This window comes from Musca vetustissima, unplaced genomic scaffold, assembly GCF_032173495.1.
Source record: "Musca vetustissima isolate MV318-11 ecotype Yass unplaced genomic scaffold, APGP_CSIRO_Mvet_v1 utg39857, whole genome shotgun sequence".
Taxonomy (NCBI): Eukaryota; Metazoa; Arthropoda; class Insecta; order Diptera; family Muscidae; genus Musca; species Musca vetustissima.
Genome location: NW_026880846.1, coordinates 1 through 106,301, shown reverse-complemented (window position 1 = coordinate 106,301; position 106,301 = coordinate 1). Strand labels below are relative to the sequence as shown.

At 35.6% G+C, this 106,301-nt stretch overlaps 1 protein-coding gene across 1 annotated transcript; it reads left to right on the top strand.

Annotated features, from left to right (window-relative positions):
- The first annotated feature begins 43,027 nt into the window (after nucleotides 1-43,027).
- LOC133326721 (uncharacterized) lies at nucleotides 43,028-104,262 on the top strand. Its single transcript, XM_061535337.1, has 4 exons — nucleotides 43,028-43,088; nucleotides 75,242-75,691; nucleotides 86,694-87,033; nucleotides 103,856-104,262. Exons 1-4 carry the CDS (start codon nucleotides 43,060-43,062, stop codon nucleotides 104,258-104,260), a joined length of 1,224 nt encoding a protein of 407 aa, XP_061391321.1. The 5' UTR covers nucleotides 43,028-43,059; the 3' UTR covers nucleotides 104,261-104,262.
- Nucleotides 104,263-106,301: the final 2,039 nt, after the last annotated feature.

Sequence of the window (106,301 nt, the reverse complement as noted above, 5' to 3'; positions counted from 1 at the left end):
GACGTCATGCGCGTTGATACCATAAGCTTGGTCTTCTCGCCGTTTACTGTCAGACCCAATTTGGCAAACTCCTTCTCAATTTGTTCAAAGGTGGCTGTTACCGCTCTCAATGTTCGACCCATTATGTCGATGTCATCATCGTAGGCGAGTAACATGTGTTGTTTGGTGTACAGAGTGCCATTTCTGTTCACTTTTGCCTCTCGTATGACCTTTTCCAGCAGGATGCTAAAAAGGTCACACGACAAACTATCACCTTGTCTGAATCCTCGTTCGGTATTAAAGGGCTCCGAGAGGTCCTTTCCGACTTTGACTGCTGATCTTGTGCCTGTTAAAGTTATCCTGCATAGCCGAATTAATTTTGCAGGAATGCCAAACGCAGACATGGCTTTATACACCTCTGAACGGATAGGGCTGTCAAAATCGGCTTTATAGTCGACGAATAGATGGAATGTGTCGATGTGTTTTTCGTGGGGTTTTTCCAGGATTTGGCGCAGATTGAAAATCTGTTCAATGGTGGATTTGCCAGCCACATTGGTATGGCCCAATAATGTTATTGACCATTGGCTTCAGTCGTTCACACAGTATGCTGGATAGCACTTTATATGCGATGGGAAGGAGACTTATTCCTCTATAGTCGGCACATATCGTCTTGTCTCCTTTTTTGTGCACGGGGCACAGGATGCTGAGGTTCCAATAATTGGGCATGCATTCTTCTGGTCAAATTATACTAATCAGCTGGCGCATGCTCCTTACCAGAATCTGACCACCAGTCTTGAATAGTTCGGCTTGTAACCCATCGGTACCTGCTGCTTTATTATTCTACAGCCGATTGATTGCTATTCTGACTTTATCTTGGCTAGGTGGTATACACTCTAGGTGGTATACACTCTATTATTGGTTCTGGGGTATCCACTTCACTTCTACTATTTGATACCAGAAGTTTTTCAAAATGCTCCTTCCAGATCCTCAGCACGCTGTCTGTATCTGCCACCAAGTTTCCTTCTTTATCTCTACAGAAGTATGTGCCTGCACCAAAGCCTTCGGTTTGGTGTTTTACACGTTGGTAGAATTTTCGGATTTCATTTCTCCTCTCTCCTTTTCTCCCGATAGTTCTCTATCACATTACGTGTTGGTACTGTCTGCAGGATTGCCCTATACGCTGCGTTTTTCACATCAGTAGCATTACGACACTCCTGATCGTACCACGGATTTCTTGATGGTGGTCTTTGGTACCCTAGTGTTGCTTTTGCTGCAGTTTGTAGGGAATGGACAATTCTCTGCCATTGTGCTTCTATATTATTATCGGGACAAGGACTGCCTTCGTCAAGCAGTTGGGTAATTTGAGCGGAGTAGGCTTCTGCTGTCTGTTGGTTTGCAGCTTTTCGACGTCAAATTTCTGTGTTACATTAGATCGCACATTTGCTGCTACATTAAGACGGGTGCGTACCTTGGCTGCCACAAGGTAATGGCCCGAATCCATATTCGCTCCCCGGATCGATCGGACGTCTAAAACACTGGATGAATGCCTTCCGTCTAGTACAACAGTATCGATTTGATTTCTCGTTGTTCGATTTGGAGAAATCCAAGTGACCTTGTGTATATCGAGATGCTTGAATCTGGTGCTGCTAACTACCATGTTTTTTGCTGCCGCGAAGTCAACCAACCTCATACCGTTGTCTGATGTTTCTTCATGGAGGCTGAATTTTCCGACGGTGGGGCCAAAGATATTTTCCCTTCCGATTTTTGCATTCAAATCTCCTATAAGAAATTTAATGTCATGGCCAGGGCAGCGGTCATATGCTGTTTCTTGGCGCTCGTAAAATATGTGTTTGGTCTGCTCATCTTTATCTTCGGTCGGAGCATGGGCGCAAATGAGACTGATGTAGAACAACTTTGCTTTTATACGGATTATAGTCATTCGCTCACACAACAAAGCAGCAGGAGTCGATGGGTTACCAGCCGAACTATTCAAGACTGGTGGCCAGATGCTGGCCAGGAGCATGCACCAGCTGATTAACACAATTTGGCTAGATGAATGCATGCCCAATGATTGGAACCTCAGCATCCTGTGTCCCGTCCACAAAAAAGGAGACAAGACGATATGTGCCAACTATAGAGGAATAAGTCTCCTTCCCATCGCATATAAAGTGCTATCCAGTGTGCTGTGTGAACGATTGAAGCCAATGGTCAATGACATCATCGGGCCATACCAATGCGGCTTCAGACCTGGCAAATCGACCATTGACCAGATTTTCACTCTGCGCCAAATCCTGGAAAAGACCCACGAAAAACACATCGACACATATCACCTATTTGTCGACTATAAAGCCGCATTCGACAGCCCTATCCGTTCAGAGGTGTTTAAAGCCATGTCTGCGTTCGGCATTCCTGCAAAATTAATACGGCTATGCAGGATAACTTTAAGTGGCACAAGGTCAGCCGTTAAAGTAGGAAAGGACCTATCGGAGCCCTTCAATACCGAACGAGGATTCAGACAAGGTGACAGTTTGTCGTGTGATCTTTTTAACATCCTACTGGAAAAGGTCATACGAGACGCAAAGGTGAACAGAAATGGCACAACACCAGTTACTCGCCTACGCCGATGACATCGATATAATGGGTCGAACATTGCGAGCGGTAACAGCCACCTTTGAACAAATTGAAAAGGAGTCTGCCAAAGTGGGTCTGGTAGTAAACGGCGAGAAGACCAAGCTGATGGTATCAACGCGCAAGACGTCCAGTAGACTCGGACGAACTGTGGAACTTGAGAACTACAGCTTCGAGGTAGATAAAGACTTTATATACCTTGGTACCGCCATAAATAAAACGAATGATATCAGTTTTGAAATTCGGAGAAGGATTGTGATGGCCAACAGATGCTACTATGGTCTAAGTAAGCAGTTTAGAAACAAGGCCACCTCTCGCCAGACCAAACTCACACTTTACAAGACGCTGATACTACCCGTGTTATTATATGGATCAGAAGCATGGGTACTTCCGCAAGCAGATGAGGGAGTGCTTGGGGTGTTTGAGAGAAAAATTCTCCGAAAGATCTACAGGCCGATCTGCGTCGACGGTGAATATCGGCGTCGAATGAACCACAAGCTCTACAATTTATACGCAGACATCGACATAGTCAGTCGTATTGAGCTGCAGCGACTACGGTGGCTAGGCCATGTTGTGCGGATGAATGAAGATGCCCCAGCTCAAAAGGCATATAAAAATGAGCCTACGGATGGTTCCCGTAGAAGGGGAAGGCCACGAATTAGATGGAAAGACCAAGTAGAAAACAACATCTTGGAACGTGTTCTTCCAAATTGGTGGACTTGCGCACAAGACCGACGCTCTTGGAAATCTTTTTTAAGCTCGGCTTATGAAACAACCGTTCTGTAACAAGCCAGCTAAGTAAGTAAGTAATTCGCTCATCTACTGGAGTGAATCTGGAGACAAGGTCTTTTATTCTCCTGTTAACCATAAATTCGCAGCCAAATTCATGTCTCGTTCTATGGCAGCTATAATACAGGGCGTAATCAACTGATTTACTTACGCCAGTCCCTTTCCATCGCATTTCCTGTAAGGCAATAATATCGGCTTTGTACTTGCGTCAACTAACCCGACGCCTCAACCCATTTTTTTTATAGTTCTTATGGGTGAACTCGCGGCACATATTAGCTCCCTATTTAATCGGGTGATGAAAATAGCTCCCCAGGTGGCACCGCGTGGAGGTCAGTGTCCACAATTGAGATGAAAGAGGGAAAAATATAAGCCTGGACTTCGCCATGCTAAAGCCAATCAGAGCCGTTGCTTGGTATCTATTATCCCATACTCCACTAAGTCTAAGGTTTGGCTTTTTTGAAGAATATTTTTCTAAGTCTAAGGCTTGGATTTTTTAAAAAAATATTTTTTAGACCGAGCATAAGGCTTGAAGTTTTTAGAAAATATTTTTTAAATCCAACATAAGGCGTGGACCCCCAAAAGTCTTCTTCAAATGGAAAACCTTCAGAAGTCTTCTATAAATGAGAGACCTTCAAAAGTTTCGCGTATATATAACCCCATTGAACTATTCTCTTAGTAGAAGGCCTTGTATGGACCTCTCTAAAAATCTCCATGGTGTACAGATCTCATTTTGTCGAATCTACCGTCATAAACAAAACCATGTTGTTATTAAATATTCTCTAACAAACAAATTTTAAGTTCTTTTCATTGTAAGAATAAATTTTTAATTAAAAAAAGGAACAACACAAGTTTCCGAAACGTACCACAACCCATTCCCACGAGAATGGACTGCTCGCACACACATTGCAATATGGCCAGCGGCCAATAATCAAAACCGGCAAAGATGTATTTTGGAATTACCACCAAAATTACTTGATGTTCGAACAAACTTCTATCCTTTTCAATGAAAATCACAGAGAGAAGAGAAACAAAAAAATCCAAAAATTTGAATATTTCAAATAATCGAGACGAAGCCGAAACGACAATAAAGACCCGTCAATATGGCAAAGTTCCAAAACGGAGAATATTCCAGAGAATGGGAAAGTGCACACAGGTTGTTTACAGCCACAAACCGAACAAACAAATTCCATGCAAGAGTGGAGGAGTGGTTGTTCAGCAACAACAGCAAGCAAATGAAACAACAAAATGCATTGGAGGTGCGTCATGGATGCACGTGTTTGTGTGCGTATGTTTCCCCATCGGGTATAAACGGACGCTTACTTGATTTATTTATGCACTCGTACCCGCACTCGAAACATGTTAACTCAAAACTCAAACTTCAAGTGTAAACGACAACAACAACAGCAAGAACAACAAAACAATGGCATGTCCATAATTTCCTCTAAAACCGCAGTCATCACTGCTAGTGTTAGTGGGTTAGGTGTGTCTGTTGACATGGTCATAATGGTGCGTTGCATCCATCCAGTCGTAGCATCCATCTATCTAACAATTGAGTCAGGCGACGACGATGGTGATGACTATGCCAATGACAAACATTGACTCCAGAAGAACATTACATGACAAAAAGCAACAACAACAACGAGGACAGCAAAAACTTGAGAGGGAACAAATACTAATAATGAAAAATCACACCCGTTAACAAAGAATGGAAATGAACAGAAAACAATAAAAACCAAACGTTTTAATAATGTTCGGTCATCTTTTAAAAACCGCGTTCTTGACCACATAAGAATAGACATTGTTTAGGATGCACTCAAAGAAAAATGCTCGTTATAGTTATTAGACAAGGTATTGTTGTGACTCATATTCCATGAAGTGAACTATGAAAAGACTAACTATAACATGTTCATTTCCGATGGTGTAGTGTGTAATGTGGACCATTACTACATACAAGCCGGGAAAATGTTATCCACCATGCCTAGAGATGGTATTTACCGGGTTAATACCCAAGAGGTGGGTATATACCGGGTAAATACCCATTTGCGGGTATTTATTTGGGTATTTACTATATTGAATCGGTAATACAAGATCTTACTTTCCGGGTTTCTGTTATCAAATCGATTTAGAATGAATAGTTTTACGATACTTTAAAGACGTGGGTAAATACTTGGGTAAATACCCGAGTTTTTACCCAAAAATTGGGTATAAACTCATTAACTGCCGAACCACTTGACATAGGCGGCCAAAATTTTGCATACATGTTTTTAATGTCAAAGCAAATATAGAAATCCAAAATGTACCAATAGCAAAAAAATACCTTAAATCGGGAGATACGGTTATATGGGGGCTATATCATATACCATTTTGGATTTCTATATTTGCTTTAACATTACAAACATGTATGCAAAATCTGCCCATCTCTAACCATGCCATCAATTCGCAGGATTGAATTCATCATGTTTGATAGGTCTGCTGTTCTAGATGGACTCTTTTGTACCTCTACACCACTCTCTCTCTCTCTCATGAAGATAATTTGCGACTTATCTGGTCGCTTGATGCCTATCTATTAGGTGATTCTTCGGATGAATGATTCTGTAACAACCAAACAGTGTATTGTTGTTTTGACGCACATGAAGGATTTTCGTCTTTTCATGTAAGTAGTCTATTGGAATCATCAGGATATACCCTGTTTCATACGAGATCTAATTCGGAGAAAAGTGTTTAATGCCATGTTCTGACGGGCATTCGAACAACGTAGTTCGCTCTCAGAATTACGTACATGACTTAAACCGTTCATACAACACTATTCTTAATTCATGTCATCAGAGTTTTTTATTTCAAACTTTTTGTTTCTATTTTTACACCACAATTGTAACATATTTGCGTAAATCATATATGGATCTAAATAGAAAAAATAATTCTCTTTCTCCTGACTATAGTATGAACCCATATCTATTTACTTTTAATTCATGTTTTCCATTTTTTTCTGAAAGTATTGTTGTTTTGAGTATATTTTCATTTTTTCTCAATTCAAATGTCACATAAAAAAAATTGGAGAATTTTTTGTTTGGGTTTCCCCACATTGGTTTCTCGTTTTGTACGCTAATTAGAACCAAAAGGAAAGAAATACATATTACATTATGTAAATTACAAAATTTACTTCCTTCTGCATATATAAAAACTCGAAAATTTTTTACTTTTCATTCATCATTTTTAATTTTACTGAAAAAGTTTGAAAATTTTACAAATATTTTCATGCTGTCAAAATTAATTTATTTTCGATAAATTCTCTCAATTGTTAGGGATGGGACAAATTTCTTGGTTATTCGGAGAGTGATTCAAATTGAACAACGTACAAAAGTCGGTGTTCGCTCAGACAATTTTGTATGGGGAACTAAGTAATTACTTCATAATTATGGGTCGAACAACGAATGAGAGAGCGAACGACGCCCGTCTGTACATGGCATAAGGTTTTACTTATTCCTTGACAGATAATCGTACTATGGCAAATTTTAAGACCTACGATAAGATAGAGATCAGTTACTTCGACATACATCGTGAAATTACCGATGAAATGGATTTTGGAATCCTGTATGCAGGGTCCTTTAGCTCTTAAATACCGAGTTGTTTGCAGACCTCTGTATAAACAACTAAATAGGGATGGTAAGATATATCAACACCCAGAGGAAAGTGGCAACACTAAACCACCAAACACAAAATTCAATGTAGCGTTTTTTCTAGGCAACGATAGATGGTAGTCCTATGGCTAGGACAGGCTACATCAGACAAATCATACACTTTGCTGGAATAAATCGATGATTAAGGAAACTAAAACAAGGGCTACTCGAATAAATAAACAGTAAGCAAAGTTCAAAAGTCGGACAGGTCTGACTATATGATATCCTTCACCACTTTGGGTACATACAAGAGATGATTATGTGTACAATATTCTGTTGACAGAAGATACATAGCATCATTGGATGACCATCGATGTGGAATCGAGTGAAAACAAATGTGGTCTACATACCATTCTGAAATCTATAAAAAATTGTATGTCAATCGGCAGACTTAAATTTTTGGTGTAACTTTTGTATGAAATCCGGCAAAAATGTATATGGGAGATAATGTATGTAAATATGAACCAATTTTGCTGTGCAAATTTTGTATCTATCGGACAAATATTGGGAGTTTGGTGCACCATTTACCTAAAATCGAAACTATATATGTGAGTTATATATAAATCTGGACCGCTTTCAACAAAACTTCACAGATGTCAAACTGGACTCAATTCCAAATCGGATAATAAATGCGGCCTGTACTTTGTTCACAAAAAATACATGGACGGCCAGACGAACTTAGAAAGTTCAGTTCAGCGAGTTCGACTTCGGCAATATAGTCAATGTCATTTCAAAGTCAATGTCTTAATTTCTATGATTCAAATATTACATTAAATATATAAGAAAACCCCTATAATGAGTGTGTCGTGTGACCGGGTGACGTAGACGTAATTCCAAATAACCTCGACATCAACACCAACAAATGAGGATAACACAAAATAGAAATGGCAAGAGATTGCGCCACCTAGAGTAAAATCACAACACTTAATAAATAAAATTCGAGGAGGCGTTGTTTCTAGGCAACTGTAGATGGCAGCATCATCACAGAATGAGTATTGGAACATTGAGAACGAAACATATGTTTTTGAATAGGGTGGTAAATGAAGTAGTGGAGGAACTGAACAAGTCCACACTGTTGAGGGAATGTGCTTACAAGCTGCTAAGTCGAGGACAGTTCATGTTAAGTTTAGAGAAATTTAATGTAGTAAAAAGTACATCGGATAAGCTATACAAATTTGGTAGTATTCATACATAGCTATTAATAAGGTGGCTTGTACTGCTCTATACGTATATAAATAGAACTTTAACTATCTTCGCAATTTTTACATTGTATTGTGTGATGATGGTAAAAAAATTTTTTAATTTGAACGACAATTTTTCTTTGAGTGTAAGAATAACTTAATATATGTGTGCAGCACTTATACAATTTGTCGGGTCCATGTACTTTGAGTGCGGACTGCGGACAACTGTTAGCTCGATGACTGACGATGACAGTGTTTATTTACTGACATTTTTTGTAAGAACTAAACGCCCAAACTCTTACCTGTCGCTAGCTCAAACGCCCAAACTCTTACCTGTCGCTAGCTAATATAGAATTTTGTCAGACAAACATAAAGATTTTTTTGTTAATAAAGAATTTTTCTATAAAAACATACAACTGTATACTTTGGTCTAGGGCTCCGATAATGGACGTTAATAAGTTAGAGATTTTGTTGAAGCTGATTGGACCAGAGTGGAAGAGAAATCCAAGCCTAATACAGTCTTAAAAAATATTTAAAAACCCAATATAGTCTTAAAAATTTTAAAAAATCCACGCCTTATATAGTATTTGAAAAAAAAATATTTAAAAAATCCACGCCTTATATAGTCTTTGAAAAAAAAAATATTTAAAAAATCCACGCGTATTATAGTCCTGCAAAAAAATATTTTAGAAATCCACGCCTATTATAACTTCAAAAAATTAATTAAATGATTCACGTCTATTAAATTATTTAAAAAATATGCGCCTATTTTAGTTCTCGAAAAAAATTATTTAATAAATCCATGTCTGTTAAGTCTTTAAAAATAATTAATATAAAAATAATTAAAATAATTTGTAGAGTACCACTAAGTGAGGACATTCGTTATTTTCGTATGGGAATTCGTTCATAACTTATATTCCGATTTGGAAACATACATATATTCTATCACGTCTGATTTTTTCAATCAAGGCATCATTCTTCCTGAAGACTAAATTCTTCTCAATTACTTTCTTGTTGGCCTATATACATTTATTTTTTCTACATCCACTTATGGCAAATATGCATATTAGTAACCAATTTGCTGTTGCTGATTGTTTGAATCACTCGTACAAAGAATTTGCAGATGCAAGACCGTATTATCCCACTAGTCAGTGAAGCAGTGGCCTTTGTAATACTATGTACGAGTACTTCACCTATTGATGGCTTTTGTGTTAGACAATAACAAATTATTGTCGTTGTTGCTGTTGTTGTAACAAGTACCACAGCCAGTCGGTACTCATAACAACTGGTCGGACATTTTGCGAATAATCATCAACATCATCATCCTGCCTTACTGTCGAAACAAATGGAATTTTCAACATTGGCTACAACTATCAGAGAACCCATAACAATAGCAGCAACAAAAGCTCTACAAAGTACAACATCAAATTTTCATCGTTTGAGGGAATAACTGTTGTTGCCGCTGGGTCCCATCTATGTCTATTGCAAAGACAAAAATACTTATTGTCCATCACATGGAGGGAATTTTTTGGATGCATGCTACAATTTGGGGATACGTTTGCTTATGGATTTTTGTAGAGGGAAATGAAGCTGTGGAGATGAGCAGAATTTTTATACCCTACAAGAATATTTTTTCAAAGTTTAATAAAGGCATGGATTTAAAAAAAAAATATATATATTTTTCAAACTTATATATGAGTGAATTTTTTAAAGCGCCAATATTGGCGTGGACTTTTTACAGAATACATTTTCAAGAACCAAGACAGGCGTCGATTTTTAAAGAATATTTTTAAGGACCAATATAGGCGTGGATCTTTTAAAGAATATTTTTCAAGGTCTATTAGGCATGGATTTTTAACGAATATATTGTCAATGTCTATTAGGCATGGATTTTTAACGAATATATTGTCAATGTCTATTAGGCGTGGATTTTTTAAATAATATTTTTTCGAGGTCTATATAGGCTTGAATTTTTTAAGAATATTTTTTCAACGACCAATATAGGCGAGGATTTTTTAAAGAATATTTTTTCAACGACCAATATAGGCGTGAATTTTTTAAAGAATATTTTTTCAAGGGCCAAAATAGGCGTGGATATCAATACTAATAAAACAGTAAAGCGATTGACTGACTGACTTAACGATTCATCAACGCCCAGACGAAACGGCTGAAGCTAGAATCTTGAAATTTTGGGTGAGGGTCACTCTTGATCCAAAGGTGACAGATAAGGCTGGGTAGAACCGTACGAAAAGTACTAAATGTGATACCATTTGTATTTGGCGGGCTAGAACTCAGAAATTTGGATTGGTGGTCGCTGATGGAGTGTAGGATAGATGTACCAAAGGATTTTTGGAAATACGAACTATAACTATTCGAAAAGTACGAAACTGTACTAAATTTGGTACAATTCCAGGAGTGCTTAAAACTTGAAATTTGGAGTGTGAATTAAGGTTGAGAAGTAGGGTCCATTTAAGGAGATGGTTTTGAAAGCGTGTGCTCATGTGTACGAAAAGTACTATATGGTACTATATTTGGTGCAAATTTATTTTGGAGGTACAAATCGATCTGGAATCCTGAAATTTGAAATTAACATTACCGTCGGAGTGTAGGAATGAGATATGTACGTAGGTTTGGAAATTTGTTACTGATGTGTACGAAAAGTACTAAATCGTACTATAATGGGTACAATTTGGGTGAACCGATGAAATTTGGAGTCAGACTCACTGTAGGGGTGTAGGATTGGGGTCAGTATTCAGTTTAAGCAATTTATATTCATGTGTACTAAATGGTACTAAATTTGGTACAATTTGAATGGTGGGTGAACCGATAGAGTGGAAATCCTGAAACTTGGATTTAGGATCACTGTGCAGGTGTAGGATTGTGGGTGAAGGTTTGGGGTACGTAGGAGGTTTTGGAAATTCGTACTACTGTGTACTATGTTTGGTACAGTTTGAATTGTGGGTGAAGCGAGAGAGTTGGAATCCTCAAACTTGGATTTAGGATCACTGTGGGGGTGAAGGTTTGGGGGCGAAGGTTTGGGGGCGAAGGTTTGGGGTAAGTAGGAGGTTTTGGAAATTCATACTACTGTGTACTAAATTTTGTACAATTTGAATCGTGTGTGAATCGATAGAATTGTTATCCTGAACCTTGGATTTATGACCACTTTGGGGGTGCAGGTTTGGATGAAGTATGAAGTTTTGGAAATTCGTACTACTTTGTACTAAATTTGTGTACAATTTAAATTGTGGATGAACCAATAGACTTGGAATCCTGCAATTTGAATTTCGAATCATTGTGTTGGTGTAGGATCGGGGTATGCAGGAAGTTTTGTTGGGTGGTTGAGGTGGGTACTCTTGGAAATAATGTGTGCTAAATGGAACTAAATTTGGTACAATTTGGATTTGGGTGAACCTTTAGAGCTCGAATCATGAAATTTAGTACTAAATGGTACTCAAATTTAATATTTGGTTGATATTAATGTGTGGATTGCTCAGTTTTTCTGACATATTCAGTAAAAATAAAATAATATGTTAATATATATATATATATATATATATTCCACATTCGCTAGACGAAGTAGCGGGCATATGCTACTTAAAGAATATTTTTTAGACGTGGATTTATTAAGGAATATTTTTATTTAAGAATATTTTTTTAAGAATATTTTTTCTAAAACATCCAAGGCTTGGATTTTTTAAACAATATTTTTCGAAGACCAATATAAGAATGGGCTTTTTAAAGAGAAGCATTGATTTTGTTTCAAATCATCAGATCAATCTAATATTACCTAACCTTTATCCGAAGCCATTAAGGACCGGCAAAAACAATAGACCTACACATACAATGGAAATGACAGTTATACATTTGTTAAGTTCAAGTGGTGATAAGTGGCTGATACATACATAAGTTAGTGAGTGAGTGACTGGATGACGAACTGAATACCAGAATGATGAAGAATATCTACGAAAAGAGTCGAGTGAATGAATTCTAGGCAATGCAAAATTACAAATCATTCCAAGGAACAAAAAAAATTGATGATTGGCAAAAGCAATCGCCAACGACAACCAATGGCTGGTAATGTAAATCTAACGGTTATTTTCACAAAAATTTCCATATGCCTAGGGAAAATAGAGGGGGAAATGATGATATTCCAAAAAAAAAAACTTTGATTTGATATTAACGAATGTAACACTCACTCATCCGCAGATTGAACCAAAACTAGTTTGCATCCATTGGAAATGGAAATTTTGTTCTAAAATAAGAAAAAAATTCCATCCTAGCAGCAGTGCAAAGTCCATGTTTGGGAAAAGTAACAAAACCAACAAATCCATGGAGTAGGAGTAGAAGTTATCTGAAAAGCGTTTAAAGGCCCAAAAACCAACCAACTGACCAACTATCATCATTCTTGGCCATTTGGGTTTATTGTTGCTGTTGTTGTTTTCGTTTGTTTAGCCCGATTGTTCCATTCCGAAGATAATGAAATGTTTGGTATTTTATGGTCGCCTAGGAAGGAATAGGAACGCAACATAACTTTCAACTGTGGTCGGTATTTTCTGAATCGCTGTGATGGTGTTGGCGGCATAGTGCAATCTGTTGTTCTTTTATAGGCCATTGTATAAAATGAATGGACGAAATTGTTAGATGCACTGGAAGAAAAGTTATTTCTTACGAGACTCAAGCGAAGATTTTTTAAAACAGCCCATGGTGTGGATTTTTTTTATAAGCTATCCAAGGCGTGGATTTTTTAAAGAATGTTTTTTGAAACCATCCAAGGCGTGGATTTCTTTAAAGAATATTTTTTGAAACCATCCAACGCGTGGATTTTTTAAAGAATATTTTTTCTAAACCATCCAACGCGTGGATTTTTTAAAGAATATTTTTTCTAACACAGCCCAAGGCGTGGATTTTTTAAAGAATATTTTTTCTAACACAGCCCAAGGCGTGGATTTTTTAAAGAATATTTTTTCTAAACCAACCAAGGCGTGGATTTTTTAAAGAATATTTTTTCTAACACAGTCCAAGGCGTGGATTTTTTAAAGAATATTTTTTCTAAGCCATCCAAGGCGTGGGTTTTTTAAAGAATATTTTTTCTAAGCCATAAAAGGCGTGGATTTTTTAAAGAATATTTTTCCTAAGCCATCCAAGGCGTGGATTTTTTAAAGAATATTTTTTCTAAGCCATCAAAGGCGTGGATTTTTTAAAGAATATTTTTTCTAAGCCATCCAAGGCGTGGATTTTTTAAAGAATATTTTTTCTAAGCCATCAAAGGCGTGGATTTTTTAAAGAATATTTTTTCTAAGCCATCGAAGGCGTGGATTTTTTAAAGAATATTTTTTCTAAGCCATCCAAGGCGTGGATTTTTTAAAGAATATTTTTTCTAAGCCATCCAAGGCGTGGATTGTTTAAAGAATATTTTTTCTAAGCCATCGAAGGCGTGGATTTTTTAAAGAATATTTTTTCTAAGCCATCGAAGGCGTGGATTTTTTAAAGAATATTTTTTCTAAGCCATCGAAGGCGTGGATTTTTTAAAGAATATTTTTTCTAAGCCATCGAAGGCGTGGATTTTTTAAAGAACATTTTTTCTAAGCCATCCAAGGCGTGGATTTTTTAAAGAATATTTTTTCTAAGCCATCCAAGGCCATCCAAGGCGTGGATTTTTTAAAGAATATTTTTTCTAAGCCATCCAAGGCCATCCAAGGCGTGGATTTTTTAAAGAATATTTTTTCTAAGCCATCCAAGGCCATCCAAGGCGTGGATTTTTTAAAGAATATTTTTTCTAAGCCATCCAAGGCGTGGATTTTTTAAAGAATATTTTTTCTAAGCCATCCAAGGCGTGGATTTTTTAAAGAATATTTTTTCTAAGCCATCCAAGGCCATCCAAGGCGTGGATTTTTTAAAGAATATTTTTTCTAAGCCATCCAAGGCCATCCAAGGCGTGGATTTTTTAAAGAATATTTTTTCTAAGCCATCCAAGGCCATCCAAGGCGTGGATTTTTTAAAGAATATTTTTTCTAAGCCATCCAAGGCCATCCAAGGCGTGGATTTTTTAAAGAATATTTTTTCTAAGCCATCCAAGGCCATCCAAGGCGTGGATTTTTTAAAGAATATTTTTTCTAAGCCATCCAAGGCGTGGATTTGTTAAAATTTTCAGACAATTCTGCTTAGTGTATTCCGAAATGAAACTTCGCTCTATTTTATTACCATTTGTTTTTCCAGAAAATATAGTGTTATTTCGGGGTGGGGAAAAATGTACACAAATTGAAATTTAATTTTATCCCAATTGTTTATTCAGCAGCTAGCTATTCACACTTACAAACACTAGCATATCTTTCGACTAATGCAGAACAATATGTGGCTTTTTTTGCAAACAATGGATATTGCGGAATACCATCTGAAGCTGTAAAAGTTGACCAAGTTGGTGGACTGTTGCTTTTAACCATTATTCTGACAGCTATTCTGTGAATTGTTGTCATTACAGTCAACAACAATAAAACTCTTTACAATTTGCATCCCAGAAAAAAAGTTTCTATCATTGTGGCTGATGAATTTTTATTTCTAGCTTCTGTTCTGTTGGATGCCACTTTAACTTTGCTTCTATCTAAAATTCGAATTTATTTTATTTTAACGTTAATAAAGTTTTGTGGGGGTCTATGAGTGGTGTGGTGAGTTTTTTCGAAGGGGATGCTGAAATAATTTCGCTACGCCGACTTTTCGGCTGTCCTTTACAAACCATTTGCCATAGTTCTAATAAATAAATGTTAATGGTGTTTGTAGCTGTTGCTCCTGCTGTGCGGATTTTATTTGTGTTCGCTTCTGGTATGGTCTGGTCGAATTGCATTATTGCTGTTTTTGGCCGAGATTTATTATTTTTCGCTTTGTTTGTTATGAGTTGGTCATTATAATGAGAATTGTGGTCAATATGCAGGAGTTTGTAATATAATAATTATTTTGACTCGGCCGGAAGATGAATGACGAGGATGTGCATTATGACATTTGAGGTAAAGGGGTTTCAGGTCATTTAATTCATTTCATAGATAGATATATTGAAGACAATTCATGTGACATTCTCCGAATATACTTTTATAATGATCTCATATAACTCGCCAAGTGATAGAAAAAGCCTCTATAAAAAAATTATCACTTTTCTGTAGGTATAATGGCCTTAATGGTAGAAAGTCCCGCTATAAGTAGGCTGTGCCAAATTTCATCTCAATTTAACATGGACAGACGAACGGACATGCATAAATCTGCTCAGAAAGTGATTCTATGTATATTATCAAAATAAACAATGGGCTTTATGCCTGATACGAAAATACACAAAGACATAATATCCTATATTATATATAATATCCAGTGTGATGAAGGGTGTAAAAAATTAACTTCGGTTGGGTCGAACTTAGTATATCCTTATTACAAAGTATTAAAACTCAATTTGGAGAACTAGGAAAATGACAATGCAGCGCTACAATTATAATGGGGAATATGTAAAAACATGGGCCTATATTTATTTTCTATATAGATGTGATACTTTAAACCCAACGTTTGAAAATTCTTTAAAATTTGGGTTGGTACCAAAAAATATACCGATGTTGATAGTTTGGTAGGAAAATTTGACACCGCAATTCGGTTGAAGAATGTGCTCAATATACCGAATAATGGATATAGGGGCTACACTGAAACTTGAGCCACAAAGATACTTCTGGTGGGGATAGGTAGAAGTTCCCTCAAATTGCATTCTAAATATTTTAAACCCTTCAGGTGATCTTAAATAGATAAAACGAACTTCTACAGATGAAAGAACATCCATTTGGACTTCCATAAAGAGAAAATCCTTGTTCTAAATATATAAGAACCATGCGTTTTCTAAAAAAAATGAAGTAAGTCGTCTATATGAATGTCTTCTTATTTGGACTTTCGTAAATAGAATGCCCTTGAGATTTCGCTTAAAGATTTAAGACCCTTTCAGGTGACATTTTTCACATAGAAGACCCTTTAGTAAGACGACTAGATAAAATACCTTTCAGATGATGTACTATAGATGGAAATCTCACAACTCTTCAGATCATACGATTGAAGACTTTTCAGTGATCTTCATTAATAAAAAAACCATGCAGGTGATATTCCATAGATGAAATATCCTCCATTTGGACATTCGTAAATAGAGGATCTTCAGGTCGTCGTCTTTCCTTCGAACCCCATCAGCTGGTATTTCTTATATAGACACCTTTCGTGATTTTAAATATGACCGAGGATCTTTATTTGTTCATTCATAAAGAAAGTTATATTTTTAAAGATTTGAAGAACCTAAAGATTCCTTTAATAGGTTGAGGACCCCTTAGATGATTATCTTTATTTAGAAGGCTCTTCGCTGGCATATAAGGTCCTTCAGATGGAAATTTTTCACATAGAAGACCCATCAGCAAGTCTTCTTGCAGCAAAGAAACCCGTTCAGGTGGTCGTGTATTTATGGAACAATCCTTCTTCTACCGATAAAATATATTAGACCCTTCTGTTTGTATTCTATTCAAAGATAATCCTTCAATATATAGAATACCATTTATGTGACCTTCCAAAGATGTAAGATCATACATTTATAAAATACCCTTCTTCCATCTACAGAAGACCATTGAGATAGGCTTTTAATGAATGTAGTTCTTAGTGTTAGCTTCTATATCCAGTATTGCCTTCAGTTGGCTGTCTATATATACTTGACCCCTCACTGGTCTTCAAATATAAAACAATCTTTTGGTGGTTGGATGATCTTCGAAACATTCTTTAGGTGGCCTTCTAACATCACCTCAGGTGCGGGATGGTAGAAGGTCATACGGTCTTTGACAGATACTAGATTCTCTAGATGGTTTCTTTAAATATAAATTGGTCTTACAAAAACTGAATACAGTTAAAGTGGTCTTGATTAAAATGAAGACATTCAGTTTGCTTTCCATAGGTGTAGGACTGCTTATTGAGAATACCCTTAAATTGTTCATCTATTTATAGAAGATTCTTCATCTATATGTCTTCCAGTGGACTTTTATAGATAGGATAACTTCCTAGTGGTATTGTATTGATAGACGATCCATTCATGTGATCTATTAAAAAGTGCGGGACCAGTACGTGGACTTTTATTGATGGTATATATTTTAGGTTGTATTCCTTAAATAGAGGAACCATCAGGAGGTTTAAAGAAAATCTATTCATGTGGTCTTTTGAGGAATAAAGCCATACGCGGTGATCATTTATAGATCGGAGGCTCTTCAATTGTTCTTCTATTGATAGAAGATCTATTACCGGGGTCTTACATAAGGTCAGAAACTTTTTGGCGGTATTTTATGCAGTCTTTCTGGTTCTCTTCATTAAGAAGGCCCTTTTAATTGGTCATCTAGTTATAGACGAATCTTTATATATCAATAGAAGATTTTTGAGATAAGGTTTTTAAAATTTGTAGGCATTTAAGACGACTTTCTATAAATAAACCCTCATGTGTCATTCAAAAATTAGAAAGACTTTTGGCGGTCTTAATAAATAGAAGATCCTTCTGATGACAATCAAAATATATTAAAAACTTCAAAGACGATCTTCAGAAGTTAAATGTCCCTTCATGCGGTCTTCTACGAAAACAAACATTTTTGCAGGTTTAGATGACATTTTAGGTATTCTTCTTGCTGAATTCTAATGGATCTGAAGGCTATTCTATCTATAGAAGACCAGTGTCTTCCAATGGTCTTTAAGATTGTCTTCCATTGATAGCATATATTTTAGATTGTATCCAAATTTTGAAATTTCCCCTGTATTAAAGACCATATTCCAGCTGTATTCCATATTTGATAAATTTGAACTTTGTAAAATATTCCACCAATGCATTCCAAATAGACTATCATTCGGTAATCTCACCCACTTTTTGAGGAATTTTCTTCATCCGCAATAGCCGACATATGTTAGAGAACAATACGACTGTAATTCCTATTGGGAGAAAGGGCAGTTAGATGAAGTCAACTTTGTCTTACTTTTGACTGGGGCAAAAGTCCATCTAACGCGTGTTGGTATTCCCCAAAGCTCCAACCAAACACAATGAAGATTGGCCACAGAAGCCACATGCAATCTGTAGACGCAATGTTGCAATAAAACGATTTTTTTGTTCTACGTTCACGGTCAACTAATCATCTGTTCGGTGAATGTTGTTGCTGTTCTTCTTGGCTTCGGTTTTTCCATCAACAACAGAAGCCGGCAATTTGCAATACCAAATACAACAACAGCGAGATAAGGTGGCTGACTGACTGCTAGAGTGGGCCAATATGAGTTGGTTTGAATGTTGACTTGATTTTTGTTGCTTGTTTTGTTTTGCCCTGTTGAAAAGGGCCTTAATGATTTTGGTTACTTTTGGTTTCTTATTGCATTTCTCGATGTTTCGTTTCTGGCCATGAAGAGAGTCGTTGGTAGTGCAGGGTATGGATGTTACTTCTTGGTTTCTGTTGCTGCTGCTTTTGGCTGCCGTTGTTGATTTGATTGGTTTCAATGGTGTTTTTGTTATTTTCCTTGCAACCGTGAAAATAGCATAGAAAGAGGAAATGATAAAAATAGTAGAATAAGGAAAAATAACTAAAAAAAAAAACAAAACAACAGACGGGTGTTGTTGTGGTTGTGTGCGGAACATCGGCAACATATTAACAACCTAACGAAGAACACTATCAGCAGCAACATGGAACAGTGGTTAGAATAACAAATGGGAATTTTTAATAGCAAAAATCTGAAGAATATTAAAACCCTTCAGGTAATTTGCAAACGATCTTCAATCGATGGAAGACCCATGCTTTTTTTATTTCTGTAAATTCAAGACCACTCTCCTACCAATTGAACAGTTTGGAGATTTCATTTGAAAATTGAAAACCTTTCAGGTGATCCCCTTTACTTACAATGCCCTTCTGTTGACACTTAGAAGACCCTTCAACTAGTATGTCATGAATACAAAATATAAGACTCTTAATTTTTATTAAGACGAAATTCCCTTCAGGAGAATTTCTTTGTAGCTTTTACATAGAAGGCCTTTCAGGTGGTATTTGCCACATAGACACTATTCGGGCTTAAAGGTTAAATACCCTTCTGGCGATCTTCTGTATAGTTTTCCACCAGGTTCAGAGATTGAATATAGACCCTTTAGATGATTTAAAAAATATGGAAGACCTTCTTTTGGTCTTTCATGAATAGAATATCAAGCCTCTACCGATAGATGAAAAAAGGGGTTCTTTTTCACATAGAATTGCATTCAGCTGGTATTTGTTACATAGAACCCCATCAGGTCCAAAAATTTAAGACCCTTAGATGCATTTGAAGGCCCTTCAAGTGATCCCTTTTTATTAGAAAGTCCTTCAGTGAGCATTTTCACATAGAAACCCTTCTGCTGGTATTTCTCACATAGAACCAAAAATTGAAGACACGCAGAAAAGAGTTTAAAGGTCATTTACTTTGAAGGGCCTTCAGTTGGTAATTATCACAAAGAATATCCTTCAGCTAGTATTTGTCATATAGACCCATTCAGGTTCAAACATTGAAGACCCTTAGATATGAGTTTGAAGGCTCTTCAAGTGATCTCCTTTATAAAAAGCCCTCCTTTTAATCGAAGGGCTTTCGATGGGCATTTTTCGCATAGAATATCCTTCCGCTGGTATTTGCTACAAATAACCCCTTTAAGTTAAAACACTTAAGACCCTTAGATAAGAGTTTGAAGGCCCTTTAAGTGATCCCCTTTTTTATAAGGCCCTCCAGTGTGCATTTTCATATAGAAGACCCCTTTAGCTGGTATCTGTCGCATAGAACCCCTTCAGTTCCCAAAATTGGAGACCCCCAGATAGGAGTTTAAAGGACCATTTACTTCGAAGGACCTTCACATAGAATACCCTTTAGCTTGTATTTGCTACAAAGAACCCCTTCAGGTCCAAAAATTTAAGACTCTTAGATACGATTGTGAAGGTCCTTCAAGTAATCCCCTTTACTTAGACGGCCACTCAGTTAGCATTTTCAGCTGGTATTTATCACAGACTGTATTCTATATATCGGATAACTTTAGATTACATTTTTTTAGATAGCGGCCTATAGATATGCAGTTCTTTAGTTTTTCTTCTATAGCAACAAAGTCATTTGGATCTTCTATATATAGAAACCCTTCAGATGGTATTCTATGGATAGGACATCCTTCAGGCTGTCTTCTATATATAGAATACTCTTCAGATGCTCCATTATAAGTATCAGACCCTTCAAGTGGTCTGCTATACATAGGATACCCTTCATGTCGTCTTCTTCAATAATTAGAAATCCCTTCAGGTGGACTGATATGGATAGGTGACCCTACAGATGTTCCAATATTAGTAGGAGACCTTTTGTGGACTACTACATATATGACGACTTCTGCTATAGATAGTCCCTCCAGGTAGTCTACTATGGATAGGAGACTCTTTAGGTAGTCTTCAGGTTCACATGTTTCTTCTATAGACAGAATACCCTTTAAATGGATACCCTTGAAATGGATGATATTCAAAAGATAAGAAAAGGATATTCAGGTTGTCTTTAGGTGGTATATAAAAGACAGGACGCCCTTTAGGTGCTCTATAATAGATAGCAGACTCGTTAGATGGTCTACTATAGATAGGAGATTCTTTAGGTGATCTTCACTAGGTAGAAGTCCCTTCAGAAGGTCTTTTATGTATAGAAAACGCTTCATATGGTTTTCAGGTTGACATTTCGGGTTGTATTATATACATAGAAGATCACTTAGGTGTAAATTGGAGATATTTCGAAACGTATTCTATAGATAGAAGTACTTTCAGATGGCCTTCTATAAATGGGAGATCCTTCAGGTAGTCTTCTATAGATAGAGAACATATCTCTATCTATAGATAGAGATGTGTTGTCTTTTATAGATAGAATACCCTCCAGGCGTTCTTATATTGGTATTCTATAGATAGGATAACTTCTGGTGGTCTTCAGGTTGTCTTTTATTTACAGGGTCTTCTGCAAATTCAGGCGTTCTTCTATTGGTAGGAGATCCATTAAGTGGGTTTCTATTGATAGGAGACCATTCAGGTGGCCTTATTCGTAGGAGACACTTCAGATGTTCTACTATATATAGAAGTCGCTTCAAGTAGGCTTCATGTTGTCTTATATATTCTATATAAGTCATCTGCATATATAAAACCATTAATTATTATTCTATTTTTTATCAACTCATGTGGACATATTTAGACTGATACCCATCTGGGGGACTTACATAGATAGAAGGCCCTTAAGTGGCCTTATAAAAATAGCTGACCTCCTATAGATATTTAACCTTTCAACTGGACTTCTATCGATAGAATATAACACCCCCAAATTCTGGTAGTTCTATCGAAATTCCCACTTTTTCTTAAACCTTAGTTTTATTCATTTCACGAAACACTGTTCCGAACATCGAAAGGTGCCAGTAGCAGAGTTAACGTTAACATATTGATATAACTTTTATTTTATTCTACGAAGCCAACCCGGCAAGCGTTCATAACTTAGATTTGAATTGTTTTTTGGATGGATGGCTGAGTGGCTGGCTAGCTGGACTGCCCTTACATCGCTGACTCTGCAACAAAACATTTGAGGTCGATCCACATTACCGCCAACCATGCCGCTCGGGTAATTGTCGCTTGCCGCTCACCCAAACGCTGGACCATGATTTTGTCTTGCTGCCAAGCGTGACTTATGTTTGTTATTTCCACCATTCGACAAAGACGACGACGACGGCAACAACGATGACTTTTCTTTGTCGTAGTGATTTTTGTTTTGTTCTCTTCGCCGCCGTCGTTGATTTGTTTTGCCGGTTGTCTTCTATTGTATTTGTTGTTGCGTTCAATTCTTTGTTGTTCTTTTGCTGATGGAGGTTTGTTTTCATGTCCTAAGGAAGCCGGCACTTTTTTTGAGGTTAGCGTTTCGCTTCGGGCCGTACTGCTGCTCTAAAATGAAAATAAACAAAACAACAAACTTTTTGAAACGAAGCAGAAACACGATGAAAACACGACGTGTGGCACGTTGTAGTGTCATGCAGTAACGTAGTGCCGCAGGTGAACTGTTTTGGTATGAATCTCAGTCTTACTCTTTACAACATTTCTGCGAGAGCTACAAGAGAGAACAAGTTTTCATTGACGGAGAACTTCAATTTTGATTCACACACAGAGAAAAATAAATGAATTCAAATTGAAGAAGAAAATAACTACTTGGCTGCAAACAGTCAATTATTTGCTTTTGCTGAAGACAGTAATTCAGGTTTTATTATGGACCAAAAACTATCACACATAACTGATCTTCATCGAAAATCTTGTGAAGAAATCTTTTACCATCCAAGAACCCTTAGTGACAAATAAAAGACACTTCGTTAGAAAAATAGGCTAATACAGTATCAAAACATGAACTTGTTGTGAAAAATGTTAGCGAATAAGTTTTTTTTCAATTTCCAAGATCCGAATTATAGCAATCCGGTGCCGAAAATTAGCTACAACTTTAATAATAATGAAACTGGGGCGGGGACCTTTATATCAAAAAACCAATATCATTAATTTCTTACGTAGCCTCCAAAAAACCCGAATTCCAGATTAAATATGCTACGTTGAACAAATACAACAAAAAGTAAAAAAGCGTTAAGTTCGGCCGGTCGAACTTTGGATACTTAATGAAAATCTCAAAGCGTGGACTGATACTAATAACGCATGGTAGAATTAACAATCCTCAAACTACTGCAATTTAGATTACATAGTGTAGGAATTAGCGAATAGTTGGGGTTATAATTATACGAGGTCTATGCCTAATTAATGGCCGACATAAGTCAATTTCGAATCCAATATTTTTGTTTTGTGTCTCAATTCTTTTCTTCGGGAGGTATAATTATATGGGGGAGATGGGCATAAATGCTGGCCGATATATTTCATTATCGTCAGGTTCGAGTTTTTTATCACGATTTCCTTAGAAAGCGGAATGATTATAACCGATGGCTAAATCGTCTTAGAATTCAATAATTTGTAGGGTAAAACAGACTATTTCGAGTAACCTATACTATGGTAGAATACGCCTATATGGGGTCAACCCCTACACACGGAACTAATCAGCTATATTCATATAAGAAAGGGGTTATAATTTATATAGGAATATTTGTCACCATATGCCACTACAAGATACCAAATTACAGCGCATTCGGTTAAAAAACGCTCAAGAACCGGATAATACCGAAAAAATGGGCCTATATTTTTATTTTTAGAGAAGGAATTTGGTACCCAATAAGAACCCATTGTACCAAATTGCAGCGAATTCGACTTAAAAACGCGCTTAAACTCCCAAAATACATTAAATTGGGGATACCGTTATATGGGGACTACCAGAAAAAGTGAACCGATATTTATAATATGTAGTGGAGACATTTGGTACCTAAACAGGGCCCAATGCACCATATTTCAGCGAATTCGGCTGAAAAACGCGCTCAAGAACCTCAAAATACCGAAAATGGGGGGTACCCTTATATGGGGGCTAACCGAAAAAATTTGCCTATATATAATTGTTAGTGGAGAAATTTAGTACCCAATAAGAAACCGTTGTACCGCGCTTAAAATCCCCCAAAATACCGTAAATTGGGGGGTACCGTTATATGGGGGCTACTAGAAAAAGTGGGCAGATATTTATTATTTATAGTGGAGACATTTGGTACCCAAAAAGAACTAAATGTTCCAATTTTCAGCGAATTCGGTTGAAAAGCGCGCTCAAGAACCCCAAAATATCGAAAATTGGGCGGTACCCTTATATGGGGGCTATGCCAAAACGTGGACCGATATAGCCCATCTTCTAACTTGACCTACAAAAACAAATCTATGCAAAATTTCAGCACCCTAACTCAATTCCATCAGAAGATAGCGTGATTACAACAGGTGGACATTCCTACATCTTAGAATTTTTCCCTGATCCAGAATATATATACTTTATAGGGTCGGAAATGAATATTTCGATGCGTTACAAACGGAATGACAAAATTAATATACCCTCCATACTATGGTGGAGGGTATAAATGCGCAGTCTACATTAAAACATAGACTTAAATTTATTACAGAATTAAAGCGCACCCTGAAAAACTGTAAAATCAAAAATTCTCTAAAGTGTAGGCTATAATAGTAACTAAATTTACAATATTTTATGTTTTCTACTTCCTAAAAATATTTTTTATGAACATATGTACATACACATTTTCTATGTATTGAATAGCTTTTTATCTAATGATTAACGATGTTTGTAATTCATTAATATAATAAAAAACTGCTTTCTTTTTGCCCCCGGTAAATTTCTATTGAAAACTGTGTTGGAAACTACACAGAAAAAAAGCCACCCTGAAATTTTTGATTAAAATCTTCATCAGCGTTCGACAAAAAGATGTCGATAACATATTTCAAACGTAGTCGGAAATGTTTATCAAACACCAACAATTCACAAAAAAACCTTCATCAAACGTTTGACCAAAAAAAATAATAAATTTGTTGGACAATTTTTAATAATTTTTTTTGTAATGTGCCATATTATTTTTTATTACATTATTACAAAGTACTTTGTTGAATAGATTGTAAAAGATGAATAACATATATAAGTTTTTATTCGGTATAGAGCTACACATTTAGTTTAAAGCCGTTAAAATACTGAAAATTTGGAGGTATTTTTGTGGGAGAGCTGTAATAATAAGAGTAAAAATCGGCAATTGCTGTTTAAAAGGTTTTGTATCGTACTACAAGAAATTTAATTTGAAATAATAATTTGATAAACAAGATTGTCAATATGAAAAATATTTTATCGATTAACAAAATAAAATTCAACAAAATTTTTAGTATATATGAGAATTGCTTTATCAAAATATTTTCGATTGGGATTACAATTTTTTTATCTTGTAAATATGAACATTATTTTTATCGGCGAAAAATCAATCAAATTTACGAGTATGTGATATCCTTCACTACTTCTGGTATGTATAGGATATACTACTATGATTTGTATTGTAAAAGAAGTAGCATGTTTAATACATGTGTCATTCGGCAGTATATGCAAAATTTCATTTTAATTGGGCAGACTTAGTGTTGTACCATTCATATAAATGGTACAAATTTATGTAAATCGGGACTGATTTAAAGCAAACTTGATATACGCAATTTGGTATGCAGAAGCACAGCGCTGTGTGCAATATGCCATTTCAATAATCGAACCGATTTGAACAAAACCCATTCTAGGCTCCATTTGGAACATTGCGTAACATTTCATGGCAGGACGGTAAGTATTGGGTTATCAATTTAGATCCAATCGAAAGCTATATCTAAATCTGAACAGACGTCATTCTAGACCAATTTCATTCTAGACCAATGCAACGGATAAACCTCGGGAGAACAATTTTCCAATCGGACCGAATGGCACTAAACATAGATATATATTTTTTTTTGTTGACAAATTTTTCTCTGATTTTTTATATGGAGGTTTCAATTTTTTACATAAGAAAAAATCATAATATTGCACAGTTTTGTGTGTTTTTGTGCATGTTTGTAACGTTCAGAGGGATATGAGATAGACCCAACTTTACTTTCTGAGTCGATTTATACATGCCCGTCCGTGCATGTTAAATTGTAAACCAAATACAGGTTGAATTAAATTTGGCACAGCTCATTTGATGAAAATCGGTTCACATTTAAGATATAGCTGCCATATATTATTTCGTCCGATTTAACAATAGTGTACCACAGCCCCAATGTTTGTCCAATTGAGACAGAAATTTGCACAGTGTACCAACTTGAAGTAAACACCAAAAGATTTGTTCGGCCGGGAGACAGAAATTTGCACAGTGTACCAACTCGAAGCAAACACCAAAAGGTTTGTTCGGCCGGACCATAGGTGTACTGACAACTACTTGAAAGTAAAGTTCCAACGTATTATCCCTCTTTCGCATGGTGGAACACGGCTATATGGGGACAACCTGTTCACTATTTTAATATAAACAAGTGAAAAAGCGTTAAGTTCGGCCGGGCCAAACTTTGAATACCCTCCACCATAGATATACTGGCAGGTTCTTGAAATGAAAATATAGGGAACATACCAAAAAATGGGCCTATACCGACATTTCTACAAACTGATTATGTAAACAATAATTTTTAATAGAAAATATACCCTCAGCCTTATGGCTAATTAGTGTGTATACACTTTCACACGGTGAAAATGTGCCTCATCGAAATATTGGTTCTAGATGCCATGTTTCTTTGGACCAAATCCGTTTCAGAAAAAATTGATTTCATCCCATCTTATTATGTCTTCCAAACTTAGTTCATGTCCGAATTTGGGGAATATCGGTCCATGGCTTCTGGTACCTCCCACACAGGGGCTACTGCTAAGCTTAAATACGGGCTATAGTTCACATATAGTTCATTATTGAACCATACGTTCTAGTTTTTTATCTCGATATCCTTCGCAGGTGAAATGATTACAACAGAGTGTTAGAACCAAATATAAAAAAATGGGGTTATATGGGGACTACGCCCAAAAAGGGTTGACTATTAATAATTTTTTGTAGGGAGATTTGTTTCCATATACGGCTACAAAATACCAAATTTCAGTGATTTCGGTTGAAAAACGCGCTCAAGAACCTCAAAATGCCGAAATTTGGGAGTACCTTTATATGGGGGCTACCAGAAAAAATGGACTTATATTTATAATTTTTAGTGAACATATTTGGTAACCAATAAGAACCCAATATACCAAATTTCAGCGAATTCGGTTGAAAACGCGCTCAAGAACCCCAAAATACCGAAATTCGGGGGTACCCTTATATGGGAGCTACCAGAAAAAATTGACCTATATTTATAATTTTTAGTGGAGATATTTGGTACCCAATAATGTACCAAATTTCAGCGAATCCGGTTGAAAAACGCGCTCAAGAACCCCGAAATACCGAAAATTGGCGGTACCCTTATATGGGGGGCTACCAAAAAAAAAAAAAAAATGGACCTATATTCATAATTTTTTGTGGAGTGATTTGGAACCTATTAAGAACTCCAAGTACTAAATTACAGCCAATTCGGTGGAAAAATACGACAAAACCCCCAAAATACTGAAAATTATGAGGTACCGTTATATGGGGGCTACCAGAAAAAGTGGACCTATATTTATAATTTTTTGTGGAGACATTAAGTACCCAATAAGATCCTAATGTACCAAATTTCAGCGAATTCGGTTGAAAAACGCGCTCAAGAACCCCAAAATACCGATAAAGCCCATCTTCGAACTTGACCTGCCTGCAGACAAGAGACGACTCTATGCAAAATTTTAGCGATCTATCTCAATTCGTTTAGAGGCTAGAGTGATTACAACACATAGACAGACGGACATGGCTACATCGTCATAGTCATTTTACGCTGATCAAGAATATATATACTGGGTCGGAAATTATTATTTCGAAGAGTTACAGATGGAAAAATAAAATTAATATACCCTCCATACTATGGTGGAGGATATAAAAAGGGGGGTTATTTGGAGACTTCCCCAAAGGGGGCCAATATAAATAATTTTTAGGAGGGATATTTGTTACAAAATTACAGCAAATTCGGTTGAAAAACGCGCTCAAACTCCTCAAAATACTGAAAATTAGGGGTAGCGTTCAAGTGCCCGCTACTTCGTATGCGGAAAGGGAATACAAAAAAATATATTTCTTATGGAAATCGTGAATACTGTATAATTTGTTGTACCATAGTTCCGAATTCCACCTCTATTTCAACATATAATATCAAGTTTATTACTATTTAGTACTCTTAATACACATAAGCACTATTTTCCGAAATCTCTTTCTTATTTCCATTACACAGATTAAAAATATATCACAATTTCAAATATATAGTTTAGCAAATACGTACAGGTTCCAGATTTAGTTCAATTTAGCACTTTTCGAACACATAAGTAAACATTTTCAAAACCATCACCACGTTAGTCGTAATTGGTACCAGTTACTAACAAAAAACCCTTTGTAATTCTTTCTAACTATCCTTCAGTGACCCACAATCAAAATTTTAGATTTCCAGCTCTCTCCATTACCCAAATCCAAATTTAAGGCATTTTCTATTCATGTTACTATTCGTACACATAAATTGGAGTTTCAAAGTTGTATCCATGGCTCTATACTACACTACAACAGTAATCTAAATTCCAAATCTCAGGATTCAACCGAATCCAAATTGTTCCAAATTTAGCACCACTTAGTACTTTTCACACTCATAAGTAAGAATTTCTAAAACTACATCAATCCTACATTCTAACAGTAATCTTAATTCCACCAAAGTCCAAATTGTACCAAATTTAGTACTTTTCATACAAATTCCCAAATGTACCTCAATACTGTTTTCAAATAGTAATCGTAAGTCCAAATTTAAGAATTGCAGCTCTGTATGTTCATTAAAAACAAAATTATATCAGATTTGGTACCATTTTGTACTTGTCTTACCCATATTCCAAACCTGCTTTCAAATAGTAATCGTAAGTCCAAATTTAAGAATTCCACCTCTATCTGTTCACAAATTTGGTACCATTCTGTACTTTTTATGCTGTTCGTATCCATAAGTACGAATTTCCAAAACTACATCAATCATACACTCCAATAATAACCTTAAGTCCATATTTAAAGATTCCAGCTTTATTGGTTCACCAGCATCCAAATTGTACAAAATTTAGTACCATTTATTACATTTCGTAGACGTAAGTACAAATCAACATTGCAACAGTAATTTTAATCATAAATTTCGGGATCCCAGCACTATCCGTTCGCATAGATCCACATTGTACCATATTTGGTACTTTTCGTACTTAAGAGTTCGAATTTCCAACACTGTTTTATCCTTTCACTCAAATCTAAAGTGTAGTAAACTTAGTACCATTTAGCACACATAATTACACATTTTCAAAACTACATATATGTATTATCCTACACTCCCGCCCACGCAAAACAAATTGTACCATATTTAGTACCATTTAGTGCTTCTCGTATCCATAAGTACGAAAATCCAATACGATCTTAATTCTGTAATTTTTATTCCGACATATCTCAATCCTGCACTCCAACTGTAATATTAATTCAAAATTTCAGAATTTTAGCCCTAACCGTTCACACAAAACAATTTGTAAACTATTTGGTACCATTTAGTACTTTTTATACCCTCTACCATAGTATGGAGGGTATATTAATTTTGTCATTCCGTTTGTAACTCACCGAAATATTCTTGATCAGGGTAAAATTCTAAGACGATCTAGCCATGTCCGTCCGTCTGTCCGTCTGTTGTAATCACGCTATCTTCCGATGGAATTGAGATAGGGTGCTGAAATTTTGCATAGGGTTGTCTTTTGTCTGCAAGCAGGTCAAGTTCGAAGATGGGATATATCGGTCCACGTTTAGGCATAGCTCCCATATAAAAGTACCCCTCAATTTTCGGTATTTTGGGGTTCTTGAGCGCGTTTTTCAACCGAATGCGCTGAAATTTGGTATATTGGGTTCTTATTGGGTACTAAATGTCTCCACAAAAAATTATAAATATAGGTCCACTTTTTCTGGTAGACCCTATATAACGGTACCTCCTAATTTTGGTCGTACTTTTCCACCGAATTGGCTGTAATTTAGTACTTTGAGTTCTTAATAGGTTTCAAATCACTCCACAAAAAATTATGAATATAGGCCAATTTTTTCTGGTAGCCCCCCATATAAGGGTACCCCAAATTTTCGGTATTTTGGGGTTCTTGAGCGCGTTTTTCAACCGAATTCGCTGAAATTTGGTACATTGGGTTCTTATTGGGTACCAAATATCTCCACTAAAAGTTATAAATATAAGTCCATTTTTCTGGTAGCTCCCATATAAGGGTATCCCCAAATTTCGGTATTTTGGGGTTCTTGAGCGCGTTTTTCAACCGAATTCGCTGAAATTTGGTATATTGGGTTCTTATTGGGTACCAAATATCTCCACTAAAAATTATAAATATAAGTCCATTTTTTCTGGTAGCCCCCATATAAAGGTACCCCCAAATTTCGTCATTTTGAGGTACTTGAGCGCGTTTTTCAACCGAAATCACTGAAATTTGGTATTTTGTAGCCGTATATGGAAACAAATCTCCCTACCAAAAATTATTAATAGTCAACCCCTTTTAGGCGTAGTCCCCATATAACCCAATTTTTTATATTAATAATTATCAGATTTTTCCGCTGTTGTAATCATTTAACCTGCGAAGGATATCGAGATAAAAAACTAGAACGTACGGTTCGATAATGAACTATATGTGAACTATAGCCCTCATTTAGGCTTAGTCGTAGCCCCTGTGCGGGAGGTACCAGAATGCATGGACCCATATTCCCCAAATTCGGACTTGAACTAAGTTTGGAAGACATAATAAGATGGGATGAAATCAATTTTTTCTGAAACGGATTTGGTCCAAAGAAACATGGGGTCTAGAACCAATATTTCGATGAGGCAAATTTTCACCGTGTGAAAGTGTATACACACTAATTAGCCATAAGGCTGAGGGTATAATTTTCTATTAAAAATTATTGTTTACATAATCGGTTTGTAGAAATGTCGGTATAGGTCCATTTTTTGGTATGTTCCATGTATTTTCATTTCAAGTACCTGTCAGTATATCTATGGTGGAGGGTATCCAAAGTTCGGCCCGGCCGAACTTATCGTTTTTTCACTTGTTGTTTCTATCATTATCAATCCTACACTCCAACAGTAATTTTTATTCCAAAATTCTGGAGTCCAACTCTATCGGTTCGCACATAATCAAGTTGTACCAAATATATAGTACCATTTAGTACACATAAGTAATATGCTTCCATATCTCAATTTTATATTCGAACAGCAACCATTATTCCAAATTTTAGAGTTCCGGCTCTCTTACGAAACAATTTTTTGCGGACCATTCTATCATTGTTTTGGAGTTACTATAGTCTAGCCCACGCTTGAACCCTATTAATCATCTGTTTGTGACGTAAAAACTGCAGTATGTCTTAAAAATATAACCAACATGGACACTCTCATCGGGGAAGTGAATGTGGAATGGGAGTCAATGCCTTGATCATTTTTTAGGGGATGTACCACAAGGAGTGGAGATTCCCTCATTATAAAATATCTGGAAAATCTTACTAATTTTTCAGCTGACAATTGGGTTTCTCAGTGTAAGAATTAATTCTCTTCTGATTAAATCGAAGAGACAAAGAGCCAACTAACTTTACTATTGTTGTAACATAAACATGCAACAGTAACAACAACAAAATAAATATGACTTTTGCAGACTTGTGGCAAATAAACCATGCGAGTATCTCCAACAATCAGACCCAACCCGACATCCAACAACAGACACTCTCAAAACTAAATTTTCAATACTCTGGCCATTGTTCTCATTCAAGAAGAGCGTAACATTGGTTAACTCTGCTGGCTGCTGGTTCCTCTTGTTGTACTGTGTGCCACACCACAAGCCAGACCATCTCCAGAACAACAACAACATCGAACAAATGAATGGCTGCTTTGGATGGATGGACACAATGGCTGGCACTAAATAAGCTCAGACAATTCTGGCAAATGCTTCAGTCTATGACAAGATTTTATCGGGTGCGTATCTCAACTGCTCTAACGCTCTAACTGAGCTACGACTACTGCTCGTTCGTAAAAGTTTCGTAAAACATCAAACCGCACAAATACGAACTACTGCCACTACGGATTATTTGGTTAGTGCCACAAGAAGTGAAGTTCGTGTCAAAGCAAAAACAGAAAATTGTTTATTGCGATTGCGCAGTTATTTTTGAATTACTCCGTACCGGCGATCCTAAGCCGTTTGTAATTGTAAATTGTGTGTGTTTGCGTGATTTTATTTTTTTCGGGGGACGATTTGTTGCATTTGCACGGTGGTTTTTTGTTTGGCATATGTGAATGTGTGTGTGTACGTTATCCTTGCAGTCCTCTGTGAAATATGTTAGACATGTCGTGTGTGTAATTTAGTTTAACGGCAACATTACAATGTGTCACATCTAACGTTTTTTCGGTTGCAACTCGTTTTATTTTTTCCGAATAAACGAACAAGTGTTCAATTGATTGTCGTATCGGACATTAACGTAATTTTATGCAGGAAAAACCGGTCGATGTTTTTTCTTGCAATCTCATCCTTTAGTGTTCTAATTTTTCTTATGTGAAAAGGAAATATAGAAACTTATTTCCGTATTGTGTGCGAAAATAATGGATATTTAATGCAGCAATACGAAGAAGAAGTGGACTTGTAAAATACGAGTAAAAATAAGAACCCAGATTGGAATGAACTTTATGGAAGTAGTGGTAATATGAATACAATTTGTTATAATTTGTGAACATTATGTGACGAAGCGATTGGGACTATTTTGAAATAAATCACGTGGTAAATTGTTTAGAATTAATTGCGGATGTGCATAAAAATATTTAAAAGATAATATTTCGAGAAGTTATATAAAAGCCTTTTTTCAAATAATTTTTAAATGATGTTGGATCTATTGCAGAATCTGCTATTAATCAAAATTGTTTCCGATTGTCCCTTTATAAATTTGAACACTTTTTAGTGCGGGCACAATATTGAAATTTGATAGTTGAGGCAGAAAACGGTTCCAACTTTTTTTACTTTCCACCGTAAGGTACTCATTCAAAATACCTAAAATCGGTCGAGACCTTCAAACGAGAACATTGTAAACTGTCTGTCAGTAGGTAGAAAAAGAACGCCAAAATGACCAAAATAGGACAAAATATTTACATGGCGGCTATGTCAAAATATGGTCCTATATCAGAAATTTTCTTTAAAATGTGTTTTCCTTTAAAACCCCATAATATCAAATTACAACCATTTACCGGCATATCATCTTTGGAGGACCATTGACATGGAATCGGATGAAATTAAATATGTGGTGTACAAAGATGTATGAACCAAATTAATTCAATCCATATAAATGTCATTATAAAATCTTTACAAAATTGCATGTCAATCGGGCGGTCTCGGGGTGTTTGGTGCAATATTTGCATGAAGTTATGTACAGGAGCTATATGTATGTCTGGACAGCGCGATGTATAAAATTTAATCTTTATCGGATACACAATTTGCACTAAACCGTCCGAAAATATATAGGGGTTATATTTAAACGACACAAATATATCGTACGAAAATATGGGTGCTATATCTAAATGCAATAACCTATGCTAAATTTCGTCTCAATCGATACAATTCAATTTACACTTCATTCCATTCTTTGTATGACTCGCTGTCCAAATTTAGTCTTATTTGGTCAAACATTGGGACAATGGTGCACTATTGTATAATCGGACGAAACTATATATAATATAAATTTGAACCGATTTCCAGCTATTTCAAAAGGTTTCTTCTTTGGGCTTTACCAAAATTTAATCCAATTTGGAGATGCGCACAAGACCGCGCTTGCAAATCATTTTTAAGCTCAGCTTTTGGAACAACCGCTCTGTAACAAGCCATCTAAAGAAAAAAAAAATAAATCCAAGTTGCATTTTATTCACGTCATCTATATATCTACTCTGAAAGTGATTCTATGTATATTCTGATAAAATATTAACAAAAAACTAAGTTGTTATGGGGGTGCAAATTTCCGGAGTTATTTTATTTTTTTCTTAAATCAAATGAGTTTTGATTCTACGACTGCAATTACTTTTCATCAAAGAAAGCGGCTCTTTAAAACCGTTTTATTTTAGGTCTTATTTTAGTTTTCCAACACAACAACTATTTAAGGCCCAGTTGTATATCTTCCACCATCAAATTTTACCATCCCAATATATGGTGACGACGACCTATTTTGGATATTGGATTATACGTCTGTCCGTTGAATTCACGATAGATCTCGAAATATGCTGCTTAATAATTTGGAAAATACTCTCCTCACAGAATATATATATACCCCTCATATAACGATTTCGACTCTTTTTTGGTATTTGGAACAAAGTCCGCATTTTTCTGCCAACTGTTCTGGAATTTAGCATGTCAAAAACTATAACGATGGAAATTTTCTGGAAGACAATGTTTATTATAGATCTGTGTTCGAATTGCTACTAGAAAAGACATTTCTTAATTTTTATATAGGGTCATGTTTAATATAGACGAGTATTTTGAGGGACCTAACCAAATTTTCTTATTTTCAACTGCTGAAGAATATCGACCGATAAATTGTACAAAGAGTAATCTTTTTGACATAGGACCAATATAAGTGTTTTTTGCAGATCCCAGCTGTGTTTTCATTAAATGTCATTAAATGCACAGTTGCTTTTGTACTTGAAAATGGAAAGCGGTCAAAATGACCGCCTTCGGCGTTCTAGTATTAATATAGCTTCAATGTAATGGTGTCAAACCCTTTTTATAATTCCTAGTTTCATAAGGGGACCTCCCCATTCTCGATTTCAAATGTAGACGATTTTCAACCGGCTGGTAAATGAGCATACATTCTGTTAAAGTTTTGTATTTGAAGGCTTAAAGACTTAAAGAAGGAAAAAATCGGTATGATAGCCGATCACATGGAACATTCGAGTCTCAAAATCCCAACAGAATTAGAAACAAATTATCAAATTGACGGACCTGGGAACATTATTTTTTGAAAATCGGCCAACAACCAACTGGAAAATCAAGAAGATACGATAGCAATGTAAGTCCAGAATAACGTGTTAAAATTTGGACAAGTTTCTTGATTGTTTTCAAGAGTTTTTGAAATTTTCACTTGAAATTTTAAAGAGACATTCTTGAGAAGTTATAGGCTCAAATTAAATAAAAATAACAACATTTATTTATAGAAACCCCTTAAGGTTTCTCCGACCGAACATTACAGCGCTAATGCGGGTGGTAGTTACTATTAGTTTAGATTCAGACACACAGGAAAGAGTATTGGTTCGTATGAAAATTAAGAATTTTCATAGTATTCAATGCAATAAGCAGACTTTCCAAAATTTCATAGAGACTTGTTATTTAGACCCCTGGGCATGGATTCGATTAGTTTGGAGGTTAATTCGGGTTATATTTGATTCCATTATTTTCAGGTCTTTCACGTTTCTGATGCTATAATGTTTCGACTTTTTTTCAAAATTGTCTCCAAATTCTTAATAGGATTAAGGTCTGGGCTTTGAGAAGGTGTTTTGAGATTAAACAATTGTAAAGTATCCAAAGTCTGGAATCTAGCGCAGAATGTTTGGAATCACTATTCTGTTGAAAGATAAAGTCTCGCGATATCTCAATTATTACACTTTGCTTTAAGTTTAGACTGAACATGTTTATATAGTCCATTGCTAGCATAACCCTATGACACCTAACACACATCCATACCATCACAGAACCGATATCATAATATGGGAATAAGATTTTAACGACATAAGCTCGTATTACTCTCTCGCCAAATTTTTACGCATCCATCCAATAGTTATACCCTCCACCATACTGTAGTACAAGGTATTATGTCTTTGTGCATATGTTTGTAACAGGCAAAAGGAAACGAGATAGACACATGGTTCCTTTTGAGAATATGCATAGAATCACTTTCTGATTCGATTTACGCATGTCCGTCTTTCCGTCCGTCCATGTATTTTTGGGAACAAAGTACAGGTCGCATTTATGATCCGATTTGGATGAAATTTGGCATAGGTCACTTACTTGGCCCAAGGACGAACCCTATTGAAATTGGGAAAAATCGGTTCAGATTTAGATATAGCTCCCATATATATTTTCGTCCGATTTAATGTAAATGATGTACCAATTTCGGTTTGCACGAAATTTGCCACAACATAATGAATTAGGTCTAGAATGATGTGTGTTTAGTTTCCTGAAATCGGTTCAGATTTAGATATAGCTTCTATATCTGACCAAATGAAAAATTTAGTATTGGTTGCAGAATGGCATGTTTATGGATCCAATTTCATTTTACCGGTTCATTCAAAATGCGACGTCTGTTAGGATTCGTTTGTTGAATATACCCAAAGTGGTGAAGGGTATCATATAGTCGGCCCCGTCCGACTTTACTACTTTCCTTTCTGGTTTTATTTTGCAATCTATAATACTCAAAAAAATGTTCTATAGGGTCAAGATTTGATGATTGTGCTGACCATTATAAAACCCGAATTTTTGATTACCTCAACCAATCTTTGACAAGTTTCGATGCATGTTCGAGGTTTTTGTTATGCCAAAACACCCAAACAATCAGTATATTTTCTTCAGCGAAGGGAACCATTGCGTTTTTCGACACATTTGTACAATCAATCCTATCCATTACTTCATAAATCTCGTAAATAGATAGAATTCCATAAAAATTCCATTATTGACCCACTTTCATGCTTCCCCGTACTCTTGCAATAGTGAAGCTTGAGCCTTTCATTTTCTTGACCTGTGCTTTTAATATTTATGGTAAAGTCATCCGAGGACATAATATTTATCCACTGAGTCGGTTTGAATATGAGCTTTATCGAAGGCCAATCTGGCTTTCGGATTTTTTCAGAAATACATTTGCTTTCTTAATGGTATTCGGGCATGTAGACCTGCTGCCATAGCTTGTCCTGGCTCTATTCTTGAAGTTATATCAAACGATAACTCTCTTACGGATTCCGTTGAACTTTTAAATTTGTTAAATTTGTTGATCAGTACGAACTGGTATTATTTGGCAGCCTTCCTTCGTGTTGAACTGCCACTACTGATATACATATGTGCATAAAATCCGAAATCATATTCTCTTATAGATAATTTTCACAATCACCTTAGTCGAAAATTGTTTTAAGAACATTTGACTATGAAAACTTTTTTAAAAATGTTGAAATTTTATTTCAATTTTAAAAACATTTATTTTCTCAATTTAATTTCATACGAAAGTGTTGGATATGACAATTTACTTTTGTTTTTAATTTTTTATTACCAACATTTTATGTATTTATGATGAAAGTAAATGTGAAAGTTTTAATTATTTTTGTGTATATTTACTTCAAATTAAATTCAAATCCACTACAGATTTTTACGACTTACGTCACATTCGTGCAAAATATGAAAAATAAACAAATATATTTTATTTTTTTAATAACAGAAATGACCTACATAATTTTATAGATGGTTACTGTATGTATGCGAGGTGTGTGTTTGTATGTGTGAACATGCAGCTATGCTGTGGAAGATGATCTACGATTTGCAATTTAACAGCTTACGAATATGGCTAGACAAAAATGAAGAGATAATAAGCTACATGTTTTCCCTTCTTCTCTTTGAACAAGTGTTGAGAATGGAATCTTTGACAGTTCAGTTCCTTATAGCCAAATACTCGACTATGTGTCAATGACAGTGTTAGATTTACGGTTATTACCAGAGCAGACGGGAGGACTAATGCATGTTTACTTCATTTTCACACACACAAACGCACATATAGACATGTGTTGATGTAAACATGTGTTTGACACCCACTGTCAATTGGAAATGTCAGTTTTGTTCTTTACGGGGTGAAAAGCATAACAAACAGTCTAACAAACCAAAGACCCATAAACGTGAGCGTTAGACTAGAGCCAACCAGCCAGCCAAGCTACGTGCGTGAGCCAGCCAAAAGTAAAACATCGGTAACACTTTGTGTTTGTTGTTGTATGGCGCGTTGACATTTCAAACGTGTAAACTGCATGTTCGCAAGACAGTTATGAGAACCGAGAATCGAGAGAACAGCATTAAACGGGGCACACGTACATGCTCTACAGAGGCAAAAAAATGATGCTTCGTTAGAAGCATCATAGGAAGTGAATAAAGTCAATAAAATACGAATAAGAAAAAATAAAAAACCAACTATTTGTTTTTGGTCTCGAAGAACCAGAAACGATGTATCGTGTACGAAAAAAAACTAATGTGGATCTATGCGAAGAATGCCATTGGTATTTTTGTGGCCATTTTTAGTCGTACATACGTACTACTTACCTTACCTAGTAGAGTTAGCTGGGAGTGCGCATTTTGCGCATCATCGGAATTATTTCTTTGCTTTTTTCTACTTCTTCTTCTTTACATTGTTGAGATTTTTCAAATGATTTCATCTTTGTGACCATGCAATAAAGCACGCGTGACCGATTTTTTTGTTATTGTTGTTTCTGCTGCTGCGTGTATGGAGGAACAGTGTGGTTGGTTCTTATTTTGTTTAAGATATGAAAGAAAAAGGAAATATGTTCATATTATAGAAGATATACATATATCTATTTTGAATCTAAAATCGTAATTAAATGGTCAATTTCACTGAAATGACAAGAAAATAATTAAATATATGATTTAAAGAACCAAAAAAATAAGTTACGTTGGGCGCCACAATGGTCTTCGTAAATGTAACGTCTTAAATATGATCTATTATGATCGATATTTGGGATATATCTGCGGATCTATATTGGTAATTTTTTGCATATGTGTTTTGTGATCATAAGGAACCCAAAATATACAATTGCAGATAATTCGGAATATCGAACAGTATATTCGGAATATATCAAAGTCCTTAAATTCAGCAGCTTTAAACAGTAAGGAAAGTTGATAAGTCGGTCGGGGTCGACTATATGATAGCCTTCACCATATTGGGTTTATATAAGAGATGCTCCTGAAATTTTTATTGTAAGGAACAGTAAGATATATACCGATATAAACCAAGCATAGCAGATATTCTTCTTTACAAATTTTGGTCGGGCCATTGACGTGAAATCGGACGAAGTTAATTATGTGTGTATAGGATCTTATTTGTTTATCAATCAATATTTGAAATATATATGGGAATATACGTCTCAATCGGACAAACAGTGGGGTATACCACTTACCTCAAATCGGACGAAAATATATATTGTAACTATACATAAATCTGAACCGAGTTGTGCAAAACTTTATACGCTTCATTCTAGGCTCAATGAGGTACTAAAATTGTACTAAATAGGGCTACAATCAGACAAACATTGCGACGTTGGTACACTATTGTATCTTTGTCCTTGGGCCAAATAAATGAGATGTTCCAAATTTCATCCAATTCGGATGCTACATGCGACAGGTACTTTATTGACAAAAATACATAGACAGACGGACATGCGTAAATCGACTTAGAAGGTGATCCTCAAAAGTAACCATGGGTCTGCCTCGTTTCCTTTTGCCTGTTACAAACATATACACAAATACATAAATACCAAAGTGTTGTGAAGGGTATATTAAAAAGTAAAAAAAACTGTCAGTCGGTGTGGCAGATATACCCTATACCCTCAGCATATGGTTTGCGGAGTTCAAGGGAATTACACACAGGTTTTATAATTTTTATTGGGTGGTACCATATTTGGACTTCATCCTGGTTTGATAAAAGTATCTGTAATACAAACTGTAAGTATTACAGATCTGACCTTAAATTAAATTCGTTTAGTATGCGAATAACAAATGTTGATACTGCGGACGAGGTACCAGAAGGAATAGACTGACGTGTTCCATCTTCGGACATGATCTAAGTACGGTAAAAATATTGCGTTGCTTAAAGTTTTGATGAAAATCGATATTCAGTTCGCTTCATATGAGATGTACTTACTTACTTAGCTGGCTTGGGACAGAACATTCGTTCCATAAGCCCAGCTTAAAAAGATTTCAAGGCGTGTCGGTCTTTTGCACAGTTTTTTCAATTTGAATGACCATGCTCGGCAATGTTGTCTTCCACTTGATCTTTCCATCTAATTCGTGACCTTCCCTTCTGAGTGAACCATCAGCTGATTCGCTTTTATATGCCTTTTGAGCGGTGGCATCTTCATCTATTCTCACAACATGACCTAGCATGTCAATGCCTAGAATAGCTGCTACAACTCATGGTTCGACGGCGATATTTACCGTCAACGCAAATCGGTTTATAGAACTTTCGGAGAATTTTTCTCTCAAACACTCCAAGAGGTTCCTTGCGCGTTGATACCATCAGCCGTTTACTGCCAGACCCACTTTGGCAGAGTGACAGAGTACCATTTCTGTTCACCTTTGCCTCTCATATGGCCTTTTCCAGAGATGTACAAGTTTTTAAAATGTTGAGCCTTTGTGGGGGAGGTAATAGAAGAAGTGGACCGATAACGCCCACTTTTCAGAATTATATAATTATAGTCAAAATATTAGGTTATGCAAAGTTTAGTTCAAATCTAATAGTCCGTTCACCTTTTGTGGGGAGGTACCAGAGGAAGTGGACCGATATCCTCCATTTTCGAACTTTTTCTATGTTTGGAATAAATATTACGATGTGAAAAGTTTGAATGAAATCCGACGGCCAAACAGGCGGACATTTGTAAATCGACTCCACATTTTCTGAAACGGATTTAGTTCAATGAAACATGGGGTCCAAAACTAATATTTCGATTAGGCAGATTTTTGCCGCATCATTAGCCATTAGCCCTCAGTCTCATAGCTAATGAAGAAAATATATGAAACAAAAGCATTAATAAAACCCATAAATATAAACATGTTGGGCGCCAACATGCCCCCAATTAATATAATAATGTTAATTATCAAGAAATCGCTGTAACCATTCTGAATAATGGGAATACGGAAAATATTAATGCAGAAAAATTATAGCTACTGGCGCCCAACACAATAAAACAATTATATATACATATTATTACGGCATATCGGTTATAACGACATACCGCTTATTGCGACAAATTTCACAAGTCCCTCGACCGGCGTATTGCTGAAGGCATAATATGCCTCAAGGCATAAAAACTGTCCGATAAACAATTTCGCAAACCTTGCTAAAAATTTATGTATATATTTGAAATATATGATTTAATGATTCAATGAAATAAGTAAATATAATCATGTTGGGCGCCAACATACTCTCCATTAATATAAAAGCTTCAACATTTCAATTTTGAAGGAAAATAAATTTTGGGATACACCTAATGAAGATAATTAAATTTTGAAGTCTGAAAATGATTAAAGAAACCAGTGAGCGGAGCAGTATAGTCGGACGGGGCCGACCATACGATACCCTACACAACTTTCACGAAAATCTAATTTAGTATGGTTCTATATTCTGATCTTGGGCAATATTTGCACTCTCTTGACCCCCAACGTGGGTTGGGTTGTTATGTTCGGATTTTAATTGTGGCCTATAGATGGCTCGAAAAAAACCCAAATATATTATGTTTTCGGTCCACTTAATCCCAATATTATTATCTGATAATCACCGAAAATTACAGGCGTTGTCCTTGACCATACCTGGATCCTCATGGAAAATTTCAAAGCGATCAGCGCTATATTTTCGCCTTCTAGGGTGGTAAGGGGTTACTAAATAATATATGAATACGTAAGCACCTGTAAATATTTACGTGTAACTCCCACAACCGAGTACATACAACAATGTAATTGGTATCAATTTGAAGGCCAACAACTCCTTTTGGATATATTTCTTCTGTCTATATCATTCAGAGGTAAATATATACGTTATAGAGTACAAATTTTGTAATTTTTCACACAAAAGTCAGGGTCCATTTGACCCGCTAAATATTGACCGATCTTTATCAAATGAGGCATGCTTATTCTTTGGCCCGATTCCCATCTCCATGTAAAAATTCGAGGTGTTTGGGCCATAATTGCTGCCTCTGAAGCGACCAGAAAATCAGACAAAATAAAGTTTTTGGTCCATTTCACCCACTAAATATTAACCGATCTTTACCAAAAACAATAGGGGTCTTCATTGGCCAGAACCCATCCTACATGCAAAATTTCGTGAGGATTGGTTCTTAACTGTGGCCTGTATCGTGTTTACAAGTTATAATGGACAGACAGACGGACGGACACACATGTCTAGATCGACTCAGATATTCGAGATATGACGATCGGTATACTTAAAGGTGGGTCTAGGACCAATATTTCGCGGCGTTACAAACTCTTGGGGCTGCACAAAGCTATAATACCCTGACAACATAGTTGTGTAGGGTATAAATATTTGGGATATTTGGATTGGCGATATGCTTTAATTCGACAAAAAATATATTTTCTGGCGCCCAACCAATAACCATGGGGAACACTAATTGCGAGAAGGGTTTGACCCTTCTAAATTTAATCTAAATTCATGACCCATTGTCTCAGAAATTACATTCTAGTACAAAATGTCAATCCTGCAAAAAAGCCATGGTACACTATTTTTAACTATATACATCAATACTGACCTATACAATATATACATCAATACAACCTATACAATAATATACCAACAATATTAATATCGCTTTAAAGATCTGTGTTTTAAATTCAAGTTAATTTCCTAAATATACTGAACAGAGACTTCAAAATTAGATTCGGTACAGTAAGACCTAGACTTCTGATCACATGTCGGGTCCACTATCAATACAGTGTGTTTTCTTTAAACATAACATCCTTAACACTATTCAACTACTGCCGAACGAACCACTGTGCAAAACAACAAATGATTGTCCTCCACAATTGCGATTCGTTGCGATCTTTAAGTGATTTCGTCTCGTAATTGGAATTATTAACGCGTAACGTCGTGTCGTGTGTGTCGAAAAACCATTCATCTGAAATCAAGTCAATTTTATAGTGTTTTCATTTTTTTTCTTTTTGGTGCTACTTTTGCAGTGAGACTTACTTAGTAAACAAGAAAAAAATCCGAATAAAGAAAATATAACACTAACAAACGAAAATCAAAACATATCAAAGCGTATACTAAAAAAGACGACAAAGTCGAAAACTAAAACGAAATAAAAGCTAATTAAACGACAAATTTGTACAAAATGCTGCTAATAAAATTAATTATTGTCAGGTAAGTTGAAACTGAATCGAATTTATTTGCTATTTTTCCTCATATTCTTCTTGTAGATCAATGTTCGTTTAATGTTTATCATTTAGGCACATCTGTAATTGAAGTGTGATGTCTCTGTCTGTGAAGCTACATTATTTCTTTAGCCATCATTGCGGACAAGTTACCTTGACCAATTTGGCTAGAATTGTGTCAAACTAGAATATACACAGACATATATAGTACCAGTTAGTTAAAATGGCTAGTTCCGTTCTTTCTTTGATGACGATCGAATGAATAAAATGTGTGTCATTTGTAGTAATGATGACGATTATGGGGTACATTTGTTTTTTCTAAATGATTTAATTCACGATAGAGTGTGATAGAGTGTTGTTTGGGGTATCCTATTAACCCACTTTGATATTTTCACACCAGTCTTGTCGCTTACAAAAAAAGATCCTCAAAATATTTTTTTAGTTATCTACAAAAAGGTAAATGTGGCGTTTTCTTCAGACGTTTAGACCTGCGTTTGACGATAAAACAGAAGAATAGATAGAAGAATGACGAAAGAATTTCAATATACACTCCACCTCATATTGATCGTTAAACGCCTTATTTTTCCTAAAAAGGATACATAGCAAAAAACTATAGATAATACTAAAACTAATATTAAAATTCAATGAAGAATAATTCTCTCTTTGGCGGAATACTCCTATGATCAAGTATAAAAACGATTTTGAAACATTTCTGTAAAGTGTAGAATTAACACAAACTGAAGTCAAAAATAATTTGTTCTCAATATTTTATACCGTAGATTTCTAAAAATTTTAAATATATAGCTTGTTTTGAGACTTGTAGTGAAATTTGATTTGATAATATCGGTCCACGCCTTCCTCTATCTCCCCAAAAAATATACAACATGGTAATAAGTAAACCAGAGAGCGGAAAAGTATAGTCAGACGGGGCCGGCCATATGTTACCCTACACAACTACCACGAAAAAATAACTTTCTGCGGTTCTATATGCGGAGCTTGGGCAATATTTCGCAATATTTGCATCCTCATGACCGATTATAGGTTAACAGCTCCAATTTCTAATCCTGGCATATTTTTCAAATCTTGTTTCCGGAGGTAATTATTTACGCCATAACATAAACATTTTTCCAATATAGGTTTTGGTTGATTTGACTCTCGAAATTTGGACCGATCATCATCTAACCAGTGAGCGGAGCAGTATAGTCGGACGGGGCCGACCATACGATACCCTACACAACTACCACGGAATTCAAATTTTCTGCGGATGTTTATTCCGAGCCTGGGCAATATTTCTTGATATTTGCACCCTTTAAATAATAGCACAAAAAATTAAGTTTTCGGTCCACTTCATTCCAAAATTATTATCTGATCATCATCGAAAATTATAGGCGTTGTCCTTGACCATAACTGGAACCTCATGGAACATTTCAAAGCGATCAGCGCTATAGTTTTGCTCTCTAAAGTGATAATGGGTTACTAAATAATATACGAATACGGAGATACCTGTAAATATTTAGGTGTAACTCCCACATCCGAGCACATACAACAATATAATTGGTATTAATTTAATGGTCAACCACTCCTCTTGTATATAATATAAACTTCTCGGGTCTATGTCCTTCAGGGGTAAATATATACGCTATAGAATACAAATTTTGTAATTTTTCACACAAAAGTCAGGGTCCATTTGACCCGCTAAATATTGACCGAATTCTATAAAAACAGGCATGCTTATTCTTTGGCCCGATCCCCTTCTCCATGGAAAATTTCACGATGTTCGGGCCATTATTGCGGTCTCTGGAGCGACCAGAAAAACCGACAAAAATTTAGTATTTGGTCCATTTCATCCCCTAAATATTAACCGATCTTTTCCAAAAACAATAGGGGTCTTCATTGGCCAGAACCCAGCCTACATGCAAAATTTCGTGAAGATTGGTCCATAACTGTGGCCTGTATCGTGTTTACAAATTATAACGGACAGACGGACGGACACACATGTTTAGATCGACTCAGCTAGTCGAGATATGACGATCGGTATACTTAAAGGTGGGTCTATGACCAATATTTCGCGGCGTTACAAACTTTTGGGGCTGCACAAAGCTATAATACCCTGACAACATAGTTGTGTAGGGTATAAATAGTCATTCTAAATATTTGGTCAGATACCCTTTACGGTGTAAAATGTGTGATGTGCTGCATGTGCTCTAGAGCGACTAGATATTCTGATAAAAATAAAATTTTCGGTTTATTGTATATCTCAACATCACCGAAAATTATAGGCGTCATCCTTGGTCATAACTGGAACTTCATGTAAATTTTTAAACCGATCAGCGCGACATGTCCGTCCTCTAGTGGGGTAATAGCAATACTAAACATTATCATAGCACATAGACACCTTTATAGATTTACATATTACATCCACATTCGAATACATACAACAATATATTTGGTATCAATTTAAAGGTAAACAACTCCTCTTGGATGTACTAACAACTATGTGTTTCAGGAGTAAATATATATGCCGCAAAATAAAAATTGTGTAATTTTCACAAAAAAGTCTGGGTCCATTTGACCCGCTAAATAATGACCGATCTTCATCAAAACAGTCATGCTTATTCTTTGGCCACATTCTCTTCCTGGTGTAAAATTGCATGGTGTTCGGTCATAATTGTTGCCTCTAAAGCGACCAAGAAAACAGACAAAAATAATGATTTTGATCCATTTCATCCTAAATATTGGCCCGAGCCTACATGCAAAATTTCGTGACGCTTGCTCTAGATAGCCAACTCTTTGATAAAAACAAATAAAAATCCACCCCAAACTATTCCTTAAAAATCCACCCCTATTGCAATGAAGGTCATTGGAAAATGTTCTTTAAAAATCCAGGCCTATTGCAATGAGGGTCCTTGCCAAACGATTCTTTAAAAATCCAGGCCTACTGCAATGAAGGTCCTTGCCAAACGATTCTTTAAAAATCCAGGCTTACTGCAATGAAGGTCCTTGCCAAACGATTCTTTAAAAATCCACGCCTATTGCAATGAGGGTCTTTGGAAAAATATTCTTTAAAAATCCTCGTCTAAAAAGTAAAGGCCCCTTGGAAAATATTCATAAAAATCCACGCCTAAATTGTGAAGGTCCTTGGATAAATATTCTCTAAAAATCCACATCTAAAAAGTTAAGGTCCTTTCCAAACTATTCCTTCAAAATCCACGCCTAATGCAATGAGGGTCCTTGGAAAATATTCTTTAAAACTCCACGCCTAAAAAGTGAAGGTCCTTGGATAAATATTCTCCAAAACTCCACATCTAAGTAGTGACGGTCCTTTCCAAACTATTCTTTCAAAATCCACGCCTAATGCAATGAGGGTCCTTGGATAAATATTCCTTAAAAATCCACGCCTAAATAAATAATTAAATTATTCTGCTTTTTAAGGACACATACGAATTTAAAACAGAGAATGACCTTTAAAAACTCCACTTCAATATAAAGTTCTTTTAAAAACTCCACTTTGATAACAGTAAAAAATCTTAAAAAATACAAACCTATATCAGTGAAGGGCCCGGAAAACTCCACGTTTTATGCAGTGACTATCTTTGAAAAATGTTCTTAAAAAATCCAAACCTAAATATATGAAGGTCCTTGGAAACCCATTCTCTATATATAAGTGAAGGACCTTTGTAAATATTGCTTAGGTACCCGCGGTCATAGTAGTGATAGTCATTAAAAAGTATTTAAAAATATATGTGTTTTAAAAGTTACGGTCCTTGAAAAATATTATTTTTATAACTCATCGAAAAATATAAAAAAGTAACAATCGCGGCCTTATATTACCTTCTGATATACAACATCACATTATTCCTCCATAAAAATAATACTTCCTTATTTGTTTGCAATATTGCCCTAATAAATCTTAATGATTATTACCACCACTAACAATTTCCATACCGAAATTGATGTAATTGATTTCCAATTATATCATCATTAATAAACAATTCTTTATTGAGGCAGTCGGTAATGCAAACTAATAATTTTTATAACAAACAACGTTTTAAGCGAACATAAAAATATGAAGAACGTACCGAACCAAACAACATCATAACGTAACATAATTTCTGTATGAACGGAATGAAAGCAAATTCATTTACCTCATTTTTGTTCTTCAACGCGGTATTGGCTTCTGTCTTCAATTCGGGAATATGAAATTATTTTTTTTTTTTTCTCTTCTTCATCAATTCATTATTAATGGCATATTTGCACGCGATTCGAAGATTCCTCATAGAAATGCCTACAAATATCTGAGTAAGTGGCCACAATTACTACTACTGGCTGGTGTATAGGTTTGTTGGTGAGTTGTTTGTTTGGTTTGATATTTTGCTTGCTGACTGGTTGGATACCTTGTTGCTTGATTCGATTTTTTCCCATCAGCCGCCTCTTCAAATTAAATAAAGTGGCAAAAACATAAAAATAGTTTTACTTGTTTTTTTGTTGTTACTTCTCTTTGAAAACATAATTAACTACTTGAGCAAAGTTGCGAGAGTACCAATTGAAGTTGTTCAAATAGTTGCGTTTAATGTGATATGGCATTTAAATTGTTTAAAAAGAACTTCAAAACTAGGTATGTGCTAGCATTCAATGTATAGGTTTGAAATTTATATATGCCTAAAAAGAAGCGAGGTGATAAGTGATTGAGTGACAGGCCGATTAACGTCTAGAAGGAACATCTGAAGGCAACAATAAATGAGCAAGGAACGAGATATAACGCAGAGCATCTACACTTCAAGATAATTAGGAATATACTTTAAAAATCCACGCCCATGGGAGTGAAGGTCTTTTAAAAATTATTCCACGCATACATGGATTAAGGTCCTTGGCAAAATATTCTTTAAAAATCCACGCCTAAAGCAATACAGGTCCTTGGCAAAATATTCTTTAAAAATCCACGCCTAAAGCAATACAGGTCCTTGGCAAAATATTCTTTAAAAATCCACGCCTAAAGCAATACAGGTCCTTGGCAAAATATTCTTTAAAAAATCCACGCCTAAAGCAATACAGGTCCTTGGCAAAATATTCTTTAAAAAATCCACGCCTAAAGCAATACAGGTCCTTGGCAAAATATTCTTTAAAAAATCCACGCCTAAAGCAATACAGGTCCTTGGCAAAATATTCTTTAAAAAATCCACGCCTAAAGCAATACAGGTCCTTGGCAAAATATTCTTTAAAAAATCCACGCCTAAAGCAATACAGGTCCTTGGCAAAATATTCTTTAAAAAATCCACGCCTAAAGCAATACAGGTCCTTGGCAAAATATTCTTTAAAAAATCCACGCCTAAAGCAATACAGGTCCTTGGCAAAATATTCTTTAAAAATCCACGCCTAAAGCAATACAGGTCCTTGGCAAAATATTCTTTAAAAATCCACGCCTAAAGCAATACAGGTCCTTGGCAAAATTCTCTTTAAAAATTCACGACTTACAGAGTGGAGGTCCTTGGCAAAATTTTCTTTAAAAATTCACGCCATACAGAGTGGAGGTCTTTTGCAAATTTTTTAAAAAATTGGTAATTAAAGAATAATTTTTATTTGCCTTCCCAGCTATAGGCGTGGATTTTTAAAGAATATATTTTTTAGTGATTTTCCAACTATAGGTGGAATTTTGTATAGAATATTTAAAGGACCTTCACAGAATTTGTAGGGAATATCTTATGGACCTTCAAAGATAGAGTCGTGGACCTTCACAGACTTTTTTGAGGACTTTTGAAGATAGTGTCAAGGACCTTCACAGATAGAGGCTTCTATTTTGTATAGAATATTTAAAGAACATTCACAGAATTTTTAGGGAATATTATAAGAACCTTCAGAGATAGAGTTGAGGACCTTCCCAGACACAAGCGTGGATTTGAGGAATATTTCTAAAGGACTCTATATAGAATAGTTTTTAATGGAAAATTAAATATGCCATACCTCCATCCCACCTATCAATAAACACATCCTCTCTAGTCGGATTATAATCCTTGACAAGCAAAATCCATTCAATAAACAAGACTCACTTGTAGCGAATGCGAGTAATCCGAATCGGCAACAATAAAAACAAAAACAAACATAAAATATGATACAAGCGTGATTTCAAGGCCTGAAAAAATGAGCTCTTCGCTATGTTTTTATTCGGCTCAACAGATTATGTCAGATGACACGCTATCATCATTTCATCATTATGTTAATCTATGGCAAAAAACGAAATCCAAAAATAGCACGGGATGAGGGATGACTGAGGATGGGCTAAAATGGCTGGTAGATGCTTGGCTTGGATACGATTGCATGGCTGTGGATAAATTGTTTGTTTTCATTTCTTCTACTGAATTGTGCAATACAATACCGATGAGAGGCTAAACCACAGTATCAGCCACACCATGGGTATAAACACTGAAATAACAACAACAAGGGCAACAATGAGCAAAATGTATTAATAATGCAATAGTGCCACATATGTGTGGTCGACCCATCCATCGATTCATACATCCAAGCGGACGAACAGTCGGTCGGTTGATTGTCTGTCCATTCATCTCCCTGTCTGTCTGTCCATCCATCCTTCCGCCCCTGCTATCATCAATTTCAGGCAGTAAATCCTCACTGTCTCTCTCTCATCACCAGTTGAAATATGGTGTGGAGTAACCCAGGGACGAATACTTGCACCCTTCTTCCTTGTCATTAACAATTTCAACTAAATCAGAGCTGATGGCAGACGTGTTCATTGGCTGGCAGTTTTTGTTGTTTGCCTTATGTTATGACTCCCGTTGTTGTTGTTATTGTTGATGTCCTTTGTCTTTCTTTTATTATTAATTCTTAATGGTTGGTGTATAAGTTTGGTCAATTGTTGTGAGGATGATGGGATGCGTGTGTTTCGGTTTTTTTTTTCTTTGCAACAATCACAACAACTACAGATACTCTGAAGCCGAAAAACACGCATCAATTCGAAAAAAAACCGGGGTGCATCCATATTTGTTTTGTAATTTTTCATTAAAGACAGAACCACCTTCAGTCTTGACTAAGGTCACCACTGTTGTTGCATGGTAGCAGCCGTGCAAACATCTCCAGAATATCTGCAAAAAAATTGCTTTAGGGTTGTTTAGTTGAAATCCCTTTTCCATGTTGCAAGCAACTTGTTACCCTGACTAGACCTAACATGGGGAATGTATGTTTCTCCTGTACGATGGTGAAGAAGAAGAGGGGCAAATGAAGAAGAAATTCAATAAATGATTTAAAGGATTTCGTGTTGTTTTTGCCTTCGTAAAAATTGGTAACATAAACAATTTGTGTTCGCATTCCCCAACTATTACAGGACAGCCGGAGTGTTTGTAATATGACCCAAGGGTATTAAAATCGACATGGCAACAAAGATTTAAATAAACGTCATGGGAAATGGCCTTGGTAATTTGACAATAGTTTATTATACCCAAAGCAGGGATATATTTTAGATAGATACATTCAAAATGAAAAGGTGTGGATGTTTGAAGAAGACCCTCTGAGGACCTTTCGTGATAAAGGCGTGGATTTTTAAATTATATTTTCAAAAGACCTGCATTGCCAAGGCATGGATTTTTATAAGATTGGTTTCTAAAGATTTTCACAGCTAAAGGCATGGATTTTCGAAGAATATTTTACCAGGGTCCTTCACTTCTTTTGGCGTGGATTTTAAAGAATATTTTGTAGTGGATTTTTAAAGCATATTTTGCCAAGGATCTCCACACTTCTTTTGTAGTGGATTTTTAAAGAATATTTTGCCAAGGATCTTCACTTCTTTAGGCGTGGATTTTTAAAGAATATTTTGCCAAGGATCTTCACTTCTTTAGGCGTGGATTTTTAAAGAATATTTTGCCAAGGATCTCCACACTTCTTTAGGCGTGGATTTTTAAAGAATATTTTGCCAAGGATCTCCACACTTCTTTAGGCGTGGATTTTTAAAGAATATTTTCCCAAGGATCTTCACTTCTTTAGGCGTGGATTTTTAAAGAATATTTTGCCAAGGATCTTCACTTCTTTAGGCGTGGATTTTTAAAGAATATTTTGCCAAGGATCTTCACTTCTTTAGGCGTGGATTTTTAAAGAATATTTTGCCAAGGATCTTCACTTCTTTAGGCGTGGATTTTTAAAGAATATTTTGCCAAGGATCTTCACTTCTTTAGGCGTGGATTTTTAAAGAATATTTTGCCAAGGATTTTCACTTCTTTAGGCGTGGATTTTTAAAGAATATTTTGCCAAGGATCTTCACTTCTTTAGGCGTGGATTTTTAAAGAATATTTGCCAAGGATATTCACTTCTTTAGGCGTGGATTTTTAAAGAATATTTCGCCAAGGATCTTCACTTCTTTAGGCGTGGATTTTTAAAGAATATTTTGCCAAGGACTTTTCTGCCAATAGGCGTGAATTTTTTAGAGAATATTTTGCCAAGGACCTGTCTGCCAATAGGCGTGGATTTTTAAAGAATATTTTGCCAAGGATCTTCACTTCTTTAGGCGTGGATTTTTAAAGAATATTTTGCCAAGGATCTTCACTTCTTTAGGCGTGGATTTTTAAAGAATATTTTGCCAAGGATCTTCACTTCTTTAGGCGTGGATTTTTAAAGAATATTTTGCCAAGGATCTTCACTTCTTTAGGCGTGGATTTTTAAAGAATATTTTGCCAAGGATCTTCACTTCTTTAGGCGTGGATTTTTAAAGAATATTTTGCCAAGGATCTTCACTTCTTTAGGCGTGGATTTTTAAAGAATATTTTGCCAAGGATCTTCACTTCTTTAGGCGTGGATTTTTAAAGAATATTTTGCCAAGGATCTTCACTTCTTTAGGCGTGGATTTTTAAAGAATATTTTGCCAAGGATCTCCACACTTCTTTTATAGTGGATTTTTAAAGAATATTTTGCCAAGGATCTTCACTTCTTTAGGCGTGGATTTTTAAAGAATATTTTGCCAAGGATCTTCACTTCTTTAGGCGTGGATTTTTAAAGAATATTTTGCCAAGGATCTTCACTTCTTTAGGCGTGGATTTTTAAAGAATATTTTGCCAAGTGGATTTTTAAATTTTTAAAGAATATTTTGCCAAGGGCCTGTATTGCTTTAGGCGTGGATTTTAAAGAAAATTTTGTCAAGGACCTACACTCTGTTAGGCGTGATTTTTAAAGAATATTTTGCCAAGGATCTTCACTTCTTTAGGCGTGGATTTTTAAAGAATATTTTGCCAAGGATCTTCACTTCTTTAGGCGTGGATTTTTAAAGAATATTTTCCCAAGGATCTCCACTTCTTTAGGCGTGGATTTTTAAAGAATATTTTCCCAAGGATCTCCACTTCTTTAGGCGTGGATTTTTAAAGAATATTTTCTCTCCACTTCTTTAGGCGTGGATTTTTAAAGAATATTTTCCCAAGGATCTCCACTTCTTTAGGCGTGGATTTTCACTTTCTTTAGGCGTGGATTTTTAAAGATTTTCTCTCCACTTCTTTAGGCGTGGATTTTTAAAGAATATTTTCCCAAGGATCTCCACTTCTTTAGGCGTGGATTTTTTTAAAGAATATTTTCCCAAGGATCTCCACTTCTTTAGGCGTGGATTTTTAAAGAATATTTTCCCAAGGATCTCCACTTCTCCACTTCTTTAGGCGTGGATTTTTAAAGAATATTTTCCCAAGGATCTCCACTTCTTTAGGCGTGGATTTTTAAAGAATATTTTCCCAAGGATCTCCACTTCTTTAGGCGTGGATTTTTAAAGAATATTTTCCCAAGGATCTCCACTTCTTTAGGCGTGGATTTTTAAAGATTTTCCCACTTCTTTAGGCGTGGATTTTTAAAGAATATTTTCCCAAGGATCTCCACTTCTTTAGGCGTGGATTTTTAAAGAATATTTTCCCAAGGATCTCCACTTCTTTAGGCGTGGATTTTTAAAGAATATTTTCCCAAGGATCTCCACTTCTTTAGGCGTGGATTTTTAAAGAATATTTTCCCAAGGATCTCCACTTCTTTAGGCGTGGATTTTTAAAGAATATTTTCCCAAGGATCTCCACTTCTTTAGGCGTGGATTTTTAAAGAATATTTTCCCAAGGATCTCCACTTCTTTAGGCGTGGATTTTTAAAGAATATTTTCCCAAGGATCTCCACTTCTTTAGGCGTGGATTTTTAAAGAATATTTTCCCAAGGATCTCCACTTCTTTAGGCGTGGATTTTTAAAGAATATTTTCCCAAGGATCTCCACTTCTTTAGGCGTGGATTTTTAAAGAATATTTTCCCAAGGATCTCCACTTCTTTAGGCGTGGATTTTTATAACCTTCACCACACTGTGGTACAGGGTATTATGGGGCACCAAAGCCCCTCTATATTTTTCGATTTGCACGAAATTTAGCACAGAGTACTGAATTAGTTCCAGAATGATGTGTGTCAAGTTTAGAGAAAATCGGTTCAGATTTAGATATAGCTCCCATATATAGTTTCGTCCGATTTAATGTAAATGGTGCACCAAAGTCCCTATATATCTTTCGATTTGCATGAAATTTGTCATGGAGTACTGAATTAGGTATAAAATGATGTGTGCTAAGTTTCGTGAAAATCGGTGCATATTTAGATATAGCTCCCATATATATTTTCGTCCGATTTAAGGTAAATGGGTCTCCAATGTCCCTATATATCTTTCGATTTGCACGAAATTTGGCATAGGGTACTGAATTGGGTCCAGAATAATATGTGCCTAGTTTCGTGAAAATCGGTTCAGAAATTTGGCATAGGGTACTGAATTGGGTCCAGAATGATATGTGCTAATTTTCGTGAAAATCGGTTCAGATTTAGATATAGCTCCCATATATATTTTCGTCCGATTTAAGGTAAATGGGTCTCCAAAGTCCCTATATATTTTTCGATTTTCACGAAATTTGGCATAGGGTACTGAATTGGGTCCAGAATCATGTGTGCTAAGTTTCGTGAAAATCGATTCAGATTTAGATATAATATTTTCGTCCGATTTAATGTCCGAACCAAAGATTGGCCGACCCGCGCGCATTTTTTACAATGTACTAAAGTTACTATAACCTTTCGAGTGTCAAGTTTTCTTGAAATTTGTTCAGATTTGCATATAACTCCTATATATACTTTCGTCCGATTTTAAGTAAATGGTCTACTAAAGACCCATAGCTAGGCCGATTGGCAAAACGTACTGAAATTAATATAAATTAATCTCGGGCAAGTTTCCTTGAAATCGGTTCAGATTTAGATATAGCATATCTTCCATATATAATTTTGACCTATTCATGTTGATTGTAAACCAAATAATCAATGGGCGATTGATTGATTTTTAAATCATATTTTCTACGGACCTTCACTTTATTAGGCGTGGAATTTTTAAATAATATTTTCTACGGACCTTCACTTTATTAGGCGTGGAATTTTTAAATAATATTTTCCACGGACCTTCACTTTATTAGGCGTGGAATTTTTAAATAATATTTTCTACGGACCTTCACTTTATTAGGCGTGGAATTTTTATTAAATAATATTTTCTACGGACCTTCACTTTATTAGGCGTGGAATTTTTAAATAATATTTTCCACGGATCTTCACTATATTAGGCGTGGAATTTTTAAAGAATATTTTTCAGGGTCTATATTGGGCGTGGAATTTTTAAAGAATATTTTCTACGGACCTTCACTTTATTAGGCGTGGAATTTTTAAATAATATTTTCCACGGACCTTCACTCTATTAGCCGTGGAATTTTTAAATAATATTTTCTACGGATCTTCACTTTATTAGTCGTGGAATTTTTAAATAATATTTTCTACGGATCTTCACTTTATTAGGCGTGGAATTTTTAAATAATATTTTCTACGGATCTTCACTTTATTAGGCGTGGAATTTTTAAATAATATTTTCTACGGATCTTCACTTTATTAGGCGTGGAATTTTTAAATAATATTTTCTACGGATCTTCACTTTATTAGGCGTGGAATTTTTAAATAATATTTTCTACGGACCTTCACTTTATTAGGCGTGGAATTTTTAAATAATATTTTCTACGGACCTTCACTTTATTAGGCGTGGAATTTTTAAATAATATTTTCTACGGATCTTCACTTTATTAGGCGTGGAATTTTTAAATGATATTTTCCACGGACCTTCACTCTATTAGCCGTGGAATTTTTAAATAATATTTTCTACGGATCTTCACTTTATTAGGCGTGGAATTTTTAAATAATTTTTTCTACGGACCTTCACTTTATTAGGCGTGGAATTTTTAAATAATATTTTCTACGGACCTTCACTTTATTAGGCGTGGAATTTTTAAATAATATATTCTACGGACGTGGAATTTTTAAAAACTAATTAAAAATCCACGCCTATTGTGGTTTCTACTTCGTCTGAAAAACTATTTAAAAATCCACGCCTATTGTGGCTTCTACTTCGTCTGAAAAACTATTTATAAATCCACGCCTATTGTGGCTTCTACTTCGTCTAAAAAACTATTTAAAAATCCACGCCTATTTTATCTTCTACTTCGTCTGAAAAACTATTTATAAATCCACGCCTATTGTGGCTTCTACTTCGTCTGAAAAACTATTTATAAATCCACGCCTATTGTGGCTTCTACTTCGTCTGAAAAACTATTTAAAAATCCACGCCTATTGTGGCTTCTACTTCTTCTGAAAAACTTCTTAAAAATCCACGCCTATTGTGGCTCCCACTGGTAAATGGACTATTTAAACATCCTATTCTATTAAGGCGCCCGATGTTCTTGAAAAGTATTTAAAAATCTACTCCTCCGAATTTCACGCCAATGTTGTATCGGAGTGGGAGTATTTGTCTCTTCCAATTAATTTGAAATGACTGCTTCGTATTTTGTGGCTTTTTCCAGTTCAGCGATTTTTCAAAAGTTGTTATTTTAATTTGTATGCTTCTTTTTTGAATCTCCAAATGTTCTCCACATTTGTGTGGTTTAATTCTTCAAAATGTTCATTTCCATTTGTTATTTCATCCAGCCGCACAAATTCCGTACAACTTTTACATATTTCAATTCCACCAAAAAAATAACATCATCTGTCCTTCTCTCATTCTGAAGTCTGGAGTTCTTCCGTTTTAATAATGTTCTGTAGGACTAAATAACCAAAACTGTGTGGCTTTTAGTTGGTTAGGCATCACCATGGGCAATAGTTTGTTAGTTCAGTCCAATGGTCAGACATTTTTGTTTTTAATTTTAGTTAATAAAAACACTACGAGGTAGTCCATTATGGGCTCATGTGTGTGTGTGCGACCATCTCTCCACCCCATCTATCCTGGCATATGTTGCAAAATTTATTGGATTTAATTTTACGGCAATAGAGAGGAAAAATAGTGCCGCCACCAGTCGAGACCAGGGAATTTTCAATGAATGCTATTCTCAGAAAGCCGCTGTTTTTTTTATACGAACACCAAAGAACGCACAGGAGAAGAAGTACGAAAAGAGAAGAAGTAAAGCTGTGGAAAGGAGTGGAAGAGGGGGTAAAACACTGCAGTATGCTATGACTCTAGGTTTCCTTTTGCATTATTGACTTGACAAAAGAATAATCAATAAATAAATATTATTTTATTCTGTTCACTATGCAAGATATTTCCCGCCACTCCTGGAACTTCATCGGCTCTGCTGTTGTCCCATGGCCACTGCTTTGTTCGCAACTTTATAAATTATTCTGGGAAGCAGAAGAAGCAGTTTCTGTCTATTCCATTCTTTTTTCGAAATGCTAAACACGTCTCATAAAATGCGGCATTTTTTATGCAACACCACATTGCTGCCACTGCAACGTGTGGTGCTGTTTGCCATACCCCCCTTATGGCCGCCGCTTCATTACGTGGACAAGTTGCAAGTTAAAAAATGTTTGCTTCTTTTTTATTTTTTTCCATATTACTTTTATTGTTCATTTTTCATATTTTTCCTTTAGTTTAATTTAATGTAATTTTTTCAGTTTCAAGAATCTAGAAAAAGCCATATGAGAAATTCCACACCTTTGGAATTTGAGGGAAGATGAAATGCCGTCAATGAGAGGAATTCATAGTTTTGAATCCTTTTAAGGTTATAACACAGAAACTGTATTAAAAAAATTAAGTTAGGAAATTCTTTGTAAATAAAAAAAGACGGATGATGGGTCGAATCCTTTGGCACCTTATGTGGTAAGGAAACCTTGTTATAAATGTTAAGTGTTTTAAAAACACTGAGTAAAAAGTGGAAAAATGCTGGTAATTTTTTGGAGGGAAGGTTTGAGAAGTCAAAATATAAAATGACGGTCAAATAGGTTGTATGAAGGGCTATACCCATACGGGAATATCCAATGTTTTATAGGTATTTTAAACACAAAACTATGGAAGAATGTCAAGAAAAATAAAATAAAAAGTTACGGATAAATGTTGAAATAACGCTGTTGCGTCGCTCGAACTCGAAATATTTGATTGAAACACGTAACGAAATTCCATGAAAAGTGAACCAATATTGATAATTTTTAGTAAGAAGATTTTACACCCCTGGGAACTTGAAAAATCAATTTAGAGCCAATTCGCTTAAAAAAAAACGTGCACAAAACCCCCAAAATTACCATTATATGGGCGCTACCCAGAAACATAGGCCAATGATGAAAATTGGGATGTTGCGTTATATGGGGGCCTCTTATAGATGGACTAATATTAATAATTTTTAGTAGGAAGATTTACTACCATACTGCAACCCAAAAATAACAAATTACAGCCAATAAAGTTGAAACATGTACCAAAAACATCAAAATAACGAATATTTGTGGGTACCGTTAAGAGTCAATATTGAAATACGTGTCTAAAATCCCTAAAATACCAATTAATGGGGCGTGCCGTTATATTAAAGCTACCCTAAGAAGTGGACCACCATTGATAATTTTCGGTAGGGAGATTTTATACCCCATAATACCGAATATTTGGGGGCACCGTTATATGGGGTCTATATCAAAACGGTCCGATATACCCCATGTTTTCAATACCAACCATCGTAGGAGTAATAGCAATGCCAGTCAAAATATTCAGAGTTCTATCTCAAATATTGCGATCTCTATCGTGATTTCAACAGATAGACGGAAAGACTCGAAGTCTTTGACCTGCAGGAGAAGGTACTGATAGTAAAGAAGTGGGAAGCCTATTGTGATAGAAAACTATAAACGACCCAGTATAAAGTTCCATAAAGTTATACAGATACAGTGTTGAGGAGCTGGAAGGAGAATTAGCGAAGCTTCTGATATCAAATAATGGCGGTGAAGAAGATACCAATGAGAGATGACGGTATAGAGTGTGTACCACTTAACCAAGATGAGGTTAGAATAACAACCAATTGTCTGAAGAATAATAAAGCAGCAGATGGATTACCAGACGAACAATTCAAGAACGGTGTTCAGATATGCACACGTCAGGAGCATGCACCAGCTGATTAGTACAATTTGGCTAGAGGAATGCATGACCAATGATACCACCATATCCTGTGTCCCCTATACAAAAAAATCAAATAAGACGATATGTGCCAACTATAGAGGAATAATTCTCCTTCCAATGTGAACGACTGAAGTAATGGTCAATGACATTATTGGACCATACTAATGAGGTTTCAGGCCTGTCAAATCCACCACTGACCAGAAAAAAAACACATCGACATATTTCAACTATTCATTGACTATAGTCAATATAGCATCCGACAGCCTTATAGTACGTTTACATTTAACCGGATTTCGTTAATCCAGTGGGTTTCAATTGTCAATACCTTTACATTTATGTCAAATAAATCCTCATAGAGTAGGTTAACCCGGTAAAAAGTTATAATGTAAATGCCGTTATTCGTCCTGAGACTTTTAAAGGCATGTCTGCGTTTGGTATTGCTGCAAAATTTATACGGCTATGCAAAATAACTTAAATTGCCACAAGATCAGCAGTTAAAGTCGGAAAGGACCTCTCGGAGTCTTTCCATACTGAACGAGGGTTCAGACAAGGTGACTGACTCTCGTGTGACCTTTTTAACATCCTGCTGGAAAAACTCTTACGAGAGACAAACTGGAACAGAAATGGCACTCTGTACACTCAACAACACATGTTATTCGCCTTTTCAACATAATGGGTCGAGCATTGCGAGCGGTAACAGCCACCTTTGAACAAATTGGGAAAGAACCTGCCAAAGTGGGTCTGGTATAGAGGTGTGCAAAGAGAAAATGCTCGGAAATAAATGAGAAACCGCCATATGAAATTCTTACTAAAAGAGAACGCAGAGAACGAGCTTATTGATACATGTAACCGAGGGCACCTATTCCCATGCTTGCACAGCATTAGTCTGGTAGTAAATGGCGAGTAGACCAAGCTGATGGTATCAACGCGCAAGACGTCCAGTAGACTCGGACCAACTGTGGAATTTGAGCACTACAGATTCAAGGTAGTGAAAGATTTTATATACCTTTGTACCGCCATAATAAAATTAATGACATCAGTTTCGGAGAAGAATAGGGTTGGCCAACAGATGTAAGCAATTAAAAAACAAGGCCAACTCTCGCCAGACCAAACTCACACTCTACAAGACGCTGATACTACACGTACTGGTGTATGGATCAGAAACATGGGTACTTGCACAGGAAGATAAGACAGATATTGGAGTGTTTGAGAGAGCAATTCTCCGTAAGATCTATGGACCGATCTGCGTCGAATGAACTGTAAGTTCTACCATCTATTCTCGGACATCGACATAGTCAAACGTATCGAGTTGCAACGACTACGTACGTTGGCTAGGTGAAAATGGATGAGGATTCCCTAGCTCAAAGGGCATATAAAAGCGAGCCAACCAGGGTGCGCAAAAATTCGCTCGCGAATGATTCAAAATACATTCTTTTCGTTTTGAGCTCATATTAAGAATGAATTTATGGCGATAAATTTTTTACCAAGAATTTTGCCAAAGAATATTCGCACACACACATAACAAACGAGTGAGAGCACACAACAATGTTCGTTCGTTTCGTTTGGTGGTTGAAATTATTTCTGACATTCTCTCACGAATGAAAACAAACATTCCCGAATTCTCACGAATGCTCAAAAGGCAACAACAATAACAACAAACGTTCGTGAACTCAATAGTTGTTGGACATGTGTTTTCTTATTCCACACACTTTCTACTACACACACATTCTTTCGTTGTTTGTGTGTTTTTATGATGTTTTGGTTTGTTGTTGTTTTTAACAGTGCTCGCGAGAATTCTCGAACATTTGTTTTTTGAGTTTTTCAAAAGAATGTTCTTCATCAACAAATGCTCGCGAAAGAATGAATCGACGACGCTTGCATATTTGCGAGAGAATGCAAATGCTTGTGCACTCATTCTCACTTTAAGCTTGGTTTATGGAACAAATGTTCTGTCACAAGCCAGTTAAGTAAAGGTATTCTTAGTGGAAACTGAATAAGTATTTCAAAAGTTGTCCTCCATGGAAAGGCCGATAACATTATTTTAGTCATTTCTAGTTGGGATTGTTCCATATGATTGATTTCATTTGAAATTAGATGTTTTACCCTGTCATAGTTTGGTTGCATTCTGCAGTCAGACAACGTGCCCTCTGTAAAGATACGAAAAAATATCACCGAGACGAGATTGTCAGGCTTTAAGCGAAGTAAATGGCTACGTGCCGAGTGGAAGAGTGGCGAATGCATTACCCCTTACAATATGTAGGCATAAGAAATCGTAAATTGTTGCTGTTGTTCTATGGAGCGATTATAGCGTTCAAATGTGAAATATGATTTCAAATAACTAATCGAAATGAATTGTAATATTTTCTACATTGTGGCTCCCATTTCGTCTGAAAAACTATTAAAAAATCCACGCCTATTGTGGCTCGGAATACAATTTAAATCAGAATCGTTTGAAAAACTATTCAAAAGTCCACGCCTACTGCGCCTCCGAATACTTCTGAAAAAAAAACTAAAACTAAAAATCCACCCGACAAAAATGTTCCTCTTTCTAATAATTTATTGTTAAATGTATATATAGAAGATCTGCAATTGAAAAAAAAATTACATTAACTCTTTAAATGGAACCATAACATTCATCTGACTGAAGGTAAAGAGCGAATCAATTAATGGGCTACACCATTAAACCCCATAAAAATAAATAAATAAACCTCATTTTATTTATTTTTTTGTTGTTCATTAAAAAAATGATCAATACCAAATTTTGAAATTAATTGCCAAAAATACATTCATAACCACAAACATTATTTATTTTCAAAATTCTCACCCTGACTTCGTGTGCTATTTACCCAACCACAAATGTGTCATGTGCACAACAATGGATACACCATTCATTTGTTACTTATTTGTTCAATAACCTATTGTATTGGGTGTTGCGATTCTTAGTGGCCCTCAAATACATTGGTCCCAGACCACAGTTGCGAGTGCAATACAATACCGCACAGAACGTGCCTTTTCATCTTCTAAACAAATGATGGAATGACTAGAATTTGTTGTAGTTGTTGTTTTTTTTCTCCATTTAACACATTTTGTACGCCGTTCTAACTCTCCCCCCCTCCGCCCCTCCCGCCTGTTTTAGCCCTTTCACACATAATCTAAGGAACTTCGTAACAATGACTTTAAACAACTATTAATTGGGTATTGGCCCAAGGTATTAATGGTGTGACTTGAAGTGGAGTTTACTGGTTGTATATGTGATTGCTGTTGGAATATGTAGAAGGTACATAAAAGAAAGAAAAAGAGCTATGAAAAAAACCAATAACAAAAAGGAAACTAACGTTTAAAGCAAAAATGATTTATTTTGTCGATTCTTTTGAATTTGAAAATGTTTACAAATTTCATTGGATTTAGCACGAAGGTACATTGTTTTGCTTATTATGTTATTTGTTGTTAGTGGATACTGTTGCTTGTCGGCAGACCGACAATCAGACTGACATACGCCACCACACTTTCAAATAAAAGTTACCATACCAACATTTTTTTAAAGAGTTTCCGACCAAATTAGAAAGGCGCAAGTTCGCCCGCCTGGGGCATACTTTTTCTGCCGTTGGGATACTGGCATTTATACTTTGCGACAAAATCGAGGCCTTGGTATGCGGGGCGGACAATTGGGAATGAAAGACCTAGGTGAGCATATGAAAACCCCAGGAGGAACATTTCGCCATAGGTCAATGTTCGGATATATGGTGTGATCTATTTTTTTCTGGCGAGCCTATTTCACTTGAAAATATAGCTTCATATCTTCATTTGTATCTAATGTATCTATGTATTTTTTGAGATTACATTTCTTTATTAGAAATTTTTATATAACATGTCGTTATTCTAACTTGATTCCTTGTCTGCCCTTTTCGTTCTTAATTTGTTGAACCGGGCTCCAATTATTACAAGATACGACTTTCATCCTCGCAATATTCTTCAAAAATACTGCTCATATGATTTTAGGTGGGGTAATCAAAGAGCAGAAATCGATATTTTAAAGTTTTATTGGTCTATTCTCAAATTTACCCTTTCTTGTCCCTAAAAACCTATATGTATGTATGTATTTCAATAAATTCAGTATACATTCCTTATTTTGTCGAACTGACGGCGTCCGAATTATTGTTTAAACACAGTATTTCATTTCCCGCTAGTACAAAATGAAAAAAATCGCTATTGCAAACATAAATTTACCGTAAAAAATGTTTCATTTAGGAGGTGCCCGAGCCCCTCGTGCCCCTCCTCTGGCAACATCGCTGTAGTTATGCCAAAAACGTACTTTTTTGAGGAATAATAACCGAATTTAAAAATTTTGAATATTCGGATAATAAACCCGATAATAGTCCGGTTCAATAAATTAAGCAGGTTTGTTTACTTGATTTTTAATGATACGCAATAAGTACGTTTGTTTACTAGCTTTTTATGCGATAAGGTATTGAAACCGGTTTTATTATCTGAATATCCGTTTTTTTTTTTTTTGAAAAAAAATAACAAGGTTTTAAAATGTTTGATATTCGGTAATAAAACCGATAATTATCGGACGAATCCGACAGTTCGGTACAATATTTCGAGGATGAAAAACCGCTTATTGTGATAATTGTAGTAAAATTCAATAAATTAAGGACAAAAAGAACACATAAAATCCAAAAATACATACAAGAGCTACAAATCAAGATATAAAGCTACGCAAGTTTTGCAGCGACAATTAAATTGAAACCTGGGTGTAGAACTCCTAAATCTATTTCCTGGTAATCTCCCGGAAATGATCGATGTCCCAGCTTTGCCAAACATATCGACGCCTCCGAACCATAGTATGCTAAGTCGACTTAGCATGTTTTAAAGTTCTTTACGTTTTTAGATACTACGGTCCTTAATTTAAATTCACTGAAATTTTGGTAATCATTGGCCAATCCAAACCAAAGTTATAAGCTAAAATGTACTTAGCATGGCACGTACGATAAAAGAAACTTCCATACTTTGAAAGCTTCTACTGAAAAACTCACTTTTCAGACTTAGCATACTATGGTTCGGAGGCGTCGATATGTCAGTAATAAATAAAACTTTTTTCCAAATTGTATGTTTTTTGAAAATTTTGCAAATTGCACCCACTAAGAAGGACCGTCATTGCCAAATATGCCAATTTATGCTCGTTATACCAAATTTCACACATTATCCCGAATACTACATGAAGATGGACTAAAGACTATAGCAGTATTTATTTACCCAATACCAAATATACTAAATTTCGCACTATTTAGTACTTTTCGTATAACTCTACAAAGTTTACGATTTGTTCACCAAATTCTAAATTTAGGTACTATTTTCAGTACCAATTCGTATACTTATAGTATTCCAAAATCGAATTCTTATCTCAACCATAGACACTGATTCTTATACAAATACAGCGTGTTTGTGATATGCCATCTATCGGTGCCTAGAATCAACACCAACTTGAATTTTACGAAGTGGTTGAAGTCGTTGGTAACTTAGTGTAGGCATTTTCCTCTGTCTCCTATTGTTTTGAGTTATAATCACGTTGTGATGTTGGTTCGATAGAACGAGGAATGAACAAATCTGGATTTTCTGGCCATTGGGTTTTCTTCTGATACTCCCCTGTTTTATTTTTGTTGATCATTTTTGTTTTTATTTCAACTATGTAGATGATTGATATGATGTAGCCTGACCTGACCTCCCTGAATTTGTATAGTGGTTTCTGTCGCCATTTTCCTCTGCTTGGTTCTATCTCCTACTATTCCTATTTCGTGTTATCATCATGTTGTGATTATGAGGTTGGTCCGCTAGAACTACGAAGAATGGATAAATCTGATTTTTCTGGGCTTAGTTTTTTCTCCCGTTACTCCCTTTATGTTATTTTCATAATCATTATTGGTTTTATTATAGCTTACTAGATGATTGGTCTGCTGTAGCCAGACCAAGGTGCTGAGGCTACCATCTATCGTTGTGTAGAAACAACTCCTCCTTTAATTTTATTGAGCGGTTGAGGTCCTTGCTTATTTAGTGTTGCCACTGTTTGGTTTCTACTATTCCTATTGTGTGTTATAATCATGTGTTGATATTAATGACGAAGTAGGTTCGATAGAACGTCGAGAACAATTTCTGGGCTTTGTTTTTTCTATTACTCCCCCGGTGTTATATTTGTTGATCATTATTGTTCTTATTCCAGCTTAGTAGATTATTGTTCTGCTGTAGCCTTCCCTAGGTGATGGGCGGTCATCTATCGTTGCTTAAAATTAACACCACCTTGAGTGTGGTGCAGTGGTTAAAGTCCTTGCTTGTTTATTGTTGCATTGTCCTCTGGGTGGCGCTCAAACATGGGGTAAATCACATACTAAGGTTTTTTTTCTAGAAAAAATTTTACTACGGACACTGAAGTCAAATTCGTTTCTATAGAAAAAATTCCGCCGTCACTGAGTTTGAATTTTTTACTATAGGAAAAAATACCTCAGACCTCAGATTTTTATACCTTCCGGTTTTGAGGTTAGATATCCTCTTTGCTATGGCAAAGATGTGCCTCATCGAAATATTGGTTTTTAACCCCATGTTTCTTTGGACCAAATCCGTTTCAGACAATTTGTAGTCGATTTACAAATGTCCGTCTGTATGGCCGGCTGGTGCGGACGACAACTCTCGAAGGGAGTAACCGATTTCATACAAACTTTGCATATCGTAAAATTTCCTCCAAACTTAGTTTGGGGATTATCGGCCCACTTCTTTTGGTACCGGCCACAAAATGATTCAATGCTAATTTTTATTAAATTTTGTACTTTGGTCACAATTGTGTCATAAATTTCGTCCTTTTGTTACTATCTTTAGTACATTTTTCCAGAATAAAACTCAATTCACAAACAGTGAGCCAGCTCTCTTTGATCGGCCAATAACAATGATACTATCCTTTGGCAGCACTTAGTGTTCGTAGTACGGAACCTCTTCTTAGATCAACGCTCACTACCGATAATTCCTAAAATCCTTTCAGAATTCATGACATACCAGTTCGTTCACTACCAATGCCCCATTTTTATTACCTTTTAGAACCCGATTAAAACTAGAATCGGAATGTAATTATATTTAGACCAAAACTTTGACCAACAAAATAGTTACTATTCAAACTGGCCTAACACTAATTTGCTAGACGTGGCAACCCTATTTCTTCAACTATTGTGATAAATTGTTGTTTCCCCATATATTGCATGAGGGTGGAATATTATTTTTCTCCATTCTTTGCCTTAGTTGTTGCTGTTGTTGCTTAGATCTGATTACATTGTTATTGTTGTAGAATGTCTTTGTTATAATATTAAATTTCATTAAATAAATAAATAGTGTACTTGATATTTATTATATCGTGGAGTACATAAGACTTTTTAATCCATATTGGCAAAGTGTACTTAGTAGTTTATACGATAACAACAAAGTATTACTTCCTATGGTGTCACAGTGGGTTTCAACACAAAAACAAAATTTTAAACAAACTTTAGTGAAAATTTAAATATTCAGTAGGACCGACCTTTTTACCATCTTGTGGATTGTGTGGATTAAATAGTTTTAACAAAGGTTGGGACTATGTCTTTGAAAATTGCCTAAAATCGACAATGGGCGGGACCTTTGTAAGGGAGGTATGTCGAAACATGGGCATATATCGCCAAATTTTTGCAAATATTTTTTGTTCATCCTACAAGAACATGGAATGCCAAATTACAATCTCTTCGGTAGGAAAATGCGAATAAAACGTTGAAAATATCAAAAATGAGGCGAAACCTTTATATGGACCAATATTTAATATTTTACACTCTCCAAGAACCCACAATTGGCAATTACAGCGTTCGTGCACAAGCGTGTTTCGAACGCCGCTTACCGCTCTAAAGGGCTAAACAGAATGTTCGCGTTGAGCGTTTTTTGTTATCGCGTTAACGCACGCAAAAAGTTAAAAAATATTTAACTTCAAAGCGCAGCGCACATCAACTTCGAGCGTTTGTGTTATCGTTTCCTTGTGGTTGTTGTATTTTCAATAACATATAACGCGACGGATGGCTCAACGCGAGCATTCTGCTTAGCCCTTAAGGGAACTAGGTATGAACTATGTTTATTGACTTCGCTCTAAAATTAACAAAATGGCGGACCTTAGAAAAAATATTTTTGGAAAATCGACAATTTTTTACCAAAACCAAAGTTAAAAAATAAGGAAGATCTTCACCGATTGGCTTTATCCTAGTTCATACGATAGCTATACACTCACAGAGAAACGTGTAAAAATTTGAAATCGATTGGGTTATAAGTTTTTGAGTTATCGTGCCCGCCATTCGCAAAAAAATGTTTAGAGAAAAAAGCGTTTAAAGTTTGAGAAACCCTTCAGCCGTCACTTGATGCTGACACAATAAATCGGCTATATCTTCAAGAGTTCTTGAGATTTTCATTTGAAAATTTGTAGGGACATTCTTTAATTAGTGTAGATTCGAATTATATCACAAAATTTTTGACCCCGAGAATGGGGGGGTCCCCTTAAGGGATCGGCACAATGAAGGCATTACGCGCAAAAAGTTATAATATATTAGTTTTGGTGGGACTGGAAGGGGATTATTTATTATGAGTTGCTTCCATATGGCCAAGCGCTAAATTCTGATCTCTACTGTCAACAATTGGACCGTTTGAAGATAGCAGGACAACGCTAGACCACACATATCTACAGTGACTAGCCAGTAATTTCGGGAGCTTGGTTGGGAAGTTTTAATGCATCCGCCACACAGTCCGGACTTGGCACCAAGCGATTATCATATTTTTTTTTTTTTTTTGCATTGCAAAATTGTTTAATGACAAAAAATTGGTATCTAGGTAGGATTGTGAAAATCAACTAATAGAGTTTTTTGCAAATAGAGATCAGGACTTCTATGAGAGAGGCATTATGAAGATTCCTTTAAAATGGCTACAAATCGTACCACAAAACGGTGCATATTTGGTCGAAATCGGACATTCCGAAGCATGTTATATAATTTCCTATAGTTCATATAAAAAATGGATTTCTTATTCTAACCTAATATTTCGAAGTTGTGGACTATGCCGACCACTGTATATATGTAGTTCTAATTAATTTTTCATCACCATAACACTGTGTCACATTCAATAAAGTTCTTCTTTGTGAATTGGGTCTGGTCTGGTTAGCACAGCAATTCCTCAATAGAGTTTCCAGTTTATTGTCTGTGTAAATTGTATCCAAAGTAACCATGTATTGTTGCTTAGAGCTAACATCACCCCGCCACCCTCACTTCAACACCTAAAAGTCATGTTTGTTGTTTTTTGTCTATCAGTTCCGATACTAAACACATTGTCTAATGGTATGGTCCACTCAAGGTGTTCCATTTTTACGCTTAAACAAACATTTGAAGTATCCATTCATAAGCAACAATTGGACGCCGCTTCGTAGTAAGCCGACAGACGCGGTGTTTGAATACGACTAGTGCGAATAGTAGATTCAAAAAGAGATGGTCATATATGATATGCTTATATGCTTAAAGTACACGTGTTGTTGTTGTTGTTGTAGTTTTTTGTTTTGCAAACTACAATTCATTGTTTTTCTTCATGTTTTTTTAGTTGTCGGATTTTTTTATTTTTTGTTCATTTTTTGCAAATGAAAACAAAGAGAATTCTACTATAACGGGAAATATAGCTCGTAGCTAGGTTACAATGTATCTGTAAATTGGAACAGATATTGTACCGTATAGAGTTTGTTTTACAATTCTGTCAGTTTTTATTAATGCAAAACATTTTGAAACCTTTTGAAGTGGACACATAAATGGATTTCTAATTGTTGTGGCGGGCAATGTGTTGCGTTCTGTACTGAAGACAAGTTTTGTTTTCGTAGCTTTCTTTTTGTTTTACAATTTTAGGTTAATTTTTCAATTGGTGGAATTTTTTCTGTATGTTTGTCACGTTTTGGGGTTTCAATAGGCAAATAAGGAAATCGCCTGAGGTCGATCATAAATCTAAAAATACTATAACTTTCTCAAATGGAATTCAAAACACTATTTTGTTGTAATTTGAAAGATTTCAATTGTAATTGTGAAAAAAATTGTTTTCAACCCCCAAGAACTGGAAATGCTAAATTGCAGCTACATAGGGATATTATGTCAAAATTTGGACCCATATGGAAAATTTTCTGCAAACATGTTTTTCATTCTCCAACTAAAATTCTCAAATACCGAAAATGGGACAGATCATTATTGTGTCTTATCCACAAAATTTACCTATGTATATTTAAAAATGTCTGTATAGATCTTTTCCATCCTCCAAGAACCCACAATCACATATTACTGTCACAGCAGGTTGACAACTTCTCAACCTCGTACACCGATTTCAACTTCTGAACCTCGTACACCGATTTCAATTTCCAGTTTTCATTTCTTGAAACCCGTCACAGTTCACTTAGCATTTGTGTCAGATTGGACTAGCCGCTAATTCATTAATCGCGAAAATATATTAGTTCTACAATGGATTCTTATTAGCCTTCGTCACATAATCTGACGTTTGTTTTTCTGTTTTCTTGCCTCATACGTCTGCCGGCTTCATTATCCAGGTCAGACCATACTCCTTACCATGTTTCTTCATATTGGCCACACCATCGTCTTTTTCAATCGTAACACCAGATTGAACTTATTTATGTGAATTAGAATATTATATAGGTATGCTTTCACTTAACCTTCAATTATGTAAGTTCTTACTCGTATTACCGACATGTGGGTACCACTGTAGTTATATGTGGGTCCCACTTTAGTTGTGGATTTATACCGCTAATGCACAAAATAGTACGATAGCGGTGATTGCCTAACACGTTTTCTCTTTGTCTCTCTTTGCATCAGTCATTTTCGTTGATGATCTCTCAGTTACGCTCTCACGCACTTACTCTTAATATAGTTCTGTTCAACTCTGATTTATACCCACCTTTTAGGGTCTCTCATACGGGGGTTGAGAAAATATTAAAGGGTCCCTTTATGGATTTACGGTACAACTTTTTTTTAAAAAATTGTGATTATATTGGTGGTTATAAAAAAATTGTAAAGTGTGTCCCCTTATAGTGTTTCGAAGAAAATTTCAAAGCGTATTCTCTTATGAATTTTTGATACAAAATAAAATTGTAAACTTTCAAAAAAAAAAAAAATCAAAAATATATATTTATACAAAAATATACATCTTACATTGACATTCAAGTGTTGTACTCAGACAGGTCAGGATGCATTTAACAGCAATTGAGCTAAACACAACTTTGTAGGGTGAAGACAGGCCAGGATGACTTTAACGGCGATATAAACCGAACTCCACTTTCCAGATATGTACCAAATCGAGTCTGATCCTTAAATAGGGATGCCGGAAATAATATAAATCCACAACTCACAATGTTCTCTCACATCTAAATCGAGGAGAATTTACATGAGATTTTCCGTAGGTCAAATTCGACAGAGGACAATCATCTATTTTAACTGGCTGTCATCTATAAAATTTGTTACCCAAATTTACAAAATTCGGGTAACAAATTTCCATAAAAATTATTAATTATTAATTTATGGTATTTTTAGGGTTTTTTGAGACGTTTTACAACCTAATTGGGTGCAATTTGATATTTTCGGTTCTATGTTTGTACGTGTCCCTAATATGAAGAAACCCACCTTTTCCTTTTTTTAGTTTTACAAAAATTTGGCTTCGAATGTGATTGTAATTTACTATTCCTTGTGGCCTATGGGTTACAAAATATCCTTGGAAAACGTAGTCGAATTATAGCTATACTTATTTGCTGTTTTCTTTATATAAAAATTCTACGATTATTCGGTTAGGACAAAAAATTGACACGGTCGTTTAACGACCTGTTCATTAATTTTATATATTCATAGGCAAATAAAGCAAAGCACATTGTCCAAGATTCCATTTGAAACGAACAAACGTTGGCTATTTGGGACAAATTTATTGAAATCCCACGAACATATAAATATTTACCGAATTAAACGAAACTTAATACACTTGAATGGAGACTCAATTAAATACTCTGTACAAAATTTCATCGCAATCGGACAAACTTTGGGTATTTGGTGCACCATGTAGATGAAATCGGCCGAAATTATATAGGGAAATTATCAACAAAACTTACATTAAACGCCATAAAAATAAATCAAATATATATCTGCGCAATATCGACCGAAAAATTATATGGGTGTTAATCTAAATCTGAACATATTTCTATACCGTTATTCTAGACTTAATTCAATAAGTCATCCAAAATGTCATCTCAATCAGACAAATGTAGGATGATTGGTGCATCACTTACAGACAATCGGACTAACATATATATGTAAGCTATATCGAAATCTGGACCAATGTTCAAGAAACTTTTCACACGTTACTTGAGACTTAATACAATACCATACTTCAAATTTTGTCTGAATTAGACAACCTATGGGAGTTTAGTTCACCATTTATATGAGCTATATCTAAATCTGAACCGATCTAATTCAGTACGCTATGCCGAATGTCATCTCAATCGAATATATATTGGGTGTTTGATGAACAATTTACATAAAACAGGAAGAAAATATATTAGGTTGGGGAAAAAGAAATCCATTATTTTTTTCGGCAGACAGATAGATAAATTTCTCGTAAAGTATCGATCAAATTTATGCTCGTTGGAAGGGTGACATTTCGCAGTAAAAAATTATTTTGCTGTTTTGTGTTTGGTGAATTCAGTTGTTAAAAAGGAAGTAAAGAAAGGGAAGAGCTAAAAATCGGCATCTGAACCGATTTGTACAAAACCTCACATACATCAATTTGAACCTAATACATTACGCTGTGTAAAATTTTATATCAACCGGGCAACTCTATATGGAACCTATATCTAAATCTGAACATATGTTTATTAAATTTGTCATTTCGTTTGCAACACCTAAAAATATTCACCAGAGACAGAGCAGAAATAGTGCACAGGCATTGCTAATGTCCACGTTTTGGTGTAATTCAGTTCAGTAATTCAGTACTCTGTGCAAAATGTTGTCCCAATCGGACAAATATTGGGAGTTTGGTGCTTCATTCACCTACAATCGGACGAAACTATATATGGGAGCTATAACTAAATCTGAATCGATTTAACAAAACTTGGCAGACATCAGTCTGGACTTAAATCAGTACTCTGTCCAAAATTTTGTCTCGATCGGACATATATTGGGAGTTTGGTGCTTCATTCACCTACAATCGGACGAAACTATATATGGGAGCTATAACTAAATCTGAATAGATTTTAATAAAACTTTGCAGACATCAGTCTGGACTTAATTCAGTACTCAGTGTCTCGATCGGACAAATATTGGGAGTTTGGTGCACCATACACAGAAAATTGGACGAAACTATATATGGGAGCTATAGCTAAATCTGAATCGATTCTAACAAAACTTCGCATACATAAGTATGGACCTGATTCAGTACGCTGTGCAAAATATTGTCCTAATCGGACAAATATTGGGAGTTCGGCGAATCATTTACATAAAATCGGACGAAACTATATATAGGAGCTATATCTAAATCTGAACCGATTTTCTCCAATTTGAATAGGATTCGTCCTTGGGTCTAGTAAGTGAACTGTGTCAAATTTCATCCAAATCGGATCATAAATGCGACCTGTAGTTTGTTCACAAAAATACATGGACGGACAGACGGACATGCTTAAATCGACTCAGAAGGTGATTCTATGCATATTCTCAAAAGGAACCATGGGTCTATCTCGATTCCTTTTGGCTGTTACAAACATATGCACAAAGATATAATACCCTGTACCACAATGTGGTGAAGGGTATAATTATTAATATTGATCTATGTTTCAGGGTAGCCACCACAGTATTCGGTATTTAGGCGATTTTCGACACGTGTTTCAGCTGCATTGGCTATAATATGGTATTTCGGGTTCTCATTGTATTAACAATCCTTATACTACCAATTATATCTCACATCTCTTTACTAAAAATTATGTCTCTACCCAAAATGATCAATATTGATCCCCGTTTTGGTATAGTCCCTTAAAACGTTAGCCCTCTATTATGATTTTTTTCATGTATTTTATGGTATATTTAAGGCCCTATCGTAACATGAGTTTTCTCCTAGGAGTTCCCATTAATTTCACATATTTTGAATGTCATCCTCATGGTGGAGGGTATAAAAATAGTTTTAACTTGTTTCAACATAAATAGGGTTTGTCCCTAGGCGACCTGTACTTTGTTTACAATTTAACATGGACAGACATTTTCTGCAAATACGTTTTTACCCACCAGAATGCCAAATGACAGTCACTTCTGTTGAATAATTCCACTAGGACCATACAAAGGCATAAAATGAGTCAGGACCTTATATTTTAGGGGGTTATGTCAAAACATAAACCTATATTTAAATATTCTAGACAGTAGTTCTACCGAAAGAGGTGCGGTACCGAACTCCATTAAAATAAGTTGTAATTTATGTTTCACATAAATTACTATTGCTCCTAGGACTTTTTGCATTAAAAATAGGACATGTCAGTCCACATTTTGATATAGCATCATATAAGGGCAACTATATTATGAGGTATTTTTATACCCTTCACCACTCTGTGTTTGTGCATATGTTTGTAACAGGCAAAAATAATCGAGATAGACCCATGGTTCCTTTTGAGAATATGCATAGAATCACTTTCTAAGTCGATTTATGCATGTCCGTCTGTCTGTAGATGTTAAATTCTAAACAAAGTACAGGTCGCATTTATGATCCGAATTGGATGAAATTTGGCACAGGTCACTTATTCGGCCCAAGGACGAACCCTATTGAAATTGGGAAAAATCGGTTCAGATTTAGATATAGCTCCCATATATATATTTAACCGATTTAATGTAAACGGTCCCTATATATCTTTCGATTTGCACGAAATTTGGTACAGGCTAATGAATTAGGTCTAGAATGATGTGTGTAAAATTTCATAAAAATCGGTTCAGATTTGGATATAGCTCCCATATATATTTTCGTCCGATTTAAGGTAAATTGTGTAACCAAAGTCCCTATATATCTTTCGATTTGCACGAAATTTGGTACAGCGTAATGAATTAGGTCTAAAATGATGTGTGCAAAGTTTCGTGAAAATCGGTTCAGATTTGAATATAGCTCCCATATATATATTTGTCCGATTTAAGGTAAATTGTGTACCAAAGTCCCTATATATCTTTCGATTTGCACGAAATTTGGTACAGCGTAATGAATTATGTCTAGAATGATGTGTGTTAAGTTTCGTGAAAATCGGTTCAGATTTGGATATAGCTCCCATATGTATTTTCGTCCGATTTAAGGTAAATGGTGTACCAAAATCTCTATATATACTTCGATTTGCACGAAATTTGGCATAGCGTACTGACGTAGGTCTAGAACGATGTGTGTTAAAGTTTGTGAAAATCGGTTCAGATTTAGATATAGCTCCTGTATATATTATCGTCCGATTTTCGGTAAATAGTGCACCAAAGTCCCTTTGTATCCTTCGATTTGCACGAAATTTTGCATAGCGTGCTGAATTAAGTCTAGAATGATGTGTGGTGAGTTTCAGGAAAATCGGCTTAGATTTCGACATATCTCCCATATATATTTTTGTCCGATTTTATGTAAATGGTGCACCAAGGTTCCTATATATATATATATCCTTCGATTTGCACAAAATTTGGCATAGCGTGCTGAATTAAGTCTAGAGAGATGTGTGTTAATTTTCATGAAAATAGATTATATTTTTAACAACGCGGCGTACCGAATAGCGTGTATCAATTTTGCTATAAATCGTTATCCATAAATTTTCCCCATGTTACGCAGGCGGCTCTAAATCTGCTCGAATGAAATGTTAGGATAGGTCGGAGAAAGAGTGAACATAGGCATGCAATTATTAGGATACATATGTACAATATACCCAAAGTGGTGAAGGGTATCATATAGTCGGCCCAGTCCGACTTTACTACTTTCCTTACTGGTTAAGTACGTTTTACGCCCAATTTGGTTTAATTTAATATTTTTCGTTCTTAATGGATGACACTTTTCCTACCATAAAATCGAAGTGAAATTTGGCTTTTCGAAACCATGGGGCACAAATAAATTCTTCACAGAATATTTTCAAAGTAAGTTAATCTTACTACATAGCCCCATACAAAGGCTAGGAACCATTTTAGGTATGTTGAAGATCCTATCCCAATTGTTCACCTGCCAGCCTTTTTTTATGACATAATCTCAATATAAATGTCCAGCTCATGGTGGAGGGTATAAAAAGTTAGGTTCGTCCCAACCTAAAGAGGTTTTTACTTGTTTTTGGTTAAGAAACAACAAGGATTAATACAGAATATTGTGTCTATCGTTCTCTTTCTATCCGCCGTCGGAGGCACAGTATCCCCACTAGTCATTATAAACCAGTCATTAATTCTAACCATAACTGAGGCAATGTAATCAAACAGCTGCAACAGTATCTTTCTTAATTCCATACAAATAAAGCTAACAAAAGGCAACCATACTTGAATTACAACATTATTAAATTACCATAACCATTTATTTAAGCTCATCATTAAACAAATTAAATACACTTCTTGTTAAAGAACATTAAACATATTACAATTTCTCTCTTCCTTTCATTCTATTTGCAGTGTCCTTTGCCTTTTGAGCTGGGCAGCGAATGTTGATGGTGAAAAGACACAATTAACAAAAATGCAAACAGAGGCAGAGCATGGCAACAAAAAGGATACATCATCATCCGCATCCTCGTCGTCGACAATTGTAACACTGCCACTTACAACGACAACAACAACGGCATCAACATCACCACAGTCAAACATTTACCGAATTAAAAGACTGAATCTGTCAAAGGATAAACCGAAATTACGTAAACAACAACAACAACAGCGAATAGAAGGACATCAGCAACAATCATCTCTTATCCAACAGGACCCTGACCATTATGTCGACAAATCAAAGGCAAACATCAAGGATACAACGGCCATGTCAGGTGATACTCGTCCAGCTGGCAAATCGAAGGGAAAGAAAGTGAAAGGCCTGGGAGGAAAAAATTCCCACAGCTTAAATAAGAAGCTATTAAAGTGAGTAGAGTGATGCGATTTAATTGAATTTCCCCAGTCATTATTTTATAATCCGGTGAAAGGTATACAAATGATGTGCTCTTTAATAGATTCTGCATTTTAGAAAGAAGAAAAACATTTCATCATTGCCTGTTTAGTGATTGACGTCTATTTTGGACAAATTCTCACATAATTATTTTAGACTGGACTTGAAATGTTAATGGTGGTGAATCTTCAGTCATTAATCATTCAAGCACACACGTTCACGTCCATTGATCTGCCCAGTCTCTGATTGTTTTATTAGCTTCTCAACGAAGAAAATAAGTCAAGGGTATCATTAGGTGGTACCATAACAGATATTCACAAAAAACACACACAGAACAATATTCAGTTGTATTGTTTTTATACAAATTAATTATGTTAAATTTTCTTTTGTTTCAAAAAAATGACGAATTATTTTAAGAAATATTTCAAATAATTGTGTTTGCAAATTGACGTTTTGAAACTCTGGGAAAAGTTTGCTCAGAATAATTGTTTTCAGCTTTAACAATAACCAATTTGAATTCTCAATTCCGCATGCCATTGAGATTACTTAATATTCCCAAATTCTATAAAATTGCGAGAGTTGATATTTATATTTCGGGACCATAGATTTAGATGGACAATTTTAATTATTTTATGAAAAAATTTGGCAATTTGGCAATTTTTCGTTATAACTAAAAGTACTCCTAAAATGGGACCTTCTTTTAAAAATTCCGAAACATTTGGAGGGTAAAAAGTGGGTTAAGGGCAAACACTATTGTTATTATATATATATATATTTATTATTGTTAATATTACATATCTAAAACATTAAACTATATATATTTTACAAAATTTAGGCGTTACTTATTAAATACTAATCACATTCAGAATCCGAGTTTTGATCTGAATTGGATCCTCCAGTAGTTTAAGGACTTCTTCAGATAGTGGCTCAATATATCGATGGTTAAGAGATGCACTACGAGACAAACTTGATATTTTTGGATCAGAAGAAAATAGCAACCTATTGAAAAGATCCCTCATTGTTTCCTCACGACTAATTTTTTTTCCTGTAGTTCCGAAAGTCCTTATTTGGCTTCTTCAGACAACATTCCTATGGGCAAAGCTGCACATTTAATTATATCAGCCAATTTCCATGCTGACGCTCCATATGTTTTTTGTTTCTTGTGGCGGTCATCCATTTCGTTTTAAATCGCGTACATAGCTGTTCGACAAATCCCTTTAGCGTTTGCATAATCGATAGCATTAACTCCAAGTCTATTTAATATATATTCTTTTACATCAGAACCATTTTTAGATTTTAGCCAAACTTTAAAGAGCTGTCTGTACAAAATTGACATTTTTCCACTTCACTTGCTTAATAACTAAAATAAATCGCTATTCACTTGTTTATAACTTGTAAAATCCCGTTCTTTGACACTTATTGAATGAGAAAAATCTATGAATGAACATTTGTTAAATGCGGATTTTTCATTCATAGGTAGAAAAATCTATAAATAATATGTATTTTTGCATTCATAGGTAACTGATACCTGACCTGACGACCGATCCTAACGAAATTCGAATGACAAAGTCATCCGAAGCCATGTCAGTCATTGGAATCTGCGCTTGATTCAAAAAGTAAATGGAAAGTTATCAATGACATTGGTCTAGGAAAATGTATGGCTCGCGAAACGTATCATGGTGATGTGGACGAACTCAACGAAAAGTTTATTAACGTACCTTCTCTAGACACTGACCCGTCTTACTATGGATTTAACTCAGGGACATTAAATGATCTATCTAGTGATGGGAATTTTGAATTTCACGGTGTTTCAAATAATGAAGTTCTTAAATGCTTTAAAGAAGTTACTTCTAACGCCATTGGTCCTGACGGAATTGACCCTAAGTTTGTACGAATACTACTCCCTTCTGTACTGCCATACATAACATATCTCTTTAATTCCATACTCACTTCCAGCACATTTCCTAGTCGTTGGAAGCATGCAAAAATCATACCTATACCAAAATCAAATTCGGATTTTCGCCCAATTGCAATTCTGTGCTTCCTTTCAAAAATATTCGAAAAAATCGTGCAGGAACAAATGTCCGAGTATCTTCAAAGAAACTCACTGCTCAGTAATGTTCAATCTGGTTTTCGTGCGGGGCACAGCTGCACCACTGCTCTTATAGAAGTTTCAGAGTCTATAAGGTGCGAGATTGACGAAAATAAGATATGTTTTCTTGTTCTGCTTGATCACTCAAAAGCATTTGATACCGTCGTCCATCAAAACTTGTGTTTTAAACTTCGTCGTTTTTTTAATTTTTCCACAACTTCTACAAAACTAATTTCGTCCTATCTCTCAAATAGATCTCAGTCAGTTTACACTGGAACCTTGATCTCTAAACCTATGGCTGTAAAAAAAGGAGTCCCCCAAGGATCCATCATAGGTCCACTCCTCTTCTCCTTATATGCGAACGATCTTCCTGATCAACTTCACCATAGTCAAGCACACATGTACGCAGATGATGTGCAAGTATTTTTGAGTAGCTCCCTAAACAATATAAGTCCGTGTGTAGAAATTCTTAATCAGGATCTCTCTAGATTATGCGAGTGGGCTAAAGCTAATGGCCTATTATTGAATCCGCTTAAATCAAAATGCTTGATCATTCACAAAAACAGAAAAATGTCATTGCAGCATACTGACATTCTTGTCAACAAAGAAAAAATCGAGCTGGTATCCAGCGCCAAAAATCTTGGAGTAATTTTCAACAAATTATTAAGCTGGAACAACCATATCACTGCTATCGTAGGACAAACCTACTCAAAATTAAGGGCTCTGTGGCTAACACATTCATACACACCTCCAAATATTCGCTGTCTGCTGGCCAAAACTTTCCTAGTTCCAAGCTTATTGTATGGTTGTGAGCTGTTGCCAATTGTGATTCCCTCTGTCGTCATAAATTAAATGTCGCATTTAATAGCATAACACGATACGTGTATGGCCTAAGTAAGAGACAAAATGTCTCACAGTATTCTAAATCCCTGTATGGAGTAAATTTCGACTCACTTCTTAAAATCAAATCTCTACAACTCCTTCATAGAACTATTCTCAAACAAAAACCAACGTACCTGTTCGAAAAAATTACATTTGCAAGATCACATAGGGGAAGAAAAATTATACCTTTTCGTCGGAAGAGCCTGGTTTCTGAGAGACAATTTTACATTGGCACGATACGCGATTGGAATGCTCTACCATCTGATTTGCAATGCATTAACAATATAAGTAATTTCAAAAAACGGCTTGTACAACATTTTTCATAATTGAAAACGTTAGGTTTGATCATACAATTTATTTGATTTACTAATCGTTCTTTTTATTAACAAATGTAATAGGAACATTTTTATTTATTTTTTATTGTAGTTCAATTTTTTTTAAATTATCTCAACTCAATTAATCATATTTATTATTTTCCATAATGTATCCTTTTCCATAATGTATCCTTTTCCATAATGTATCCTTTTCCATAATGTATCCTTTTTCCATTCTTACCACTTTTATAATATCTAAGATACTTATTATTAAAGACTTATAAGACTTTTGTCTTGTTGTACAGGAAAAACATTAATTAACTTAATAAATAAAATAAATAAGCCCCATAAAAGGTTTAATAAAAGTCTATAAACTCCACCTCCACGAAAATCATAAATATAGGTAAAACAGTGTATATATGAATGTTACACCAAAGATATTTTTCCAGGGTTCATAAAGTGGACCCTTCACCTGCGGTATTTTGAAGACTCTTACAACCGATTTCGTTGTAATTTCAATTTTTATTTAGAAAGACATTTGTGAATAAATGTATATTCAGTGCATGAGTTTAAAATCAACGTTTGGAGCAGCTTACTTAAATACCCTCATTTTCATACTCACACCCAGTACTCTGGAAACTTAGGATGGACATTTTGAACTTGTTTTTTCTTATCTGCTATGCTGTGATCTATTCCAAGTCATATTTGATGAATTATATAAAAAAAAATCAAAATTTTATTTGAAGAAAATCCTAAAAAAAGCTTCCTACACCAAATTGGCATAGTTTAAAAAAAATTGCCATAAATCCGAGAGTCACAGGAAGTCGCAGGAAAAAATTTAGTATGATGTTCTAGACAGACGCACAAGAAAAATAAAATAAAAATCAACACAGAACTCGACTGCACTCCATACTAAAACTCTATTTTAATTGAAGGAATTTAAAAAAACGGACCTTACATATATTTTTGCTCGAAACATCTAAATTAAAATAACGTATGGGTTATTTAACTATTTCATTTAATTAAATACCAATACTTTATATCAAAAATGGACAAAATTTTATAATAATATATTCACAGAATGCACACGACCATCGCAATTTTATAGCTAAAAACCAGTAAGGAAAGTAGTAAAGTCGGACGGGACCGACTATATGATACCCTTCACCACTATAGGTATATTAAAGAGGACTATTAACATGAAATTGGATAACATGAAATTGGATGACTCTACCTAGATCTATCCATAAAGTATGTAAATCGACTTCAAACAAATCTAAATAGGTCATCCGTTGGACTATGTCTGTACTTCTACAAATCGCAACTACGTAATTATATGCTCAATTTAGTAAGTTGTGCAAAATTTGATGTCAATCTGATTAACTGAGGAGTTTGATGCCCAATTTACTTGAAATCGGGCGAAAATATATATGAAAGCTCTATCCAAGTATTAAGCGATTTCAAACAAACTTGTCACAGGTTAGGTTATACTAATTTCAGATCGTTTTGTTCCTATCAGTCCACTGGTTCCATGGTGCGTCAAATTCTATAATAAAAGGGAGCTATATCTAAATCTGGACCGATTTTCACGAAACTTGGCAGACATCACTCTAGGCTCAATTCAGTACGTTATGCCAAATTTCGAAAGATATATAGTGACTTTGGTGCACTATTTACATGAAATCGAACGAAATCGGACGATTGTCTCGAAACTTGGCAGACATCACTCTAGGCTCAATTCAGTACGTTATGCCAAATTTCGTGCAAATCGAAAGATATAAAGGGACTTTGGGGGCACCATTTACATGAAATCGGACGAAACTATATATGGGAGGTATATCTAAATCTGCACCGATTTTCTCAAACCTTGGCAGACATCATTCTAGGCTCAATTCAGTACGTTATGCCAAATTTCGTGCAAATCGAAAGATATATAGGGACTTTGGGGCACCATTTATATGAAATCGGACGAAAATATATATCGGAGCTATATCTAAATCTAGACCGATCTTCTCGAAACTTGGCAGACAACACTCTTGGCTTAGTTCAGTATGATATGCAAAATTTCGTGCAAATCGAAAGATATATAGGGACTTTGGGACACCATTTACATGAAATCGGACGGAACTATATATGGGATTTATATCTAAATCTGAACCGATTTTCTCAAAACTTGGCAGACATCATTCTAGGCTCAATTCAGTGCGTTATGCCAAATTTTTTGCAAATCGAAGGATATATAGGGACTTTGGTGCACCATTTACATGAAATCGGGCGAAACTATATATGGGAGCTATATCTAAATCTGGACCGATATTCTCGAAACTTGGCAGACATCACTCTAGGCTTAATTCAATACGTTATGCCAAAGTTCGTGCAAATCGAAAGATATATAGGGACTTTAGGGCACCATTTACATGAAATCGGACGAAACTATATATGGGAGCTATATCTAAATCTTGACCGATTTTCACGAAACTTGGCAGACATCATTCTAGACCTAAATGATTAGGCTGCACCAAATTTCGTGCAAATCGAAAGATATATAGGGACCGTTTACATTAAATCGGTTAAATATATATATGGGAGCTATATCTAAATCTGAACCGTCCGTCTTTTTTCCAATTTCAATAGGGTTCGTCCTTGGGCCAAACAAATGAGCTGTGCCAAATTTCATCCAATTCGGATCATAAATGCGACCTGTACTTTGCTCACAAAAATACATGGACAGACAGACGGACGGACGGACATGCATAAATCGACTTAGAAAGTGATTCTATGCATATTCTCAAAAGGAACCATGTATCTATCTCGTTTCCTTTTGCCTGTTACAAACATATGTACAAAGACATAATACCCTGTACCACAGTGTGGTGAAGGGTATAAATACCATTTTTAACATTGGAAAAAATTTCTATTTTAATTGTGCCGTTATTCCGTTCTAGCTTATTAATTCGGATTATTTTATACGGACTTAAGTACTCTCAACACTCTACTTTAGAACTGCATTAATGTTTTAAAGTTTCCTTCAACTTCATTTTTTTATTTTCTGCCCGCTAGATCGGAATTTTTTTCCCACTGTGCGTCGGCCCATTTCTATTCCTTTCCTCCTAAACAGGGGTCAAAATTTTGAAAAATTGTATATCAATTTCATCGAAACTTTTCACATCGTAATATGTTTAACTTACCCAGAAAATGTGACGCGTCGGTCCGCCCTTTCTTGTAACTCTCCCAAAGAATTATCACTATCTATTTGAACAAAAAAATATCTGATTTGAACAAAACTAAGCACAACCTAATATTTTAACTATGACTGTATAAGGTTGAAATATGGGTCCGCCAGAAAGGGGTCAACATTTTAAAACTTGTACATTTCATATGCAACGATTTCATCGAAATTTTGCACAACGTAATATTTTTACCGTAGGGGAGACTGTGGTACATTCGGCACTTTTTTTAGAGCTCTATATCTCAGTACTTATAAAAACTTTATGTCTGGTTATTGTCGTCTGATACTTAATTATAGAAACCAAAAACATATAATAAATTTGTATTACTTAAAAAATTTTACAGTTTGCCGAATGTGGCCCTACCCGTGGTAGCTACGGTATTTGATGGCGCGGGGCACATTCGGCACCATAGTTATAACGTGGTAATTATACCCGCTGTCAGTCTGGTTGAAATTCATATCCTCTAAATGTTCCATTTTGTTTTAATATGCGATTCAAAGTTTGACCATTCTCGGGGTTAAAATTTTTTTTGATTTAATTCGAACCTACACTAATTCAAGAATGTCCCTACAAAATTTCAGTCAAAATCTCAAGAACTCTTCAAGATATAGCCGATTTATTGTGTCAGCATCAAGTGACGGCTGAAGGGCTTCTCAAACTTTAAACGCGTTTTTCTCTAAACATTGGTTTTGCGAATGGCGCTCACAATAATTCAAAAACTAATAACCCAATCGATTCGAAATTTTTACACGTTTCTCCGTGTAAACTAGGATAAGGTCAATCGGTGAAGTTCTTCCTTATTTTTTAACTTGGTTTTTTGGTAAAAAAATCGGTGATTTTCCAAAAGTATTTTTTCAATGGTCCGCCATTTCAATAATCCTAGTTTATACAAGAGCCAGACATGTACTCTTTCAACACCGATGGAATTTTCGGATTCCGATGTTCCATCGAGGAGTTATCATGCCCGCCATCAAAAATAAGGACTTTTCTTTAATAACAAAAAACAACAATAAACATTTTTTGTAAATTATTTTTCTTCCTTTTTAAATCTTCAAATATATATGTGCAAAATTACAAACCTTAACAAGCATTTGTATTCATTTACCAGCCCATTTAAAATCTTAAAAATAAAAATTCGAGAAAAAATAAATATACAATACTTCATAGACACATTTTCTTGCAGAAGTGATCCACTCTTTCCAGTACGTCCCCCACAAAGGGTCAACATTTTTAAAACCCAATTTCATTGACACTTTGCACATTATAATATATTTACTTTACATAAATTATGTCTGGAAATGGGACCCATCGATCCACTCCTTCTTGTATCTCCTCCACAAAATGGTCAAAATTATGCTGAAAATTATTTTCTAATGTCACGCGAAAGGAATATCCGATATAAATTAAACTTTGCACAGCATAATATTTCAACCATGACTGTATAAGGTTGAAAGACGGGACCCGTCGATCCATTCCTTCTTGTACCTCCCCCACAAAAGGCCATAATTTTGAAAACTTGTATATCTTATATGAAGCGAACGAATAACCCAATTTCATCGAAACTTTGCACATCGAAAATGGGACCCATTCCTTTATGTACATACATCCCAAAAAGGTCAACATTTGGATGAAAATCAATTTTAAATTGTCACGCGAACGATTTGAGCTAAATTTTGCACAGCCTATTATATTAATCATGAGTGTATAAGGCTTAAACATGGGACCCGTCGATCTATTCTTTCTAGTATTTCCTCCACAAAGAAGTCAACGTTTTTAAAACTTGTATATCTCATATGAAGCGAACCCAATATCCAATATCAGCGAAAGTTTTTTATATCCTTAGCCTTATCGCTAATGAGGGTATATACACTTTGATACGGTGAAAATGTGCCTCATCAAATTATTGCTTATAGACCTCATGTTTCCTTGGACCAAATCCGTTTCAGAAAATCTAGAGTCGATTTAGAAATGTGCGTCCGTCTGTCTGGCTGGTACGCACGATAACTCTCTAAGGGAATAATCGATTTCTTTCAAACATTGCACATCTTATTTTTGTTCCAAACCTAGTTCAAGTTCGAAGATGGGGAATATCGGTCCACTCCTTCTTGTACCTCCCCCGCAAAATGCGAAGCCTATACCAAGTCCGAAGTTGGGACCCGTCTGCCCTCTCCTCTGATCCCTCCTCCAAAAAGGGTAATTATTATATAATCTTGTAAATTTTATTTAACACCCCGAATTGATCAACATTGCATCTGAAATGTTTTTGATAAAAACATATACCTTATATAAGACGAATAATAAAACCAGTGTGTAACTCCGAAGACCGATGATATATATATACATACTTTTACTTGATTTATCGTACTTAGATTATATTATGTCCGTAGATGGGACATGTTTGTTGAATTCGTTAATCCATTAACAATTTAATGCACAAACATTGCATATTTTAATACTTTTACACAAAGATGCGAACCATCGTTTCACCATCTTCGGTACCTAAAATAGTAAAACCTGTGTAGACCTCCGCTAACAATAGGCTGAGGCTATATATTTGTCGGCAATACTGACTGACACTTTTTTACATGTCTTCTATATGTTTTTGAAATACTTCGTTGATGCGATTTCAAGTTAAACTCCAACAACTAAAGTAGATATAGCCGATTTATTGTCTTAGCATCAAGCCACGGCAAGAGTGTTTCTCAAACTTTAAACGCGTTTTTCTCGAATCACGGTTTTTAGGATTGGTGGTCACGATAACTCAAAAACTATTAATTCAATCGGTTCCAAATTTAAACACCTTGTTCTTTTTTATAATAAATGATAAGTCCTTCTTTTCGACGGCGGGCATGATCGCCGAACACTGGAACATACGAATCTCAAAATTCCAGCGCAGTTTTAAGGACTACATATCTGACTATCGGATTGCGGAATTCTAATCAACGTCTCCGAAACCCTTATATGTATGGCCAAAATGGGATATCTGTGGTGCATATATGTGTTCATGTTTTGGATGTCCTACGCCCCATATAAAAATATGCGTTAAGAGTTCGGCACATTTGAAAATAACGACGTTTTCAGTCAATTATGCTAATAGACCTTCACAAAAAAATGCCAATATACACAACCCAATATGTTAACCAAGCCCATATAATGTTTGAAGATGGGTCCACCCCTTCTGTTACCTCCTCCACAATATGTCAACATTTTGAAATTTGTAAATTTCCTATGGAACGATCATCTCTGGTACCTCTCCTGCATACGATATGTTATAGGCTGAGGATGAATATCTGTAGGCAACACCGATTGCATAATATGGTCATTGACATCTTCTCGACTTTCCTTAACGACTTTCCTGCTCAGACTAGACTCGTCAACGTCACAATCGACATTTCAAATGCCCATTACAAAAATTTTAATTTTAGTCTTTATATCAATAATATATTTCAATATTTTTTCCCGCCCCAAAATGGTCCTAGCCGCATTTTATATTTAAAGCTTTTGGTGTTCCGTTCCTCTATGTCTACATACATATATATTTCAATATTCATGTATTGCCACAAAATTTTATCAAAAATTTGGCATTTAGAAATTTCAGATGTTTGGACATAGCTCCTATTCGAAGGTCCCTTTTCATTTCAACTTTTTTTAAGTTCTTGGTTCTACGAAGACAATAACAAAACAATTTTTACATGATTTATAAATGTCACGCCCCATTTATGTTTTTTTGGGGATCATAGGGGCATTCTACCACCAAATTTGCTGTAATTTGAGTTAGACATCGACGATATGACATCACATATTTTTTTTTAAGATTATAAAATAAACGCACACATATGATAGACATAGTTCTTATTTATTCTGGATGCTGCAGACTTACCTTATTTAATTTATAGTTTTAAATATTTTTTTCTCTAAAGATGTTTGCCTTATCTTCATGCAGGCCTAGACAGTATCTCTATATCATTCAAAATTTAATTAAAATAAATTCAATTAACGAGCAGAATACTTTCATATATCACAACGAATATTATAATGGCAGCAATTCAAATTATTTTGCAATGAAAATTATGGTCACTTTGTGGTCATAACTTTTATCGTTAAAAATTAATTAAAAGAAAAACACAAACATGTTTTCAAGTTTGTGAAAAATTTTCATCCATTCAAAAAATAATTCGCGGGAAATGCTCCGCAAACAAGATTTTGTGATGAATTGGTCATCTCCTTGTTGAAATTGAATATTACCCAATGATCATTAAAATATGATTGATGGTTTGAAAAAAATGGCATAGAAGAAATTCTATGTTGAGCAACGATTTTCTTTACCACTAACTAATCGCCTTTTTTGGCTCATTATTTTTTGCCGGGGAATGGAAATTGTTTACATTTTTTTCAATTTTCCCCAATTTGTGGATTATTTTTTCTGATGGCATTTGTTTTTGGTTTTCTTTTTTTTCAGCAAATTGGGCTTTACAAAAGTCAAAGCACCAAACAGTCATAACCGAAAACGTTTGGCCGTTGAATCACGACGTCATGCCTCACCCGATGACTCACACATGTTCATTATAAAATTACCGCCAAATATGTACTATTATGCCAACCCGAAGCCATCATCTGGCAGTGGATCACCCAATGCCCTTCCATCGTCATCATCATCTTCGTCGTCGACGACATCATTCTCGGCCAACTCCGTTCTGGATAAAAAGAATTTCATCAAGTCGTTGCAGGAACAAATCCATTCATCCAATGCTGATGATTCAACAGCAGCAGCAGCCGCAAAGGATGCTAACGGAAAAAAGGTAAACAAGTTTTTCTTTCTTTCTTGCCACTTTTCTATGCCAGTTCTATAATTATTTTCTATTTCCAATTTGTTGAGTTTAAATGGAAAGTTGTAAAGAAATCTCCAAAGCAATGGAAGGAGCTCCTTAAAAGCATTTCGCTTCCAATTTGTTGATGACTTTTGGGCAGAACAAATTGCTGGATAACCCATTGAGGGGATTGGATTTGAATGGAGTCTTAATAGAGAAGAGCTTGAGGGAGTCTATGTAGATGAGAGATAGGTGGTAGTCTTTTTAGACGAGAGCTGGAGAAAGTCTCTATGGACGAGCAGAAGGGAGCCTTCGTTGGAGGTTGACTTTTTAGGCGAAATCTGGTGGAAGTTTTAATAGGCGAGCTGAAGGGAGTCTTTGTAGGCGAGCTGAAGGCAGGGGGTCTTTGTAGGCGAGTTGAAGGCAGAGAGTCTTTGTAGGCGAGCAGAAGGCAGGGAGTCTTTGTAGGCGAGCTGCAGAGGGAGTCTTTATAAACGAGCTGCAGAGGGAGTCTTGATAGACGATCTGAAGAGGGAATCTTTATAGACGAGCTGAAGGCAGGGAGTCTTTATAGACGAGCTGAAGGCAGGGAGTCTTTATAGACAAGCTGAAGGGAGGGAGTCTTTATAGACGAGCTGAAGGCAGGGAGTCTTTATAGACGAGCTGAAGGCAGGGAGTCTTTATAGACGAGCTGAAGGAAGGGAGTCTTTATAGACGAGCTGAAGGCAGGGAGTCTTTATAGACGAGCTGAAGGCAGGGAGTCTTTATAGACGAGCTGAAGGAAGGGAGTCTTTATAGACGAGCTGAAGGCAGGGAGTCTTTATAGACGAGCTGAAGGCAGGGAGTCTTTACAGACGAGCTGAAGGCAGGGAGTCTTTATAGACGAGCTGAAGGCAGGGAGTCTTTATAGACGAGCTGAAGGCAGGGAGTCTTTATAGACGAGCTGAAGGCAGGGAGTCTTTATAGACGAGCTGAAGGCAGGGAGTCTTTATAGACGAGCTGAAGGGAGGGTGTCTTTATAGACGAGCTGAAGGCAGGGAGTCTTTATAGACGAGCTGAAGACAGGTAGTCTTTATAGACGAGCTGAAGACAGGGAGTCTTTATACGCGAGCTGAAGACAGGGAGTCTTTATAGACGAGCTGAAGGCAGGGAGTCTTTATAGACGAGCTCAAGGCAGGGAGTCTTTATAGACGAGCTCAAGGCAGGGAGTCTTTATAAACGAGCTCAAGGCAGGCAGTCTTTATACACGAGCTGAAGGCAGGGAGTCTTTATAGACGAGCTGAAGGCAGACTCCCTGCGAGCTGAGGGCAGGTTTAAGGGACGAGTTTAAGGGAGTCCTTATAGATGAGTTTAAGGAAGAAACTGGAGGGAGTTTTAAGAAGGAAATTGATGGAGTCTTGAGGTACGCTCTGGAGGGAGTCTTTCAGAAGTTCTGGAAGAGGTGGAGGGGGATTTTTATATACGAACTGAAGTCAAGGAATGGTTTATGGACGGGACCTTGAGGCTGTCTTTACAGACGAGAATCTTTATAAAAAAGTTAAAAGAAGTCTCCATAGGCGAACATAAAAAAAGTCTTGTCTTCATAGGCGAACTTGGGGCATTTTTGTAGAACTCAATGGAGTCGACATGTCGACGATAGAAAAAAAGGAAGTCTTTACAGCCTTGGGAAGTTTTTATTAGCGACCATCCCATCTCCCAATGGGTTAATTCACCATCGCCACTAACTAGAATTTCCAAATCAAAGACGCATTTCATTTGAAGGCATTTTGTTTGGGGTTTTCTTTTTTTATTCCCATTTTTTGTTTGTGGATTTGTGTCTGCGCATCAAGTTCAGAGATAAACATCAAGACCAGTTCAATGCCAGTCAGACTCAACGGAACAAACAAAAGATAAAGAAGTAGCAGCAACAAGCATTCGAAGAATGGAATAATGTAGCCAAGCAGCAAGCCATCCAGCGAATGCTGCTGCCGGGTACTCGTTACAAATTGCAAACACACGTTTCTGTTGTTGTTTTGGCAAATGTTGTTTTTGTTGTTGTTGTATTCAAACTGGTACTGACACTGCTGCACTTATCCTCTGGCAAGACAATTCAACTGAGTGTGTGTTTGTTGCAACTATGTCTTAGATTGAAGTGATCAGAGTAACACCATCTCGACTGGTGGTTTGCACTTAGATTTCCAAGATCAGTTTCTGTAATTTTTTTCTGTTTGCTTTTCTTGTGGTGATTTTTGTTGCTGTTTTTTTTTTCAAAAGAACCAAAACTCGTGAGAATTGCCAGATCCTAACTAACTCACTCTGACAGACCACTTGAGTTGAGTTTACTGGCATGGTTTGAATTGTTTGTCAGATTGTTGGTTGCCTGTCTGTCTGTCGGTTTTTATGTCTATCTGTTTGTCTATCTGCCCATAAGTAGTTGATATACCAACTGACACATATTATCTCGAGATATTTCGGTATTCCAGTATGTTAAGCATTTCGTATAACAGAACGTTTGCTGGTTCCTTTGCTCACACTTTTGGTGGCGAATGGAAAAAATACCCTCTATTCGATTTTTTTGGATGAATTTAATACAGCAATTGTATGCCAAGATCATATCGAGATAGCACCACTGACAGCATTAACTGTGAATTGTTACACGACATATTTACCGTAAATATTACACTGCCGTCATCCCATATGACATAGACATTTTTACAGTATTTTAATGCTTTTTTTTCTTTTTGAAATGCTTGAAAATATATATTGGAAATTCAGATGTAATGCTAGATGTAAATAAATTTAAATTGAAAATATTTAATTTGAAGGAGCTGAAGGGTATTGAATCTTATGGAAATTGTAGAACAATATCTAAAAAAAATCAAATAACATACAACTGATAGCTTCGTTCGTCACACACTCATAAAACCAAATATGTATGGAGGAGGTACCTAAGAATGTGGATCCATAGGACCCATTTTCCGAATCAGTATAGATTTTTAAGTTTTCAATCGCTTTGAGGAGTTACCAGAAGGAGTGGACCGATAGGCTACATCTTTGGATATGATATAGATTTGGTAAAAATATTGTTTTGCGCGATGTTGGGGTCAAATCGGATTATCCAAAAGCTTCGTATGAGATTTACACATGTTCAAATATTTTGACTCTTTATAGGGGGTGGTACTACAAGGATTCATATTCAATGAAAATTTGAAAAAGAAATTCAGCACAAACATTATTATACTCAAAGAAAATATTTTTCTCGTGGATTGGATCCTCCGAAAATTGAATATTTGTAAATATGGCATCACTTATAAGCCTTTTTTGCAACTTGTGTATATTTTTTGATATGCCGAACAAAATCTGTTGTTCTTTTTCTTTAAAACAACGGAATAAAATACAAAAGTGAGCAAAATTATTTAAAATTATGACTTTTACAAAATAAACCTGTAAGGAAAGTAGTAAAGTCGGACCGGGCCAACTATATGTTACCCTTTACCACTTTATCTATATTCAAGAGATCCTAACAGACCTCACATTTTTGAAGGAACATTAACATGAAAGTGGACTAAATTAAATATATGTGATCTGTGTCTATATGTGAACCGACGATCAATAACCGGGTACATGTGTGAAGTATGGAGTGTATATTAAGTTCGTTGTTCAGTTTATAACTCGACCCTATAATGTACGTATATAATTGATGAGCGTAAAATTCTATGACGATAAAAGCATGTCCGTCTGTCTGTTGTAATCACGCCAGCTTCTGCAGACAGGTCAAGTTCAAAAATGAGCTATATCGGTCCTCGTATAGGCATGCGCAGCTCCTATATAAGGTACCCCTAAATTTTTGATATTTTTGATTTCTTGAGCGCGCTATTCCAGCGAATACGCTGAATATTTTTGGTTTATAATAATTAAAAAAAAAATTCCAAATACGTGCACTGTATGTTAAAAAGTTTTGGAAAAATGGGCCGCGGAAAACATTGACAAAAGGAACAACGAGAACTCACTCAAAAATTGATTTCTAAAGGAAAAACGTACAAATGTATACAAGATGTTGTTGGCTGTTCTGCGAAAATGATCTCTAACGCCATAAAATGGTCTCCCAAGCCAGAAACGCGTGGGCGAAATAGAAAAATCTCTCAATTTGATGAAAAAAAAATCTTAAGATGATGAGCCCAAATCATCTGTTACGGTATTAAACAAAAATGTAACCTTGAGTTCATGCATGTACAATCAGGAGAGTCTTGCTGCATCACATTTGTATGCTAGATCTCCTAGAAAAAATATTAAAATTTGCAAAAGACCACCTAAATTGGCCTATGTCTAAGTGGCGTAACATTTTATGGTCTGACGAAAACAAAGTGGTTTATAATTTAATTTAAGGGAACCCCACCCATTCTCGATTTTAATATTTCAAGATTTTCAATGGGTTTGTAAATCAATACCAATGCTTGTACAGGGTTTGTAACTTTGCACATATATATTTGAAGATTTAAAAGAGAAGAAAAATAATTTACAAATCATGTTTGTTATTGTTTTGTTGTTGTTTTTTGTAATTAAAGAAAAGTCCTTATTTTTTATGGCGGGCATGATAACTCCTCACTGGAACATCGGAATCCGAAAATTCCAACGGTGTTAGAAAGAGTACATGTCTGGCTCTCGTATGAACTAGGACTATTGACTTCGCTCTAAAATTAACAAAATGGCGGACCTTTAAAAAAATATTTTTGGAAAATCGCCGATTTTTGACCAAAAACCAAGTTAAAAAATTATGAAAATCTTTACCGATTGCTTTTATCCTAGTTCATACGATAGCTATACACTCACAGAGAAACGTGAAAAAAATTTGGAATCGATTGGGTTATTATTTTTTGAGTTATCGTGCCCGCCATTCGCAAAAGAGAAAAACGCGTTTAAAGTTTGAGAAACCCTTTAGCCGTCAGTTGATGCTGACACAATAAACCGGCTATATCTTCAAGAGTTCTTGAGATTTTCACTTGAAATTTTGTGGGGACATTCTTGAATTAGAGTAGATTCGAATTAAATCAAGAGGACCCCCCGAGAATGGGGGGTCCTCTTAAAGAGAGCAAAGAACTAATAAATATGTGAAAAAACATTAAAATGCTTTTGTTTATAAATCAAGAACACCAAAATTGTATGTTCAATATAATAACTGCTATTATAATCCTAACTTCAGTACGCCGTGCAAAATGTTGTGCCAATCGGCCTAAAATTGACTCTTTGCTGCACCATTTACTAACAATCGGATGAAAATATATATGGGAGCTATATCTAAATCTGAACCGATTTTTACCAATTTCAATAGGGTTCGTCGGATAATCCTTTATATATTTATTATATATTGTGCATCTGATATTCTCCATCTTCAAACTTGATTTACGTTTGTGAGAAATATTACAATGTGCAAAGTTTGGATTAAATCGTGGACTCTTTTCGAGAGTTATCGTGCACACAATCCAGCAAGACAGGCATTTGTTAGCTAGATAGATATTTCAGTCTCTAGCCTGCGTGTATAAAAATTGAGTTTATACGTAAAGTTCAGTTTTCTAATAATGAATAACTTATTTAAATTTAATTAGAACTGCTTTCGGCTTACTTTCGTAAAAGTGAAAATATTTTCCCATTTGGAAATAACAACATTTGTAGATAGAAATATATATATATATATATATATATATTTCTTAGAAAGTATACAAATAAAAATCCATTGTTTTTTAGCAGGTTCGATTGCTAGATTAAAATGCTTTAATAAATTACAATAGGTGAAATATATAATGAGATATTTAGTTTATTTCACCCGTTTTACAGGCAACATTTTTATTGACTTCGCTCTAAAATTAACAAAATGGCGGTCCTTTGAAAAAATATTTTTGGTAAATCGCCGAGAAACGGGTAAAAATTTCACAAAAGAGAAAAACGCGTTTAAAGTTTGAGAAGCCCTTCAGCCGTCACTTGATGCTGACACAATAAATCGGCTATATCTTCAAGAGTTCTTGAGATTTATACTTGAAATTTTGTAGGGACATTCTTGAATTAGTGTAGATTCGAATTAAATCAACAAAAAAATTTGACCCCGAGAATGGGGGGGGTCCCCTTAAGATAGCGCTTTGAAATTTTGCATACACATGATCCTGAAATGTTTAATATTGCAAATGGGATATATTACTGTACGATATGGTATAGCTCCCATGTATTTCGGTATTTTGGGAATTAATTAATTTTCTTAATTTTCAATTTTGAGTTCGCCAGATTTTAGTATTTATAGCAAAAATATATAACAAATAAAAAATGGTACCTATAACTTGTATTTTGTTTTTTGAGAAATTGAGAAAAACAAATTTGGGGGCCGATTTAAAAATATTGAACATAAATGTGTTTCAAAGTACAGCACTTCTAGGGAAAAATGCGGAAAGCCCATCAAAATACAGAAAATACATTATACTATATTTATGTCAGCATCCAAAACTTCGCGATGCGAAATGGCCGAAAATGTAGTGGTACCATTACATAGGAGCTATACAAAAAGTAACAATAAGGTCCAGGAATCCAATGTTAACAGAGTATTAGAGCTTTGTGTATCCCCAAGAGTTTGTAACGCCGTGAAAGTAGGATGGGTTCTGTTCAAATAAGAAGCGGGTCAAGTGGACCCTGAAATTACCACAATGTCGGTTGAAAAGCGTGTCCATACTTCCTAAAATACCGAAATTTTAGGGGTACATTTATATGGATCGATATTGATAATTTATATGGATTGATATCGATAATTTTTAGTAGAGTAACTTGGTACCCAATAAGAACCCAATTTGCCAAATAACAGCAAATTCGGTCGAAAAATGCCGTCAAAACCCCCAAAGTACCGAAAATTTTGAGATATAGCCCATCTTCGAACTTGACCTGCCAGCAGACAAAATACAACTCCATGCAAAAGTGAAGTTGCTGCAATTAACTTGTACACCATATTACATCACCTATCAATAATAACTGACTATTTGTATGATCAGCATATTACTTTTCTTTAAAAACCACTCATTCACAGCAAGGATTAGACAGCTAACAATGTTAGTGGCGGAAATGTAACTAACACTGTTGCAAACAAGTTTTCTACCAACTACCCAGATAAACCTTCAATACAAAAACATAACAAACTAGATCAGGTTAATAAATCATATTTAATTGAAATATTAATTAAATTCAAATCATAATTAGATTTGAAAAATTAGCCGTGTTGCTCCATAGGTTGCCATCCACAACTGGAGTACATTATTTCCTAGGAAGCACGCACAATTCATAAGTTTATAAAAAAATATAATGAAAATCATATTTATGAAGAACTAAATGTAATTGTAAAGGGAATACAGTGGCGGAGAAATGTCAAAGGGTAGAGGTTAGTTCCCCTAAAGACAAATTTATGGGTTCTTTGCATGGTTTAGAAGAAACAAGGAGTAGATAAATTTTTAGTTCCTCAAAAAATGCAATGATTTAGTAGATTTAACTATCCAAAGCTCCATTAAAAAAATAAGTCTAATACACTAACTACGCCCCTGCCATTTAACATAGTGTGTAGAACAAGTGCTGCTCTAAACAAGAATCCCAACATGAACAAAGTCGGCTATTTTTAGCCTAGCTTTCGTATCAGGTATATAAATAATATCATGAATTTGAAACCTTCGAAGCAACTCTGGGCAAGGAGGAAAACCAAACCATCAACATTTTCATGATCATCATCACCACCACCAGCATTATCCACCAACGACTACTACCAAGTGTTATGGTGCTGAGCGGTTTCTCAGTTTGGCCATCTTTGGAGCGGCATATCTGACTGCATGCATGCGTGCGTGCCTGCTCAGTCATTGCGTATTTAAAAAATATGTTTCCTTATCCAATAAACTACACATACAGCAAGTCCAATAAAGGCACAATGTACGAATGTATGTCTACGGCAGTGAAATGCGTCCACCCAATAGCAAGGTACTGTTGCAGAAAAACACATTTATCCTCGGCGATAATTGAATGCGCCATATGAGAGAACACCAAAACAACTACAAATTAATATTCAAGGCTACTATTTCTTGAGATACCATTTTTCTTTTCGTTTTTTTTTTTCATTAATGATGATCAAATTCCAAAAGAGTGTGTGGTAGGTGGCCGGGTTGTTGTTTATTGTTGCAAGATTTCAACGTATTTTAATAAAAATACAAGCCGACCATTAACATTTAATTTAGTAGGAGTCTAGACATATTCCTTGCAGTTACTGACTCTGTAGTACACCTCTAAAATAGTTAGGATATATGGTCTATGGAGTCAATTGCCAACTTAAGAGGTCACCTTCTACACTAAACATGCAATCCATGGAGTCGCCTACACACGGGATCATTAACTTGAAGTGCAGTGCGGTCATTACCGATCGATAGGGCTACACATACATTTGAAAATATTCGAATTAAGATTTCTCGAAATCCGTGCATTTTAGGTATATTGTGTCTTTTCAGTCTCCTTCTTCGGAAATGATTGAAAACTCATCAAATACAAATCAATATTCTACAAAAATGTTTGCCATAATGTTTTAATAGAAGTCTCAGAATAGACCAAAAACTACCCTAAAAGGGGGTGAATATTAATATTTTTGGTAGGAAAAATTGTTACCATATGCGACTGCAAAATACCAAATTACAGCGATTTCGGTTGAAAAACGCGCTTAACACTAGAAGGACTGGGATTTTGTATATACCTATATTGCCTAAAATCGGTCAAAATGACTTCATTCTGAAAAAAAATTTATTGTGTAAAAAAATTTTTTTAACTTATTTTTTAATATTTTTACATTATTTACAATCATACAAAACGTTGTTATTATTTGTTTTCGGTTGGAGGGCTCTTGAGTTTCCCTTTTTAAAAAGTAAGAGTGCGGACAAAATGTTCGAAAAAGAGTAAGTGTTTACTCTAGAGTGAAATAGACTGGAAATATATAATTTATTTTTCCCGATTTGTGTGTTTGTTTGTGTTTCTAGAGCATCAAACGGTTTTCGATGTTGTTGTACTGATCTGGTCATATAAAAAACTTACTTTATACAATAATAAAAGTAATTTGATTATTTAATATTTCACAAGAGGTCAAAATAACCGCTTTTAGGCAATATAGGTATAGCACATGTGAATACGGCGAATGAAAGAGGGGAGGAAGCAGCTACTATGATTAATAAACGTAGTTCTATGTGGTACAAAAAGTCACCAAATTTTAAAAGGCTGTGTCATAATATACACAATTTTTTTGTACTAGAAATTGAAAAGCAGTCAAAATGACCGCCTTGGGCAATCTAGTGTTAAGAACCCCAAAATACCGAAAGTTGAGGGTGTTTTATATGGGGGCTAACCGAAAAAATGGGCCTATATTTATACTTTTTAGTGAAGAAATTTGGTAGCGAATTTCAGTGAATTCGGATTAAAAACGCGATTGAACCCCCCAAAATACCGTAAACTGGGAGGTTCCGTTATATGGGGGCTACCAGAAAAAATGGACTTATAGTTATAATTTTTAGTAGAGACATTTGGTACCCAATAAGAACCCAATGTACCAAATTTCAGCGAATTCGGTTGAAAAACGCGCTCCAGAACCCCAAAATACCGAAATTTTGGGGGTACCTTATATGGGAGCTATGCCTAAACGTGGATCGATAAAGCCCATCTTCGAACTTGACCTGCCTTCAGACAAAAGACGTCTCCGTGCAACATTTTTGGCGATCTATCTCAATTCGTTTAGAGGCTAGAGTGATTACAACAGACGGACAGACCGACGGGCTATATCTTCATAGAATTTTACGCTGATCAAGAATATATACACATCATGGGGAAATGATTATTTCGATGAGCTAAAAACGGAAAAACAAAGTTAATATACCCTCCATACTATGGTGGAGGTTATAAAAAACAGTATGGAAAGCTCAAAAGTCGGCCGCCTATATAATACCCTTCACCACTTTGGGTTCATACAAGAGATGCTCATATGTGCAATATCCTGTAGATAGAATAGACATAGCATTTTGAGGGAACCATTGAAATGAAATTAACTGTGTGAAGTACATAGATATGTGAACTAAATGAAAACAACCCATACATATACCATGTATCGGAACCGATTCCAACAAAACTTCGAACACATCAAGCAGGACTTTATTGAGTACGCTGTACAAAATCGGACAAATATTGACAGTATAGTGCTCCATTTACATAAAATCGGATGAAACTATATATGAGAGCTATATCTTAATTTAAATCGATTTCAACAGAACTTTACGGACGTCAACCTGTAGCAATTTCAATACGCTATGCAACATTTTGTCTCAATGGGACAAATATTGGCAGTATAGTGCACCATCGGACGAAACTATATATGAGAGCTATATCTAAATCTGAACCGATTCCAACAAAACTTCGCTTACCTCAATGAGAACCTAATTCAGTATTCTGTGCAAATTTGTGTCTCAATCGGACCAATATTGGGAGTTTGATGCACCATTTACATAAAATCGGACGAAACTTTATATGGGAGCTATATCTAAATCTGAACCTATTTTCCGATTTGAATAAATTAACTGTGCCAAATTTCATCCAAATCGTACGGTCGTACGGACGGACATGCATAATCGACTCAGAAAGTGATTCTATACATATTCGCAAAAGGAACCATGGGCCTATCTCGATTCGTTTTGCCTGTTACAGACATAATACCCTGTACCAAAGTGTGGTGAAGGGTATAAAAATCTGCTGTGGCATTCAGCATACCGAACATAGGATGGGGTTTTTCCAAAATATTAACTCATATTTACAAATTTCTTCCATGTGGTATTTTTCCTCCGGAGACCGGGAAATCAGAATGCTTAAAATTTTTTGAGATCTTCATATTGTATTTTTGCCATGTACGAACCCGCAATTTTAAATTACAGTCAATTCTGTTGAAAATGGGGCTAAAACCTTTAAAATAAAATAACAAGTCAAAACGTCGTTAAGTTCAATTGTACCGAACCCTCAACCAAATACAAAGACTGAAATTGATCGAGACTATAAGGGATATTTCTGCCAGGAGAAAACTAAAGACACTCTGGTTGAAAAATAGGGTTAGAACAAACCGAAATTGACGTGATGGTCTAAAAACATATCTAAAATCCTCAAAATATCAAAAATTGCGGGTGCTGTTATATGAGGGCTATATCAAAACGTAAAACGATATTGCGATTTGACACCCATAATATCAAATTAAAGTTCATTCGAATAAAAAACGTACCTTAAATCCCTAATATTGGGAGACGCCTTTATATAGGACCAACTCTGAAAATTTTTGGTAGGGAAACATTTGGGATGTGCCGTTGGGACTAAACTAAAAAGTGGATCAATTGAGATCTTAAAGTACCACTGAGATTCAGTGTAACTAATTATAACCAATTTAATTGAAATACGTGTCAAATTCCTCAAAATATATTAGCAGAACGGTTATATGGAGGCTATAGCAGAACATATATCCCATTTTCAATACCAAACACCCACAACTTCGATATTTCAACAAACAGACAGACCGACGTGGCTAAATTAACATAGAAGAATATATCTATTTTTTGCTCTCAACGATAAATATTACAAGGTGTTCAAACGGAGTGACCATCCCAGTATCCATATGGGCAACATGGCATAATATAATTGTTCAAAACAAAAATTTATATTCTCCCCTCTTTATTCTAATGAAAAACATTGTTAACAGCCCGTCCTCTTTATGAGCTATGGATGTTAATAAAAATGAGATCATAAACTTCTACAGAAATTGTAGTTTTATAAATCATTAAATTCTTTAATTGAAACATGATGCGCAACATGCAGATGGAACAGCAGCAATAACAACAACTTTGCAGATTTGCCATAAAAGCCGCAATAATTATCAACATAAAAGGAATCAGACAAATTGCTGATATGATCGCTCAAAGGCAAACACACAGACACACAACGATTTTATGACATGCCACCCAACTTGACAAATTAACGTCAGCTGCTGTTCTGTTTTAAAGTCTGAAAATGGTAGCAGAAAGGGAGCCGGAATATCGACTTAGAATTCTTTAGAAATTTGCAGATCATTTGGAATGCACTTTAAGTGTCTCATGATAATCAAGCTTATGTTAATTTGTAGCAATAATTGCAGTTATACTTGGTAAAAATTACAAAAATAAACTCTGTAAACATGCTTCAGAAATAAATGAATTCGCAGCATTTATAATTAAGTAGGGTAAGATAGTCGAATCTCGTTGAGAGTTCGTTAAGACTTAAGACTGCTTTAACGGTTTATATGAAAAAAACGGCAATGATATTCTTCCCAAAAATTATATAATCTATTAAGGAAACCCCTTCTCGACTGCACTTGAAGAAATAAACAAGTCCAACGGCATTTGAAAAAGTACATGTCTGTATGAACTAGAATTATTAAGATCACACAAAAATTAACAAAAAACCAGTGAGCGGAGCAGTGTAGTCGGACGGGGCCGACCATATAATAACCTACACACCTTCCACGAAAAACTAAATTTCTGTGGATCTATATTTTGAGCTTGGGCAATATTTCGCGATATTTGAACCATCTGGACCAACTAGAGGCCGACATTTATTAGTAATGTTCAGTACAGCCCTTCTAATTTCGTTCCAGATTCCCTTCCCTTCGACTCAAAAAAACATAAAAAATTAAGCTTTCGGTCGCCTTCATCACAATATAACTGGAACTTCATGGAACATTTTAAAGCGATCAGCGCTATATTTCCACCCTCTAGTGTGGTAAAGGGTTACTAAATAACGTCTGAATACATAAGCACCTGTAAATATTTAAGTGTATCTCCCACATCTGAGTACATACAGCCATATAATTGGTATCAATTTAAAGGTCAACCACTGTCCTTGGATATACCAACAACTTTTCAGGTCTATGACCTTCAGGGGTAAATCCATACGCTATTGAATTCAAAATTTGTAATTTTTCACAGAAAAGTCACGGTACATTTGACCCGCTAAATATTGACCGATACTTATCAAAAGAGGCATGCTTTTTCTTTGGCCCGATCCCCTTCTCTATGTAAAAATTCGCGATGTTTGGGTCATAATTGCGGCCATTAAGCGATCTTTACCAATAACAATAGGGGTCTTCATTGGGCAGAACCCATCCTACATGCAACAATTTCATGAAGATTGGTCGTGTTTACAAATTATAATGGACAGACGGACGGACGGACACACATGTCTAGATCGACTCAGCTAGTCGAGATATGAGGATCGGTATACTTAAAGGTGGGTCTAGGACCAATATTTCGCGGAGTTACAAACTCTTGGGGCTGCACAAAGCTATAATATCGTGCCCGTCATTCGTAAAAACACTGTTTCGATCTCCAAGAGTTGTTGAGATTTTCATTTGAAATCTAAACGGGACAATCTCAAATTAGTGTAGGTTCAAATTAAGTAGAAAACCAAAATTTAAATTTTTGAAACCGAGGGGACCACCTTCATTTAGCACGTGCATCATAGTGAATGATATCAGACCTGCTCGGTAGGCATATTGGTCCTACCTGCTCGGTAGGCATCTTGTTCTCTCCAAATAATGCAGAACCTGTCATAATTGTAGCATCTAGAGCGACCAAAAAACCAGAAAAAATAAAAAGTGTTTAGTCCATTTCATCACCTAAATATTAACCGATCATTACCAAAAGGCTATTTTTTGCAAAAACCGGTCCTACATGCAAAATTTCTTAAAAATTGATAACTGTGGCCTGTATGTCTAGATCGACTCAGTTAATCGATATATGACGAACTGTATACTTAAAGGCGGTTCTAAGACCAACATTTCGGGGTGTTACAAACTATTGGTGACATACAATGATATGATACCCTTTCAACATAGTTGCGTAGGGTATAAAAATCGCACAAAAATGTACTTTAAGTTTACAGTTTACTCACATCTGGGAAAAAAGGAACTTCTATAGCTTCTCAATCAGAGTGTGTAAGATTCATTCATATGATTTTTTTACAGAACATCATGCCATATATAGCGAACAATTCTGCATCATTAACTTAAATATCACGAATTTTGATTTATGCCGGTCTTGCAGAAAACAATAGGACCCCTCCTCCATATATCCACACATTAATATTGACTATAAATTAAATTTGAGTACCATTTAGAAAAATATTTCATGATTCGAGCTCTACAGGTTCACCCAAATTCAAACTGTACCAAATTTGGCACACAATTTTTCCCAAGAGTACCCACCTCAACCATCCAACAAAACTTCCTGCATACCCCGATCCTTCACCCTCACAATGATTCCAAATTCAAATTTCAGGATTCCAAGTCTATGGTTCACCCACAATTCAAATTTAGTACACAATAGTACGAATTTCCAAAACATTATACTTAACCCAAACCTACAACTCCACAGTGATCCTAAATCCAAGTTCCAGGATTCCAATTCTATCGGTTTACCAAAAATTCAAATTGTACCAAATTTAGCACACAGTAGTACTAATTTCCAAAACTTCCTATACACCCCAAACCTACACCCCTACAGTGATTTAAATCAAAGTTCCAGGATTACAATTCTATCGGTTCACCCACAATTCAAATTGTACCAAATTTAGTACACAGTTGTACCAGTTTCCAATACCTCCTAATTACCCCAAACCTTAACCGCAACAGTGATCCTAATTCCAATTTTCAGTATTCCAACTCTATCGCTTCACCCACAATTCAAATTGTACCAAATTTAGTACATAGTAGTACCAATTTCCAAAACTTCCTACATACCCCAACTTTACACCTGCACAGCGATCCCAAATACAAGTTTTAGAATTCCAATTCTATCAGTTCACTTACAATTCAAATTGTACTAAATTTAGTACATAGTAGCACGAATTTCCAAAACGTCCTACTTAACAGTGATCCTAAATCCAAATTTCAGGATTCCAACTCTATCGGTTCACCCACAATTCAAATTGTACCAAATTTAGTACATAGTAGTACGAACTTCCAAAACTTCCTACATACCCCAAACCTTCACCCTCACAGTGATTCTAAATCCATGTTTCAGTATTCCAAGTCTATCGGTTCACCCTCAATTCAAATTGTACCAAATTTAGTACAAATTAGCAAACATTTTTAAAACTTCCTACATATCTCGATCTTACACCTCAATAGTGATCATGACTCCAAATTTCATGATTCTAGCTCTATTCAAATTGTACCAAATTGAATCCTGTCCCCAATCCTACACACCTACAGTGATCCTGACTCAAAATTTCATTGTTTCCACTCTATCGGTTCATCCAAATCCAAATTGTACCACTTACAGTACGATTTAGTACTTTTCTACACATCAGTAAAAAAAAAATGCCAAAACTACGTACATATCCCATTCCTACACTCCGATGGTAATGTTAATTTCAAATTGTAGGATTTCAGCTCGATTTGTACTTCCAAAATAAATTGTACCAAATATAGTATCATATAGTACTTTCCGTACACATGAGCACACGCTTTCAAAACCATCTCCTAAAATGGAATCTACTTCTCAACCTCAATCCACCCTCCAAATTTCAAGTTTTTAGCGCTGTCCGTTCACATGCTACGAAATTTTACCAAATTTTGTACATTTTAGTACTTTTCGGATAGTTATAGTTCGAATTTCCAAAAACCCTTTGGTACATCTATCCTATTAACTCCATCAACGACCACCAATCCAAATGTCAGAGTTCTAGCTCCACCGGTTCGCCAAATGCAAATGGTATCACATTTAGTATTTTTCGTACCGTTTTAGTACGAAATTTCAGATGATTCGGCAAAAATCTGAATCCTCGGCAAAAATTGTTAGCTGGGATGTGTCAAGATTACTTTCAATTGGTCCAGATACTAATAATAATACTAAATCTGTTACAATAATAATCATTGGAGCATCTCTTGTATCGGCCCCGTGCGATTTTTCTAATCTCCGAATCTCGTTTGAACTAATGATCCGCTCTAAATCAGAAAAAACTTAACGCCAAAAATAGCATCCATTAATTTTCTATTTACTGTTATCTGGAAATGCATTCGAACGCTTGTAATTTAGCTACAAATGATCGATGTTAGTCCATTTGTGAATTAACTCCTGTTTTGCCATTTAAACATGTTCACAGCAAAATAAGTCACACAACAAATGGTATTCCTATGATGATAATGATGATGTGGTTGCATTGCTTGGAGTGGTGTCCCCATAAATTTAAATGCATGAATGCCGTATTGATGTTTATCGCTGGATAGCTTTAATTAAAAATTGTAACACCACTGCGTCAAATAGACCAAAATTGAAAAACAACAACATTGCAATGGCAAGCAGAGGGAAATGGCATGAAGTCAAGTGTATGATGCTCAACGGATTGCCGCAAGTAATTGTTGCTGCAACCCCACATGCAGATAAGCTACATGTGGCACAGTGATGTTGATAATAGTGGTGGTGGTGGTGGCGTTTTGTAATTGTGCAACACCAACATCACTGCCACCGAAAGCTTAAGGGGAAATTGCAACACCAAGATATAACATGCTGCTAATTAGCATTTGAACTCGAACATAATAAATTTTAAACAGCCAGTAAATGCCAACAATTTTGTCATTCCTCTGCTTAATTTAGCCATGACATTTATTGTCTCTCCCGTTTTTTTCTGCAACATGCTTTGAAATGCGTCTTTCTTTATTTTTTAATGTTAATCTTTGACTTTGTTTTAATAATCCTTTTATTATCTTCTTCATTTTCCATTTCAGGTATCCTTCGCCTTCCCATCGAATGGTAAACCGGGACGTATCTACCATTGGAATTTGCCGGTAATTAAAAAAATTCTCGAAGAAAAGCAACAACGTTTCCCCAGTGTGGCCAATGTGGAGCCGAATAAAATCCAACAACTGATTGATATCCATAATATACCGACCTGGTCCAAACCATGGGAAAATGAATCGATTGAGAAATCCTATCACCATCATCATCACGACTCAATGATGAGCTATAAAAAATCAATGAAACGTAAATCGCCCTCGTATTACGCCCCGGCCAATACCGTCAATAAGAATAGTTTCAATAAATATTTCTCGGGCAATGGCAAACCGAAAGGATTTTATGTCATTAAAGAGAATCAAAAGAAACCATCCTACTATAAAAATATTGTATCGTAAGTTGTTCGTGGGAGGGTGAGAGAGGGAGCGAAGAAAGCAACACAATAACAAACATTCGCCTACATACAAAAAGTCTAATCCTAAGCCTAAGGAAACAAACCACAAAATAAAAAAATGCAAGTAGTTATATAAGTATTTTGTACGTTAGGGAATATACATACATACACTGAAACACACAATCACAAAAGCAAACACACACATATACGGGAGGGTCACTTTTTGCCAGAATATTAAATATTAAAACCATAAAAGGGAATAGCATAGCGATTTTAAAAGCAATAAAATTAAGAAAAAGTGGAATTGTGTTTGGAGTGATGGGAATTAATTTCCAGAGTTTGAATTAGATATACACTCACAATAAAGGTCGATATATTGGTTTCACGCCAATTTCGATATTTTAAAGGTTATATCCGTATTTTCAAACGCAGTGGTAATTGGGTTTTTATAATGTAAACCAGTAAGGAAAGTTCAAAAGTCGGAGGGGGCCGACTATATGATACCCTTCACCACTATGGGTACATGCAAGACATGTTAATATGTACAATATCCTGTAGATATAGAAATTTCGCATACATCAGTCCGGACCTAATTCAGTACTCTGTGCAAAATGTTGTCTCAATCGGATAAATATTGACAGTATGGAGCTTCATTTACATAAAATAGGGCGAAACTATATATAGCAGCTATATCTAAAACTTAACCAATTCCGACAAAATTTCACATACATCAGTCGGGACCTAATTCAGTACTCTGTGCAAAATTTTGCTTTAGTCGGACCACTATTGGGAGTTTGGTGCACTATTTACATTAAATCGGACGAAACTATAAATCGGAGCTATATCTAAATCTGAATCGACTTCAACAAAACTTGGCATATAACTATCTAGAGCTAATTCAATACTCTGTGCAAAATTTTGTCTCAATCGGATCACTATTGGGAGTTTGGTGCATCAATAAGTTAAAATCGGACGAAAATATATATGGGAGCTATGTCTAAATCTTAACCGATTTTCTCCAATTTTTGTGTGTGTGGGGCGAATATTAATAATTTTTGTTACCATATACGACTACAAAAAAACAAAATTACAAAGAATTTGGTTGAAAAACGCGCTCAAGAACCCCAAAATACCGAAAATTGGGGGGTACCCTTATATGGGGGCTACCGGAAAAAATTATAGTAGAGAGATTTGCTACCTAATAAGAACTCGACGTACTAAATTACAGTCAATTCGGTCGAAAAATACAATCAGAACCCCCAAAATACCAAAATTTTTGGGAGTACCGTTATATGGAGACTACCAGATAAACTGGACCTATATTTATAATTTTTAGTAGAACTCAAAGTACCAAATTTCATCGAATTCAGTTAAAAACGCGCTAAATAGCCTCAAAACCCTTATATGGGAGGTAGGCCTAAACGTGGACCGATTTTCTCCAATATCAATAGGGTTCGTCCTTGGGCCAATTAAGTGACCTGTGCTAAATTTCATCAAAATCGGATCATAAATGCGACCTGTACTTTGTTAACAAAAATACATGGACGGACGGACATGCATAAATCGACTCAGAAAGTGATTATATGCATATTCTCAAAAGGATCCCTGGGTCTATCTCGATTTTTTTGCCTGTTACAACATATGCACAAAGACATAATACTCTGTACCACAGTGTGGTGAAGGGTAGGTTAGGTTTTCGTAATTTGGAATTTCGATTTCTGAAACGATAACGAATTTTTATACACATTCATATTCCCATACATAAAGGCCAGTCCACTTTGGGTATTTCGAAAATTTGTCCTCCAGAAACAGAAATACTTATGCCACATAACGCCAATGATGTGGTAGCATCGGAACTTTACTTAACTATTTGGTTCCATGGGGTGGAAAGTAGGTATAAAAACAAATTGAAAGACCAATACGATCGAGCTATGCCAAAACAGAAGATAATATAATTGACAACTATGACAGATTATGAGCTTCGTTTATATGAAGAATAAAAAAAGCATAGTTTTTCAGAACGAAACATAGTCTCTAAGGACATT

What these genes read in the sequence shown, in the direction of transcription:
- LOC133326721 (XM_061535337.1), top strand. Translation starts at nt 43,060, where the DNA reads ATGCTGCTAATAAAATTAATTATTGTCAG. An exon ending in ATAAAATTAATTATTGTCAG is followed by an intron (nt 43,089 to 75,241) that starts GTAAGTTGAAAC and finishes TTCTATTTGCAG; the next exon opens with TGTCCTTTGCCTTTTGAGCT. An exon ending in TTAAATAAGAAGCTATTAAA is followed by an intron (nt 75,692 to 86,693) that starts GTGAGTAGAGTG and finishes CTTTTTTTTCAG; the next exon opens with CAAATTGGGCTTTACAAAAG.